Consider the following 144,179-nt stretch of genomic DNA (forward strand, 5'->3'; position numbering starts at 1 on the left):
TGTTCAGAGTTGCTGGGAATCATGCAGCCTATAAATTTAAGTAATTATTATATATTGGAAACACTCACTGCAATATTATTATGTTTATAATTGGTCTACTTGCCTGAAGAGCAGCAGCAAATGGTTGTTGCTCTCTGTTTCAAGATGCTGAGCATCGAAGCCTAGCCTTTGTAAGCTGATCAGAGTCACCTCTAGGTGAGATGGCGGCATACAACCCTAATAAATAAATAGTTGGATTGATTCGGCACATGATGCAGAAACTCCCACAAAACAATAAAATGAAAAAACAATGCAATAAGTTTTGTAATGCATATACTGTATATGCATACATATCTATGCAGGTATTCCCTTTCATGGTAAGCAACATAAGGGAACAAAAAAGGAAGGAGTAACAAAAGTAATTGGAGGCAAGAAAAAGAAAAAGAAAAAGAAAAATCTAATGAGATATTCATCAGTCTCAATACAAAAATAACCACCACCCCCCAAATATTAATATTTTCTTGCCAAGGCTGAGGCTTAGAATAGAAATGTCTTACTTGTGTGTTCACTTCTACTGTTGCCTATTTCAACAGGAATGTTGCCTGGGTTTTAAGGTCACCTTATACAGAAACAAGCAACTGGCTTGCAATCTGAGTTTAGTTGAGGTGAGGTTCTCAGGGCTACAATGCAGGTATTAGTTACAGTCCACTTACATCTCAGCATATGAACTCATGTGAACTTACTTGCATTTCCAAAACTGGAGTGATTTGCTTTACAGAAGAGTATCTGTTTTAATTCATTCGAAAAGCTAGTATTATCATAACAAAACAGCACTGCTGTGGGAAGAAGAAAATATGGGTTTCTTATCATAAAGAAAAGGGAGCTGAGGATTGAAGCTTATGTTAAATCACTGGCAGGTTCACCTACTGTGTTAAGCTATAATGCAATTTATTTGGTTTGGGCTTACATAGTTGCATGAGTCCAATAACAAATTGTGATTTATTCAACTTGTATAAATAAGGTCACTGTATTTGTTGAAGCTCTAAAAAGAATCTGCAGCTTTCTGAAAACCTTTTGCCTTAATCCTTTAGTCTTTATCTTCAACTGAATACCTGTAAACCCATTTCCTTTCATTCACACACTTGAACTGTTCTCCCTATATTTTATTATTGCTCTCTAAAAATAGATGACAAAGAATTTATTCTCTTTAAGTTAGCTTGTAAATCAACCTATTCACTATTGATTTAATAAAATTCAATACCTTATATTTATCATAGTTGACTAAGAAAAATTAAATTTAATACTGTACTGAACTTCATCATCTTCATTCTATCATAATTAACGTGAGTTGTCTACAGTTGTTATTTTTTTACAATCATCAAAAGTTGTGTTTGCTAAATGTAGTGCTTTCCCACAAGATTTTTGTCCTATAACTTCCTCACTGTATAATATCCTTGAAGAATGTAATGGATCAATCAGGATGTACAATGCACCTCATGAAGCAGTTTAACTTAGCTTTGCCCTTTCATGAATGTTGGTTGAGACAAAATTCAATGCAGGTCACAGTTGACAATATAGATCCAATTGAAAATGATAACTTTCTATATTTTCTACCACAAGAGTCCGTAACTATTCTTTCAGGACTGCATTTTCTCAGAGGTAATCTGAAAGGAGTGCTCTGCAGATGCGAATGTGTAGATACACTATTCTCTTTTATTGTCAGTAACAATTTTTCTTTATTGATTTTGCTATTTTTTTATTTTATACTTTAAAAATTTATATAGTTTATTTTTTGCTGTAATAATGTATGCTATATCAGCTTGGTCAAGGATCATAAATAAAAAAATACACTTATCATTACTACTATTTACTTTTGTGGACATCCCTTCATTTTGGCAGGATTAATCTACTTGGAAGTATTTATCTTTTATAATTTTAATTCTTTTAATGCTATAAGCTGCTCAGAGTCATTTGAAAAGGAGATGTACAACAAACAAACAAATACATAAATAAATAAATTACTCTAGGCCAGGGGTCGGCAACATTAAACACTCAAAGAGACATTTGGACCTGTTTCCCAAAGAAAAGAAAACACTGGGAGCCACAAAACCTTCCCATGTCTGACTATTTCCTGAGTGGCCACAAAACTAGCATATATAGTTGAATTAAACATTATGTTTTCTTCTGAAACTTTCATTTGCTTGGATTTATCCATGGTTGGCCTACTGGGAGTCAAAAAGCTCAATAAATCACATGGCAGCGGGTGTCGCACATTGGTGGTTGTGACTCATATTTTGAACGACAAGGAGCTGCAGCAGAGGGATGAAAGAGCCACATGCGGCTCCAGAGCCATGGATTGCTGACCCCTCCTCTAGGCCCCGAAGCCCAACACTGCAACAGGTACAAGCTGTGACAGCCTATACCAGTATATTTTAGACTTGTTCTTTGCTGAAATAGGATTTACAGATTTGCCTATTTTTCTGATTGTCTGAAGCATCACCTAGGCAAGATGAGTGCTAGACAAGTTTGAAGAAGAATTCCAGATGTGTCAGTTTTACTGTTTATATTATTTAAAAATAATAAATGAGAACTACTTCTGATAGTCCCATTGTCCAAAGGACATTTCTGCAGGAAAAAAAGTAATTACCGTAGTTTTGGTGTATTTGAGTCTTTTCCCATGTAAGATTGAGAGTATCTTGGTGACGTTTCGACGAGGTCTCACTTGTCAACTTCAGGCTGGTGTCTTCGGCTTTGTGCTTGTGCGAGGAAAACGTGATGAGAGCTGCCGTCTCTCTATAAATACTGGTGGGGAGGTGTGGGGTGCTGGCTTTGTTGCTGTGAGTGGGTTGGTTGCCTATGTTGTTACATCTTACAGCTCACAGCAACAAAGCCAGCACCCCACACCTCCCCACCAGTATTTATAGAGGGCAGCTCCGAACACGCTTTCCTCGCACAAGCACGAAGCCGAAGACACCAGTCTGAAGATGACAAGTGAGACCTCGTCGAAACGTCGCCAAGATACTCTCAATCTTACACGGGAAAAGACCCAAATACACCAAAACTTGCATATATTTCTATAAAATATCACAGACTTCCCCGTCTGTCTGGGATTTTCCCGTTTCATAAAGAGTTGTTTACCCATAATGCAAAATTTATTGCTTTGTTTCTTCACTCATAATGCAAAATTTATTGCTTTGTTTCTGACTGTGCTTGCTAACAAAGAAATCTTTTCTATTTGCATTACTACTGAACTGAAATGGCCTTCTGCAAACATTCTCAGAATTTATTTTTTTAAAAGTCCAGCAGGGTGCCTGATGATAGACCATTCCCTTTTGGCTAGCCAATTAATTGCACTTTCTAAGTATGAGTTTCCAAGAAGGCAGATTGTGTTTGTATGCTTTCAAGGAAAAATAGAAGGGCTTTTCCATTTTCCATGCTAAACAAACCTGTGTGCCAAAAGAAGATTGCACTACATAGGTACCATTTTTTATCAGGATCGCAGAATGCTGGGGGAAACCGCCAATGCATCCATCTGAGAATTCACCTTATGGAGTGATACATTGGCCCTTGGCATGTAAACAGAAGTGATTTTTTTTAAAAAAAAAAATCTGAGAATATTTGCAGAGGGCCATTTCTGTTCAGTAGTGGTGCAAATAGAAAAGATTTCTTTGTTAGCAAGTGCCGTCAGGAACAAAGCAATAAATTTAATGTTATATTTCCAGTAGGTGGCAGTGAAAGTAGAACAAATCTAGTCCTTCAGAAGGACTCCATCCATCTGCAGATTTTATGGTGTGCATGTTTTACTTTTATTTATACACACATATAGTATATATGTACATTTTCAGGTGGGAAAAGTTGGAAGAATTCAGTTCTTCAGGCTGAAAGTTATTTTTTAAAAAACAAAGCAGGAAGATATTTAGTTTGGAGAAAAGCCAATATGAAAAAAAAGAAGGACGTAGCTGAACAATACACACAAATATCTGCACCTCTTCTTAACAAAACCAAATGGCAAATTTTCCTCCAAAAGAAGAAAAATGACAGCCTTCTCTAAATAATTTGAGAAATTGAATCATGTCTGTTCTCTAAGATGTACCGCTTCTAGTTCTAGAACTTTGTGCCAAATGCCTTCCTACACCTTAGAAGACTCCAGATTGAAAGACCAGGAAACAGGCTGAGAATTGGGATCTTGTTTTCAGACAAGCAAATTAGGTATAATTTGGTGGCCACAAAAATCTAATAAATTGATGGTATGTTTAATATAATCTTTGACTTGGACTGGCTTCAACCTGCTGCAATCCTCATAGTTTAAACATCTATCTAACGTATTTTTCAGAGTGTAAAACACACTTTTTTCCCTCCTAAAAGAGACTGAAAATTTGGGTGCATCTTATACTCTGAATGTAGCTTTTTTTGAAGCTTTTTTTCAGCCCTAATGAGGTGCTAGTGAGTGAAGGATCTCCGTGCTAAGCTTTTTTTCAGTGAAGCAATCTTTGTGTTTTGCCTGCTTCCTCCGACTCTCAGCTGTGAAGCTTTTTTTTTCAGCCCAACTCTCAGCTGTGAAGCTTTTTTTCAGCCCGACTCTCAGCTGTGAAGCTTTTTTTCAGCCCTAACGAGGTGCTAGCGAGTGAAGCGCTTTGCCTGCTCCCTCTGACTCTCAGCTGTGAAGCTTTTTTTTTTAGCCCTAAGGCGCTAGCGAGTGAAGCGAACTCCGTGATTTGCCTGCTTTTCTCATTGCTTCTCTCTCCAAAGATCAGTTGTGCTTTAGAAGCTGTTTTTTTATCCCCAAGCAGGGGATAAAACCAGCAAACTAATGTGCTGAAGCTGACCAGACTAAGGACGCTAGCCAGGTGAATACCTGGTAGGCAGATTCTTTTCCCCTCTATTTTCCTCCCCAAAAATTAAGCTGCATCTTATACTCCGGTGCGTTTTATACTCCGAAAAATAGGGTAGTTCTGTCCTTTCCTCAGTTTTGTTATATTTTGTCTAATTAACTCAATTGAGGTATTTTAGTGTTATTTTGATTTATGCTAATAAAAGAATCACTCAGCTATGATTTTTTAATTGTTTCTCTTATGAATCAAAATATCTATGCTTGTTTTTATATTACATATTCCTAAAAAAAGAAAACATCATGCTGCTAATAAGCCTTATATATTCTGTCAGGCAGTGCTTTTTCTCTTTTTCTTTTCTTTTTTTATTTCTACTCCAAAAGGAATCATCTATGCAAAATTAAGATAAAATATATTCATAGAAGTCCCCCATTTCAGTAGGGAGGACTTCCCGGAAGAACTTCTTAAATCTATATTCCTTTCAGAAGAAAGCTTACTGAAGACTTACGCTGTTTATGTAACCTTTGATTTATTTACAAATATAAAAATATACAAGCAGCATAATCAAGCCTTACAAACAGCAGGCATTCCTTCTGTCCTTATCCTGGAAAATGTAGAGTAGGTATTTGTGTTTGAACTGGTAATTTATTTTATTTATTTATTTATTATGATTTTTTTAATTTTTAAAATTTTTATTAATTTAAGAAACCACATAATACATTTATAAATGCAAGTAAAACAATTTACAACAAGCATCATCTTAATAACATCTACCTATAATATCTGAATTGTTACAATATCAATATCCTATATTCTTCAATATACAATATTTCTCCCACCTTATATAATGATATTATTTTATTGATGTCTCATGTCTCTTTCTTAAATTTCACTTGATGTAAAAATTTATTTTACTCTATTGATATCTTTTCTTTTATTTAATTTTTCTTTCTTTCTTCTTCTCTTTTTTTTTCACTTCCCTCTAACCATTTATACCATTTTTGCCAGACCAGATAATATTCAGATTCTTCCTTTCCTTGGATCTCCTTGGTAAGTTTATCCATCTCAGCGCATTCCATAATTTTGGATATTAATTTCTCTTGAGTTAGGACCTCTTCTTGTTTCCAATTTTGTGCATATATAATTCTTGCTGCAGTCAAAATGTGTGTTATTAAATATATTATTTCTTTTTCATATTTTATTTATTTATTTTATTTTATTTGTTTGTCAAACATGTACAAGGTAGCAAGTATAAGTATGAACATAAACATGAACAAAGGAAGTAAATACAGATAAGTGGGGACAGTAAGACAGGGACGGTAGGCATACTGGTGTGCTTATGCACGCCCCCTTTACAGACCTCTTAGGAATGGAGTGAGGTCCACGATAGACAATTTAAGGTTGAAGCTGTGAGTATTTGAGGATGTAACAACAGAGTTGGGCAGAGCATTCCAGGCATTGACCACTCTGTTGCTGAAGTTGTATTTTCTGCAATCGAGTTTGGAGCGGTTTACCTTGAGTTTGTATCAATTGTTTGCCACTGTATTATTGAGATTGAAGCTGAAGAAGTCGTTGACAGGTAAAATCTTGTAGCAGACAATTTTGTGTACTATGCTTAGATCAGACTGCAAGCGGCACAGTTACAGATTGTCCAAGCCAAAAATTTCAAGCCTGGTGGCATAAGGGATTCTATTGTGAATAGAGGAGTGGAGTAGTCTTCTCGTGAAATATCTCTGGACCCTCTCAATCGTATTAATGTCCGATATACAGTGTGGATTCCAGGCAGACAAGAAATTTCAGGAAAGAAGGCTGAAAAACTGGTTGAAATAGTGATAATCAGATAGGAAATATCAGCAACTGGACACAAATAAATCACCACTTCCAGGTGGTTGTTATCCAAAGTAAATTAAATAAAAATATTTAATTGCCCAATGGTTTATTTTCTAAGACAAATGTAAAATGTTGATATTTCAGTAGGGAGAACTTCCTGGAAAATCCTCTTGAATCTAGATTCTATTCAGAAGAACGCTTACTGAAGCAGCATAAGCAGGCTTTACAAACAACAGGCATTCCTTCTGTCCTTACCCTGGAAAATGTAGAGTAGATATTTGTGTTTGAAATGATACTTTCAGGAAATAAGGCTGAAAAACTGGTTGGAATAGTGATAAACAGATATGAATTATCAGCATTTGAACATAAATAAATCACCACTAGCAGGAGTTTGATATCCAAAATTCTTAAAATATTTAATTGTCCAATAATTGACAAATAAACAAATATAGAATGTTGATATGGGCACTAGAAACAATTCCAAGGCAGAAATAGTGGATAGCTTATCCTTTGTTCCAGGCATCATCAAGGGAAATGGAATAAGAAATAAAAATATAAGATTTGCAAAAACCCCACAACCCATCTTCGTTTCTGAAACAGTCTCACTGACTGTTTATAGTTTTTTTAATGATATAAACAAAGTGTGAATAAATACTGTTAATAGGCATGGATATTTTAAAGGCTTGTATCAAAAATGTCTACCAGAGTCATATTTAACCATCATAAAAAGCTATGCGTATGTTAAGTTTAAACGAAGAGTTGTGATGATGAACTGAAGACAACCACAAGGTTTCTCTATGCTTTTAACTAATTAATAACTTACCTAAGCATGATCTAAGTTAGCAGCGAAGATATTTATTGACATTAATTTATGAAAATACTGTCCATGAAAATTATCCATATCTCTTCCAGGTGATAAATCAACATTAAAATTGGTCCTGGATGGTTGTGTTAACCACATTATACCCCCTGCTCTGTGTAAATATAGCTTGAGTCTGGAAGGATGACATTGACTAACATGAAACTATATAATAAAAGCATTTGTTATGGCAGTTTTTCTTGATTTCAGCAACTTTAATATGTGTGGCCTTCAACTTCCAGAATTCCATGGCTACCGTACTATGGTATGGTTAATATGCAGGCATGAAGCAGTTGCTGGGAATGATTAGAAAGAAAGAAGAAATGATTAATTCAAGTTTGCTGTTTTTCCATGGAAAGTATTCCATCGACACCTGATTTTCTCCAATTAGACTTATTTTTAATTTCAGAGCTGAGCTGGGAGAAAGTACTGTTTTTAAACAGTCTAAAGATAGGGGAAAATAATAATAACAGTCACAAACTCAGTCTCCAAAATCTTTCCCACCATTTAATTAGCATTATTTATTTAATAGACTTTATACTAGCTTTTTAGAATATAAGTACTTTCTAAAGTGGCTCAGCAATCATTACTAAAATGCACATGCGCGCGCACACACACGGACCTACATACAAGAAATTAGCATCTTTTGCAGAGAAGTTAGTAGTAGAAGGCCTTTTGAGATGATCATCTGCCTGAATTCATCCTTACATTCTACTTGCCCCATTGTGAGCCTACAAAGCACTCTTGAGACAGGGATGAATGATATCATCTTAAACCTGCTCTCAGTATGTGTGTGTGTGTGTGTGTGTGTGTGTGTGTGTGTGTGTGTCTGTCTGTCTGTCTGTCTGTCTGTCTGTCTTTGGTTATTCGGGTTTTCTCCTGCATAGAATTGGAAGTGTCTTGGCGACGTTTCGACGAAGTCTCATTCGTCATCTTCAGGCTAGTATTTTCAGCTTCATGCTTCTAGGAGCAATGTGTGATCGCAGCTGTTTCTTCCTTTTAACTGCCAATGGGGCTGTGAACTGATTGGGTGGGAGCTTGGCTGTGTTCTGATTGGGTGGAGGTGTGTTCTGATTGGGTGGGGGGTTGGCTGTGCTCTGATTGGATGCGGGGTTGGCTGTGCTCTAATTAGATGGGGGGGTGTTCTGTGGGGGTGGGGGCTTGGTTGTGCTCGGGTTAATCTGAGTTGCAGGGGGATTTGAGCTGGTGAGCTGCGTTGCTGTTGTTTGGCTTCGCGTTTGTGGTCATGCCACATCTTCATGGTGGGTGTCAGTTTGCTTCATGTATGGATTGGAGGGGTTTAAAGTGGCTAATGATGCAGCTGTGGTCTGGCTTCTGGTTTGTGGTCGTGCCTCATCATCGGTGTGGGTTTGAGTTTGCTTTTTTCCTGGATGTGTGGTGGTGACATCCTGTGTGGTTTTCGTGAGTGTGGGTCTGGTGTCATTCTTTGTGTTAGGGACTTGTTTATCAATAAGGGCGGGTTTCCATATGGCTGGTGGGCGGGAGGTATCATCTCGTTTATTCATGCTGTGTGGGCGTTTTTCTATCTCGATGGGTTCTCTGATTATTCTGTTGTTAAAGTGTTCAGTTTTGGCGATAGTTCTGGTCTTTTTAAAGTCAATTTTATGTCCTGTGGCTTTAAGGTGTTGGACCAGGGAAGAAGTTGGTTCCTCTTTTCTGACTGAGTTCTTGTGTTCTTCAATGTGTGCACTTATTCTTCTGTTGATTTGTCCAATGTATGTGGTAGGGCAGGCGGTGCATGGGATTTCATATATTCCTTGATTTTCTAACTCAATTTTGTCTTTGGGGTTTCTTAGGATGGTGGATATTTTTTGGTTTGTGCAGAATGCTGTCTTGATGTTGTGTTTGTGGAGGATCTTGCTGATTCTGTCTGTGGTGCCTTTTATGTATGGGAGGAGGGCTTTGCCATTTTCTTGGATTTTAGCAGGGTTTCTTTTTGGATTAGGTTGGTAATCTTATTTCTTTGGAATCTATTGGATGTTAGTACGTTAGTGAGAGTGTGTAGTTCGGTTTTTAGGTGTTGTTTGTCAGCTAAGCGTTTTGTTCTGGAGAGGAGTGTCTTGGCTACAGAGTTGATCTGTGCTGGGTGGTGGTGTGAGAATGCATGCAGATAGCGGTTTGTGTGTGTTTTCTTCTGGTAGATGGAGTGTCCTAGGGAGCCATTGGATTTCTTGTAGACTAAGACATCCAGGAAGGGAAGTTGGTTGTTAGTTTCTGTTTCCATGGTGAACTGTATTTTGGGGTGTAGGCTGTTGAGGTGTGTGAGGAAGTTGTCCAGTTTTTCTTTCCCGTGTGGCCAGATTAGGTAGACGAAGGTTTGGGTTTGTGATCAGATTTTTCTAGAGCTTGGGTTTCAAAGTGTTCCATGTAGAGGTTTGCAATGACAAGTGAGAGGGGTGATCCCATGGGATCCTTCCATTTGTTTGTATTTTTGTCCGTTATAAATGAAGTATGTGTTGGATAGGCAGTGGTTGGTCAGATCTAGGATGTGTTTGGGGGGGTTATATTTGTTTTGGATAGCTGTCAAAGCTTCTTTGATTGGCACTTGGGTGAAGAGAGATATGACATCAAAGCTCACGAGTAGGTCGCTGGGCTGTAAGTTTTGTTTCTTTATGATCTCTATGAACTGGAATGAGTTTTTTACGTGTGAGGTGATGGATTCTGCATAGGGCTGTAGTTGTTTGGTGAGAAATTTGACTAGGTTTTGTAGAGGTGAGCCTATGGAGCTGACTATGGGTCTAAGTGGGGTTCCTTCTTTGTGTATCTTGGGGAGACCATAGAGCTTAGGGAATCTGGATGATTTCTCTCTGGGAATGATTCTTTGCTGGATCTCTTCACTGATGGGGGAGGCTTTTATTTTGGATCTAGTGGTTTTTTCCAGGTAGGTGGTGGGGTCTGTGTTTAGGGGTTTGTATGAGGAGTCTTGGAGTAGGTTGGTTAATTTGGTTTGGTAGTCAGATGTGTTCATAACCACCGTGGCGTTGCCCTTGTCTGCTGGTAGGATTATTATGCTGGTGTCTTCTTTCAGGTTAAGTAGTGCTGCCTGTTCCTCTTTGGGTAAGTTACTTTTGGATGGCTTGCTGGTGCAGAGGATGTTGGTGATTTCGAGTCTGATTCTGTTAGCTTTGTCGGGGTTGATTTTGGTCAGGCTTGTTTCAACTCCGCATATAACGGTTTCAGTGGGGATGTGTTTGGTAGCGACTGCAAAGTTGAATCCTTTGGAAAGGACATTGGTTTCGGCTTTGGTGCGGATCCTATCTGAGATGTTATGCACTGTTTGTTTCATGTGTGGCTGTGAGGGGGGAGGGGTTTGTTTCTGGCGTTCTTGTAGTCTTCAGAGTTTGTTGGTGTGTGTGTCTGTCTTGAGGATGGTCTGTGTTTTGGCTCTCCAGACGGCGAGTTGTTTGGATTTGTCCCAAAGTGCGGGGTGGATCTTGTTGCTGAGTTTGAGGTGAAGTGTGAGGAGATCTTTGTTGATTCGGTTTAGGAGGAATCTTTTTGTGTGAAGTTCATTTCTGATTAGGGCCAATTCTATTCTTTTCAGGATGCAGCATTTAGTGGCTGCAGAGTTGGAGTGGAATTTCAATTGGAAGCATGTGGCGATTAAATTTTGATCTCGGCAGTTGCATAGGAATACGAGGTCACATAAAATGGAAGCTCTTTGGACTTCAAGTTTTTCATAGGTCCTGGTCAGATGGTGGATTTCCTCCACGTAGAAGTACAATATTTGTTTTCTGAGGTTCTCGCAGGTGTTTGTATGTAGGTCTTTGGCACAGATCAACTTCGTAGCCAAGACACTCATCTCCAGAACAAAATGCTTAGCTGATGAACAACACCTAAAAACCGAACTACACACTCTCACTAACGTACTAACATCCAAGGATTCCAAAGAAATAAGATTACCAACCTAATCCAAAAAGAAACCCCACTAAACTCAAGACAGAGAACAAGGAAATGGCAAAGCCCTCCTCCCATACATAAAAGGCACACAGACAGAATCAGCAAGATCCTCCACAAACACAACATCAAGACAGCATTCTGCACAAACCAAAAAATATCCACCATCCTTAGAAACCCCAAAGACAAAATTGAGTTAGAAAATCAAGGAGTATATGAAATCCCATGCCCCACCTGCCCTACCACATACATCGGACAAACCAACAGAAGAATAAGTGCACGCATTGAAGAACACAAGAACTCAGTCAGAAAAGAGGAACCAACTTCTTCCCTGGTCCAACACCTTAAAGCCACAGGACATGAAATTGACTTTAAAAAGACCAGAACTATCACCAAAACTGAACATTTTAACAACAGAATAATCAGAGAACCCATCGAGATAGAAAAATGCCCACACAGTATGAATAAACGAGATGATACCTCCCACCTACCAGCCATTTGGAAACCCACCCTTATTGACAAACAAGTCCCTAACACAAAGAATGACACCAGACCCACACTCACGAAAACCACACAGGATGTCACCACCACACATCCAGGAAAAAAGCAAACTCAAACCCACACCGATGATGAGGCATGACCACAAACCAGAATCCAGACCACAGCTGCATCATTAGCCACTTTAAACCCCTCCAATCCATACATGAAGCAAACTGACACCCACCATGAAGATGTGGCATGACCACAAACGCGAAGCCAAACAACAGCAACGCAGCTCACCAGCTCAAATCCCCCTGGAACTCAGACTAACCTGAGCACAACCAAGGCCCCACCCCCACATAACACACCTCCACCCAATCAGAGCACAGCCAAGCTCCCACCCAATCAGTTCACACCTCCACTGGCAGTTAAAAGGAAGAAACAGCTGCAATCACACATTGCTCCTAGAAGCATGAAGCCGAAAACACCAGCCTGAAGATGACAAATGAGACTTTGTTGAAACTTCACCAAGACACTTCCAATTTTACGTGGGAGAAAACCTGAATAACCAAAGACCTACATATGTGTGTGTGTGTGTGTGTGTGTGTGTGTGTGTGTGTGTGTGTGTGTGTGTGTGTTTCTTTTAGCCAGGTTTTTCCTACATAACCAAGATTTTTCTACAGCCCTAGCTCAGTGGAGTCACATCCACTCGATTCTGGGCTTTATTTATTATTTATTTGTCAACAACTACAAGGAAACAAGTAACAGTATAGACATAGACATGGACACATGAAAAAAATTTGGCACAAATAAAAGGATATAAATAAGCAAAGCATAGCCATAAACACATAAAATGAGTACGTATAAATGGGAACAGTAGGACAGGGATGGTAGGCATGCTGGTGCACTTATGCAGGCCCCCTTAGGGACCTCTTAAGAAACGTGAAAGGTCCATGGTAGACAGTTTAAGGTAAAAAGTATGGGGGTTAGAGAGACTAACAACAGGATTAGGTAGAACGTTCCAGACATTTACTACTTCTATTGCAGAAGTCATATTTCCTACAATCAAGATTAGAGCGAATTACATTGAGTTTGAATCTGTTGATAGCCCTTGTGTTATTAAGGTTGAAGTTAAAGTACTCATTAACAGATAGGATGTTAGGGTAAATAATCTTGCATACTAAGCTTAGGTCGGAACGTAGTTGGCATAGTTCAAGGCTATCCAGGCTTAAAATTTCAAGCCTGGTGGTACAGGGAAACTGGGCATGAAGCCTGTTCTGTTTTTTGTGGAACCAATGAATGTGGCTACAAAAAACAGAAGCCTGACTGTTTTTTGTGGAACCAATGAATGTGGCTAAAATAAGAGCTCCTCAGAACTCATCTCCAGGTTAAGGAGAAGGCAAGGATCACTCATATTTGGCTCCATACAGACTCTCCTGCAAAGAGAGCACAAAACAGTGCTTTTCAGTGGGTTTGAAAGATCTCGGAGCTGGGCAAATATCATCTTGTCTGTGTATGGATATTCTCAATCATCCAGGTCATGGTTGTCCCAAAGGTGCTTTTCAAAAAGCAACTGGAATTTCTTGGGGTTTTTTTTGCTTCAAAATGTTTCACTTCTCATCCAAGAAGTTTCTTCAGAACTGAAGAATGTTCAAATATTACCTTTTGAAAATCACCTTTGGGATATTCATCTTGGCAAAATCACAGTCGGTGCCTTTTAAAGAAAGACTGTGTTGCCTATTTCTTTCTTAGTTATTTTTATGATTATCCCTATTACTTATTTCTGGAGTTAAGAGCCTTCTGAAAGACAAGTTGTATCATACCAGGAGATTTTCCTTCAGAGAAGTCTGAGTAAGTTTAAGGCTTAACAAAGAGAAAGTTTCATTTTTGGAAAACAGAAGAAATAGGACTAGAATGTTGATTTTGGAAAGTTAAGGAAAAAATATTTCCTGTGAGGTGCTTAAAAATTTATAAAATAGTAAATGAAGTTTTTGAAATTAATGGTAAGAAACCCTCTCATGGGAAAGTGTTTCTGACTGGAAAATAAATGGATGATAAGGGAGGACTTGAAAGCTGGCTATGGGGAACCAAAAAGAGCAAAGGATTATTCTTGAAGGAGAACAAATGAGATTAGGGTCATGAAAGTACTGAGAAGCTTTATTTCTGATCTAAAAATCTAGATGCAGATATACAGATAATCCTTGATTTATGACTAAAATTGAGCCCAACATTTCTATTGTAAACAAGGCAGTTGTTAAGTGAATCTTGCTCCATGTTGTGAACTTTCTTGCCACAGTTAATTGAATCTGTCAGGATTCCGATGGATGTCCTAATTAAATCATGAGTCTTGAGCCAAGCTTCAAAAAAAATCAAGTTATTTATTAGGAGCTTCATGTCGGCACTTTCCAAGTAAAGCCAACTCTGACCCCATGTAATTTATGACCCAGGCTTGACCCTGTTTCCCCCCTCCCCCTCAGGGTGTGTAATCAATCACATTTGCCAATGGAGCAATTCCGTGGGTTGTAGAGATCACTCCACTCCAGCCGCTGTGGGTAACCCTGGGAGACAGCTTTGAGAGAGAGATGTCTGAATGTGCTTTTGTTTTTGGTTGCTGTGCTGCTTCACCATTTTCCCATCCCCCTAGCCTACAGCAACTTGAGAACAGGCCAGGGATGCTTTGCAAGTTGACAGAATCATTGTAGTTGTTAAGTGAATCCAGCTTTTTCATTGACTTTGCCTGGTGATCACATGACCTCAGGACACTGCAACCATTATCAATATGAGTCAGTTGCTAAGTGTCTGAATTTTGATCACGTGACCACAGGAATGCTGCAATGGTCATAAGTGTGAAAAACGGTCATCAGTCACTTTTTCCCGGGGCGGTTGTAACCTTGAATGGTCACTAAATGAAGGACTGCCTGTATCTACTTCGCCAATGAAAATGCAGAAAACGCATTAAGCAATTGAGGGAGGCTATTGGACATTGCTGGAGTTTTGTTTGAACAGAATGTGCAGGCAATACTGTTTGCTTCAAGGACAGCTGGAGGAGTTGACGACCCAGCAGGACAAGTAGGACCTCAGGGACATATGCTGAACAGACTGACTGGTGCAAAGCTTCAGCTTTTGAGAGGCAGATCAGACATCAGCAAGGATAGCCTGGCAAGTGTCCTAGATTCCAAAAAAACTCAGGGTTTTTTTTTTAATTTCTTCTTTTACCAACTTGCTTCCCTAGACTAAAAGCAACCTTAGAAACAAAAATGCTAAAAAAAAGTTGGTGAGTCAGAGAGGGAGAAGGAGCAAAACAGATAAAACACTGTTGTTGTTATTGTTTTAAACCAAAGCTTTAATTGGGAATTGTTGTTATAGAATTGTATATTTATAGGTTGTTAAACTAAGGCCACTATCTATATTGGCAATAAACACATATTATCTTCCTAAAAACCACCGCAATAGTAAACATCACTATAATGTCAAAGAGAATAGTAATGTTGGTGTATTCTTGGAAATATTCGGTTCTTTCTCCTACCTCCAATGCGCCTGCATTTACATTAAGTCTAAAAAAAATATTGTTATGATACTAATAGGTGTGGGAGTACTCAGTTCAGGTGCTTAAAGTATATTTTTAATGAATGTTTTACAAAGAGCATAGAAATAAAAAGAATTTAAAAGATAAAAAGAAGCTTCCAGTTTCCTTTGCAGAAATTCAAGGACAAAATTATCTCCTCCTAATATTATATTTTTAAAAATATTGTCTTTTATCCATTTTTTTCTAATCTTCTCATCTAATTTTTTCTAACCCAATCTTCAAAACCATAAATCATAAATACATTTTGTTCTTTGTACAAAAAGTCTATAAAGGGTTTCCGATCAATGTAAATGGTGGGTTTTTTTCTATTCAAAGAAGTTAATTTTGTCATCTCCAAAAGTTCCCTCATCTTCAGCAGCGATTTCTCCACTGTGGGAGTGGAGTGTTAATCCTTTCCATTTTTGAGCAAATCATGCTTAAGTACAGTATTGCTACAGCTGTCACATATATAAAAGCAAAGTTCTGTGACTTTTTTCTACTTGCTTGTCCATTAATCTCAAAAGAGAAGACCCTGTTTTCACTGTCTTTAAAATCTTCTGAATTAATATATGCATTGGTATCCAAAATTTTCTGGTTTACATGTCAGCAAAGCAGGATAAAATAGCCTTTCATGTTATGAATGTAAAATGCCCCTCTGTGTTCTAGACCATTTTTAGACACATACCAATGATTCATCATTTCATTAAAATTCTCTAAGAATGGAACATAATGTAAACCACATATTTTCTCATTGGTCTATTTATATATTATAATCAAAATTTTAACCCATTCTTTTATTTGTTCTTCTGTCTCATATTTCAACAAATGTTTATACACTTTAGCAATGACATTTTCTTCATTAATACATGGGTCTATTTAAAAGTTCGCCTTACTTTATTCAAAACCATACAATATTTTATCCAATTTAAACCTTTCTGTTAATTGTACATAAGAAAACCAAAACCATTAACAGGAGTGTTCTTCTGTTGTTAAATCTCCTGATATCATTTTATAGTTTCCTTGAGAGAATGCTAATGCGTCATGATAACTTAATCATTAGTGCTTTATTATTATTTCTCATCTATGAAATTATTCTTGTGATGAAAGCCATAGCGATTTTGTGGCAGAATCTTAGTTTATATAATTTTTGAAGTCTGCACTTACCTTAACTTTATCATCTCATAGAGATCCATGTCATCCAAATTTCAAATTATGACCCTCTAAATTCAATAGCCTTCTGCCTCTTAATAACACCCATTGGTTCATCCAAACCAAATATCAGGCAACAAAATACAGCTTCAAATGTGGTCAGCCCAATATTCCTCTTTCTTTTGTATCTTGTAATACCATATATTTAACTTATTTTTTTTTCCTTGCCATACAAATTTAGATATATTCTTCCACCATTGTTTAAGTGGCATATCAGTTGTCAAAACAAGTATTGTTTGAAACAAAAATAACATTCTAGATAAAATGTTCATCTTAATTAACCCAAAAGTGACAATTGTAGTTTATCTTATCTTAGCATAGATTTTTTTTATCTTCATTCCACATCTTAACATAGTTGTTCTGAAATAGAATACAATTTATATTTGTCATAATTATTCCAAAATATTTTAGATTCTTCTCAGTCTTAAAACATCCTTTATTTATCAATGCTATTTTACCATATTAGTGACCCAAATTCTTATTTACTCATCAAAATTCAATTCCTTTTAAAATGTCTGCCAAAATTAAATTTTAATTTAAAAGTCTCTGTTTTAATTTTTACTCCCACTGTTCTGTCTTGTTTCCATTCAATATTTCAAAGTATCAAAATAAACAGGAGACAAGAAAAGAAAACGGGCAGCCTTCTCTTACTCCTTTTTGTATCCCATATGATTTTGTTAGTGCTTTCTATAAAGTACAAATCAATTTTACCCATTTTATAAAATTCTCTACAAGATTCATATCTTCCCAAGTCTTAAAAGAAAAATGTCCAGTTAAAATTATCAAAAGCCTTTTCTGCATCAAAAAAATAAAAAAATAAAAAATCAATGTGGCTTGTTTTTAATTATGTTGTTCCAAATATTCCAAAATATCCAACACAGTTCTAACATAATTTTCCAACTGTCTTTTAGGTAAGAACCCACATTGATCTCCATGAAAAAATTATTGCAAAATTATTTTCTGTATTTCAATCATTGTAAACAGCTTATAGTAATTGTTCAATAATAACATTGGCCTATAATTTCTTATAGCCAAATCATATCTTGTCCTTCTTTGGGTATTACTGTAATATTAGTCATTTTTGAAATCTCTGGAATCTTTCCTCTCTATAAAATAGAAATTTCCTCTCTATAAAATAGAAATTCATTATACAGGTAATCCTCGAGTTTCAACAGATCATTTAATGACCATTCAAAGTTACAACCTACCCCCCAAAAGTTATATACAGCCCTGTTACATTCAAAGTTACATTCACAATTTGTCTTTGTTCTTCTGCAATCTTCAGTCATTTTTGCTTTCTAAGATGTTCATCTATTTTCTGCAATGGAATATCATGCCTTTTATACAAATTAGCATAATATTCATAAAATGATTTTTATGAATCATTGTTCATAATACATTGTTCATTAATATGGAATCTCCCTCCTGTAATTTCAATATAATTTTCTTTCATCTTTCATTTCACAATTTATAAGCCAGCCATTTCCCCAGCATTTTTATGTATTTGCAAATTTCATTGCATAGTTCAATTTTATTTCCATTTCTCTTATCATTAACACAGGTAATTGTTGCTATAAAATCTTAATTTATTGGGAGATACTAGTACTCCTGGGTACTTAAAATATCAACTGATACTCACTTTATGATGCATCCTATAAACCTTAAACCGAGTAACACAAATTTTATTTTTATTTTGATGCTGCACTCCTAGAAGTAAAATCATGACTGAATAGCCACTCAACAGTATGAATAATATCCTCAAAAACTATGTTATGAGAAAACCAAAAGATGTGCTCAAATTATGCAATTTCTGTATAGCACATAGAATAGAAAAAGGATGCCTTTTTAATATTTTCAAGAGTCTATTTTTAAGCAAATCCATTTCTGATGGTTTTATAGTACAGTCAGTCTGGGGAAATAGGGACAATGCAGACATTATTATGTGTAACAGCAGACTTAATGTTGGACAATGCAGATTTGGTAGTGTAACTCCTGGGGTGGGTCAGGGGAATCACTTGTTTCCATTCCATGATTGATAAGATACTGTATATCAGATACTAAATATCATACTTTCCATCTATCTTTCTTATTGAGTATACAAGAGTATTTTATGCTGAATTATATTATTAATCTAATTGACCAAATATTGACTATATTTCTTAGGGCCAAGCAAGCTACCCTAGTGCTAATATCCAGTCCTTAATATTTTTACTCTACTTCTGCATGCAAAGGAACAAATTAAGATTAATAATCTATCAGTCACTAAAATGGGCATGGAAATGATTCTTATAATTTTTGAAGCAATTCATAATCATTATTGATGCATGTGTTTGAATACACAGGATATATTCAAATAAAATTAAAATATACTATGACATGTTGATAAAATTATCACTTTCAGTATTTATTCAGCTATGGCATCTCATACATGGATTAGCAATATAAATTAACATTTCAACTAGATTAATAGAACCCAATAAAATATAAATGTCAAAAAGATCCATGTTCAAATATCGATGTCTAGGTCATCTAACCATTGAAGCACAGCATTGTTTATATTAAAAATAAAAACAGATACTGGACCTGTATAAATCCTTTCAGCAGATCATAATGTGATCTACAGTTTGATGTGGGACCCTGCAATCACAGGAGGGGAGGATACTATGCCCTATTTATACAGATTTATACACATTATTATTATTATTATTATTATTATTATTATTATTATTATTATTATTATTATTACTATTACTACTACTACTACTACTACTACTACTACTACTATTATTATTTCTATGCCGCCCACTCTCCGAGGACTCTGGGAGGCTTACACCAAAGACAGTATACTAATTAGCATATTCCCCCAACAATCTGGGTCCTCATTTTACCCACCTTGGAAGGATGGAAGGCTGAGTCAACCTTGAGCTGGTGAGATTTGATCCGCTGATTTGCTGAACTAGCAGTCAGCTGAAGTAGCTGCAGTACTGCACCCTAACCACTGCGCCACCTCGGCTCTTCTCATACGAAGTGTGTTTCCTATTAAGGATTGTACATTGCTGACATGGTAGTTCAAAGCCTGGCTTTTGTGAGGTCATTTATATAGTTATATAGTTTTCCTATAACTGGGCATCCAGCAATCCATTTGGCTTTCCATTGAGAATTGATGTTAATGTTGGGCAGATGTTGCGCAAACGCCAGTGGGGGCTTCCTGGATTTGAGTCTTCCAGCTGATAAATGAGGAAGGTCAGCATGCACCAGGAGTGAGTTGTTTATAATTTTTCTGTATTCTTTCACTATCGCATCTTGCACTTTCAGCAATGCACGATTTATTCAGTGTTGTTATTCTGTAGACCCAGACTGGCTCTGAAATATAATTGCAAGCCTTAATAGATTCTGGCACTGTGGACAACTATACTGAATCATCTATAATCCACAAATGCAGTAGGGCTACTCAATTTGTTGGGTTAGACTAGTGATGGGCAGCTCTTACAGGCAGCACCCTTCATGAAGTATTTTGAACCTTTTCAACACACCATCAGCTTTCATCAGGATTTCACTTGGGAATCAACGACGTACAGACTCATGATATGCATATTCACTGGGACCAGGATAACATCCTGTTGATTTCTGGGATGTAAGACTCAAACTTCATTATTCATCACACCCTGCAAGTACCCTTTCCTACTTTGCCTGATAAATGTGCAGGTTATGTTGATGTATTTGAAAAGTGTGAAGCATTGATGCCGTCTGGCTCATCAGTTCAGCTACCACAGAATCAATCTTATTCCTGCAGTCTAAATTCATGCAAACTGCTACAACTTGATGTCAACTACATAATTAGTTGATATAAATTTATTGATGAGAACTTACAGAAAGACTTTATCTTCTTCTCTTTCTTCCCCACCAATACTACCATTTTTGTCAAAAAGGATGACCCATTCTTTTTATTTCTTTTTATCTTTTTTCTTTTGGTTTACATTCCTGGCTCATAAAAACAAGCAGAGTGATGACTTATCATGTAAAACCTCCTAGAAGACTCTGTTCCTCTTTTACAATATGGGATTTGGGGAGGCTGGCTGCCTTATCTAAATTGAATCCATGCTTGCCAGTAGCAGGATTTATACATGTGAGTTCCCCTGGATGACTTTCAGAAGACTTCCATCTGCTCACTTCCCATTTTTTCAGGAATTCTCTTTTCTTTGAGAGAAGAAATATTGTAGCTTTGCCATCTACCTGGGCATACATAAGCAGTTAAAATGACCAATCTCCTTCTTCATGACACTTGGTGTCATGATCTGAATTTCTACTTACCATACTTGCAGCTACTGTATATCATCCTCTGTGTCAGACCTGGAAGCCATCTTTTACAGTTGGGCCTTCAGGCCTGCCACATTTTTCTACTGTGGGAAAATGGGAAGGGGGATTGTATAGAGCATAGGGGATATGCAGTCAAAATAACATTCTTTTCTCAGAGAGTCAAGGCCATGATGCCCTGCAGCTGCCATGAGGGGACTGGGAGGTATCTACAGTTTTAGATGGTGCCTGATTGGATCATTTGATGGACATGTGGGTGCTGGGCAGGAACTTGAACTTTCTTTTCAGTGGAGAAAACCTGGAAGCTTTCAGATTCGGGTTTTCCCAGCTGTGCCAATATGACATCTTCAATAAAATGGAACTTTGAGGAAATTTAAGCCTTGGACTCCTCTTTCATAGAGGGTGTTACTTGGAACCCTGACACTCTGACTACCAAAGTGTCTGACCTCTCTCATGTCAATTCTAGTAGTAGCTATCATGTACTTCCTGCCTCTCACCATTTGTTTGTTTGTTTGTTTGTTTGTTTGTTTGTTTGTTTGTAAAATTTATTGGCCGCCTGTCTTTCCTCAAGGTAACTCTAGGCAGCTTCCTTTTTTCTCCACTCATTGTTGGAAATTGCATCTAGTTTTCAGCCATATTTTCCTTTCCATACAACTATTTAAGAAACTAGAACTCATTTTTACTGGACAATTCCAGTAACTATGCAGTTTCTCCTGTAACTTTTACAGGTCATGTTAAAAATGTATCCATTTCCCCAAATTTCTCCTATGGTCCTAAAACACTATTTCTTTGTTTATTTCTGTTTCCTTACTACCATTTCACCAGGGAGAAGACAGAATTCCAGATGGATCATATTTTGGATTTTCCGCAGAGGAAGAGTAATCTGGACCATTATAGGGAGAGCATTCGCTCTCTACATGGGGCTCCCCCTGGGGTGCACCCGGAGGCTCCAGCTGGTCCAGAACGTGGCCGCGCGGGGGATAATGGGGGCGACGAGGCGCTCCCATGTGACACCTCTCCTGTGCGAGCTGCACTGGCTCCCGGTGGTCTTCCGGGTGCGCTTCAAGGTGTTGATGACCACCTTTAAAGCGCTCCATGGCTTAGGGCCGGGGTACTTATGAGACCACCTTCTGCCACCAATAGCCTCCCACCGGCCAGTACGCTCGCACAGAGTGGGCCTCCTCAGGGTGCCGTCCGCCAGACAATGTTGGCTGGCGACCCCCAGGAGGAGAGCCTTCTCTGTGGCGGCGCCCACCCTCTGGAACAAACTCCCCTCAGAGATACATACAATAACAGACCTCCGGATTTTTTGTCGGGCCCTGAAAACCTATTTATTTCAACTAGCTGGGCTGGCTTGAGTTAAATTTTAAATTGATTTTAAATTGGGTTGTTTTAATTTATGGCCAAAACATTTAATTATTTTAAACTGTTTTTAAATTTTGTATGTTCTGTTTTTTTACTTTGGCTGTTCACCGCCCTGAGTCCTATTTGGAGAAGGGCGGTATAGAAATGGAAACAAATAAATAAAAATAAATAAATTCCTGCTCTGCATCTCCTTCCTCAGTTCCATTTATAATATCCTCACAGTCAACCCACTGGAGTGGCTGTATAATCAGATCAAGCCACCTACCAGCAGGTTTGGCTCTAAGGGAAAGGGACGAGAGATGTATAACTGACCAAGAAGGAAGAAGAGGGGGCAGAAAGAGACATTGACCTGAAGATGACAATGAATGTTATATTGAATTTTTTAAAAATTACAGTCATACTTCAACACAAACAATTTATAGAATTGGAGAAGCAAGCAAGCCATTAAGTATATGTTAACTCAAAAAAATGGGAGGGGGAAAAAGTCTAAGGCTTAAACCCTAGAATGTAGACCAATTTTAAAGCTTTGGATTATTTGCACCGCTAAAAGCAAATCTGTCTGTATAATGCTTCACTGTTGTCTGCAACAAAGAGTTTAATCTAGCTTAGTCATGTCTGAGAGCTTTCTGCCAAGTTAAGTCAGTGGCTGAAAGAGGAGTTCAGTGTGTAGAAAACTGAGATTTACAACACTGTCCTAGTGCGAAGCCTGGTATCTCTGTTCAGTATTTAGTTACGGATAGGGAGTCTACAGGTTTGCAGCAGATGTTGATGCACACATGCTTTGGTCATCTGTCCATTGCAATGGGACTGCCCTTGAAGTCTGTTTAAAAGCTGTGACTGATCAAGCCACATGGGTAGTTGGGATTGCACCCTGGTACATCCATAAAACAGCATTATTTTGTGAGCTAAATGAGCCACGGTGGCGCTGTGGTTAGGGAGTAGTATTGCAGGCTGCTTCTGCTGACTGCCAGCTGCCTGCAATTTGGCAGTTCAAATCTTATCAGGTTGACTCAGCTTTCCATCCTTCCAAAGTGGGTAAAATGAGGACTCAAATTGTTGGGGGCAATATACTGACTCTGTAAACTACTTACAGAAGGCTGTAAAGCACTGTGAAGCAGTATATAAAAGGTGCTATTGCTATTGCTAGATTGGTTCCCAGTAACTTTTCAGGTGCAATTTAACATGCTGTCCAGTTTTTCGTGGCATTCACAGGACTACTAATCTTCAACCGAGTCTGCTTGTCCCATGAAATCCAATATGGTGGGTGTAGAGGAGCGTGGAGAAAGGGATGAGTCAAATACAGTATGTGCTAGCCCTTCAGAAGCATGAAAGTAGCCCTGGGAAATAGAAAAGCATGAGTTACAAAGTCAGGATGGCCTCATTTTGACTCTTTTTTGATATGTCAACAGAAATGCTGTTGTGCTTTCAGTATTATTTTACTCTAGCCGGTGAAGTAAACCAGTAAAGTCCTAGTAATTGTTGTGCATTTGGTTCTTGAACTGGTCTACCTGGAAGGGCTGAGAATGAGATCTCCTCTGTCATCTGGTAGAATTGCAGGAAGTGTGTCTTCTCTGCCCTATGGAATAGCATCCCCCTCCTAAGATTTGGATGGCCTTGGTCCTATTGATCATCTGCAAGACCTTGAAATCCCAGTTCTTTATCTGGGCATTGGAACAGGGTGGAGGATGAACTCATCTGTAGTGAGTTGAAATGTATGATTCCAGGCTGGGCTTACTTACCCTTTTGTTGTTACTTTTTAAAAATCTTATTCAAGCGTCACGTTTTCAATCTTCATCACTGGAAGCTTTCAAGAAGAGACTGGACTGCCATTTGTCAGAAATGGTGTCTCCTGCTTGGGCAGAGGGTTGGACTAGAAGACTGACAAGGTCCCTTCCAACTCTGTTAATCTATTATCTTAGCCACCAAGTCACAATTTATGAGTTGAGCAATCATACACATATATTAAATAAAATAAATAGATCTCAAATTTCCTTCATTACAGGCTGCCTATAATTTAGAGCATGGAATGTTGAAATCACTTATAATTGCTTTTGTTAAATAATTAGGAGCAGATCTACTGCAAATAACCTAGACCTCAATAAGTAGCTTCAAATCTACATTCAGGTACCACTGAGCTACAGAAGCCCTTCAGTATAGAGTATAGTTATAGTCTGTACCCTCTTTTATGCTATACTCCTTGCAACCTGCTTTTTAAGTACTATCTTCTGTAAAATTACCAAAACTATAGGAACACTAAAACTGGCTACAGCATGTAGGGAAGAATGTTAAAAATTGAATGTTTTAAATTGTTTTATTGGTACTTTTAGTGTCCAACTTCAGGAACACAGTGAGGCTAGTTTTAAAAGGATAGTGGTTTGAAAATGGAACACACAATTCACCATGATTTCTTTACCATGTCTGCACTTCTCTCTCATCCCCCCCCTCTCTCTCCCTCTCCCTCTCCCTCCCTCTCTCTCTCTCTCCCTGTTTTGCTTCTGTGATTCAAGTGTTTCTCTTCTCCTGCTGTTTGGAGATAACTGTTTGTTTATTATTGATTTCTCTGATAGTAGATTCTGATTCCCTTACTTTATAATACTCTTTCTTTTCAGCAACTGTAAATGAAGTTGACTACTTCTAACCTCTATGACTTCTTTCACATTTGTGTCAGGCAAATTGTTTCCAAAGTTAAATGAATTAATACCTAATTCTGCTGAAGGAGTAAACCTGATTGCAATTTCTATCACTTCAGACTGCAGGTATGTAGATCACAAATAGTATTCTGCCCTTATTTGAAATATTAGTTCTCTCCCCCCACCAAACACAATATATTATCTTTAAAATGGGAGGATCAATTGAGATTTGCTAAGCAGGGAGGAAAGGAGGCAGTTTTTTTCCCTATATTTTTTCATGGGGAAAATAGAGAAAACATTTTTTCTTTCTTTTATATTTGGTTAATGAAATGCAGGGTGGATAAAAATCAATTTTTTTAAAAAAATAAAATAAAAAAACATCAGATTTTTTTATTTAAATCAGATTTTTTTAAAATTTAAATTGTTTTTTTTTATTTTTATCAAATTTATCTTAATAAAATGCTTTTGGATTAAAGATCTATCTAAATATAGTTTTCTATTTAGGATACATTAATAATTTAGTTTATTCAGTATGAAATGGAGCTTAATTATATAGCATGAGGCTGTATATTCTGCAATATTGGGACTGTCGGTGAGTCAACAGCAGGTCAGAGGAGGAGCCGCTGTAGGACAAATGACAGTTGCCCTTTAAAAATTATGATTTAAATCGAGCTGATTTAAATAAAGCCTTTTTACTGGTGATTTAAATCATGATTTAAATCGACTTGATTTAAATCAAATCCACCCTGATGAAACGTATTGCCACCCCCAACCAAATGCTGGTTAAACAAACAGATGTTTGTTCCATAATTGTTTTGAACTTTATTTTAGTTATTTCTCAGCAAGCAATAACTTCAGTCCATTAGTCTTTTAGGAAACAACTTGTTAGACTTTAATTTCAGGACTAATCTCCTTTGTAATAGAACTTCATAATTTTCTCAAATGTCTTTTCATCTTTAATGGACACCCCCTCTCCATACCTTCTTCCCACAACTTCCATCTATCCCTGTATAGCAGATGCTTTCCTACTGCTGAATTCATCTGCTACAGAAAAAAATGTTTTCTTTTATGAAAAAAAGGCTAGCGTAATACATTTTGCAGCTTGAGATAAACAGCAAACTATCACACACACTCATACGAAACACACACCTTGTTCGTGTACTGAAAATGAGTCCACTAGCTATTATTATTTTTTTCTTTTTTAACATAGCAGTGGATAGAGCCTTCCTGCAGCAACTGTCACTTAGAAAGAATTCTTGTTGTCACTGCTTTTATTTTATATTATGAAGAATGTGTGTAAAACATAGACTGAAGTGAAAGCCTCTGGGCAAACTTGAAATGATAACGGGAAGCAACCTCATTAATTAGGCTTCTGGTATGAAAGCGTTTTGTGGCTGGTCAGATGTGGTGGAATGTATCTTAGATTCCCAGGAGGCAGAGGCTGCCTTCCAGAGGACAAAGAGGCAGTGAAGCATGGAAAATTTGGTCAGAAGAGGGATAAAACGGCTCCTCTCTAGTGGTTCCTAGAAGATATCCATAGTAATGCAAATAGTTGTTTTAGTTTGCAAGATTTCTGTCTATAGGTGAGACGCAATAAAGGAAACCAGTCAGATGTAACTCCATGTGTCTTTCTTGGTTCTTGGGGAGCTTCAACTCATACCTAGCATAGCTGCCATTTTCTGAAAGTGTCATGTTCGGGGTGTGATACAAAAAATTTGGAGACTTCTTGTCAGGCCCAAAACTAAGAACAATTGTTTGTTTTGGCAATTCTTCGAATATGAGTTCTGTATTGTTTCACATCTATGGACAAAATCTTTCCAGACTGAGGACTCTATCTGCATCTACAATATACTCTGTATAGGGAGGAGCTGTCTTCACTCTTTCTCTCCTACATAACATCTGAGCTGAGCTGCCTCCCCCACTCTCCCAAGAATCCAGCTTCCACTACATTCCTTCACACCTCCAGCTGAAATGCGGCACTATAAATCAGTTAATAGGAATAATGTCAACATTACCATTAAAGATAGTTCTAGCCACTTTAGTACAGTGTTAAAGGGATTCCACAATCCTTTTTTTTTGCTTCACTAAAATAGTGATTCTTAAAACTGTTTGACTCTATTATCCTTTTCTCCAGTCTTGAATAATGTCATTAGCCCTTTACAAAAAACAGACTTTGTTTTTCTACAGAAATACCTTGGCAGTGGCAGTCCCAAACTGGATCCTTGACTTATAAACAAACAATTATAAATTGCTCCATTACTTTCAGGATATGCCCAGAGGATAATTACCCTCATTTTAAAACCACTGGCCTAAAGAATAGTATTAGCATAACAATCTTCTTGGCTTGCAGAAATAAAGATATCTATGGGGACATGTTATTAAAATGTTATTAAACACGGAGCGAAAAACAGATAAAAAAACCTGTCAGATTATAAATCTAACCTCTTCCCAGAATACACCTGAAGTCATTGCTGAGAATCAAGGTATTATGTGGGTAAATTACACAGCAAATAATTATTTCTTATCAGATGTTTTATGCTGGGGGTTGTTGGATTTATTTTCTGCTTCCTTCAGTACGTGAAATGGTTAATATCTATATTCCAAAATTCATTTGGGCACCATTAATATTTCATTCTTATTTCTTAAAAGTCTAATAATGATCATACATACTTTGAAAAAGTTAGATTAAAAAGTCAATCCTTAAAAATAGCAATAAGCAAGCTTTGGTACCCTATGCCAGTTTCTAAATTCTAAGCCTTATAACCATACTTAAGCTTTAACATTTAAATCCAATCTAATCCAGGTCAAAAAATATGCATAGTTTACTAAGGGCTCAGCTGCAGAGAAAAGGTTGAGATGGATTCTATATTCTCAAAGTCAGGCTTGTGTGTGTGTGTCCACATTCTATTTTACTTATGTTTATAGACCTTTCAACAAGGTGTTAACTATAAAACTCCTTTTTCCATGTGTGCACCTAAAGATAAACATAAACATCTTCAGAATTTAAACCTGTTTTGGAAGGTCTGTTCAAAACATGTTTTAGAGCATAGCACCCTTCAGCATTCTTGACTTAAATTGTTAGCAATGGAAATTCCCTTCTTACAAAACCCACTGCAACTAAGTTAGGACTTAATATTTAAGTTCACTCTTTATAATAATAATAAATAATATCCTTATTGTTTACTTCTAGTTTTGAGCCTTTTATAATTTTTTAATATTAGTAAGATTATTTTGTATTGACTTTATTGTACACTTGTCCAAAGTCACCTGATTGTAGATGGGTAGCCATATAAATATGACAAATAAGTAAATAGATAAATAAAAGAAGTTAGCATTTTACATTTGGCCATTACTTATCAAAATGTTCAACAGATGCTGTTGCTAATAGATAAAGATACTTTATTTCAGCTAAATAAAGTATCCCTTTCCTAGGATACTAATAGAGGTAGTTCTCATTTAGCAACTGCCTCATACAGCGACTGCTTGCAGTTACAACAGTGATCTAAAACTAACTTTGTGACCAACACTCACATTTATGACTTTCACAAGTCTGTGAAGCAAAGGAAAGCTGAAGTAAGATCATAAGTACATGGTTTCAGGTAGCAACTATTTCACTTAACAACTAATTTGCTGGTCCCAATGGTAGTCACTAAACAAGGAATGCCTCTATTTAATAATATTTAGTATAATAATTATCTTTCATAATCATTGCATGCCATGTCTTTAAAGCAATTTATTGGCCTAATACTAATTAAATTCTTTATACAATCTAATTCTAAGAGAATTCTAAATTCTCTTATACAAGATAATGAAAAGAATTCAATTGGGAAATAAATAGGCAATAGTGTAAAAGTGAAAACTTTGTAAACAATGTATTGTCTTTTGTGTGTATGAATTTCTTAGTGCTGCAAGATGTACAATCTTTGAAGATACAGTTCTTGTCTTTGTTGAACTGCAAAACACTCAGAAGTATAGCTGAGTCAGCTGTTACCTCTTTCTCTTCATTACCATTAAAATGGATTCAAGGACAAAAGTTTATTTGCTGGTAAGCAGTGGTTATATCCAAGTCCATGTTGGCAAGATATTCAAGAATCTTCAATTGAATTACACTGTCTTAGTGGATGAGATAAGTGAAAATCTCAATCTTAGCTCTAAGCAGCAATTATGCTGAGCTCTCTCACTACCATAGTTAACTCTTTTAAGTAGCTCCCAGCAAATGACACATTTTACAGAATAATCAAATCTCCTGAATGCAAAAATAATGTAGACTAGGTACTTCTACATCAACTTCTTTTAACACTTTCCAGCATGAAGCAAAAAATTCTGGATGGCAAGTAAGACCATATAATATTAAGAGCCACAGCAATGCTACCAAAATTCACACATTTTAATGTTGAGCTTTGTCTTCACTGAACTATAAAGATGTGGACAGTTGGATAAAATAAAAGTTCAAAAAATATTAACTATATATAGTTATATTACTATAACACAATAACAAAGTGTAATGTAACGTTTGCAAATAAATCATTTTTCTGATTTTGCCTAATAGCGACTGGCATTTGAGAGGGGGGTTATGTTTGTAAAAACCTTACTTCCTAATAATATCAACACGTTGTCTTGGTAATACTAATTAGACTGCCTTGCTATCCTTATAAAAATAACAAAGATCCTATAAAACTAATGAAAAACTCACTGTTTCAAGTTGATTCAATGTATGAAGTGAATGCACTTGTTAGCGAAGTATATAATTAAAAGCATTCTTATTCAGTTACTGTTTTCTTAAGAACATGAAAAGAAGAATAGCAGCCACAATTCCCAAAATTATTCCAAATGAAGAAATCAGTCTAGTTAGCCAATGGAGGCTTAAGCTTTTCCTAATTAGAGAAATTACATTGATTGCGATGGAAATTCTGATCGCAATTAGCATCATTAAGTGAGAACTAGATGGAGCTGTATTCCATGTGACATGAAACCTTTTGAATCTCTCCATAGTTCCCAAACCCAGGAAATGATAACATCCCCTCCACAGTGGAGAACAAATGATTGCATTTTAAAAAAACGATACTAATAGCAGAGATTATTGTTGAGAGGATTGGAGATTGTTGTGGATGAGAACAAAATTAAATGGTTTTTCCCAGTCCAGATTTCTATGATTGTTACTAATATGTCAATCAGGATTTTTGAGCATATATATTATTCTGCCTCAAATATCACACCTCCATTTCTACCATGCCCCAACAACTCAACAGACAGCATTGTCAGACCTCTTTCTCCTGGGGTTCTCCATTCTTCAACCTTTCAGAAAACTGCTTTAGGAAGTCAGGTTCATACTAGTCTTTGAAAGCACAGGTGTATATGTACACCTATAGGTATACTTATCTACTGCATGTACAAACATATCTGGCCAGTGTTCAAATTATTGAATTTTGCATGCAGACTTTAAAATAAATTTGAAATTGAAACTCTAATGTCACCTCATTTTCATGTAACTAATGAGGTTTTCAGACCATTGTCTACCACCTGTCAAAAAAAATCTGAAGGCATATAAAATGCACTTCAAGCTGTTAAGTAGTAAAACTTAACAGCTAAAACACAAACACCGAAAGAAAATAATGAAGGGATAAAACCAGAAATAATTACCAAATGTCATTTAAAACCATTGTTACAATCTAACAATTTTGCATAATACAAATGTGCAAATGCCTTAGTAGAACAAGTTGTTTGATTAGCTGGCAAAATGACCATCTTCTGAGCTTTCTAAGAAATAATTGTTTAGGATTCAGGCACTTGTCAGTCATGTTTCAATTGTAGTATCTTCTGACTCAGAACAACATTTAATCCAAGCATCCCTTCAACCAGAATCGATGCCTAGAATTCTGATGATTGCAAAGGAAGTTGTGTTATTACAAAAACATGCTTCATTTTGTTGAAAAATGTGTGCTTGAAGAAAACAACTAAAAATTTCCTAGTTTACATTTATCTGTGCAGTTTTGTCCATTTTTTTTTATTTTTTTTCTAATTTCCATTTTGTAATACACTTATTTTAAAATCCTTTTTAGTTCAGTCCATCTCCAACTTATTTTTGTCACAATAATTTGTCGGGAATTGCTTATTAAGACTTCTTAAACTCACATGAATGTTAATGTTTCTGCTCTAAACATCAGGTTTGCCTTGATTTAGGAATCTAACACAGAGCCCAGTTATCTTGGCAGCATCAAGCTTTCCTTTTGTCACATCAGCAGCTAGTCATCCTGTTTGCTTTAATTCAGCCATGTCATAAGCACTGGTATTACTTGTCCTTCCCTGGTTTTTCCCCAGTAGTTCGCTGGACCCCTTCCAGTCTTGGAAGTTCATCTTCCATTATAATTTTGACACAATCGGGGTTGTAAATGGTGATTTAGTTTTCTTGGCAATTGAGTGGACCCCCATTTCCTTTTCCAGTGGATCTATTTAGTGTGTTCCCTTGATAAATTTACACTCCGGATGATATAGCTGATCCCATCAATGGGATGTTAAAATCTAACACCATTAAAAGTACTGATTGATGAAGATATATATTTAAGCACTTTCCCCTAATATATGCATTTTATTCTCTTTTTAAAACTAGAGAATCACAGATTCAAAACTGAGATTAGAAATAAATGAAACTCCAGCAAATATTTTCCTTCTTCCAATTGCCCAGCCATATCCCCGATTATGAGTTTGACAGCTGGGGTGTCAAACTGGCGGCCTGTGGGCTGGATGCATCACATGGAGGCCACACCCACCCCAGCTCCGCGAATGGGAAAAACGTCATGAAATGTCACCTGATGGCAACGTGACGTGGCGAGTTTGACACCCGTGCTTTACTGCATCATACAGTGTCATATTTAGTTTTATACAGTATATTCTTAATTTTTAAAAAATATGGAGGAGGAAAAAAGAAACCCTACAAAGAGGCCTGAATCTTAGATCAGGTCTAACATTCAAATAGTCCAGTTTTATTTTAATGATTGGCCAGGGAAATTTTCTTGGAAACCTTTCAACTGGAACATGAAGATAGCAACTTTTTCCACTTTTAGCTCATAGTAGTTTTCTGTAAGCTTTTCCTTATTCGGAAGTACCTTGTGTTTATTTTGCCCACTTTACATTTAGTGACTTCTAGCAGGAGTGGCTGTGATCAACTGTATTGCAGCTAAAATTACAAGCAGCCTTGCAACTTCTAAAATACTCTCAAATTATATTTTAACATAATCTCTTCTAACTTCCACTCTGCCAGAGGTATAATCCTCCCTTGCATGTACTCAAACACACATTTGAACAGTAAATAGTCTGGTTAGCTAAAAATGAAATAGGAAATGGTGGCCCTTCAATTACAGCTTAGCTATGGCCCAAATAAGCATAGACCTAAAACACTGATGTTATAAAGATGATAAGGAACACTTGACTCAAAATAGAAGTGCCATTCAAGGAATGTTCTGGGGAACATGAGCCAGTACTCGCTGATATTCATAGTTGTTTCTCCTCCTTGCCTAATTTGCATGTTATAGTAAAAGTGTGTAGGCAGCACCAGAAGATTGGAAGATTGTATTAATTATGTTTATTAACGATACTAAATCTCATCATACGCCATCTGCAGTCTTATCAAACTCTGCAATCCTGCAGTGATACAAGCAAAAACTTCTACCCAGTTGAAGAGTACAGTTTGCAAGGGAACCATGCTGGCTAGATGCTATGGGAATTGCAATCATAGATGGAGAGGGCATCACAGGAAGGAAGGAAGGAAGGTGCCATGGGTTGGATAACTCCTCACAAATCCTAAAAACGGACCAATTTTTACCAATTCTCCCACGCATCCTTCCCCCTTACCACTAAAGTCAATAAAGCTCAGCACATCCACGCATCCTAGGGATCCTTATCGCACGACTTCCCTAGCTCATCCCGGGCATCCGTTTACGGCATCTACCCATCTTTGCAAGGGTTTTGTTTCTCAAAAGCGATGAGGCTGGCGCCGAATCGCAAGTTTCTTTACATTTCTAAAAAGATGCTCTTTTCTCGCCCTTCCCAGGCCCGCTCGCCTGCAAGGCATTTCGTTTGTTGGGAACAAAAGGTAAAAACGCGGCTTTCTGGGAGGGAGAGCGAGCAAGCAAGCAAACAAAAAGGGGACCATCCATTGCAGCAATGGGGGGGAAAAAAAGCAAACACACCACCATCTCATCTTGCAACGAATCGTGAGCTCAGCCCTGGCTTTCCCTTTGATTTTTGCACAAGCCCGGCTCTCTTCTGCGCTTCCGCGAGCAAGGAAGAGCCGTAGCAGGTTAGCTATTCCCTTCACCCCGGGCAGCATTGCGCGAGGGCGAAGGAATGGGAAAGATAAGAAAGACGGGAATTTCGGCTCGGCCCTTCTTCTGCGGAAGGACCTTTGTGGGAAGCCCCCCGCCTTCCAACTGAAGGGCTCGCCTCAAAGGGGGACAAGAGGGAGCGGGGTCGCGGAGGCTAGAAATGCTCCAAGGAAGCCTCCGCCTCAGTTAACAAATAGGGGAGGGGGGCGCCGCCGAGCGGGAGAGAGGCTGGTTGAGGCTCCTCTGGGCGGGAGCCCCGGAGGCGAGCCTCGCTGCGGCAGGAGAGGGGGAAAGACCGTGACGGCAACCGCTCTCTCTCTTTCTCTCTCTCTCTCCCGGAGCAGCGCCAGGGCTCCCCCTTTCGCCGCGCGACCCCGCGCGCCTCCTCTCCGTCACCACCACAGCCGGCAAGCCCAGCCGGCCACGCTTTCCTCTTCCAACCACCCCCCCACCCCCCATTCCGACTGTCGTCGGTGCCGCTCGTCGGCCGCGCGCCTGCGCGAGCCCCCTCCAGCTTAAGTCTTTTCTCTCTCTCTCTCTCTCTCTCTCTCTCTCTCTCTCTCTCGACCGGCTTTCCGTCTGTCTTGTCTGTCTTTCCTACGGTTTCGCAGAGCTTCCCCGCATCCAGCTTGGGCGCCGGGCATGGGCAGCGAGAGCGCGCGCAGGAGCAGCCCGGGCTCCGCCGCTCCGCCGTGCACCCGCTCTTGCTCCTGCTGCTCTTCTTGCCCTGTTGCCCCCAGGGCGGCGCCTCGGCTGCGCTCCCGCCTTTTCCCACCGAGGACGGGTGAGTGAATGAATGGATGGCTCCTCCTTCGGAGCACCTGCTCTCTCTCTCTCTCTCTCTCTCTCTCTCTCGCATTCTCCCCGGCGGTGGGGTGGGTCGGCGGACCGTTCGCGCGCTCTCTTGGTATTCGAAGGAATTGGTGCCTGTGGCGACTGTGGTGGGAAGCGAAAGGCGGGCGGGAGTTGAAGCGCGGGAGGGGAGGGGGGCGAAGGACCGCCGTTCCTCCTACCGCAGCGAGAGGCGCCTTTGCTTTTGCTTCGCGCCTGGATGGCTTCCTTAGCCCTTTCCCTGAGAGGACTGGCCGAGACTTCTTGGAGGAAGGAGTAAAGAGGTGGGGGGAGAGAGAGAGAAGGAAGGGGAGTAGGCTTTCCCAGAAATGGAGATAAAAACATCAGTTCGGACCTGCAAGACCCGACTCTCCAGAAATCCCCAGAGCGCTGCCCTTCTTTGAACCACCTTTTCTTTTTGCACGTGTCCTCTGACCTCCCCCTTCACGCGTGTTGGTCACCGTTGGCGATCCCCGGCTCCTGTAAGCCACCTCCTGAGCCTTCTAAAGCAGCCCCTCCGGTGAGTCCTATCTGAACCGTCTCACACCCCCCAATCCCCCCAAAAAACCCGTACCCCACCCCCGTTGTTTTTAGGACATTAAAAAAAAAAAACTTCTGAGGGACCGTTTTATTTTTTTAAGGAGCCGTTTGAATAGAGGCTGGAGGCTTCCTTCCCCTCCCGCCCTCCGTTCCTCCTGCCCGAGCAGCCTTCTCCCCTTTCCCTCCTCGCTTCTCTGCCGTACAAAGAAGTCTTTAAAAAGAGATCCCTTGGTCGCCCGCTAGCTTGCTGGGGTTGTGCCTGTCCTTCTCCGGCGAGCGCTACCGTAGGATCTTTTCTCTGGACAGCGCAAAGAATCTGAGCTGGACAGAAGGAGAGGACAGACGGGCCCGCCTGGTTCCCAAGGGCTTTTTTGTAATGAGGCTTTGGCATAGGTAAGTGTCTCCCCCCACCACCACCACCTCCTCCTCTGGTCTCTGGAGAGAATGCAGAAAGGTAAACCCCAAATGAACTTTGTTGGGAAAATCGCCTTTCCTTTTTTTGGGGGGGGGTGTCTTGTTCTTTTTCTTTGTGTTCTTCGCGGGGTTCTGCGGCACGCTTTCTGATCTCCTTTTATTCCACCGTGAGCTGTGTAGTATTTTCAGAGGTTTTTATTTTTTTTTTCTTTGCTATTTCGGTAGTTCTCGTGGAAGGTTGTTATGACAGCAGTTTCTCCCTCCACCTCCCCTCCCCTCCTCATCACTACTTCTTATCTTCGCTTCCCAGATTAGGGATAAAAGACCTTGCGCTGATTGCCCAAAGTACTTACACTCTTGTGCTTTTTAAATTATATGCGCTGTGTATACAAATGCACACACGTATGACACGTCTGAATCCTATTTGCTTCAACACACCCGTTTCGACTCTGGATCTTTGCAATTTATCACCGTGCGGAATGGAAGAATTCGAGGATGGAGTATTTGTTGAATGTTCTTTTCTGGAATTTTTGTGTGGAATGTCGTATTGAACTTGGAGATGCGTGAAAAAAAGGTCTTTAACTCTGTAAATGGTATTGCTCTTTTGAAGATTTGGGATGGATCTATATAGAGAGACAGACAGTTTTAAAGATTTGCCTGTGGAGAGTTTCACAAGATTAAGTGATGTGTTTCTTTGGGTGCTAGGAACTGTCTCTAGGGTTGCAGGTATTAATTTTACAGTAAGTACAGCAGGTTTTGGACATCTACTGGATTGTAGGAATCCAGGTAACAACTGGTAATACGGTAGTTCAGGGTTAGTAGTAGTTTAAAATGCTAAGGTTCACATGTTCTATAGAGGTAAATGAACCATGAATGACAATACTGTTGATACTTATGTATCATGATACTCCCTGTTGCAACAAGATATATTCAGAACTGTTGCTCTGGTTTCTTACATTTCCCTTCCTCCACTCTTTGTTTTAAGGGGGAAAATGTGATATGTATATAAGTAGAGGTTTTGTTGTGGGTTAGAAAACACTAAAAAGGATCTTTGGTTCATTTTTATTTTTAAAAAAGGCATTTTTCTCTTGTGGAGCAATATACTTGAATACCAAATTTTAAACAAGTGTAAAAATACTTTCTTTTCAGATTTGTTGCATTAGTACCTTTTGAATTGTTAATACCTGCATTTTAATAAGTTTACTTTTATTTTAGGAAAGATTTGCTCTATGCAGGTTAATAAATGTCTACAATGAGAAAATGAGGCCAAAAATCAACATAGAAAAAAAAAACATTATAATGCGATTTATTCAAAAGTTAAAATTTTGGTTAAGTAGATACTCATGGCAACATGGAAAAAATGTATCCAATAATCCAAAACTTAGGTGTGAATTGAAATGTTGAAAAGATAATTATTAATGTGTTACATTACTAGAAAGATGCTAATGCATAAAATTAATTCAAATATTTGTGATTGGGTTGTAAAGTCAATCAATTAGAGATTTTGTCCCCTTTGTTGAACCATTATCAGAAAAAGGCACTATGAAACAGAAGTTAACCTTGTACTATCAAAAATGGTATTATTTAACAGGAGGGGAAACACATCTTGTTGATGTCACTAGTATATCATCCGCCTTTCAGTCAACATAGAAGTCTTCAGTGTGAGACAATCAACCACAGTTCTCTGCACATGTACTCAAAAAAGAATTTTTTTTAGATCCATTGGATTGCAACTAGGGTGAAAATAGAGAAAGTATTTGAATATTATCTCCGAACTTGAGAAGGTGACTCATGTTGTCAAAGTAATCCCTCTTAAAAGATGGACCAACCAACCAGTTACTGTAAGATGTATATAAATAAGCCTAGGGACACTACAATAATTAAACAACCTTGGATGTAGAATATAAGCAATAACCCATCAGTCTTTTTCTCTCACACATGCATATATATTTTATGTATATATTAAATGTGCATAGCAACAAAATATGAGCTCAGATTGATGGGGCCAGAGCAGATAAGTATCCTGCTTTTAGAATTGGGTGACATATAAGTTTTAATAAATTACTATACAGGTAGTCCTCGAATTACGACCACAATTGAGTCCAAAATTTCTGTTGCTAAGTGAGACATTTGTTAAGTGAGTTTTGGCCCATGTTACGACTTTTCTTGCCACAGTTGTTAAGTAAATCACTGTTAAATTAGTAACATGGTTGTTAAGTGAATCTGGCTTCCCCGTTGACTTTGTTTGTCAGAAACTCACAAAAGGGGATCCCATGACCCCAGGACACTGCAGCCATCATAAATATGAGTCAGTTGCCAAGTGTCTGGATTTTGATCACATAACCATGGGGATGCTGCAGTGGTTGTAGTGTGAAAAACAGTAATACGTCACTTTTTTCAGTGCCATTGTAACTTTGAATGGTCACTAAGTGAACTGTTGTAAGTCGAGGACTAAGTGTACTGTATATAGATACTGGTATTTTAATATTGAATGAGTCCTTCTCACTAATAAAAGGGGAAAGATAAATTTTAGCATGGATAAAAATCAGTCCTAGAATGTAGGTATAACAGATTTTTTAGTCTTAAAATTATTTGACGAGGGATATACTTTCAGGATGCATTTTCTTTTATCTGGATTGTTTAAGTCACACAGAAATTTGAAGTTTGGCAATATATATACCTAACTGAGAAGCAATCATGTGAAGATAACCTGAGAAATCATGCATGCCCAAGGTCAATTAGGAAGTATCATGGCTGAGTGGATATCTGAACTGAAGTATTTCAGTTATCTCATAATAGCTTATGTACTAAAGTTGCAAATATGATGAAAAAGCAGGTATAATGATGAATAAAGCATGTAACCATTAATCTTGGTCAAAGCATTTGACTGCATTAATCTTGATGCTAGTTTTATATCTATCAATCATGAAACATAAATTGAAAAGAGCAACATTTTATATGATGCTACAAGATGGGAATGGAAGAGTTTTAAAAGCATTGGAAGATGTCTATTTCCATATGTTGATTTTAAAAAAGTGTCTGGAGTTTCATAAAACTGTAAACTGCATAATATGTAGTTCTGTGGTTAGATAAAAATGCAGTAGAGCAAGGGTGAACAATCTACAGGTCACACATAGCCCCCAGCACCTGAGCAGTTTTTATTAACATCACGGGATAGTTCTGCCAAAATATCATTAGGGGAGCTGATGACTTTTTTTCGTCCTCAAAATAAAAGTAGAAATAGGAGCAGAATGTCTTATCTTTTTCAAAGTCTTGCTAGTTAGTCAGCCTTCGATTCAAAGAAAGTTGTACACTCTTGCAATAGTAGATACTTTATAGGATATTACAAAGATTAAAAGATCATAATCGGGAAAAAATTAAATGACAAAAATCAGATTACACCTAAAATAGACCATCAATTTGAAAATTATGGTGGACAATTCTGGGGGAAGAGAATCATGTCAGTCCATTTCTACCCATATTCTCCAAATGTATGGGCTATAGATCCTGGTGCTCACTTCCCATCTGTAACTGGGAAATGCTTTAAAGCATTTCAAGGGATATTTGCCTACTTCATTCCATTCATATAATTAGAATGATTGTAGTTTGAACTATGCTTTTTAAAAAGCTATATGATCTTCCACATTTGATTCACCTCTTTTGTTTCTGATTTTTGCTTGGTCTATACTTAAGAAGAATTTTTTAAAATTTGTTTTTAAATATCTTTTAAAATCTATTTGTTTAAAATGTTTTTAACTCTAAATATATTTACCACACAGTTTTAATAAAAACAAAACTTATACTCACAATCTCTGAGAAGTGAATCAAATTTTTTATCAAAATTATGGGACTGGGATTAAGTATTATAAATCTGCATACTAAATGCTCAGTAAGATGTTAAACTTTCTGGGGAGGGGAAAAAACAATTTTAGGACATTTATATTGAGCTCAAAGGTGAAAACAAGAAGTCTTCTGTTCTGCCCCAGCTTCGGATTCCCAGAGAATGTGAACACACCAAGCTTCGCTAACACTGTTTAATTCCAAACAAACCCCTTTCAAGAATGCAGGCTTCCCATGCAAAGGGTCCTTATCAAAGTTATTAAGAACAAAGTCCGACAAAGGTTGACAACCAGCCCAGAAAACCAGATATGAGAAGTCGCTCGCTCTCCAAGATGTTCTGTAATATTTATTTATTTATTATTTATTTATTTATTCATTCAACTTGTATGCCGCCTTTCTCCGAAGATTCAAGACGGCTTACCATGCATTTAAAAACCATATACAAAACATTAAAAGTTAAACCATTAAAAACAATTAAAACCCATTCACACCATTCATGGCCGGATCTCGCCAAGTCGCAACAGCGAGATCAACGGCCCCAGGCCTGCCGGAAGAGCCAGGTCTTCACCGCTTTTCAGAAGGCCAATAGGGTGGGGATGGTCCGGACCTCAGGAGGTAACTGGTTCCAGAGAGCTGGGGCAGCCACAAAGAAGGCCCTCCCCTGCGGGCCCGCCAGCCGGCATTGTTTAGCTGACGGGACCCGGAGGAGACCAACTCTGTGGGATCTTACCGGTTGTTGGGAGTTATGCGGTAGAAGGCGGTCTCGAAGATTCCCTGATCCTGAGCCATGTAGGGCTTTAAAGGTAATAACTTTACCTTTAGTTTAGTTCAACACCTTGAACTATGACCGGAGACCAATAGGGAGCCAGTGCAGCTCGCGGAGAATTGGTGTAATGTGGGTGTATCATGACAGCTCGTGCGGCTGCGTTCTGGACCAACTGTAGTCTCTGAACACTTTTCAAGGGTAGCCCCATGTAGAGCGTGTTGCAATAATCTAACCATGAGGTGACAAGGGCATGAGTGACCATGAGGAGAGTCTCCCGATCCAAGTAGGGTTGCAATTGGTGCAGCAAGCGAACCTGTGCAAAGGTCCCCCTAGCCACAGCTGTCAGATGTTGCTCTAATCTTAGCTGTGAGTCTAGGAGGACACCCAAATTGCGAGCCCGTTCTGAGGGGGACAATTTCTCCCCCTCCCCCAGAACCAAGGATGGACAATCAGCATGGTCTTTAGGAGGCAATACCCACAGCCACTCGATCTTGTCTGGGTTAAGTCTGAGCATGTTGACTTCCATCCAGACCACCGGCCTCCAGGCATACAGCTGGGTATCATCAGCGTACAACAGCGTACCCTGTATCGTCGGATCATCTCACCCAGCGGCTTCATGTAGATACTAAATAGGAGGGGAGAGAGGACCGAGTCCTGAAGCACCCCGCAAACGAGGGGCCTAGGAGTCGACCTCTGTCCTCCTACCAACACCGACTGTGACCGACCAGAGAGATAGGAGGAGAACCACCGTAATCATGGTCCCTCCCACTCCCAACTCCCTTAGTCGTCCCAGAAGGATACCATGGTCAATGGTATCGAAAGCTGCTGAGAGGTCAAGTAGCACCAAGATGGAGGAATGACCCCCATCTCGGGCTCGCCAGAGATCATCCATCAGCGTGGATGAGGCAGTTTCCGTGCTGTAGCCAGGCCTGAAGCCAGACTGAAAAGGGTCTAGATAATCCGTTTCCTCCAATGACCGCAGGAGCTGAAGTGCCACCACTTTCTCTACAAAGGGTAGGTTGGAGACTGGACGAAAGTTCTTTAATTCTGCTGGATCCAGGGAAGGCTTCTTGAGGAGGGGCCTTACAACCACTTCCTTAATGGTTGCGAGAAGGCCCCTTCCCTCAAGGACATGTTAACTAAAGCCTAGAGCCAGCCTTGTGTCACCTCCCTGCTGGCCAAAACAAGTGGAGGAACTCATCACTCCTGGGCCTTGTCCACTCCCTCAAGAATCACAGGCTCAAATTCATCCCACACAATAGGACTAAGACCTGCCCCCGTCATCTCGGTCATAATTGCCAATCAGAGTCCAGGTCCATGAGTAATGAGACGTTTCTAGCAAGAAAGCACTAGCTGCGTGCGACTTAAATAGGCTAAGGAAGTGGCCAATTATCCTCAAGCCGTACTCTCGAGTAGACCTCCTCCTCCTGAGTAGCCACTCCTGCCTTTTGGCAGCCCTGCCTGCCCGAGCATTGAGGAGAGGCTCCTCCACTTCGCTCTCTCCACTGGAAGGAGCTTCTGGAAGTTCTGAAGGCCCTGGCTGAGTCTCTGCCTCTGGCATCACATCCTCTTCAGCCTCCTCACTGTCCCACGCGAGCGCCGGCTGCGCAGACTGCTGGCGCAACACCACACCAGCCTCCTCGTTGCCGGGATCAGCCACAATCTGCGCAGGTCGCTGGTGGGCCACAACATCTTCTGCTATGAGTATTTGGGCCAGTTTATTTCTAGGAATATCTCAGATATCAAACTCTCCCCATTTTAAACAGTTTGCCACACTTTCGTGTAAAGATATATTTCTGAATAGTAATAAAGAGCCAAAATATCTGCCGTCCTTATGGAATGAGTATTAAATTTCATTTGTAGCTTAAAAACTTGATCATTTTAAAACCAGCTTTTCTTTTTCTTGATGGCAGCATGGCTGATTCTATAATACTGTTTGGCTAGCCTATGTAACATTATATTTTTATCCCGTGCCTTCCCAATATCGGAATAACAGTTTAGTGGCAATACTCCCAAATCATAATGCCTAGGAACATGATTACTCTGATGTGCTCACACATGCAAGACACTATAAATGCCTGGGAGGCACATGGAAAATGCCAGTCATGGCAAATTGTCTGCTAAATAATGGTAATCTACTTCAATAAAACTGTACTCCCAAAGTATAAGCAGTCAATACTGTATTTTTAGGCTCAGCTAATTTAGATGGTGATAAAGGATTATGGAATTTTAGTCCAAAATCTGCCTGGAATTCCATCACACATGTCCAATTCACAGGCTTCATCCAGGAAGAACTGACTATGCATAGTAATACAAATAGTCCTCAACTTACAAACACAATTGGGACCGAAAAATTCATTGTGAAGTGGTACAATGAGGCATCACCTGATCTCACCCAATTTTTGTCATGGTGGTTAAGTGAATCACTTAAGATTGTCAAGCGAGACATCATGTGACTGCTACTTGCAACCTTTTGCTGTCTTCCCCATTGACTTTGCTTCTTAGAAGCCAGCTGGGAAGTCACAAATTGTGATTCTATGATTGATGGATGCTGCAACTGTCGTATGTGTGAGACTGTTGCTAAGTGCCCTGCTAATAATCACCAGACTGCGAGGTTACTGCAAACCTAGGATCAATTGTCAGTCACTTCTTTGAATGGTATCATAACTTCAAATGGTCACTAAATAAATGGTTGTCAGTTGAGGACTACTTGTACTGAGAAAATGCTCATGATAGTTGTGACTAATAACTACAAGGTACAGAGGGTTTTGCGGTCAAGAGTAAAAATTTCCTCAGAGCCCAAATACTGAGAGCAGCAGGCTGCATAACAAAACCTTTTTTCCAGAAAAACAGGCCTTCATAAAATTAGCACATCAGCTAATTTCACAGTCTCTGTGATTAGGATACATTGACATCCTCGAGTCTATTGACAAGGGGGATTCAGTGTTGGGATTCAAGGCCATTATTACCTCTGAGGACACAATCAACAAACAGGTGAAAAAGTAGAAGACAATGTTTAAGTGAGATAATTTTGTAGAGACAATATTTTCCCCCTCCATGGTGGAGACTTTATTAAATTCTGTAATTACTGTTCTGCATCGTGGTTTTTTAAAATATTTGCTATGAGTTTTATAACATAGCAATGAACCTAATAGGGCTGTGAATGTCTTACTTTTTCATGTTAGAAACACACCAGAAGCTTGGATGTTATAGCCTCTTTTTACTAAAAGCTATGTATATTTCCCCTATGAAAGAGGAAAACAGTTTTAATCAGTTGAGTTATGGAGAGGAGGTTTTATTTCTAATAAATTGTTGAATATTCTGTATAATTTTTCTTTGGATGCTTAAAGTACATTGATGGCAAAAGTGTAAGAATAACAGTGTAATAATTGTTAGGCATTATGGAAAATAAGCAGAGTATTAACAAGATCCATTTATTGCTTTAGTCTGTCTGTTGTTTAAGCAAAACATCTGTTATTTGGACAAAATATATCCTGTTTCTAATGTGCCCTGTTATCAAAATGGCTATCAGTAAAACTCACTTTCCAAGTTTCTAGTCATGATGTATACATATTTGTGTAATACTTACTGGTTAATTGTAATTTTCTTGAATTATATAATACTGATAGGTTGATGCAATTATTAGCTGTGTTATTCTTAATCTTTTTCTTACATTTAGCTGAAAAGCAGTTTCATTCTAGTGATGGCAAGTTCTTAATAATACCAATGGGAATTATTTAATATAGGATAAAATATTGTTGATATAAGATAAGACAGTCATTGAGAACAGGATCAAAATATTGAATTTTCACTTCTTTGTCAACCCCCATCTAAATTTGATTTAATTTTGGTTACATATTATTACTGAATTACATTATTATTTTAACTAGCTGCCCATCTTGCTATGGGTGGCAAATGCAATTAAAAATATCAGTATAATAATAAATAAAATGAAAATAAATGCACAAATCTTGTTGGTAAGTTTTTCAGAATTTGGTATATAATGACAGCTACAATGTTATACTGTATTCTATAAACCCACAATTTTAAATACAATTTTTATCTATTGGCATTATCACTTCCTATTCTTTCTATTAAGTATAATTCATAGTTTTTTTTCCCCCTAGTGTTTTCCCTCAAGGGTTGGGTCTGTTTTTTCAAAGCAATAAAATGTTGATCCACCAATTTCAACAGGAATTGACGCAAAGCCTGACATTTTGGGCTAAGAGTGTGTGACTGGCCCAAAGTTACCCAGCTGCCTTTTATGCCTAAGGCGGTATTAAAACTCACCATTTCCTGGTTTCTAGCTTCTAGTTTCTTAGCCACTAGTTTTGTTACTAAACTATTAATTCTTAAATATTATTTAAAACATTTGATTAAGAAACTCATCATAAACCAATTGTTCTGTAAATTAATGTCTTTAAAAGCAGTGATGCTGCTCTTTAGTGTTAAACATTTACAGTTAGTCTTATTTTAGTGAGTCAATGAGAATAGTATTTTTGCTCTTGCAGAGATTAAGTAAATTGTATGTTGCACTACTTAAAGAAAAAATTTAGTCATTCTGCTGCGTATTCTTACTAAGGTCAAGATATTTTTAGTTGTTTGCTTTGCTTCTAGTTTTCTTCATGTTTTTCAAATTGATTTTGTACTTTCACAGAACATAAGGCCATAAAAATTAACTGTCTCAATGAAGAGTCAGGAGCTGAATATGGTAGCTCAAAATCTTCTCTCTACTTACATTTAACAGCCTGTTTCATTAAGATTCTGTATGAGATATAAAACATAATAAGATGTGAAATCAACTATAAGGACTGTATCCAATAATAATAGCTTTATTGATCTCTCCAGGCCTTTCTACTTACTTTCTTTTTCTTCCATTCTGATTCTTCCGTGACTGGAGACTGCCTGGACAAGTCCCTGAAGTTTCTTGGCAAGGTTTTTCAGCCATTGCCTCCTAACTAGGGCTGAGAGAGAGAAACTGGCTCAAGGACACCCAACTGGCTTTGTGCCTTTGAGACTAGAATTTAGGTTCTTCCACTTTCTAGCCTGATGTCTTAACCACTACATTACACCAAACTGACTCTCTCTACTTCCCTACTTGGCTTACTAGGTATTGTAGACCATAACTGATTTATCAACCTTCAGACACAACTTTTCAGGGAGCAGATATGGTATTGGTGTTCTCTCCATTGCACAAGCACAATTGGTTCCTGATAGAACAGGCAACTATAAGATTCATGAAACCTGGGTAATAACCCCATGTTTCAGTTTATTTTATTCCTTCTGGTATTAATGAAAACCAGACATTTATCTTGGTGCCAGACCAAGCAACCTCACATCCAAAAGGAGGAATGTCCTAGATTATCATTCACCGCTATACAAGGACAAATAGCCCATTAGTGTCATTTGTTAGTAAGAATTTATAGCTGCTGGGAAATGGAACTGCTAGTATTTGACTTCTGATGAAAGAATGTCTTGCTGAGTGGCTTGGAAATTCATAGTCCACAACAACTGGGAACATCCAACACTGTTAGCAGGACTCACACTAGATTTTCCCTTGCGTTTAATAGCAGGGGATTATACCTGAGTAAGGAATCTATTAATTTATTTGTTTGAATTCTATCTCACCTTTTTTCTTTCAGATGCTCCAGGTCTTGTAGATAGTCTTTCCTACCCTGTGAGGTAGTTTGAGCTGAGAGAGCATGCCTGATCCAAAGTTATTGACAGAGCTTTCATTGCTGAGAGTGAGTTTAGTAGATCATTTCTAAACCTTCTTCATATCCTGGTTTTCATTTGATACATTATAGCATAGATGGCCTTGCCTAGGAGACCTTATTTAGTTAGAGTTCTTTCCAAGGACCTGAAAATCATGTGGAGTAAGGACATGAGTCACCCAAGCTACCAATGGAGTATAACCATTGACAAATGTTGATACATTTCCCAACGTGATACAATGTTCTGGCAATGCCACTCTCTTAATGTTTTGGAAAATACAAGGCAGTGCTATTCCAACATGTTTTCTACATTTGTGTGTGTTTTATTACAGAATTTATATATCCACATAGATGCTTGGGGATTTTCATATATCCATGAAACAAATATAACGAAAATATTTCCAATTAAAGCGGTAATTGTATTCCTTCTTAGAGACCACTTCTAGCAACATTATAGGACAAATGATCCATGGAATGATTCTTTTTCGAATGTCCTCCCAGGTTTTAGCAGAGAATATGACACCTGGGTCTCTGGGGGAAGAAAGGCTATTTCAGAGGGATGAAAGACTCAAAGAAAAGTGTTGTTTCCTAGTTCTCCTCTTCAAATCTCACACAAAGAGATCCTGTGTATCCTTATGCATTAATTTTATTGAAGCTGTTCGGGAAGTGTCCAGCCTTGGTGTCCAATCATGTACAAATAATAACCAATAACTGAATTGTATTCAATGTAGTCCCTGCAATACTGGTACCATGTGATTCTGGCAATTCTCACCTGCCAGTAAAGAGATGACTGCATTTTGTAATGATTACAGTTTCTACATAGTCTCCAGAGTGACCCCTATTTAGAGCACCTTTTATTAGTGCCATTTATACATGATATGTGGACAATTGTGGATATGTGGACAATTGTCTCCCAGGCATCTTGTTTCAGGGAGATTGCATAGTAAAAAAGCAAATGGTTCTGTAGAAAGAACACCTCTTTGTTGCTAGGATTCAACTTTATTCTGCTTTTTTTTTCCATGCAGTCCAGTGGTGAAATCCAAATGTTTTTATTACCGGTTCTGTGGGCGTGGCTTGGTGGGCGTGGTGTGGCTTGGTGGGTGTGGCAGGGGAAGATACTGCAAAATCTCCATTCCCACCCCACTCCTGGGGGAAGGATATTGCAAAATCTCCATTCCCACCCCACTCTGGGGCCAGCCAGAGGTGGTATTTGCCAGTTCTCTGAACTACTCAAAATCTCCACTACCAGTTCTCCAGAACCTGTCAGAACCTGCTAAATTTCACCCCTGATGTAGTCCCTCATTCCTTTCCAGATTCCAAGTCAAGCTCTTCAGATAAATATATATTAGTAAGAAAAAGATAAGGATTTCTGTGGCCAGTTGTGTTTGACTCTAGGGCACAGTCTTTATCTCCGTTTCTTGGCCAAGGGAGCCAGCATTGTCTGAAGACATTTTCCGTGGTCATGTGGCCAGCATGGCTATATGCCAAAGTCACATGGAATGCTGTTATCTTCCCACTAAGATGTTATCTATTAACCTACTCACATTTGTGTGCTTTCAAACTGCTAGGTAGCAGAAGCTGGGGCAGGAATGGGAGCTCACCCCGATGCACAGCACCCAGATCTCAAACCCAGCCTGTCAGTTTTCCAGCTGACAAGCTCAGTACATTTATCGACATATTGATTATCATGTAATATGCTATTTCTTGCAATAGTTTCAGGAAAATGTTGAAAATCAGGGATGAGATAAACCCAACGGTAGCCTAAATGAGTAACCATTCCAAAATCAATGAAGAGCAGTGCTATTCAACTACTAATTATTGTGAACAATCTCTCTCTCTCTCTCTCTCTCTCTCTCTCTCTCTGTCTCTGTGTGTGTGTGTGTGTGTGTGTGTGTGTATGCCAGAATCAAGAATATCAAAAGCCACTGAGACCAGAAGTCATAAAACACAGGGACTAGTTAGCATAGAATGTTAAAGACAGAGTGCTCCTATCTCTACTCAGTTAAAGAACACCACCTTGAGAGGGGAAAATGAAGCTGAGACACTTGTTTAAACTTACTTAGAATATATTTCCCAACTTCCAGTTTATGAGCAAATGAAAACTGGAGCAAAGCAGAATGGATGGACAGTGACAGTCTGACCTGAGCTGGAACACAAAGCTTCCCATTAATAAAAGGGAGGCACTAGTGCCTTTAAGACAGAAGTACCAACTTGAAATAAGTAGGAATTTCCTAATTGTAAAAGCTATTAAGGAGTGGAAGAGTCTGTCTCCTAGAACTCTGTCACTGGAAGTTTACAAGAAAAGTTTGGCTAGCCCAGGAGTTGGCAACCTTAAACACTCACAGAGCCACTTGGACTCGTTTCCACAGGAAAAAAAAAAGACACCAGAGCCACAAAACCTGTGTGGGCGTGGCCAACTCGATGTCACTGACTCCCACACAGTCACATGACCCCCTAGCCACACCTACCCAGCCACAAAACCATTGTCTCCCCCACTCCCTATCTCCCCACCGTGTCTCTCTCCCTCTGTCTCTCTCCCTCTCCCTCTCTTCCCTTCTCTCACCCCTCTATGTATCACTCTATGTGTCTCTATGTCTCTCTCCCCCTCTCTCTGTATATATATATGTGTGTGTCTCTCTCTCCACCCTCCATTTGGGCGACCGTCCTCCTCTTCCCCCCTGCTCTTGTGATGTCCTGGCCGGCTGTGACTGATCCAGGAGCATGCGCACGCATGGGGAGACCCTCCCCAAGTGAGTGCCAAAGCACAGCAAAGGCGCATGCAGGGTGGGCAGCTGCTCGTTTAGGAGGGTCTTAACAGGACGCGGTTTCTCTCCTGCACTAATGCTCTGGCCATCGCCTTGCCGTTTCATCCCCCACTCCCGGCAGCTCTTCAGCCAAATGCGGAGGGCGCAAACTCCAGCCCGAAGTAGCAGGAAGCAAAGGCTGCCTTATGTGCAAATGTGGCACAAAGGCAGATACAGGGAAGCTTCACTCCTGCACTCTCCTCCTCCTCACACTCTCGTGACACCCTGGCCGGCTGTGGCTGAACCGGGAGCACGCACACGTGTGGGGACACCCTCCTTAAGTGAGCCACTGCCTGCCCCGTGCACACCTTTCCTGAGCTTCGGCGCTTGTTTGAGGAGGGACTCCCCGCACGTGCACACGCTCCTGGCTCAGCCACAGCCAGCCAGGGTGTCACGAGAGTTGGAGGAGGAGATCCAGCGATGGCCAGATCATTAGTGCAGGAGAGAAGCCCCGTCCTGCTAAGACTCTCCTAAGCAAATGGCCGCCCACCCTGCATGTGCATTTGCTGCACTTTGGCACTCGCTGGAGCCTGCACGTACGCATGCTCCCAGCTCGGGAGGGGAGTGCAGGAGCGAAGCTGCCCTGTATCTGCCTTCGCTCCACATTTGCGCGTAAGGCAGCCTTTGCTTTCTGCCGCTTCAGGCTGGAGTCCAAAAAAGAAATAAGAGGGGTGAGGGGTGAAGCCAACCAGTGATGGGACAGGGATCCGCAGCAGGTTGCAGAGCCCATGCTCCTCCGGAGCCACAGGTTGCTGATCTCTGGGCTAGCCATTTGTCTGCAATAGTCTGAGGATTCCTTCCCTGGACCAGAAGATTTGAAAGATTCATCTGACTGTATGATTCTACCTCGGGCACCCACAAAATCTAATTATGGTCAGCATTTCCTCTGTGCTGCAGCATTCTTCTTTGAACTGTTAAGAAGAAAGACAATGGAAGATCCACTTTCTAGAACACCTGTGCCATTGTGATGATGGAGAAATTGAAACCATCAGGCATTTCCTTCTCAACTGCTCATTTACAGAGGCATTCAAAGTATAACTTATACATTACTTTCCAGACTTACAGATCACCCACACTACTGGTATATCTACTAATTTCTCTTGGATTTTTCTTTCATAACTTAGTGTTGCTAAATTCTGTATGGCATCATGCAAAATCTGCTAGACATCGACTGATAGTAAGTGTTAAATCAGGCATGTTGCATTTGTAATCTTTAGTTTCATAATTTCCACTGTTATAGTTGTACCTTTTAGCTTTCAGGATGGCATAGAATACTATCTTATTATACTTTATTACAGTAATTTTACTGTAGTGCTTAGTTGTTATAAATTTAATTAAGTGCTAGTTTAACTTAATCTTATAATAGTTTATAACTTTTGAGTTTTATAATAATTCTATAGTTTTTATGTTCTGTGCACATAATTTTCTTAATTTCATTTAGCCATAATTTTCTTTCATAATTTCATAGCTACGATGCATGGACTGTTCTTAAATTGTAGCTAGTAATTTTACATATAATATTGCACAGTAATCTCTATATTTTTACCATATGCTGGGAAAAGTCCAAAATAAAGTTCATCATATTGAATATATGTCAACTTGCATAACAGAGAATGAGGCTAAGGGCTTTGAAGTTTAAGACCTAACACTGATTTGGATTCTATAAATCTTGTAGCTGTGGAGGTTTGCCAGAATTTACTAATTCTCAAATATTGATTACTTCATTGAGAGTTTCTATGTTGCCCTTAAAATGGGAGGTGGGTAAGTGTAGTAGAAATAGTGGCAGAATCTGGATTGGAGTCAAAAGAAGAATCAACCTAGAACCGTGATGGCGAACCTATGCCACAGGTGGCACGTGGAGCCATGTTGCCTGGCACGCACAGTGGTGCCCAGCCTCTTCCCGATTCCTGGCACACGCATGCGTACCGGCCAGCTAGTCTTCTGGTTAGTGGTGTGCATGCGCATGCGACGATCAAGAGGACTTCACGCAGGCGGCTGTGCCAGAAACCAGAAGATTAGCTGGCCAGCTGATCGTCCCACACGCATGGTCGCCAGTAACCAGAAGACTAGGTGACTGATGTGCATGCATGAACCTGAAACCAGAAGTTTATTTCCCAGCACACGCATGCCCACTGGGCAGCTTCTCTTAGCACGCATGCGCACCAGCCATGTGATTCACAGCCGCTTCCTGGGATCCACATTGGAGGCCATTCGTGCCGGCAAACCAGTGCTGCCTTTGCTCGAGGATTGCCTTATGAGGGGGGGGAGAGAGGGGAATGTTCTTTGCAGAGGTGGAGGCTCCTCCTCCTCCTCCTCCTCCTGCCAGCTTCGCTGTTAATTTCGGGGTTTGCCTTGGGGGATGGGAGAGAAAGGTCCTGGTTGGGAGCAAATCCTCTTTGCAGATGCAGCAGCAGCTCCTCCTCCTCCTCCCCCTGCCAGCCTCGCTGTAAATCTCAGGGTTTGGCCTACTGGGGAGGGGGAGAGAAGGGAGGGGCGGGAGAAAGGTGCTGGTGGGAGAGACGTCTGTGGTGCCAGTGACTGCAGTCACGCTCTGGAAAAACCCCGTTGGAGTGCCGATCATGTGCAAGGTGGTGGCCAGAGCAAGAGAAGCAGGATGCAGACGCTCAGCTCTGCAGAAACATGGAGCTGGGGCATGGGGCTTCCCTACATAAGTTTGCCGGCACCACTGCCTCTTTGCTGGCACAAATGGCCTTCTGCGCTGGCTCTTTGCCAGCAAAGTTATGTCGGCAAGCCCTGCGCCCCGCCAGTGCAGACCATGCTGGAAATTGCCTGACCAGCTCCAATGGGGCTTCTCCAGAGTTGGCTGGAGTCACTTTTGAGACTAAGAAGAACCTTAAATTTCTCGGGAGAGATCGGGACAGGGGTGCTTATTTGCCAAATCAATTTTTCAGAAGGAAAAAAGAGAGGTGGGTAGAGAGGAGGAGGGGGGAGAGAGAGCGAGAGAGAGATTCAGATTCTTCAGGTATCAGTTTTAGTTTAGTCTCAAAAGATTTCAGGATTTCATGCCTCCGTCTGCCTGTCTCTCAGCGAGGAAGCTTCCTGGAGAGGCGGCCGAAAGCTCCATGTGGAGGCCGACAATCACAAGCCCCGGGGACACCTGCTTACAAGGGAATGGCTCAGCTATTTCAAAGTGAGTGGCCAGGAAGCCGAGAGACAGGCAGACATACAATGAGCTTGCTCTTGCCTTACTCGCCGATTGAAAACAGCTCTGAGCTGCGGAGAGCAGCAAACTCCAGATCTGAAAGAGGCTGAGGAGAGGCAGGGCTGGGATCGGAGTCAGCCAGGGGGAAAGGGAAGTGTGTGATGCCACTCCCCCCTACAAGTGCAGCGTCTGTCTGCCCCTGTCTCCGTGAAGAAGCTTCCCAGCCGCTTGCTTCAAAGTAGCCAAGCCATTCCCTTGGAAGCAGGCACCCTAGGGCTCGTTTGATTGATGGCCTCCGCATGGAGCTTTCGGCCGCCTTTCTCCAGAGTCCCAAGGCATAGCAGCTGCCTGCTCCTTCCTCTCTGCCTCCTGCCCGCCCTCAGCCCCACACCAAAGTTTGGGAAGCATGGGGAAAGTTTGTGCACTGCGCTCGGGGCATGAAAGCAAGCTGCGGCTTTTGCCAGCATCATGGCGAGCAGGCCAGCTGGGTCGGAGGAGGCCACCTGACCAGCTCCGTGCTCCTCCAGCAGTTCGCTTCTTCCCCGGAGAAGGGATGGCAGTGTACAGCAGAAGTGTTCTCTGCCCCAACTGCGTGGGGGTTCGCTTGGGCTCCTCCCTGCTGGAAGTCGCAGGCTGCAGGGGGAAGAGCAAGAGCGACCAGCTGGCTCAGGTGCGCGGGGCAGCATTTGCTTGCTGGGTGGCTGGCTGCCCCGCCCGCTGCTCCTTATCCGGTGTTGGCTCGGCTGGCGGCGCAGCAGCAGGTGTGACGGGGGTTGGGTGACGGACCCAACCACAGGCAGCGCAGTGGTGGGGGTTAGGTGGGGGTGCCGCACCGAGCCAGGGAATGGCGCTCCCAGCAGAAAGGAGCCCAGGCAAGCCGCATGTTCAGAGCTTCCCGGGCAGCGCACTTGGCCCTGCCATCTTGGCAGCGCCATGCGCTGGCTGGGGAACGGCTGTCTCGCCATGGAATGGGCTGGTACTTAGTTGTCCTCCGTTAAGAACACGGAGGGGGGCATGTTTGGGGATGTGCATGCGCAGTGCAGGGCATGCGCAGGGGGAGCATGGGGTGTGTGTCCTGTGCGCATGTGCAAATGGGGGTGCACATTGCATTATGGGTGCCGACACGCGGGAGCGCAAGAGCCCTCGCGTGCTCAGACTTTTGGCACACAATGCCAAAAAGGTTCGCCATCACTGACCTAGACTCTTTAGGTAGTCACAAACAGAATCAGTCCAAATCTCCTCCCCCCTTGAATTCAATCCTAATCCTAATCCTAGTGCCAATATAGTGATAACCATTAGTTGAGTAGATTCCTGTGCACAGGAATGAACAATAGTTTAATTGGAGGATCCTTATTGTTTTGATAAGTTAATGCTCTAGGTTAGTGATCTGAAAAGCTTAGCAGTATCTCAAATCCATTTGGTTCTAGATGACAGTTTTTGAGTCCCTATTGATGTAGCTTTTTTCCTAGATCAATTAGACCATATAGAAATTTATAAAACAAAACCACTGTAGAAGATCTGTGATATAATGATTTTGCAAGCTTTTGAATAAGTGCTGCAGAACAATACCAATACACATTTCCCTTCCATTCATGGTTTTCTGGATTCAGTCCTATCTCTTAAATTACAAGTAAGGTCTGTACAGTGTTAACATATTACCGATGCATCTGTTAAGCAATGTTTTTGCTTGGCACAAAAAAGTTCAACATTTAGTCATCGCAAAATTTTGCCTTTTCAGGTCCTATAAGCAGAGAACAAAAGATGGCAAATGTCTGTAGTTTTATAACATAAGAAGAAAGTGTTGACTAAAATAGTAATATAGTGCTTTGTTTTAAATTAGCAATAAAGGTGATTTAAATACTAAGTTTTCCATTCTTTCAACTCCATCCTTTACATACAGCCTATATTTTATTATTAAATGATGCTTATATTGATTTTTAATTAAGTAGAGTGCTAGTGATATTTATTCTTAAAACTTGGGTTTTCATCTTTGTTATCCTGTATAAATTAGTATATTTTTTAAAGTAGGAATTTCCTTTAAATATTCCCATCCAGGTTCATTTTCCTCCAGTATCTGTCACTGCTCAGGCATTTATGTATGAGGTGAGAAAGGAGAAAGAAAGTGAAGAAGGAAGAGAAAATATATGCACGGATGTGAAATAGAACAAATTTTGTCTGTCCTGTTTACCACTGGCACTGCCTACTGTTATCAGCTTTACGTTCCATCCATCTATTTTTATTTATTTATTTATTTATTTTGTTAGTAGGCACCAGTTGCTACTGGTTGTGGATCCCAATTTCATGGGTTATTTTTCCTATTTAAAAAAAATAAAAATGAATATAATTCACAACTCCCACTTGTGTTGGTAAATCTCTAAAGGTTAAGCATCTACCTTTTATGATCTCTAGAGTCATAAACCACTAAAATATCCTATAGAAAACATCTGGCCAGATTTCAATTCTAACAAGATTCCCGGTAAAGATCGTAGTAAAGTACTCCATACCCTACATACAAAAGTACTTTTTTTACATATCGTTAATATTTAAGCTTTTTACCCAAGCATTTTCATCTGATATAGCATGTACCATAAAAGATATGAACAGTTAATATTTAAACAACAGCATGTCACATACAAAAAAAGAGAAAGAAGTGGCTATCTTGAGTTCCTTGACATGGATCTACCCTGTGGATAACAAATTCATTGCATACTACATAACAATGTAATAGAAGTGAAGTTTATTTACTGATGTCATGGTCATCAATCAGCATTGTATAAAGTTTTGAAGAACGGTTACAGAGATTTGATTAATGTGCATAAATATTTTCTAAATAATTGATATAAGTAAAATGGATCAAAGTAACATACTATGAGTAGAATGCTATTTTACTAAAAGAAATAAATTTAGAAATTCTGATAAATTGTAAAACTAATTTGCAAGTAAAAACCTAAAATATCAGACAAGAGTTAAATGTTTAATAAAAATTAAAATACAAAACTAATGAGTTTGCTGAGCTATTAAGTGTGCATGTGTGGGTGGATGGGTATGTGTATATCCACACATGCATACATACACTTTATTGGTATCAGTGACCAATGTGGCAAAAGGACATAAAAGAAGAATTTAAAAAGTTATATGTTATAAAATAATAAAAATTAAAGCAATACTTTCTGAAAGGGCTTCTTATTTTGGTTCTTATTTAAAATATAAAAACTGCTGGAGCACTCAGAATAAACTATCTTACTTTTTGCTGGAACAAACTTGCATATCTCTAGTAAAACTTTGACTTCACTCTTTTATTTTATTTATTGATAGATTAAATTTTTATCTTATCTTTATTACTTTATAAGTAACTCAAGGCGGTGAACATACTTAATATTCCTTTCCCCTCCTATTTTCCCTACACAGCAACCCTATGAGGTGGCTTGGGCTGAGAGAGAATGACTGTCCAAAGTCACCCAGCTGGCTTTTATGCCTAAGGCATATGTCAAGTTTCCAAAAGATGCCCTAATTAATTCATGAGCCATGATCCAAACTTCAAAGGAAATATAGCCATTTATTAGGAGCAACATTCCGGCAATACTCGGATGCAGTTAGGACTGATCCCACGTAGATTTACGTTCCCCTATGACCCTGTCTCTCCCCTTCTCTCTGGCCGTGTCATAAATCACATTCTCCAATTACCCACTTTGGCTGGCTGTGAAACCTAACACCCTCCTTCTGATTGCGGTCAGAAAAAATGTATGGAATTCACTTCAGTTCTCCCTCCCTCCTTCTCATGGCAACTTGAAAGCTTTGCAAGTTGACAGCATAAATATCAAAGACCATTTCAAAGATGATGGAATATTTAGATCAGATTGGGGTTTAGGGTAGAGGGGATGAGTTACTATGAATGTGTCATATTGTTTTCTTTATATCTACTTGTATATTTGTATTAGTTTTATATTTTGATGTAGTCAAATGATTAAATAAAGTTTCTATTCTAATAATATGTTCCTGCAAAAAGCAATGCTGACTATACGAAATGTTGCAAATCTTGTAGAGATGTTAAAGTCTAGTTTCTCAATATAAAGTAAGTAAGATCATTTTCAGAAGAGGTGAAACATCTATTAAAAATAGGGTACAGGTTGCTATAGAAAACTGTTTCTTCCAAAATAAGACATCCCCTGATAATAAGCCCAATTGGGCTTTTGAGTGCATGGCAATAAGGCCAAGCGCTTATTTCAGGGTTCAAAAAAATATAAGACAGGGTCTTATTTTCGGGGAAACACGGTATCAAAGAATGCTTTCTAGAGTCACAGATTTCTGTGGATCACAAAGGTAAGTTCAGACTGCCAAAAGGTATTGTTATACCTTTCCACAAGCTTGTGGAAAGCAAGACCTTAAAGTGGGCCAACAGGAAAGCTCTATAATGTTTTGGGTGGGTAATGTTGAATAGGTAATTTGCTGGCATAAAAGGCTTTTGTTCATAGTGGTCACCCAGTTTCCTTGATCCATCAGAACAATTATATCAACACTCCTGCCTGATTGAAGCTTTAGTTCTTGACTGTCCCACTATCAGAAGAATTTGACATCTACAAAAAGTTTTTTAAATAGCATACATATATCTAAAGGTAAAGGTAAAGGTTCCCCCCACATGCGTGCTAATCGTTTCTGGCTCTAGGGGTGGTGCTTATCTATTAAAGAGCCAGCGCTGTCCGAAGACGTCTCTGTGGTCATGTGGTTGGCATGATTAAATGCCAGAGGCGCATAGAGCGCTATTACCTTCCCACCAAAGTGGAACCTATTTTTCTACTTGCATTTATACGTGCTTTCAAACTGCTAGGTTGGCAGAAGCTGGGACAAGTAATAGGAGCTCACTCCGCTACATGGCACTAGGGATTCGAACTGCTGAACTGCTGACCTTCTGATCGACAAGCTCAGCATCTTAGTCACTGAGCCACTATACGAAATCTTCAGGTACAAGAAAGGCTTTTCTTGGGAGCAATGAGAAAAGATGAACTTCCTAAGCTTTCAGTTTTGAAACTTTTGTACATGCTCAGTTCAAGTGCTGGCAACAAATAATTATGAACTGGTATCGCAAGTTCTTCTCCAGCAGGACAAGAAACTCCACTAAGCCTCTAAAATCACTGGCTGTTCTAGCAGCACGCACAAAATCAAGGAAGAGAGAAATTACTGCTCACGGAAACAACACAGTGCTTCAACTGACTGTAATAAGGGAGGCAACACTAGGCTTTTTTTATTATTTATTTTTTTATTTGTTCAACTTGTATTCCGCCTTTCTCCGAAGACTCAAGGTGGGTTACAATGCATTTAAAAACCATATACTGTATAAAAACATTAAAAATTAAAACATTAAAAACAATTAAAACCCATTCACACCATTCATGGCCGGATCTCACTAGCTTATTGTGCTAGTGCTAGCTTTTTCTATATACAGCACAAACAGCAGGTGTTTAGCAGGATGAGAAAAGCAATGCAAATAAGGGAAAGACTTTTTCAATTCAGTTTTAGGCCTATTGATTTCTTTCCAAGTCCCCATAAATAAAGTTTAAAGTTGCAAGAGATTCTTTTGACATTTTATAGCATTACTTGCCTGGAGTTTGGTAGTAGTTGAAAGCATAGCCTAGTGATGGCTAATCTTTTCCAGACCGAGTGCCCAAAGCATGTGTGTGCGAATGCGTGCATGCGCGCCCAAACCCCCAAAATGCAATGCCTGTACCCCCTGCATGTGCCCTGCATATGCATGCGCAGGACCCTGCATGCGCCCCCCCCCATGCATGTGCACGGTGTCCCCCACACGCACCCCACCTCTGCATGCACAGCAGAGACCCGAAGACCAGCTGGCTGGTGGGAGGTGTACGTGCATCTCAGCAGAGCTGAACTGGGGCAACGGCTTGCGTGCCCACAGAGAGGGCGCTGTGTGCCACCTCTGGCAGGTGTGCTATAGGTTCATCACAGGCATAGCCCCTTACCATTAGCATATTGAGTGTTAATGAATTGCCTAGGTTTAGGTTAGATTAGATTAGCTTTATTGATTATTTTTATTTATTTATTTATTTATTTATTTATTTATTTATTTATTTATTTTGATTTGATTTATATGCCGCCCTTCTCCGGAGACTCAGGGCGGCTTACAGTGCGTTAAGCAATTTATTTATTTATTTTGTCAAGTACATATTAGATAATATATATTGTATAAGTATAAGCATGAATTGAATACATAAAATGAATACAATTAAAGGGAAATATTTTGATATAGACCAAATCAAAATACAAGGTTCAAACACATATTACCAATAAAATCACATAAAAACAATTTAAAATAAGAATAGGGTAAAATACAATAATTATGGGATAAAATACAATAATTTAATACATAAATATGTAAAATAGAATAAAATAACATAAAATTATATTTCTGTATCACCCCTACAATCTACCCCAATCCGGCCCACATATGCTGATCTCAGTCAGACCATTTTAGTCAAAAACTGCCTTGGTTTAGGTTAAAATAGCATTCTGTGGATTGTTTGGGCTGAAGTATTTTGTCTCATGGAGATGTTAAAAAATAAGTCATAAGTTACAGATAAGCATTTTTACTACTCCATGTGACTGATAATCAAAGAAACAACTCCCAATATGCATTTTATTATGATCCTTGTTGGCTTTCTTATAAAACACTTAGAGGATCCTTTTCAACATTTTTATATGTGCTGTCTTTCCTCACCTATAATGTCAGGGTTCCAAGTAACACCCCCAACGAAAGAAGACTCCAAGGCCAGTAGTTCCTCAAAGTTCCATTTTATTAGAGATGTCATATGGGCACATCTGGGGAAACCCGAATATGAAAGCTTCCAAGTTTTCCCCACCCAAAAGAAAGTGCAAGTTCCTGCCCAGCACCCACATGTCCATCACATGGTCCAATCAACCTTCCCAACTGGAGGTATTTTCCAGTCACACCACTCCAGGTGCAGGGCAGGATGTCCTTGACTTTCAAAGAAAAGAATGTTGTTATGGCTAGATATCTCTCCACTCCATACAATCCCCCCCCTCCCAGTTTCCCACAGCACTAAATGTGGCAGTCCTGAAGATCTTTGTAAAAGATGGCTTTCAGGACTGACATATTGTTTTATAGGTTTTATGTGTTTTATATTCTTTCCTCACCCCCTCCTTATACCCATCTGAATAGACTACAATTAAAGAAGGCTTTATAACAAATTTGAACTACATGGCCTCATAAACACACCTTATCTTTCTGATATAATCAATTCATTTTGAATTTCCAATCATTTTGTTACATTGGAATTTCCAGTGAATGTTCTAGTATATTTTTGCTTTCTCCATATCTGTAGCGATGAGTGATACTATAATTTGTTATTGTTTCTACCATCAAAAACAGTGAGTTGCAATTGGAAAAAACGGCATAAATTTTCAACAGTCAAGTAAGAAAATTGCCAGAGAAAAATGTGGGATTTTTAAAAAAATATTTGATCTTTTATTATAAAATCCAGCTTCTATTATTTTGTTTTTTTCTTTACTGAGATATGTTTAATAAATAAGGATTGAAAGTAACAGGAATTGAAGAAGTAGAATGATAAATATAATTTGCAGCACTTCCACTTGTCTTTTGCTAATCCTCTGCTAACACAGTTTAATGCTAATTACATTGAAAACATGACACTTAAATAAATTTGGACTTGAAAGTCTTTGATAGAATTACTTAACACTCGATCTGAGATTATACACAATATAATTTCATGTAATCAGTGAGATAGGCAAGGTCATCTAGCTGCAAGTAACCAACTGTGTTTATGAGGCCATGTAGTTCAAATTTGTTATAAAGCCTTCTTTAATTGTAGTCTATTCAGATGGGTATAGAACAGATATTCAAATTAGAGATGTGAGCTGCTTGGAAAATACACTGGCAAAAGGTGAAATTGGAATTAGAACCCTACTTTTTAAAAAGAGTAGACAAAAAATACTCCAGTGAAATTTTTTCATTAATAGAATAATTAATAGATGTCATATGATAAGGTCCTCGTATATATTTTTACCTTTTATCTCCACCATACTTTCTTTTAACTTGTAATAGGAAGACTATTAAGCTAGAGAATCAGAGCACTAGAAATAGTAATGTCTGAAAGAAAACTTTAAAACATGTTAACGTATAATTACTGCTAACTGTATACTGTTACATTAAATAAATATATGCACACTAAATCAAGGCATACATTGCTTATCTTTAAAACAGCACAGTGAACTTAGCTCAGTAAATGGTGTTATAAAAATGAATGTTGAATATATGCAGTATTAACATATTCTCCCATTAATTATGTATCAAAATATTATCTGGCATAGTTTTAAAAAAGTACTAAAATGTATTTTTAGTGGATATACGATTAGTAAGAAGTATGGGCAATGAAAAACCAGCACATGTGCTTGGTTCCTTTAATAATAACTCTACCAAATCTACTAAACTAGCTATGTGCTAATGAAATTATGCATAATTTGGCTACAAAGGTGCAGGTAACCATGAAACAGCAGCCCCTCCCATCCCCACAAAAAAGAGTTTTCTGAATTTCTTTGATGCCATCTAGTGCTCACGCAAATTTTTCCAGCACAGATAGAATAGCCCTTTCAGTGATACAAATCTTAAAACAGTTTTCAAATATAATAGAAAAATGAAGCATTCTATTAAAATACAAGTTTGGTAGAGTTACTAGTTGGGAAAGACTTTCATGAGATGTCTTTCAGAGAACATGTGAAAAATGTTAGCTTTCTAGTTAAACTGTTTAAATTAAGCTTTGCAGTTAAATCGTTTCACAGAATTTGTAACCCTAGAGAAAAGGTCCTCTCTACTGCAATGATCTGGATCTTCCTTAAAGTTAGTATCTAAGCCAGGGGTGTCAAACTCTATTTCATTGAGGGCCACATCAGGGTTGTGTTTGACCTCAGGGGCCCGGGGTGGGCATGGTCAGCTTGATGTCGGGGGCGCCTGTGGTGGCCAACCACTCTGCCAGTGAAAACATGCTCCTGAGCTCCGTTTTTGGCTGTCACGGCCTCCTGCAACCCTCTGCCAGTAAAAATGGAGCTCTCCTGAGCTCCGTTTTCACTGGCAGAAGCACTGTGGCTGGTCCTTCACTGTTTCCAGGGCAGTCCCACGGGCCAGATGCAAGTACCCCATGGGCCGGATCTGGCCCCTGGGCCTTGAGTTTGATGCCCCTGATCTAAACTGATAAGTATTGGGGTGTTTTTGAACTAATTTGTCACATCTTAGCATAGTAATATTATATTGAACCTGTTTTAGGAGTAGACTGATAGCTGATTATTCATTATTCATTATTCAAAACTGATTATTTTGGCTAGAAGCAGTATATGTGTAGTAAAGAAAAAAAGTAAAGGTTTCCCCTGTCCAGTCATGTCCGACTCTAGGGGGTGGGGCTCATCTCTGTTTCTTAGCCAAGGGAACCAGAGTTGTCTGAAGATGCTTCAGGGATCATGTAGCCAATACACCGAGGTGCTCGGAATGCTGTTACCTTCTCATCGAAGTGGTACCTGTTTATCTACTCACCCATGCATGCTTTCGAATTGGTAGGTGGGCAGGAGCTGGAGCAAGAATAGGAGCTCACCCTGTCATGCAGTGCTCAGGTCTCAAACCTGGCTGACGGCTTTCTAGCTGATAAACTCTGTACCTCTAACCACTTAGCCACTGCATCCCTATATATGTACAGTAGTAAGGTACCCCGATCGTAAGCCATCTATTAGTATTCTGCACTAAGTGTAGCTCCATAGCTAGGTTCAGCAACCAATATCAGAGCATATTTCAGGAATCCAATTCTGAAACTACTAATGCAGATCACAGAGGGCAAGCTTTTCTTTCTAGGAATAGGTAGAGCTTCTATGTCATTTTTAGATGGTAACTGCTATTGAAGTAAACTGGGACTTTGGCAGATCCAAAAGTACCATGAAGTGCAATCTGTTTTTTCAAGGGTAAATGCTTTCCAATCTAGAAAGGGCATTCCTTTTCATTCCAAAGACCAATAAAAACTTAGCCAAGTTAATTGCCTTTGTATAGTCCATCACAGTGTTTAAGAATTGATTCAGAATGTGCTTAGCCTCTGCTATCAGATTTCACAGAGAAATAGAACCAAGTGGATTTAATTTAATGTTTTGCTTTCAGTGAATACAGTTGCGGCATTCTTTATTGAACCAGCAATTTACTGCAGGCTAATGCTATCAAGTGACATTTGTGTATGGGCAGTGGCTAATGTAACAAAAGTTACACACAAAGCCATGCTTATAATGTGCTACAATATGAATAAGCAATTGGAATTAGGTTGAATATTAAAATTTTTGTAATGTTGGAGAGCTTTTTTTTTTGTTATTGTTAGTTTGTTTTGCTTTGAATTGATTATACAAATGGTTGCTGCCTAAACTAAGCTCTGCCTGAAGAATTTGGTAGTATTTCTAAATTCTAAAATAAACTTACAAGGCTTTAAAGAAGAGATGGTTGGACATGACATATTGACTGAGATTAGTTCTATCCAAACCTCAGTGGATTATGTCATTATTTCTTTTTTCACCCTTAGAAATAGCTTGGAATTAAAATTCAAAGTCCAGATTAAAAAAAAATGTATCTGCTATATTTTGTGGTCATAAATGAATAGGACTTTCTGTCTTTTGACATGATACACTGCTTTGATATTAATAGGAGCTTTTGATATTGTACCACTCCTATATGAATCTCTGCCCTTTAATATGAGGAGAAATGGTGTAAACATAGAAAGCAATGCTGGGAAAGAACCATGAATTCTGTGAATGAGTGAGAATAAGAAGCAAAGCAAAAGATCTTGGATTTGTTCATTTTCCATATTCTTTTCCTCAAAACAGTCACAGTCTTATGGAGAGCTTTTCAGATTTTGAAAATAATGCACATGGAAAAACAAAAAAGATAATTTCAGTTTAGAGCACTACCTATTCCCTTTTTGTATCAACAAGAAGCAGTTTCATAAAATACATAATTACATGCAAATTCCAGTGCTGGAATAGTTATCATTCTTCTCTGTTTTAACACCATTCCCCTTATGGCACTTTATAGTCAGCAAGAAAACATAGCCAGATTGGACATTGGAGCACAAGTGGGGCAGGTTTGATGTCATTGTGTAGTCATTGGCTTCTTTCTCAGTTTCTCAAAACAGAAGACTTCTTTCCCCATTCACAGTTTGCATTTTACCAGCTGAAATAATGTGAAATTTAAACTATTGTTTTTTTGCTTTTTTTCTACATTTTTAAATAAATTTAATACATTGTATTGTTTCTATTCATTGTTTGGTATATTATGCTTTAAATTAAGTTTGTATTACTTAAATAGAATATAGAAATTTGTTGATATGTTGATAATCAATTCTTTGATAATGAACTTTTCAATATATTTATTCATAGCGGCTTCATCAATATTAGTCTTGGAATATAATGGGTTTTTTTTTTAAAAAAAACTGCCAATTCTATTTCCAGTTTTAAAATGTAACAATTTGGACCTTTTCTTTAATACTATTATTTTAGTATTTCTTCTGAATTGTTTGCAGGTTCAAATGTACTAAAATGTTTCTGTTCAATAAATTTTATTACCTTCTGTAATTCTACTATTTCTAATAAATGTCTTTACTGTTTAGTTTCTTGTAATTCTTTCATCAGTTCTTTGTTTGGTTTTATTTTTTCCAATTCTCTTATTTTAGAATCCAAGTATTGTTTTTGTTTGTTATATTTTGTTTTGTTTTGTGGCTAATTTGTTTAAAAGGCCTTTATATATGCTTTTCTTGTTTCCCAGAGAATAATAGAAAGGTTCCTGATGCCTTTTTGTTTGGAAATAATTGTAGTCCCTCTTTACCTTTTTTGTAAGACTGTCATAGAAATAATAACCCATCTGAAAGGTAGTTTTCCGCCCAGACTTCATATGATTAAATTTGAATTATGATCTATGTATATCATTGGGAGAATCTACTTCTTTGAAATATGGTGAAATATGGTGTTCAGCATCTTAGTGTTCTGAGCTAGGCTTGGAGAGCTGCCAGGCTGATATCTTCAAAACTTGGCAAGAAGTCTCTGAGAGTCATGAACCAATTAAGCAAACTAATTGTCTCCTGCAAACTCCACTACCCTTTTGCTCCTCTTTATTCCCTATGGGAGGGGCCATTTACTGTCCACCTGTGGCTTTACTCCTGAGTCGACCCTTGTTCCTTAGTTGTTCCCTTCTCTTGGCAGCTCTGCACATGCACACCCTGGGAACAGACTTCAGCTGTTCTTCTGCCACACTGATGTCTGACTCCAAAGGCAGCTGATAACTGTCAGATGGCCCTGGCCCCATCTCTGCCTCCGATGCAGAGCACTCATCAGAGCCGTCCCCAGACTCCAGGCCTGGCCCATGTTCCTCTCCAATCTCCTCACTATCTGAGTCTGCCACCAGCTCCGCTGGCTGCTGGCGGGCCACAACACTTAGATGCTCATCATATGTCTATTCTATGTTAATGCCCATTCCTCCATATATAAGAGCAAACCCTATTCCCTAAGGAACTTAGACTTAGTCCAAACTCATCATTTGAATGCAGTATTTGGGAGGGAAATCAGTGGGCCAGAGATACAGGTTACTGATCCAAGAGAAGAAGGAAAGACTACATCTGTACACCAAACCAAGAAATCAAGTCTACATGAAGGCTAAAATGATTTTTATTAATATTAGCTATAGTAATATAATCTTGCAAGTCTATGTTTTGCTCCTCCCTTCCCCTTTTTTCTCTCTGGTTGCTTTAGTAACAGATCTGCCATATTTATGTCAAGATTAACTTCCTTATTATCTACATTTTCTTGTATACCCAAGGCATGCTTCTGGTAACGTCTGGAATGGGTCATTTGATCTCTCTCCCAGAAACGTTATTTGGTTTTATATATGGTTTATGTGGATTTTATATACAACTAAATTAAGTAGGAAGATTCTAGAATGTGAGTTGATATTGGGGAAGACTGGAAAAACTAAGACCAGTGTCATGAAACCAAGAGGAATATCAGGTTTGTTAATACATTCTCTGACATGGTACTTCCTGTAGCTGTCAGCTGCCAGGTCTTCTACTGTGTGTAACATTGTAGCATACCTGGCCTTGTAGGCAATATGCTAAATAAATAACTAACTTCCTATGAAGTAGCAACCTTGCCATAGATCTTTCATTTTATATCTAGTTGACTGTAATAAACTTGATAACTAGTTTTTCTATGTCTGCTTTGAAGAAGGAAGCAAATACTAAAAATACCAGTGATTACTAAAAAGTGTTCAAGTATTCCAATTTTAAAAATAACAATGACAAAAACTCTATCTTTAAATAGTTTTCACAGAAAAGCAATAATACTGTTTACTTTATATTTCACACAGAAATTGAAACAGCAAGTCAGAATCATTTTCCATCTTATGTACCATATATCTGTATACGAACTACACATTCAGTACAGAGGTGGGTTCTACTTACCTTTACTATCGGTTTGCAATGGGGCTGCGTGCACCCCGCATGTGCAGAAGCTTCCTGACGACATTGGGGTCAGTGGGCGGAGCCTCCTGCTGGTTTTACTAGTGGTCCTATAGTACTGGTCTGAACCAAGAGCAACCCACCACTGATTCAGTAATATGTTCCAGAGTTTAAAGATATAATGAGACACTACAGAGCAGGGCTGTGACTAAGGCAAATTATAAACCCAACCCGCAGGACTTACATAGAATTTTATTAAACCATGCAGGCCTTGTGTATATGGTACTGCAATAAAAGAAAGAATATTAAAGTGAATTATTTCATAAATAAGTTTTGTTCTAAATATCTAGCAATTTTTTTGGCAATAAACAAATCTTTAATTCAAATTATAATAAGGTGAAGTAAGATGATGGGAAATTTAGGCAAGTGAAAGCTTGGTTTGCATTATTTTTTTAAAAATGAACTTGACTCAACATATGAATGCAGTGATGATTATTGTTGAAATTGATTAATCTGTTGTTAACAAGGCTCCCCTCGTTCGGGACTTAATCCTGGAGGAGGGGGCTGACTTGGCATGTATAACTGTGACCTGGCTGGGCCAGGAGGAGGGGGGTTCCCATCTCTGAGATGTGTCCAGATGGGTTTCAGATACTGCATCAGCTGCGACTGCAGGGAAGGGGTGGAGGAGTGGCAGCTATTGTCCGGAAGAGCCTTTGTCCTCGCAAGATCCCTGCCCCTGAGATTGTTGGGTGTGAGTCTCTCCTCTTGAAGTTGGACTCAAAGGTTCAGTTGGGCTTGTTGTTGACGTACCTGCCTCCCAGCTACGTGACAACAGCCCTGCCTGTGTTGCTAGAGGCAATAGCCAGGTTGGCGGTGGAGTTCCCCAGGCTTACGGTACTGGGGGACTTCAACCTACCGTCACTTGGCAATTCCTCAGATGGGGCTCAGGAGTTTATGGCTTCCATGACAACCATGGACCTGACCCAAGTAGTTCAGGGTCCGACCCATGAGGGGGGACACACACTCGACCTGATATTTCTCTCGGAGCAGTGGAGATATGATCTGGAATTAAGGGGTATAGAGGTCTCTCCCTTGTCATGGTCAGATCATTTCCTGTTGAGGTTGGACTTTAAGATGCCACTCCTCCATTGCAGGGAGGTGGAGCCGCCCCAGACACCTAATGGACCCTGAAGGGTTTCAGAAGGAGCTTGGGGAGATACCTGACTCCCTTGTCCACAGTCGAAACCCTAGTAGCTGCCTGGCATAAGGTGGCGCCTGGGGCATTGGACCGGATTGCACCTTTGCAGCCTCTCAATGGCAGCGGATCCAGGAAAGCTCCCTGGTTTACTGAGGAGCTCTGAGAGATGAAGTGCCAGAAGAGACATCTAGAGCGACCCTGGAGGACCAGTAAATCCGAATCCGACCAAACATTTTTGAGAGCCTTTGTTAGGACTTACTTAGTGGCGATACGGGCGGCAAAATGTTCACATTTTTCCACACTTATTGCATTCATGGATTCTCGCCTAGCTGCCCTCTTTAGGGTAACTCGCTCCCTCCTTAAGGTTGGGGAAACAGAGGAGCCCTTGCAGGGTAGAGCTGAGGAATTTCTGTCAGATAAAATCACTCAGATTTGGATGGACCTGGACTCTGATTGGGCAATACTGACCGAGATGACAGGGGCAGGTCTTAGTCCTATTGTGTGGGAGGAGTTAGAGCCAGTGACTCCTGAGGAAGTGGACAAGGCTGTAGGGGCGATGAGCTCCTCCACTTGTTTGTTGGACCCATGCCCCTCCTGGCTGGTTTCAGCCAGCAAGGAGATGACATGAGGCTGGCTCCAGGCTTTAGTTAATGTGTCCTTGAGGGAGGGGTCCTTCCTGCAGCCATTAAAGGAAGTGGTTGTAAGGCCCCTCCTCAAGAAGCCTTCCCCGGACCCAGCAGAATTAAAAAACTTTCGTCCAGTCTCCAACCTACCCTTTGTGGGAAAGGTTATAGAGAAAGTGGTGGCACTTCAGCTCCTGTGGTCAATGGACGAAACGGATTATCTGGACCCTTTTCAGTCCAGCTTCAGACCTGGCTACAGCACAGAAACTGCCTTGGTCACACTGATGGATGATTTCTGGCAAGCCCGAGACAGGGGTCATTCCTCTATCTTGGTGCTACTTGACCTCTCAGCGGCTTTCGATACCATTGACCATGGTATCCTTCTGGGGCAACTAAGAGAGCTGGGAGTGAGAGGCACTGTGTTGCAGTGGTTCACCTCCTATCTCTCTGGTCGATCACAGTTGGTGCTGGTAGGAGGACAGAGGTCGTCCCCTAGGCCCCTCATCTGTGGGGTACCTCAGGGCTTGGTCCTCTCTCCTTCTCTTTTTAACATCTACATGAAACCATTGGGTGAAATCATCCGACGACATGGGGTGGGATATCAGCAAAATGCTGATGATACCCAGCTGTATATCTCCACCCCTCATCAGTTCAATGAGGTGGTAGATGTGATGTGCCAGTGCCTGAAGGCTGTGAGGATCTGGATGGGAGTCAACAGGCTCAGACTTAACCCAGACAAGACCAAATGGCTCTGGGTATTGCCCCCTAAATACTATGTCGATTGTCCATCCTTGGTTCCGGGGAGAGAGAAAGTGCCTCCCTCAGAACGGGCTTGCAATTTGTGTGTCCTTGTAGACTCACAGCTGAGATTGGAACAACATCTGACAGCTGTAGCTAGGGAGACCTTTGCACAGGTTCGTCTGGTGCAACAATTGTGACCCTACTTGGATCAGAAGGCTCTCCTCACAGTCACTCATGCCCTTGTCACCTCACGGTTGGACTATTGCAACACGCTCTACATGGGGCTACCCTTGAAAAGTGTTAGGAGACTACAGTTGGTCCAGAATGCAGCCGCGTGAGTTATAGTGGGTGCACCTAGATACACCCACATTACATCAATTCTCCGCGAGCTGGAATGGCTCCCTATTGGTCTCCGGGCACAATTCCAAGTGTTGGTTATTACCTTTAAAGCCCTACATGGCTCAGGACCAGGCTATCTTCAAGACTGCCTTCTACCACATAGCTCCCAGTGACCAGTAAGATCCCACAGAGTTGGTCTCCTCCAGGTCCCATCAGCTAAACAATGTCGGCTGGCAGGCCCACGGGAGAGGGCCTTCTCTGCGGCTGCCCCGGCTCTTTGGAACTAATTACCTCCTGAAGTCCGGACCGCCCCCACCCTATTGGCCTTCCGGAAAGCAGTGAAGACCTGGCTCTTCTGGCAGGCCTGGGGCCGCTGATCTCATTATATGATCTTGCGAGACCCGGCCACAAATTGGAGTGTATGTGTTTTAACGTTTTAATGTTTTTATGTTTTAATGTCTTCTTTTAACTTTTGTATGAGATATTGTTGCATTGTTTTATTCTCTGTTGTAAGCCGCCCAGAATCCCTTGAGAGTTGGGCGGCATAGAAATGCGACAAAATAAATAATAATAATAAAACTACAGTGATTTAGAATGCTTTTTCCTTGATACACTTAAGAAGTGTATTGTAATTGTAAATTTCTTATAAGCCCCAAGTATCTGAACTGAAAATGGTTTTGGTGTATTGCTTGTTGGTAACATCAGCAATCTTAGGGGAAAACAAAGCTTGTAAATAAATTACAGATTTAGAACTAGTAATTTAGTGAACTGAATGTCCAAGCTTGTGCTTCTGCATCTTTTAATTTGACGGACCAGCAACTTAATAGCTGATCTGGTAGAGTTGGGTCATTGGTGAAACATACTATTATGTTATGCATTGGAATCTTACAAATTGAATTTTCATGATAATCCTGATAGTTGTACCTGATCTACAATAGCAAAAGATTTACATCAAATCCCCCAACAATCCAAGCAATGTTATTTAAAAATAGAACTGCAACCTTGATTGGATTTTTAATATGGGCAGTTGGAAGCGTTTCAACTAAAGGTTGAATAATTTTCATGATTTTAATTTATGTTCCACATTAAGATTCTGATTATTCCCTGAACAAAAGTGTTTACCATTTTAGTTAAAATGTTCTGACTGATGCAATTCTTCTTTTTTTTTTTTAAAGATTTTTTCATGCAGTTTACATACTTTTGACTCAACATTAATCTCCAAGTTAACGGGAAAAAGAAAAGAGAAGATCCTTCATGAAAATAATGCAAAACTGATTATTTATCTGCATTTTTAAAAAGACAGTGGATAAAATTATTTATTTTATAACTCTGTACAGAACATGTACCAGATGTTACTTGATGTAAACTGGGAATTAAATATTAATATGCTTGTTTGATACAAAACACATAAATATAGACCAAATTAAGACTTGGTCAAAAGGTTTATGTGCACTCAGAACCAAAATACATCTTACTTTGTGTAATGGAGTATACACAGGATCTGATTTTGTTCAGAAATACTAGTTACCTGTAATTAATGCTGCAAAACATTAATGCTCATCTTGCAAATGTAGCATGTGATTGGGTTCTTGGGTAAGCTTGGTGGATGAAACTAATAAAAATATGTGATACATTTTTACTAACATATGTAACCTATGTTTTATTTATATTCTTCAGGTACAGACATCAGCATGTTTATACTATTAGGTTACACTATATTGAATTGTAAAAAGCTAAAGCAGGGTTATTCAATATGATGAATACAACAGTACAGAAAGTATTTAATCCAGTACTTAGTTATCTGAAAATAAGTTTAACTGAATTATTATTATTATTATTATTATTATTATTATTATTATTATTATTATTATTATTATTATTATTATTATTATTATTATTATTATTATTTAATATGCCACCCTTCTCCGGAGACTCAGGGCGGCTTACAATGCGTTAAGCAATAGTCTTCATACTTTTGTATATTTTAATCAAAGTCAGCTTATTGCCCCCACAAACCGGGTCCTCATTTTACCCACCTTAGAAAGGATGGAAGGCTGAGTCAACCTGGTGAGAATTGAACTCGCAGTAATTGCAGGCAGCTGGATGTTAAATGCTGCCTTAGCCTCCTACGCCACTCAGGCTTCTTAGGTGCTTACTTCAGGATCTCTTTGGAACCTTAAATAGTATTCAAATTCTGTTTAGGCACATTTTTAAGAATAGTTAACATATGAGGTGCTCTCTGAGCTTGCTTGTTTTCTTGCAGGCATTTCATTATTCAAACTAGCTAACATCTTCAGTGTTTGGGTAATGAAACATCTGCAAGAAAGAAAGAAATATCAGAGAGCACCAAGAACCCCCCCCCCATGTCAACCCTGAGCTACAAATATTCTCCTTTATTAATAGTAACATATATTTGACGTTTTTATTTGTTTTTCAGTGCCTTAAAAGAATCAGTAACAATGAAAAGAGTGGTCATTCTTGATTTTACTCTTTAAAATTAGAAGGCTGTTTATTTGTATTCAGGTAATTTCATTATCTTGTACTACTTGTCAATAGATAAAATTTTTCAGGTTTCCAGGAACAACAGTATTTGCTTGTGAATAGATACCATAGACAGGCTTTGTTTTGTTTGGAGATGGTTCAGTCAGTTAAAAAAAAAAGACAGAATAATGAACACATCGACTTAATTTTTAGTAAATACGCCTGATTTCCTTTTGTTAAAAATAAAGGATCGGTCATGGGAACTATGAAACAAGAAGACAACCAGCAGCAATGTGGATGGACTCAGTTACAGTGGCGATGAGTGCACCATTAGGAGACCTGAAAGAACAGATTAGGGATAAATCATCACGGAGAAAATCTATCTCTGTGGTTGCTAGGAGTTGAAAACCATTTGATAGCACATAATCAGAAGAGGTGGAGCTAAACTGTATTGTTGGTGTTCTACGGCTTGCAGGAGTTAAAGAATTTTTTTACAAATACAAATGGTCCTCGACTTAAGACCAGTTGCTTAGCAAATGTTTGAAGTTATGATGGACCCCAAAAAAGGTACTTATGGACCAGATTTGAAGTTAACACCACCACCACCATTCCCGCAGTTACACGATCATATTTTGGGCTCTTGGAACTGACCTGCATTTATAGACATTTGCAGCATCCTATGACTATGTGACCACGATTTATGACATTTTTTTCCTGAAAACCAGCATTTACTTCTGATTTCCAGCTAAAAAAAACACCCATTGTGGACAATGCGTTTACTTAATCACCATGGTCATTTGCTTAACTTTGCAACCATGGTGATTTACTTAAGCACCACCACAAGAAATAGGGGTCAGTCATGTGATGACTTGCTTAATTATTGACATGACATGATTCCAGGCTAAATTGTGGTTGTAGGTTGAGGACTATGTATTTTGATGATGTCCCTCTTTGGAGTTCTTGGGTTGGTGTTCTGGTTGTTTGCTTCAAAATGTTTCATTGCCCAACTAGGTAATATCAGTGTGGGGTTCCCTGCTTATATTCAGTAGCTTGCCCTGCCAATGTTAATGGGACTGTGGTTTTCTCTTTGGTAGATTTGGTTGAAAACAAGCAACAAGCAATATATTGATCAACCTACTAAGAAAACTATATCCTCACCAATATATAAACTTACCAGTATGTAAACTTACTCTCACTAATAACAAGGAACAAACAGTACCCTAATCAACCTACTAAGGAGAAAACCATACTCCCATCAACACAAGACAAGCTACTATATAGAGAGAGCCTTGGTGGCGCAGCAGACTAAAGTGCTGTTAAGTAACACCAGCTGCCTGCAATTACTGCAAGTTCAAATCTCACCAGGCTCAAGGTTGACTCAGCCTTCCATCCTTTTGAAGTAGGTAAAATGAGGACCCGTGGTTTGTGGGGGCAATAAGCTGACTTTGTATAAAAAAGAACACCACTTGGGAGGGGGTGCAAAAGCCCTACTAAGCAGGTATATACAAAAGTATGAAGGCTATTGCTTAACACATTGTAAGCCGCCCTGAGTCTCCAGAGAAGGGCAGCATATAAATCGAACCAATAAAAAATAAATAAATAAATAAATAAATAAATAAATAAATAAATAAATAAATAAATAAATAAATAAATAAATAATAAAAAGTTATTCCCACTGATAATGTTACCTAATTTGGTAATGAAATGTCTGCAAGCAAACAACCAAGCTCAGAGAGCACCAAGGACTTCACAATTCAACCCTAAACTGCATATATTCCCTTCTGTTGTAACTTTCCTCTTTCTCTTGCTATCTTCTTTGGAAAACAAAGAAGAAGTTGCAGCATTTCTTCTTTAATAGGAGATGAAGTTAAAGCACTGAAAAAAGAATGGTCTTTGAGGAAAAGTGTTCTTATCTAAATGAATTTGGACAAAATAGAGTCATTTTTGAATCCAGCCTAGAGATAGAAAGCCACAGTACACACTGGTGATAAAGGAGAAGTCTTTTATTGGTTCAAGGTGATTAATTGGATATATCCATTCCTATAGGAGAGAGGTCTGGTGTCAATGATCCACACATGGAAACTCAAAATTGGATCACAAAACATTTATGATAGAGCCCATAAGGACAATCTAAAAAATAAAATGGTACCAAAACATATCAAAAGAGGTAATGAGTGCAATTTCCAGGATGCAAATTTGACTGCTTCTGCTCAAGGTATTGAGATTTGACTAAATGCAAAGTCCTGTAAAATAATATGTTGAGAGAGAATATAATGTGTAGTTACTATTAATTTCTATTATTCCTCTGTTTGTGGAAGTTGGGTACATCAGCTTTATAATAAGACTGTTGGTGTTGGCCCAACAGTTGGTATCACAGTGAAAATGTTAATTTAAAGACAAATGTTTGCAATGCAGATTGTAAAATCTGACAGAGAAAATAATTTTGTAGAGGCAAGAGCAGATACAAAATTGTGCCACTTTACAAATAAAATAAATAAAGCCCCATCTTGCCCAAAGTTGAACATCTGATGTGGAAATGCATGCCTTATATTAATTCTTATTAATTCTAGATGTACCCCAACTAAGCTGGAATTTTCTTGGCACAGTTGTTTGATCTGTAGGTATATTGAGGATAGAAGAGAATTTATGTCATGGCAATACCATCTGAACCATTTGGATTATCTGCACCCTTTACAGTCAAGATTCCTACTCCCATACCATTCAAAGGGCGTTCATCCCAAATTGTATAATTAAAAGTCTGTAGAGATTCTCAGTCATCCAGGTCATGGTTATCCCCAAGGTGCTTTTTCAGGAGACAACTGAACTTTCTTGTTTTTTTTTCTTTTGAAGACATTTCACTTCTCATCCAAGAAGCAGCTTCAGCTCTGACAAGATAGAATGGAAGGATTTATATTCCTTGCAGACAGCTGGTAACCTGCATCCATTTAGAGAGTCAATTGGTTCTCCACCTATCTTTGCGGCCAATTCCAGTTGGTGGTGATTGAAGGGAAGAGATTCCTCCCTTGGCTCCTACATTGTGGGGTTTTGTAGCATTACTGTCCTCTCTCCCCTCCTATCCAATATCTGCATGAACTTGGTGGGTGAGATTATTCATTGCCATAGGATTAGGTATCATCAGTATGTTGCTAGCTTGCTTGCTTGCTTATCACATTTCTGAACTACCCATCTCCCTTTAAAGGACCCACCTTGGATGGTGTACAATAAAATGTTACAATATAAAACCCCATTGAGAACCAAAGATGAAACACTCCTGGATGCAGAGAGGCCCACCCACAGTCACTCTGTCTTACCAGGGTTCAGCTGAAGTGTGTTCCCCATCCAGGTTAGCAACTATTGATACCCAGCTATACCTCTCTGGCCCTGGAGAATTAATCAGTGCTATTGACATCCTAGCTCAATGCCTGGAGACTGTGAAGGCTTGAATGGGAAAGTACAGCTTCCCCTCATGAACCCTGGCAAGAGTCTTGGTGCCCTCTGGGTCTTGTTCCCCTCTGGTTCAGGGTCTATATCATCTATGTTAGTGGATGGGGTTGTACTGATCCAAACAGAATGAATGCATAATCTGAGTATTCTCTAGACTCATGATTCCTGCTTGATGAGCAGGTGGCAATCTTAGCTAGGATGACTTTTGCACGGCTTCAAATATTGTGCACCAGTTGTACCATTCTTTGACTGGGATTGCTCATAGTGCTCCACACAAATGTTCCCCATGACAAGACCTTAAAACAGTTATCTTTGTTGGGTTTCAGAGTTCTGTATGCTGGGTTCATCACAACCTTTCTTAATTACTTTCACTAGAAATGGCTTGTAAATTGTTTTTTGGATGCTAAGAACCTTCAGAAGGACAAGTTTTATTACACTGGGTGATTTTCCTTCAGTGAATTTAAGTGAAAGAAGTTTTATTTAATTTAAGAATTAAAGAAAAAACTTTTTTTTAATTTAGAAATAAGCAGCAAAAGAGAGATTAGAATGTTAATTTTGGAAGTTTTTAAATGGACTAAGGGGGAAATAAGATTTTGAAATGATTATAAGAATGCTTCCTGTGGCTTGTTTGAAATCCAATGGAAAAAACATGAAGATTTTGAATTTAAGAAAATTTTCCCTGTGGAAATATTGTGGATTAGAGAAAAACACAAGAAGTGTCCTTGAAGGTTGCTTACTAGAGGCAACCAGAAAGAATTAAAGATTATGATTAAAGGAGAAGATCCACTAATATAAACTGGAGAAAAGTATTTTAAATGTGGAATAATTCAAGGATGATTGGCAATAATGTACTCCAAACTTTCTCTTAAGATTGTCTGATAGCATAAAATGGGTTCAAAAGAAGAGATGAAAGAGGATATAATTAGAATCTGCTTTCGATACAGATTTAAAATTGACAGAATACAAGAATGACACAGACAAAGATGTTTTGCAAGACTTTAGAAATTAACCTAACTGATGCTTAATAGGTAAAGGGACATACAAATAATAAACCAGAAGAGGTGACTTGGACAATCTTCTTAGTTTGGACTTTAAAAAGAAATGTGTTGTACTTATGAAGAAATTCCTGAGATAAGATAAAGTGATAAAGAAAGAAAAAATCAAGTTTGGATTATTACTTAAGAGAAATAAATATCAAGACATTCAAAAAAAATTAAAAAATGTTTGTACAGTTGGCTTACTTGACCAATGTTAACATGAATATCAGGATTTTTTTTAGCAGGTTTTTCTTGAGTGCTTTACAGATTATTTTAAGTTTTTTTTAGGGGAAGTTATTAGCTTTAGTACTGACATTTAGAGAAGATGAAGAGAAGACGATAAATTAATTTGTGCAACATTATTTTCAGTGTGTTTTTTCTGGTGACTCTGGTGGAATTTTTCTTAATTAAATTTGAATAAATGTATAAAAGGCTTTAAAGATTTGTTGATAGATATAAGACATGGGAAGAGGATTTTTTGTTGTATTTTTAGAGAAAATAAAGTGCTGTGGAAATGAATATGAAATTGATTTACTTGTGTAAAGTTTAGGTAGGTAGATGATAGATAGATAGATAGATAGATAGATAGATAGATAGATAGATAGATAGAATCTACTGTAGTATCTTAAACTTTTGCTAATTGAACAAAGAGGCTGTTATTTGCTAATAGATAAAAGATAAGACATGGATAAGAGATGCTAATGTGCAATGTTAGAGAAGGGGTTAAAGTAGTGAAATTATCCTGATGAAAGGGAAAGTATTTTTTTCCTTTGCTATTTTTTTTCTTTTTTATACATTTAGTCTCTTTTTCTCTTTCCCTCCTTGTTCTCTTTCTCTGTCTCTACTTACCTTTTGTTTTTCTGAGAATGACACATGGGAGAGCTACGTTCATTGCCAGCTTGCTTCTGGGTCTAATTCAAGGGGCTGATGTTGCCCTTTAAAGCCCTTAATGGCAGGAATTGGGTGATTTGAGGGACCACCTTTACATGATTGCATCTGCCTTTTCCATTAGGTTTGGCAGGAGAGGTATTGTGTGAGCCCCATCTGCAAAAGAGTTCTATCTGGCAGGACCCAGGAGGCAAACCTTTTCTGCCGTGGCACCTGTAGAACAGGAGGGTCAAACTCAAGGCCCGTGGACCAGATTCAGCCCACAGGGTGCTTAAATCTGACCCATGGGGCCACCCTGTAAAGGGCCAGTCCGCAGTGCCACCCAGTAAAGGGCCAGTCCGCAGTGCCTCTGCCAGAGAAAACGGAGCTTGGGAAGGCCGCATGGAGCCTCCCAAACTTCGTTTTCACTGGCAGAGGATTGCAGGAGGCCATCGCAACCAAAACAGAGCTCGGTAGCCCATTTTTGCTGGCAGAGCACTCAGGCGCCCCCAACACAAGTGATGGGGGGCTCACCCTGGCCATGCTCCTCCATCTCTCCCGAGGTCAAATACAACCCTGATGTGCCTTCAATGAAATCGAGTTTGACACCCCTGTTGTAGAACATTTCCCCACCCCCACCCCGAGGTGACCTTGGCCTCTTGATATCCTTCTACAAGACCTTCAAAACATGCCTGATTCAACAGGCTTGGGGATCTCACAGAAACAGTGATCTAATGAAATAATTTTTAGCATCATTTTTTCTATTGTCTTGTTATTAATAATGTTTTAGATCAGCTGTGTCAAACTTGCGGTCCACAGGCCGGTTGCGTCACGTGCTGGCCCCACCCCCGCCTGGTTTAGCAAAGAGGGAAAAAGTCCTGATATCATGTGATGACGCCGTGATGATGCAAGTTTGACACCCCTGTTTTAGATGTTTTTAATTGTACTTGTCTTAATATTTCAATTCTGTGGCTGCTTTTTATAATGTGTTGCCTAAAATCACTTTCCTGTGAGATGGGCAGCTATATAAATATGATGAAAGAATAAATAAATGTGTACCTAGAAACATAGGCAATAGACATATCTCCACAATATTTTGAACTAATAAAGCAATTGTCTATTTTTCTCATACATCTTTTATCCTTAGTACCTATTTTTATTTTGTCTTTTAAAATACAGTATGCATTGATTGATTTGTGTTACATTCTGTGTTACTCTGCTTGCTGAACTTAAAGCTTTAATAATTTGCTTGAAGGATATATGTGTAGAAAGTAGAAAGTAGCAGTCTCCAAAATCTCTTAGTTTTTCTCAAGCTACATCAAAGATTTCAGGTAAAATGATGTTTCCATATTAAAATTAATAGCCAATTACTGTAAATGTGTTCAGATGAAATGTATAAAAATGGTAACTGTTCATTTCAAAGTAAATTACCCTGGATACAGTAAGTTCTCACTTGATGACCATTTGTTCAGAGAGTGTTTGAAAGTATGCCAGCACTGAATGAATTGTGACCTGTATCCAAAGCTACATCATTGCAGTTCTCCCACAGTCACCTGATTGCAATCTGGGCACTTGACAACCTGTTACATTTATGACTGGATGCCAAGTGCCCCACAATTATGTGCTTGCCATTTGCAATCTTCCCTGCTGGCTTTCCCAGAAAGTCAGTGGAGAAGCCAGTAGGGAAGATTGCAAGCTGCTGCCGCCTCTCTGGTATCTAGGGACGTGCTAAAAAATCCAAAAATCCTAGCAAGATTTTAGCACAGAGCACTTGCAGTACAGGGCATCAATTTGCAGAAATGAGAGGCAGTCCTTTTGACTCTGTGGGCTGGCTGCAAATGCCCCATCCTACAAACACTCTGTGCCAAAATCCTGCTTGGATTTCAGGACAGATCATTTTCAGCCAGCCTCTTTGAAAAGGCTGCCTGCTGGAGGGATTTCAGCACCTAGACAAAGTTGTGTCTTTCCAGTGAGCAGCTATAGGAGAGCAAAAGGGTTCTCTGCCAGAGGGATTTGGCCCTGCGCTGGGCTGAGCCTTCTAGTAGCAGCTCCTTAAGGGCCAAAGGGCTGCCTTTGGAGGACTTCAGCTCCGTGGGGCTGAGTCAGTCCAGCTTTTGCTTTGTTTGTTTAATTCAATCTGATTTCAGGAGACATTGATTTGTGAGTAAAAAAAGGTCTTCTATAGGACTGATGTTATATGTGTCAGATAGGACGTAGGAAATGGGCTCAGTATTCCTTCACTGTTTGCCAAGCAGAAGTATAAGATATTGATTATGTAAGGAGTGCAGCCAAGGAGATGTTATTGATTTTTTTTCATCATCAGATTTTAACTTTTTTTTCTTTTAGAACATTGGCAATCCTTTATTTTTTAAATCATTCATGATTTCATTATTGTAGAAAGTCATCCACTTATATATTTCTTTTATCTGGACTATGGGTAACATTAAGGGACTGTTGCATATACAGTATGCATGAGCCATGGGGGAAAAAAAATCAGTTAACGTGGATAGAATCCATATTATAAGCCATGATGTTCACTAAAAAGATTTATATCTTGAATTGATATTGCAGTCACAGAGAGCTATGAAATGTTGAATAGTAATCAAGTGATAAGTCTGAATCATTTTAGGAGCACAAAATTTTGTTTTTTATTCAGTCATTATAAAAATAATTTTGATCTATATCTTCTGGAGTCATATTAATTATACAACAGAACATTGAGCAAGAGTGTGAGCAGTCTGGAGAATTGTAACAAGCAAATATGTGCATATGGTGCAAATGTTTAATAAAGTTCACTACTTTTCTGAAGATGAAAATTAGAACTGGATTCCCATATAGAAAACATAAACATGGTTTATTTTTCTGTGACATATTTAAAGCCAAATAGATGGTACTGATAAAAGTGGAATCATTTGTGCTTTTTGAACTTGGTTGTTTGCTTGCAGACGTTTCATTATCCAACTGATTAATAGCTTCAGTGCTAATAAGTATTGAATTTGCTCCCTGTTTAATATACAGTAGCTTGCCCTGTTGGTGAGGAGTGTCAGTTTTTTTTCCCCCTTTGTAGTTCCTTTAGTCTGTTGTCTGCTTTATTGTTTGACTGGTGTTTATCTGGGTGTTCCTTGCTAGAGGATTTGTTCTGGTTTGGTTTTGGGTTTTTTGTTTGTTTGTTTCCTTAGCTTTTTATTATCTCTTTTGAATGGTGTAAATAGGTTTCTTTCTATATATCTGTTTGTTTATTTCTATGTGTGTAGACCAGTGACAGCTAGCCTTTTCAGCACCGAAAAAGTTAATATGCTGGCTATACAAATGAAACTGATTGATGTTGTAATAATCAAAAGGGATATATAAATAAAAAGCCAGAAAAGTAATTGGATTTACAAAAGAGACTTGTTAAAGTTTTGAAGGATTTACTTAGATTGAACAAAGAAAAAATCAAAATAAATCTATTTCTAGGACATTATTTGAAAGGATTAAAAACCAAGATAGTTAAAAGTGCAGGAGAGGAATATAAAGATGGTTTATTTGATTAAGGCTAAAATAGATATGTAGTTGCAGTATCTCTTGTAACCATTAATAAGACTAGTTGACCAGAAATGAATGACTGGTTTTAAAAATTTTGTTTATAATTAAGAGTTTGAGATATTGGGGAAAAGAGAGTATTTATTGCATTTTAAAACGTATTAAAATTATTTATACTTGTGATGAAAGAGGAAATTTCTTTATATGTTTTTTTCTCTTTTTTCTTCTCTGTAATTTTATTTTTTACACTTTTACTTTTAATTTGTATTAGTTTTTATCTTTTCAATTGCAATCCTTAATAAAATTATTTTTTAAAAGAACTACCATGTAAGTTGTACAAAGCTTCCGAAGCAGTTTTGACTGGCTTCAAAGCAAGGAAACAAGTAAGGTACTGTAGCTTTGAAGCATTTAGTAGTTTTTGTGTGGATTTTTTGGTTCTTCAGTGTTCAAAAATATTTTCTTAGGTGCAGGCCAGGAATGGAACAGGAGGTTGCCCAAGAAGTGCCACGTACGAACCAGAGATGCGGTGCCGGTTTGGAAGGGGGTGCTGGTGGGTGACATAGGTCAGAGAAAGCATGTGAATGGATGTCGCTGGTCAGGGGAGCATATGGGAGATGGCATAGGCCAGGAAAGGCCTATGCCTTTTTTTTTTTTTAATTTGATTTATATGCCGCCCTTCTCCGGAGACTCAGGGCGGCTTACAATGCGTTAAGCAATAGCCTTCATACTTTTGTATATTTTATACAAAGTCAGCTTATTGCCCCCACAAACTGGGTCCTCATTTCACCTACCTTAGAAAGGATGGAAGGCTGAGTCAACCTTGAGCCTTGGAGAGATTCGAACCAGCAGTAATTGCAGGCAGCTGTGTTAATAACAGGGTGCTTAGACCACTGTACCATCAAGGCTCTTTTCCCTTCCCTTCTGCCCTTTCCTTTCCCAGATAAATGATTGCTGTTGGGCGGGGGGAGGGAGGAATTGCAAGACAAGCTGGGAAACTGTCATAGAATATTGAAAATGAAGATCAGGTGACCACCGCAGCAATGCAGCAGTGGCCAGTAGCCCTGAGACAGCCACAACCTCCCCAAATTTCATTCCTGTAGTAGTCATGAGTCCCAGATTTTGGACACATTCTGTAAGTTAGCCCATTTGAACTACCTTGGTTCAAAAATTGTTGCCCTATGATGCTCTTTTGCCCAGTTAAAGATCATGACAATGAAAGTTTAAATATATGGTAAATAATGACTAGGTTAGTTGTATTAAGGTCCATTTTTAGAGGCCACACATTCCAAAATCAAGGGCGGGGGGGGAAACAATCATGCCAATGTAATGCCGGTGTGTTATTGTGTACATAAATTGAATTATTCAGGGTGAATGTCTTCTTTGTCCAGTGGCTACCTTGTTATATGTTCCATTAATGGACTTTATTCCTCATTGTAGCTGAGCTTTTTTTAACCTTGATATAGAATTAAAAGCTTAGCCATTGTTTTTAAAGAAAAAAATTGGTCAAGCTATCGAAAAATTACAAATTACATACTTTCCTCTGAGTAACATGTTACCTACACACACACACACACACACACACACACACACACACACACACACACGAGAAAGTGTCACTGGTTGGAATATTTAATTACCATGGTGCAGAAGCCACAGTGGGATCTGAAATTTTCTTTGAATTTACAAAATTCATACTTTTAATATCTCTTTTGCACATATCCAGTATGAAATGGGGGAAAAAGTAGAGAAAAAAATGAGTTAACTAGTTTTATTCCCCTTTAAATCAAAATCCAGTAGCAGCTACCATAAAACTATATCTTTGGAAATTTTTTTGCAGTTGCAGTTTCTTGGAGGTTGAACTGACCCATGTCTCCTACTATTCTTTAAACTGGTGACTATATAGTTAATTAACAATGTTCAATAATCCTTTCTATGCCAGGAAACATTTTAAATATTGTATCTTACTTAATAATGAAAACAACAGTTATCATGAAGTTTCAGCATGAAATTTTAAGAACTCATGAATATGGACAAATTCTAGGAAATGCTAACTTCAGTGATAAATCATTATTTAATGTGATGGAAAGGCGATATTGTAATTTCCTGTTCTAAATTGTCAAGTTTACAATTGTAAAGTGATTAATATTTCTTTAGCACATGCCTATATTCTACTTTGAAAATCTACCGGTAGCACTGTTTTATCAATCTGCAAAGAGTCAGTCAATAATAAAATTGAATCTTCCATTATTTTGCAAAAATACAGTATAGCTAATTTTAAAAAGGTCTTCCTATTATCAATAATTCCTTTGAGATGTCATTTGTTAAAAGGCAAAGTTATGGCTGTGATTAGAAAACTGCACAGCTCCTTAGAGCTTGGCCATAAGAGATTACATTTTCATCTCATAAAGTATGTAACTAATTCCGGCTGAATAAATGCAGTTTTTGTTTATTTTGTTTATTTTTTAATAGAGGAGACTGCTGCAGAGAGGAACTACCTGTTAAATGGCATGTCGTGTAATTTCCCCACATTCTTCATCCTCCAAGAGAATCTGTATTGGTGTGGTGATTTCTTTTGGCTACGATTGGACACACCACAGCTTGGATGAAAGCTTTACACATCCCTTTATTACATTTCACACTTTTCCCTAATACAAAGCTGCTGTCTTGGCTGGACAGGGCTAGCTTCACTTTCCCAATTCTAATTATCTGGCCTAGCCATGATTAGGTGCTTATGTTTTGACATACTTAGTCGATTTCTTTCTCTTTAAGTTCTAGTGGGATAAGTGCATATAATTCTTTTCTCCTTCCAGAGTTTCTTACACACATTGGGAATTTTGTACAGCCTCAGCTTGGTTCAGGGGTGAAATGCTCCCGGTTCAGACCGGATCGCCTGATCCGGTAGCGATGGAGGCGGGTGGTTCGGAGAACCGGTAGCAAAAATCCCTGCCCTCCCCCCCATGCCCAGCTGAGCCGCACAATCATCAGAGGCTTCTTTTTTACTTTTAAAAGCATTTTTTCTACAACCTCTTCAGCCAAAAAATGCTTTTAAAAGTAAAAGAAAAAGCCTCTGATGATCATGCGACTTAGCTGGGATCGTCAAAGGCTTTTAAAAGAATCCTTTTTTTCTTTTAAATGCCTCTGACGATCCAAGCTGAGTTGCCTGATCGGCAGAGGTTTTTTAAAAAGCCTCTGCCGATCAGGCAACTCAGCTAGGATCGTCAGAGCCTTTTGAAAGCATTATTTACAACCTCTTCCCCGAAAAGGTTGTAGAAAAAATGGTTTTAAAAGTAAAAAAAAAAAAAATTGGCCATGCCCACCCAGTCACATAACCCACCCCCACCCCCCCCACCAAGCCATGCCCACAGAACCGGTAGTAACAAATTTTAGATTTCACCACTGGCTTGGTTGCTCTTTCTTTACAACAAGACACAAGGCAAAGGTGCTGCTTAGCTTCAAGTCATTCTCCCAAGTGTTGCTCCTCTTTGCCTGTGCTCACATACAGTATAAGCCCATGATGGCAAACCTATGGCACGCGTGCCACAATTGGCATGCAGAGCCTTCTCTGTGGGCATGTGAGCCATCGCCCAGCTCAGCTCCACCGCCCATGCACGCACGCGCCTCCGGCTGGCCAGCTACTTTTCTGGATGCGCAGGGAGTAGGGTGCATGCAGGAGATGTGCGGGTGTGTGTGGGGATTGGAGGTCATGAGGGCATGCGCGAGGGTCGCACGGGGGTGCAGCGCCCCCCCCCAGCCTAGTTTTGGGCCCAGGAGGCTGCCGGGAGGCATGCTAGGCCCAAAATGGGGGGCAGGGGGTTACATGTGCGGGGGGGTACATTGCATTATGGCTGCTGGCATGTGTGTTTGCTGTCGCGTGCACGCATGCTTTAGGCAGACAACGAGAAGAAGGTTAGCCATCACTGGTATAAGCCCTCTAGATTAAACCAGGGCATTAGTGGGGTGAGAGAGCAAACCTTGTTGACTATGGAAATTGAGATGTCCTTCTAAAGACTCAGGTGCAGCTAAACTAGCTAGCTTGGAAGCTGTCATGACTGGAATTCTGGATTCTTGTCACTGTCTGTTATCGCTCCCGTCCATCATCTTCCTAACAATTCCAAGAAAATGAGCTTTCTATTAGTACTAGACACATTTACAAAATTGCAAAATGCCAAAGAACTAGATTGAGCATAGGGTTTCATGGAAGTCTACATCTGAAATGAAGTTGATTTTGGATGGTCTTGGTTTACTACAGAAACCTGCAATGTATGACAAATGTGGTTTACAGTGTCTTTGGCTTCAGACTCCATATACATTAGAGACTGCCTTTAGTTACTGGACATGTATCACAGAATGGCTAGCTTTTATACATGTGTGGTCCATTATTCCTTGAAAGCTAGCACCAGAAAGAATCACTTAATTTGGAATATGGGCTGTTTCGCCAGGCAGAAATGGCTTTTGCATTGCTTGATTGATAGAAGATTTTGTTTAGATATAAAATAATAAGTCAATAAAAATTTCATCTATTATGAGAACTGAGGAAAAATCTTGGTTCACTTATTTTGTATTGGCAAGGCCATAGGTTAACATTGAGGACTCCTTTGCTTTCATAGCCTCTCCTTGTTTCATGACCACGATTTGTTCCCTAAATCATAACCAGAATGGTTGCTAAGACGAATAGTAGAGACATGAACTACATGACAAAGGGGAAACCTATGTGAAAGTTTTTGCCATCTCACTGCTGCTGTGGCATGTCTCTTCTGACCCTCTTGCTCCTCTCGCTTCTCCAATGTGCATAGTGTTTTTCTGAATCCTAAAATACTGGCAATCTGGCAATAAACTTTAATTATATATGTGCACCCTGACTTAATTTAAACAAGATCTCAAGACTTAGCTGTTCCTCCAGGCCTTGGGTTAGACACCTGTATGGTATATTGATTGTTAGTTTATGTTATTTCAGAAATTGTTTGCCTCTGTTTTCTTCCTAGCATTGAAAAAAGGTAATTGGCTCAAAAATCTCTCTATTGACTTCTAGTTGGCTTAAGGCAGAACTAGAACACAGCTTTTCCCAATTTTAGTCCTGTGTCTTAACCAACAGAGCAAGCACAAATTATTTTCTGACTATCAGTTACAGAGCACTGTTGTTTTTGAATTGAGGATTTGATTTGATTAGATTGGATTTGATCCTGTCCAATTCCAAATGACTCTCAGTGGGTCAAAATACACCAAATGATGTAAGGTAAAAGAAAATGAAAGATGATCAAGATAGCAAGCTACTTTTTATGTAGTAGCTTGGAATAATTGGCTTTTCTCATTGTAGTATCTCAGCTGAAAAGTTTGTGAATGCATTTCTTGTATAATTCTTAAGTTCTGAACTGGATACTAATTGTTTATTTGAGTGGTTAGATCAATGTGTTCTAAAAGTTATCATTTAACACTATTGTAGTCACCTGATGGCATGAGATACCACTCAAGTATTACTTATCCGTCTCTAGTTATGTATCCTGCAGTTTCATATTGGCAATTCCTTCCTGGCATGAGAAATAAGTAAGAGAGTATAGAGCTCCTCTACTCACTCTTTCTTTCTTTCTTTCTTTCTTTCTTTCTTTCTTTCTTTCTTTCTTTCTTTCTTTCTTCCTTCCTTCCTTCCTTCCTTCCTTCCTTCCTTCCTTCCTTCCTTCCTATTCTTTAATAAGATATGGTACAATCTAAGGATTTATAATATTCATTACAAATCAGAACTGCAATCATGTAATTATTGAATGGGTTTTTAAATACTGGAATGTAGTATACAGATAGTCCTCAATTTACAACCATAATTGAGCCCAGAATTAAAGTAATAAGTTGTGGCAGTTGTTAAGTGGGTCTCATGATGGTGCCCAATTTTATGACCTTTCTGCAGCAGTCATTAAACAAACACAGTTGTAAAGGGAACACTGCAGTTGTTAAGCAAATCCATTGTTTACAATAGGTGATTTTTGTCAGAAACTAAAGATAAATGCCAGTTTTCGGCAAAAACTCTCATAAATCATCACATGATTGTGTGATGCTACAAATGCGGGCTGGTTGTCAAGTGCCCAAAATGCAGTCTATGACCATGAAGTGGGGGACCATGGGAACATCAAATCCGGTTCATAAGTAGCCCTGGGTAGGTTCATCATAAGTTTGAGCAGTTGCTAAGCAACGGGTCGTAAGTCAATATTACCTATATAGGAATAAGATGTTTCAGGAAAGAATAATGTCTGTTTCTCTTTTGTACAATCTAAGATACAAAATGAATAGTTGTAAAATGTCCAACACCCCAAACAGAGGAGGATTTGTCTGTCTGCTTATTTTAAAGAAAGGATGCTTGGATTATGCAATTGTGATAGTGACAGTGGTCTATTACTGCTGCTCCAATTACCTGCTATTCTGGATGGTAATTTTCATTTATCTCCCTCTTCTACAGGTGAGGGGTACCATTGTCAACAATAGATTTCTAGAGATTCTTTTAAAGGACTGCTTCAACTTCAGTTCAAAGAATGAGAATGCCTTGTTTCTCTGTTCAGCTTGGAGGTAAATAGTGGGTGAACTATTCTTTGATTTATTTTCTGGCCACAATTATTTCAGAAACAGTCCTAGTGAATTGATTGATGTTTAATTTATTTTTTGTTACCTGGAACTGTTTTGCTCTATAACTCCTGAGGAAATGGACCATACCCTAAATTGACCACTGTTGATTAGATCCATCCCACTGGTCCATGTAGAGTCAGTGTGTGAAAAAATGGTGTCATCTGTCATGATGATGGAGGTGGTATGGCCCTTTCTAAAGAAGCCATCACTAGATGCAACAGTTCTTTCACAATTTTCATCCAATTTCTGGCCTTCCTTTTCTCAGGAAGGTTCTCGAGAAAAGAGCCCTGGATTAAGGAGATTAATACCCCAAATAGGGACTACTGGATCAAAGAAAGGGATAAGAGTAATTCAACCATCCTAGCTCTTCTTGCTCTCTCATCAGCTTTCAGTATGATTAATCTTGATACCCTTCTGGGATGACTACATGATTTAGGAATGGGATGTATGATGTTATACTGGTTTTCCTTTCTCTTGGGTTGGCTTTGGCTAGGGAGTTTGTGAGGATTAGGTTAAGCTTTCAGATTCTTTCTTGTAGGACAATCTCATTTCTTCTATTTAATGTGTGTGAACCCACTGAGTGAAATCATCCATTGACACAGGGTCCAATATCATCAGTTCACTGATAATAAATTTACATCTCCTTCATTGGACCAAACAAACTGTGTTATCAGGGTCATGTTCCAGAGCTGGAGGCTGTGAAGATCTGGAGAGGAGAGAACATGCTCACATTTAATCCCAAGAAGGCAAGAGTGGTTGCCTGTTTCAAGGATCCATAATGTGTCATCTTTAGATTTGCATAAGTTTGCATTATTCTATATGGAACATTCAAGTTTAGTGGTTCTCCTGGATTCTCAGTTCCTATTGAAGGAGCGATGGCACCTCTGGCTAGGGAGTCTTCACCAGGATTCATCTGATGCACTAATTCTGCCTTTTCCTGAATGGGCAGTCTCTTCTCACAGTTGTTCATGCCTTTGTCACCTCATGTTTGGTCTATTGCAATAGTCCAAACATGATTAGTCCAAATTGACTAAGTCCAATTGAGGTGACTAAAGCAAGTTTGTCCAGTTACTTGGAAAGAGTTTTGATAGCTGTGTTCCTGTTATAACCTCTTTTTCATTTTTGTTGTTCTTTGATGGCTTTTAGAGTTGTGAGAATGAGAATCAATCAATTAATGAAAACCTGCAACTCCTAATGAAGTAGACAAGATCCTTGGCTCTTTTAGCAGACCACTTGTTTCTTAGAAACATGGTTTTCCTTGTTGGTCAAAGCCTCCAGGGAGGTTATACATTAATGAGTCCATAGCAGTAATGAATTCATCTCAAGGAAAACTTCTACCTTGAAAAAAACAGTGGTGCTTCCCCTTCTGAGAAAACTAACATGGAGTCAACAATTCTGGACAATTTTCATCCAGATTCCAACATTCCATTTTTAGTGAAGGCATTTACTTCACTATAGTCACAACCTGGGTGACGTTGGGCCAATCACTGTCTCTCATCCAACCCATCTCAAGGGTTGTTATCATGAGGAAATAGGAAGAGGAAGCAGTGTTAAATATGTTTGTCTTCTTGAGTTACTTTAAAAAAAAGTAAGAAAAGCAGGATTTAAATAGATGCAAACTTATTTCTTCTATATCTATGTCATGTTTTAATAGCAATTTATATATGCATCCTACTAAGTTGTCTTGATTCTGTATAATTGTTCATACTTTATTGTTTGTCTTAAAAATAATTATGCACTTAATTAAACTTTTCTTGGAATAATTGTCTCCAGAATAAAAAAAATATTTATTTAATGAACTTAAAGAGTAGATAACTTATTATTGTTTTTCTGAAATTCCAGATTGTTAGCAAGCCCTTCTGATATTATGCCCTTTTAAGTTTTTAACATTTTTATGCACTTCTAGCATTAACATTCTAGTATATGGGAAATTTATATTTTCAATATCTATTGTATGACAGTAATATAATTTAAAATTTGGAAAAAAACAAGTCCAATTCTGCCATTTGAATCATGTAAATTGTTCTACTTTACTCTGAGATATTCTTTCTTTGATGTTTTTCTTTTCCAAATAGATGTTTTAACTGTTCTTCGCCAATCTTGCAGGTTTTTTTATGGGATTAGGATTGGTGCCATAAGTATGGATTATAAAAATTATAATAACAACAACAACAGAATAACAGAGTTGGAAGGGACCTTGGAGGTCTTCTAGTCCAACCCCCTGCTCAAGCAGGAAACCCTATACCATGTCAGACAAATAGTTGTCCCATCTCTTCTTAAAAACCTCCAGTTTTGGACAATTTCTGGAAACAAGTCGTTTCACTGATTAATTGTTCTAACTGTCAGGAAAATTCTCCTTAGTTCTAGGTTGGTTCTGTCTTTCATTAGTTTCCATAAATTGCTTCTTGTCCTGTCTACTAATACAAATGCAGTGGAGTTTTCTATAAGCATCTGAAGTAATTAGCAAGTATAATTTTGAAGTGAATTCTAGTAAAGCTTCAGTTTCTTTATGTACAAATATACTGGCCTTCAACTTTGTCTGTTCCTCTTAGTGTAAGAGAAGGCCTGGCAGAGCCAAGGGGAAAGAGCTAAAAGAGGAATCAGTTTAGAATCTTAAGTAGCCACAAACTAATTAAGTCCAATGCCCCCTTAAATGCTTTGAATCTTCTCTAGTTCCAGCCTGGTGCTAACTGTTAGTCTGAGAAGATTCCTGTGCATAGGCTTTAACAATAAATTAGTAATTGGGAATTTCTGTGTGTGGACTGTTCCCTTTACATAATATGCAAAATAACTCATCTTAATATAGTCTACGATGCAGAAACTAGTAGTGGCACATTAATTGTGTTTTCAGTGTGTGATCTTGCATGAGAAAACAATAATGCCTAGCAGGCTTTACTAGGATACAATATGAATTGAGAATGCATTATAAAACATAAAAGCTTTCTAAGCCATGCTGGAATTCCATGGTAGATTGACCTGAAAACATTTTTCTGAAGCATGTCCTGCTTTAGAAAACTGCACAAAACACAAAATAAATTCAGTAGTATTGTATCAGTTGCTGGATTTCCAAAATTTTTATGTAAATTGTGTCATTCACAGTAATCTAAAGCTATTTATAGTAGCAAAAACTATCTTAGCATAGAAATGTGTGTGTAATTACTGGAATAGAATTCCTAACTGCTCTGGCCAGCATAGCCAATGCTGAAGAGTATCAGGTGCGAGATCACACCAAGTGATTTTAAAGTGTGTAATTTATAGTACTTTTCTCAAGAAGCAGTTTAGCTAATTCAGTATTGCTTGGTCACAAAACATTTTCCCAATGGTTTATTAGCTATGGGGCTAATTCTGGACTGAATTCATTTTCTCATTTTAAAATATAGGCATAAGTATTACATACTGACAAAAGTCACCTTATCCCTGACCAATCTGCCAAAATATGCTATTGTTGGTGCTGCTATATTAAATTCACTGTATCTCTGCCTCCACAAATGCATTTAAGAAAGACAGCTAAAGAACAACAATACATTTCTATGTGTTGTCAACAATCAACATCGAGATAAGCAGGGTTTAGCGCTGGACAATCAAACAGTAAACGATACCTTAATCAAGGAACTACCAACTCAGACAGCAACTCAAGACAAACAATCAAAGAATAAACAGCAGCCTAATCAAGGAACTAGCAAGGAAAAAAACAACACCTTCACCAATATTGGCAGGGCATGTCATTGGCAGAAGGGAGTGGGGAACAAACCCCACTCCCTTCTAGCACTGAAGATACTACCTAGTTTGGTAACAAAATGTTTGCAAGCAACCAACTTAGTTTAGAGAGCACCAATGACTCTACTGAGTACAACGGGACACTGATTTGGACAAGTAATTTTTGAGCTGCTACTAAATCTGGCATCAGTTTAGTCCAGAAATATTGGCATGTCTTAAAACATTTTCACCTTTTAAGAGGTCACCCTGTATGCATTCCCTGAACATTCATCAAGATAACTTCTGTTAGGCATTATCTGAATTCTTCCATTGGGACACACTATCTGGTCAGAGGTTACTGGTGAAAGATAAACTCTCCTGTCATTGCAGAGTATGACTTTGCCACACTATTTAGATTCATCTTAATTAACCTAGAAATCTCAATTTACTTATTTGTTGTCTGAAGTAACTGCCATAGTAGTCTTTTTATTGTCCTTAGATTTGTAAGAAGTGGCATTGCAAAATATAGTTTATGGTAAATTTGCTTTGGTAACATTATTTCTAAGAAATACCCTCTAATTTTACCTAAGCAAGTGGCAATGTAAATTCCTACGGGGGGGGGATAACTATAGAATTAAAGTTATTAGAACCTCAGCTGTTTCCAAATTAGGCTTTCAAGTCTGAAACAAAATGTTAATTAGAAATATCTTTTCCAGTGTTCTCTTGGGAGGTTGACATATTTAATCTGATTTAAAACTCTCATAAGAATTTTGTTGCAGAACTACTTTCAGTTCAGTTCAGTAGCTAGTTAAAAAATGGTGAAATGGATTTCATTTCAATTTATCAACAGTTATCTATTTCAAAATGTATTTGGATGATGAAACATTTCATTACACATGTTATCTAAAACACTATGTAAATACAGTCAGTGATGTTAGAAATATTGAAATTACTTAGAAGTCTGCAAAGCCATTTTTTAAAAAATGACCTTTAAGAAAAAAGGGTTTTGGAGGAGAGGCGGGGTTACTTTCTGCATTTTGGACATGCTTTCACTTGCCAAAAAAATTGCCTCTGTAGCAAAACTTTGCACATTCAAGGAATCTTGAATGTTGGGTTGTGTCCTAACAGACTTCTCAAATTGGTACTCTCTGTAATTGAATCTACACTTTCCAGCCTAGCTATGTTGGCAGGGAATATCATGAATTGCAATAAAATTAAATCTAGAAGATGCATTCCTACTTTGCACAAGTAGCAATCAAGAATAGACAAACCAAAAGGAGAGACCCATCAGTGAAGTTTATCTACACATTTCAAGCTTTTGACATTGAAACAAAGATTCAGTCACCTGAGATAATGGAGGATATTATCAACTCTGCAGAAATCAACAAACTGAGGTTCTCTTCAGAGTGGAAAAGAAAAGTAGTGATGGAAGATTCATTATCGCAAAGGACAGAGCAATTCTATTTGGAAAGAAGAGCTATTACGAGAAGTGTGCTGTCCTTCTGATGCATGTATCAACGATATTTATCAACCTGAGAAAATTACAAGTGATTAAAAATTTCTGAATAGAAAGGTGAAGGAATTGGGGCACAATACCATTTTCACATATGTGAAATTATTCTCGATTGCAGAAAATATGACTTCAGCAACAGAGTGGTCCATGCCTGGAATGCACTACCTGACTCTGGTTTCATCCCAACCCCCCCCCCCCCAAATTTTAACCTTAGACTGACTACTGTTGACCTCACCCCATTCCTAAGAGGTCTGTAAGGGGCGTGCATAAGAGCACCAGTGTGCCCACCATCCCTGTCCTAATGTTCCCTTTAATATCTTTCCTAAATGAATGGAAATGGTTAAGGGAAAAAAAGAGAAAAGATTGCATTCTTAGGCCATGGCTTATATCAAAAGTGTAAGTAACTCTTAAGCAGAAAGAGTTGTATTTCACAAGGGAAGGAAAAATGTATTTGTCAAGTCTAATGGCACTTTTATCAAGAAAAAAGTAAACTGACAGCAGGAAGGCAATAGAAGCAAGGACTCCATGTAGAGAATTGCTGGGCAAATAGGCACAGAACTGAACATGGTTAAGGGAGGGGATATGAATATTCCACAGCACATGGCATATAACAGTAGGAAGGCTGCTAATTAGTAACATCCTCTACCTCCTATGTCTGTCCTTCTGTCAGAAAGCAAAGAGAACTCTTATTAACAGGATTCGTGAAAGGCAGTGGGGACAGCTTAGTTTGTTAGGTTCCACCTTGCTACCCTAAACAATTTTGGTCTCCAGGGTGAGAAGTATTACATCCTAAGAAGATGAAGGAAGCTCTAGAAGTGGTCTCAAAACTGCCAGATGTTAATCTTTGAAAACTCCTGAAAAATTGATAAATTGCAAAAAGATTGGGGAAAAAACAGTTTAATCCCAGTATTCAAGAATGGAAAACCTAGGATATTACAGATCAATTAGTGTTATTCTACATTGGGCATGGTACCAGAACAGATTATTTAGTTTCTGAGCAAGATTGCTCAGGTTGAGTTGCATTCAACAGAACCATTTTGTTCAGGTAACAAGAAGTTAATAGTTTCACTATACTATGCATTGGTTAGATCCTATCTGAAGTGGGATAGACCTATTCTCTATTGGAACTCAGGGCAAGACAAGAACCAATAGATTGAAATTAAAGAAGAATCAAGGTGAACGTTGAAAGAAATTTTCTGAATCAAGCAGAATTCTACTGAGAATAGTTGTAGGCTTACTGGAAGTCTTCACGCAGAATCAGATGGTCTTTTGTCTAGGTTGATGGAATCCTGCACTGAACAGTGGACAAATTTAGATGATTCTTCCAATTTATGCATTCTATGTTTCTACCTATGCACCAATTAGGATAACCTCTTACTATAATTTCAATAGGACACGCTTGTCAATACTAATCCAGCTTTAAAAAGTATTTTGAAAGAGTATATTTTACGATGTGTCTCAGAGTCTTTATCACTCATTTACCTTTTCTATTCAGACTAACATTTATTAAAAAGCTACCATAAACTAACATGGCTTACTTGCTGCAATGTTTACCTTTGGATTTTGGAGGAACTGAGAAAGATATGAATGAGATAACAACAGAATCAGTTGACAGCATATTTTATAAACAGCAAATCAGACCCAGTGGGGACAAACCTGCGGAAAATATTTTAAAGACTCTGTCTTAATTAATTAACTATACAATCCCTATTACAGTTTTCAATATTCCTTATTTACCCCAACAAACATTAACAATTTCTGTGGTTCTTGCTTTTTTGGTCTTGTGCAACTCTACGGGGTTTGACCCCTGTTCCAGTGTTCTCAGCAAGTTTATATATAAGTATGTCACTTGTGAGTATACCCCCTCACATTTTGTGAATATTTAAGTATATCTTTTCATGTAACAACACTGAAGAAATGGCACTTGGCTACAATGTAAAGTAGGGAGTATATAGCTTGTATAACAGTGTAAATGTGCTGTCCCCTCAAAATAACCCAACACACAGCCATTAATGTCTAAACTGCTGGCAACAAAAGTGAATACACCCCTAAGTGATAATGTCCAAATGGGACCCAAAATGTCAATATTTTGTGTGGCCACCATTATTTTCCAGCACTGTCTTAACCCTCTTGGGCATAGAGTTCACGTGAGCTTCAGAGATTGCCACTGGAGTCCTCTTCCACTCCTCCATGACGATGTCACAGAGCTGGTGGAGTTAGAGATCTTGCATACCTCCACCTTCTGTTTCAGGATGCTCCACAGATGCTCAAGAGGGTTTAGGTCTGGAGACATGCTTGGCCAGTCCATCACCTTTACTCTTAGTTTCTTTAGCAAGGCAGTGGTCATTTTGGAGGTATGTTTGGGGTCATTATCATGTTGGAATACTGCCCTGCTGCCCGGTCTCTGAAAGGAGGGGATCATGCTCTGCTTCAGTATGTCACAATACATGTTGGCATTCATGATTTCCTCAATGAACTGTAGTTCCCCAGTGCCGGCAGCACTCATGCAGCCTCAGACCATGACATTCCCACCACCATGCTTAACTGTAGGCAAGACACACTTGTCTTTGTACTGCTCACCCGGTTGCCTCCACACATGCTTGACACTATCTGAACCAAATAAGTTTATCTTGATCTCATCAGACCACAGGACATGGTTCCAGGAATCCATTTCCTAAGTCTGCGGGCTTTCTTATGCATCATCTTTAGAAGAGGCTTCCTTCTGGGACAACAGCCCTGCAGACCAATTTGATGCAGCGTGCGGTGTATGGTTTGAGCGCTGACAGGCTGACTCCCACCCCCACCCCTTCAATATCTGCAACAATGCTGGCAGCATTCATACATCTATTTCCCAAAGCCAACCTCTGGATATGATGCTGAGCACAAGCACTCAACTTCTATGGTCGACCATGGCGAGGCCTGTTCTGAGTGGAACCTGTCCTGTTAAACCATTGTATGGTCTTGGCCACCGTGCTGCAGCTCAGTTTCAGGTCTTGGAAATCTTATAGCCTAGGCCTTCTTTATGTAGAGCAACAATTTGTTTTTTCAGCTCCTCAGAGAATTCATTGCCATGAGGTGCCATATTGAACTTCCAGTGACCAGTATAAGAGAGTGAGAGCAATAACACCAAATTTAACACACCTGCTTCCCCTTCACACTTGAGACGCATCACATGACACCAGGGAGGGAAAATGGCTACTTGGGCCCCATTTGGACATTATCACTTGGGGCATACTCTCTTTTGTTGCCAGCAGTTTAGACATTCATGGCTGTGTGTTGCATTATTTTGAGGGGCAGCACATTTACACTGTTATGCAAGCTGTATACTCACTACTTTACATTGTAGTCAAGTGTCATTTCTTCATTGTTGTTACATGAAAAGATATAGTTAAATATTTATAAAATGTGAAGGGGTGTACTCACTTCCTTGACATACTGTACTTCAGCAGCACTTACCTAATTCCTTTCTTCAGCCTTCAGTTTTTTTGTTGCTTTTATGTCTCAAGCAATACCCATTAGCTTCTGGGTATAGATATTCAGGTTTCTACTTGCACTGTGTCTTTCAAAAGGTAATAGGATGTCTGGTATATTTTCCTACCAAAGCTTGAGGCAAACAAGGAAGTCATTGTTTCAGGTATGCCTCCTTCAGGGTTAGATTCTACAGAAAATAGCTTGAGTAGACCAGTTATATGCAGGTTCAGGTATATTACATCAGCACCATGGAAAGCTCAGAGTGAGATCTCATTTTTATTTAAAGTAACCACCTTCTTCTACTCCTACCCTCAAAATGACGCTATAGAGCACTGCACACCAGAACAACTAGACACAAGAACAGTTTTTTCCCGAACGCCATCACTCTGTTAAACAAATAATTCCCTCAACGCTGTCAAACTATTTACTAAGTCTGCATTACTATTAATCTTCTCATCGTTCCCATCACCCATCTTCTTCCACTTATGACTGTATGACTGTAACTTTGTTGCTTGTATCCTTACGATTTATATTGATATTGTTTCCTGATTGCTTATTTGTACCCTATGACTATCATTAACTGTTGTACCTTATGATTCTTGATGAACGTATCTTCCTTTATGTACACTGAGAGAATATGCACCAAGACAAATTCCTTTTCTGTCCAATCACACTTGGCCAATAAAAAATAAAAATAAAAATTCCTAAGGTTTTCTTAAGTGAACCCTTCATGCATATTTCTGCATGAAGGGTTCACTGAGGTAGATGCTTTATTTAGATGTATGACATTATTTGGCTAGTAACCAAAACAAAGTTTGTTATAATGAAATCAATATCTTGTATTTTTAGGCATCTTTGTTCAGATAAAGTTTTCCAAGTTTCCAGATTGGAAATTTGAGAGAAAGAGAGCACATTAGATGGTGATTTTGATTTCATTCTACAAATTTCAGTCTATTGCTATGGTGATCATTATGTTTATTAGTGTAGTTTTGGTCTAAGTTGAAACCTCTGGCTCAAGAAATATAGTAAACCAGTATAGAGTATACCATTGTTCCTTGTAGTTCTTCTGATAGCTTCAGTATTAAATGCAGATTTAATGACATTCACATGCAACACATCTTGCATCTGATCAATAGCAAAGATCTGCATGCTGCAGTTTTGAGAACATGCAGTTTCTACAAACTTGTTTCAGATGTCTTTGTGCCAAGGAGTTTGTTTTGATGGCTGCTGTATTCTGAGTTATCTTATTCTATTTGTATTCCTGACTCCTTAATTCAGGAAAAGTCTCTTCCAGTGACTTTGCTTTGTTTTCTTTAACTCCTCACCAATTCTATTACTCAAACATCTTAATGTTTGTTTGCTGGTGTGTTTTTTAAGCAGGTTGTGTTTTCCAGTACATCCTCCTCACCAAATAGCATGGCTTTCAACAAATATACTGTATACCTTCCAGATCAATTATAATGTAATTCTCTTCATTTTATTTCATTTCTTGATAATTTGGACTGTGTGTACATGTGAGAGAGAAGGGGGAAGAGAAAGAGAGATTTAAATTATTAGTTTGATGGATAGTATAGCTAATTTAACAGTAACTCTTTTAAAAAAAATCTTCTATACTGTTTTCTGTACCTTTCAAGCCCTTATTTGGAGCTAATAGGCCAGAGTTTTAGGTAGAAGGAAGAATAGAAGACAATAGCTTTTTGATGAAGCATGTTCTGTACAATCTCCTCTTGCTTCCTCCAAGTCATAACCAAAATAGCTAGGAGTAATAATGAGATAAGCATCTAAGGTGTGTCCAAACTTTAGGCTCTTTGCAAAGACACTCGGAATCACTGTATGATCCTCTATTGGCATAACATTAAAAAAATACATGAATTAATTTTTCAATAGAATTATAGTCATGAGCGTCAGAGATACCTGTATTTAGGATCGTCTTTGTCATGTTTTTATTATTTTTGTACAGAAAAACGGTCCTTTTTCCAGCAAAATGAAAACTTCAAACCTCTTGAATACAGTAAGTTGCAAAACAATTATTCTTTTTGTTTGTGTCCCTTTCTTCTTTAGTTTTACTACTAAGTTCTCAAAGCAGTCCAAAATAAAATGCATATTTGTTAAATCAGTTAAACACTATAATATAGTATAAACTATATGCGGAAATTATTTGTTCATATTGTAAAAATAGATAACTTGGCACTGAATGTACTGAATTTAACATTCTTTCAACTGTGCCAGAAAATTCTTGATTTGCCTTATATTTCAGCTTTATAAGAGCTTTTTAAAAATAAAACAGTTAAAGTATCATTACAGAGATTCAGGTTTGCTGTATTCTTTCTGTATATTCTGAGTGGGTTATTATTTAAGTATGAATTTGTGATTAGAACCTGTATAAACAAAACAGCCTATAGTTTCTGTGAGTTTCTGTAATCAATACCCTGTTTCCCCCAAAATAAGACATCCCCTGATAATAAGCCCAATTGGGCTTTTGAGCGCATGGCAATAAGGCCAAGCACTTATTTCAGGGTTCAAAAAAATATAAGACAGGGTCTTATTATCGGGAAAACACGGTAGGAAGTGGGGGATTTTGTATTTTTCTTATTCTGAAGGAAAGCTGCACTGGCTCCCTATTGGTCTCCGGTCACAATTCAAGGTGTTGGTTATTACCTTTAAAGCCTTTAAAGCCCTACATGGCTCAGGGCCAGGTTATCTTCGAGACCGCCTTCTACCGCATAGCTCCCAATGACCGGTAAGATCCACAGAGTTGGTCTCCTCCGGGTCCTGTCAGCTAAACAATGCTGGCTGGCAGGCCCGTGGCTTCTCTGTGGCTGCCCCAGCTCTCTGGAACCAGTTACCTCCTGAGATCCGGACCATCCCCACCCTATTGGCCTTCCGAAAAGCGGTGAAGACCTGGCTTTTCTGGCAGGCCTGGGGCCGTTGATCTCGCTGTTGCGATCTGGCAAGATCCGGCCATGAATGGTGTGAATGGGTTTTAATTGTTTTTAATATTTTAATGTTTAATGTTTTTATATATGGTTTTTAAATGCATTGTAAGCCGCCTTGAGTCTTCGGAGAAAGGCAGCATACAAGTTGAACAAATAAATAAATAAAAATAAATAAAATAAATTCACTATAGTTGGAAATCAATAACTATACACGTGTGAAGAGATATTAACTCTTTATAAATACTAAAACTTAAAATGGTATAAAAGGCTAAATGTAAAATAAACATGCATACTTAGTTTGGACAAAACAGCTTTCCTTTTTAATTTTAAAAATAAATGAAATGATCCTAAACTTTTCAGTACTTGTGTAGAATTGGATAAATATGAAATGAAATATTTATTTCATGAAATATCTATTTTTCACTTAAATAGGTTTTGCAGAAGAATTTTCAAAAAATAAACTTTATAGATTGGTAGCATGTTTTAAAAGTATGCAATTATGTCTGTGTTTTTGTAAACAATTTTATGAAAATAGTAGAGCACAGAAGAGGCCTCAGCTACAATATCTGATGATATTTATAAAATTCAGAGGGTTTTTTACCTTTGTGCAAGGGAGTATTCATATTTGCAAAGCAAGGGATCCTATTTCATTCATTTTTGATACATGAAAATATCAGAACATGTATCCTTATGGATGAGATGTGAAAAAAATATTAGCACAAATGCAGAAATTAGGATGAATGGAAAATAATCCTTTTAAAAACTTTCCTCCCAGTACACATTTTGGTTTAATTGCTATATACTGTAAATGCAATAGAAAAGTTGGGAACTTCCAGTCTTTTCCAACCAATCAATCACTAAACATCATATTAATTTTATTTTTATCTCATCTTTATTACTTTTGCAAATAACACAAGATGACAAACATATCCAACATACCTTCCTCTTCCTATTTTCTCCACAACAATCCTGTGAAGAGGATTAGGTTGAGAGAGAGTGCCTGGCCCAAAGTCAATCACCCTCTTTCTAGACTGGTTCCTTAACCACTAAATCCCCCTTCCCCTTTTTTAGTCTTTTTTAGTTTTTTAGTTTTTAAATTGTCATTGGATTTTAATTGAATTGTTTTAAATTGGGCCAGTTATGTACGTCTTTTAATAATTTTAAATTTTGTATTGGCATGTGTTTTAGTTCTGGCTGTTCACTGCCCTGAGTCCACTAGGAGAAGGGCGGTATACAAATTGAAATAAATAAATAAATAAAATCAGAATGTACTATGACTGAAGAGCACTGGGTAAATACAATTAGCTGTTGTTTGTTGCAAAAATAGTCACAAAATTTCTACATCCCTATCTTTTTACCTTTACTTTTTTTTTTTTTTTTTTTTTTTTTTTTGCATATGAAGAATTTGTGGCAAAATTGTTTTAGACAATGTCTGTGTATTTCCCAAATTTTTATGAATGTTCCAGATGGCTCTAATTAAGTTGGTTTTGGAGGAATACTACTTCATTTTGAAATTATTCAGGTGTTTCTGAAATTAATCCAATTTATATTATCTTCAGTGCATACCCTGTATACATACTTGTATTCTCTAATGAAATTTCCCCAATTTGGAAAAAATAGCTTTTGTTTTATTGGAATACAGTGCATAATTACTTGGGCATGCCATACCTCTAGGGCAGATTCCTTCCTATATATTCAGAATCAACAGTCATGTGGCTGGAGATATGCTCAGGGGAATATTGAACAAAGACTGCAGTAACAACTTTTTCCTTACCTCCAGGACCTATTGGTTAGGACGGGGAAAACCCAGGGAGCTTATTTCCTCCCCTCTCAGGATCTCTACCCCTGGTGGCCATAATAGTCACAGAAATAATAATACATACTACAACAATTGCATTGGCTTTGAATCAGAGTTTAAATACAGTGGTACCTTTAATATATGTCTCAGTTCCATTACAACGAATTAGAGCTGCTGTACATATTGCTAATCAATACAATTTCCACAACTAATATAAGCAGAGAGCTTATCTAAATCAGATAGTTTACCAAATTTGTCTTGTAGCTCCTTGATTTCAGAAAGATTTCCCAGCATGGAAAAGATAGTGGTGTCTTTCTCCTTTTATTCCCCCAGATATAAGTTTGGTTCTCACTTTATTGCTTTTCTGCAAGACCTTGAAGACATAGTTTTGTCAGCAAGTTTGAGGATCTCGTTCAGAACCAATCTAGCGGCTTGTCTGATTCTGTTGTTGCTACTACCGTGGAATAAGGGTTGGAGTGGTGAATTTTAACTGTGGATTTTTAATGTTCTACGTCGCCCTGAGTCACTACATGTGATTTGGACAGCTATATTCATTTGTCTAATAAATAAAGAGTGATTGAAGTATCAGGGGGAAAACGCAGCACAGAAATTAATCTGTAGAAAGGAGAAGTTCTTACACCCTTCACATATTTTCCCCAGTTTATACCCAGTGCTCCTCTTTGTCTCCTATTTTATAACTGAAAACGTTAGCTTGATTTTTCAACGGACTAGTACTACAATTTCACAGTACAGTTTTGGAAGAGGTTGAAGTGTTTGGGGTAGTACTTGTTAATGGAAGTCAATCTACATGATTCTTGATCATTGTATTCATCAGTCACATCTTTATCTTCTACTGATCTTTGATACGTCATTCCTTCAATCCACCCTAGCATTCTGTTGCAGTTCCATATACCTGTGCAGCCAGAAGGACTGTATGTGTGGATGCTTCATTAAACTGGCTATTTATCATGCAATTCATTAAGCTCATTATCCATCATGATCACCAGAAAAGGTCATTCTTCTGGGCAAGCCTGCAAAGAGATTGCATTCCAATCAAGTGTAGATTTGCTCTGATTCAACTAGCCCTTGATTTCCAGGGGGTATTGTAGCTACTCTTCCTGCATATCCTTCCTGCATTAATATGTACAGACACTTTCTATGGCAACCTAAAACACTCCGTTATTAGTTCAAATAGGACTGTCGTTTCCCACCTAAAAATGTCTTTAGAAATAATGCTACATTATGATGTAATTCCCCGGGCCATTCTGTTTTAGGAATGCTGCCAGATCTGCCTTATTGATACCTGAGGCAGAAACAAATCCCATTTGATTGCTAAAGTAGCCAAATAAGATAAGATAAGCATTGTAGAATAAGTCAGATTTTCTTCTTATGGCCCACGTATGATTTTGTAGAGCCATTCAGAGTTTTTTTTAAAGGGGGAAGTTTACAAAAAGCTACTCACAGATATTAGAATAACTGAATGTGCTATACCAGAGTAAAAACATGCGATGTATAGAATTAGATGTGGAGAAAACTGGGGTTTTTTTATTTAAAACCTGACACACTTTTTGAATAATCCCTGAAATCTCTTGGCAGTATTACAATTCAATCAGTTTTTACCATGTATGAAATAGTAGCTGGATGGTGAAAATGAAATGAGGAATGAATGGACATATAAGTATTATATGTGACTAGCATAGAGTATGTGAACGGGTTGTGAAAACAAGTATTAATATGAATGACCTAAGTAAACAGCAAGTAAATGAAATGGTAAGTAAATGGCATACAGTACGTACTATGTGAATGAGGAACATTTATGAATATTTTAGAGGAAAATAAATATTAAAATAAATACTTTATTTTAGAGGGTGGGCAGTGTATAGTAAAAGGAATCTCTGTATATTTGCAAGTAGAGCCTACAGCCTACCAGTCAACATCAAATGTCACCTTGTAGACAGAAAAAAGTTCCCGCTTTTATTTGTAATCCATAAAAGTAAAGGGCAAAACAAAGTTTCCCCAGCATCAACTGGTGTGGCAAATCTGTGCAAAAATATACTAACTTGATGGTTGGAATCATGTATTGTGCTTTGCGGAGGCCTACTTTTAAGGCTAGCCTGGAAATTTTAGAGAATGCAGAATTCTGACACTTTAGGGGAAGTGTATATTATATAGGAGTAGATACACTGATTGAAAGCATGTTTGAGTGAACGTGAAGGTACTTGACCTAAATGGATTTAAGAGTACCTGATTGTTTTGCTTTTATTTTCTGGGCATTAAGATTACTGGGGTATCATTTTTATGGTCTCACATTTTTCAGGAATTCTCTGCCCAGTAACCTGAGACATGGTGTTCATGATAGAGTTCATCCAATTATAGAATTGCTTTCCAGTTTAATTAGGGTTGGTATACAGTTTTCCGTGTGTGATGCAAAATTAATTTGTTCATGTTGTCTATTTTTTTGCAGAATTTCTTCTGCCCTGTCTTTTGTTTATTGTTGCTGCTGATCCTTTTTGCTGGTTTTTAAAATTGTATTTTTTTTTTATTTCTATAGTCACCTATCTCAAGAAGTGATTCTGGGTGACCCACATCATAAAAAGTAAAAATGTTTCAAATAATCCAAAATAAATATATATGATTGCCAAATAGAACTACTCTATGGATGCTAATACAGACAAGAAATGGGACCCTTAACACAGTCAGGGCCCCAGATCCAGGTGCACAACTAGTCTTTTAAACTATGGTTTAAAAAAGGTCAGCAGGGTCAGAATAACAGAATTGAAAGGAACCTTGGAGATCTTTTAGTCCACTGCCTGCTCAAGCAGGAGATCTTATACTATTCAGACAAATGATTGTCCAATCTCTTCTTAAATTTGGTGCACCCATAACTTCTGCAAGCAAGCCGTTCCACTGATTAATTAATCTAAATCAGGGTCATCCTGGTCACTTAAGGGAGAATGTTCCAGAGCTATGGCAGAGAAAGCACACCAGATTACATTCCTTGGTTGATGGGATCCATAGCATATCCAATCTGTAGAACCAAATTGGATTAGGTATGAATGGTTTTAAAGGTGAAAACCAGCACCTGGAATTGCACTTGGAAGTACACTGGCAGTCAGTGCAGCTCATATAGCAACGATGTTGCATATATCAGACACTCTTTATTACCTATGCAGCTGTATTGTGTACCAGATGATGCTTCCAAATGTCCTTCAAGAGCAGCCCCATATGGATCACATTGTTTTAATTTTATGATTAAAATTGTTTGATCTGTAATTTTCTTTTTAAAAATTCTTAAATTGAGATTGGGTTTTGTAGTGGTTAGGGTTAAATGTTTTAAATATGTAAGTATTTCCATTCACAAAGGAAGACAAAAAAACACACAAAGAAAGCTATGTCCTAATGAGATGTATCAGAAGTGATTGCATATATTTAGCATGATTGAGCTTCTCTCTGCTCTCAAGAACTGAGGAATTTTTATGGCAATTAGGATTATTCATGCTAAGTGAAGATTTTATTCCTAATGTTCCTTGAGGTTCTTTATCTACCAGGCCAATGGACAGTTTCTTTAAAAGTTTGCCATTTTGAATCTAGCATAGAGCCATGTTATATTTTGTATAGTAATTTTTTTTCAAAAGCTATTGTTTTTATACCTTTTGCAGTGTATAAAATAATAAATGCACATTATATCTATTTTGGAGAGGGTTTCTTTTTTCATGTGTTATTTTATTAAGCACAGATGTGTTTTTATATATATGAACATATATTTCATATAAAATGAATAAAGGATTATTGAAGTTAGACTATTAATGCTAATATAATGTTAATAACAGTAACAAAATTTATAAATGTTAAAAAAAAGAAGGAAAAGGAAAATCCCCCTAAAAATAATATAAATATTTAATTTTTGACTTCTCCTGAAACCAGAAACAATAAAGGATTATCTTGAATACAGATGCCACTAACTGAATAATATTAATTTAACACTGAAATACAAATATACAAATACATGCAGCATAGTGATGTAATTGTTTTCATTCCACCTCAACACATATTTTCAATTCATTTGATTTGCATTTAGGTTTATGGTTCTTTCCCATTATTTGTAATTTTTAGGTTTATCAATAGTGCATAATAACCATTATAAGTAATTTTGTGTCTCTACAACATGTTTTTTAAAGTAGCTCTTTTATGCATGCAAATTTTAATGTTCACCTTAATTTAAAAACACTGACTTTAAACTCTTCCTTCTTTTCTTTGTAGATCAAATTATGACATCATCATCCAAAGGAATTTTCCGGCCATTTCTATTTCTCTTCATTGTGCTTGGCTGTTTCATGGCCTGTCTGCTGATCTATATCAAACCCACAAGTGGATGGATCTCTAGTCCTATTGAATCAGCCAGCTCGGTTCTAAAGATGAAGAATTTCTTCTCAACCAAAAGTGATTACATTAATGAAACAACAATTCTGATATGGGTTTGGCCATTTGGACAGACATTTGATCTGAAATTCTGTCCCACTTTTAATATCCATGGATGCCATCTGACAACGGACCGCACACTATATAATCGGTCTCATGCAGTTCTCATTCACCATAGAGATATTAGCTGGGATCTGACTAATTTACCTCAGCAGCCTAGACCTGCATTTCAGAAATGGATCTGGATGAACCTGGAATCTCCAACCCATACTCCACAAAAGAGTGGTATCGAACATTTGTTCAATTTGACCCTCACCTATCGCCGGGATTCAGATATTCAGGTGCCTTATGGCTTCATGATAGTCAGCACAAATTCCTTTGAGTATGAAATGCCAAATAAAGAAAAACTTGTATGTTGGGTAGTGAGTAACTGGAATCCTGAGCATGCTAGAGTTAAGTATTATAATGAATTAAGTAAATATATAGAAATCCATACATATGGACAAGCATTTGGAGATTATATCAGTGATAAAAATTTGATCCCGACTATTTCCACTTGCAAGTTTTACCTTTCCTTTGAAAATTCTATCCATAAAGACTACATTACAGAGAAACTCTACAATGCTCTTTTCGCTGGATCTGTGCCAGTCGTTCTGGGTCCTCCCAGAGAAAACTATGAGAATTACATCCCTGCTAATTCTTTCATACATGTGGAGGATTTCCTGTCTCCAAAGGACCTTTCAGAGTACCTTCTGATGCTTGATAAAAACACTAAACTGTATATTAGCTACTTCAACTGGAGGAAGGATTTTTCAGTGCGCCTTTCTCGATTCTGGGAATCACATGCATGTCTCGCTTGTGACCACGTAAAGAGACACCAAGAATACAAGTCTGTTGGTAATTTAGAGAAATGGTTTTGGAACTAAACCGTTATCCGTTTTTTCCTGCACTTTATATTAAGGGGGAGGAAAGCTGTCAAAATCGCCATCCCAAGATGAGGAGAAGTGGGGGGGGGAAGTCCTGAGTAAAGCATTACTGTTTGTCATCTGGCCTTCTTCTCAATGTGGATCAATAATTCACTTAAAGCCTTGAAACCTTAACCACTCTCCTTCCTTTCCAGATAAAGATGTCTTTCAACAAAATAATAGTGGTGTTATTGGTCACTTTCTGTTTCATTTATTTGTTGAAGAAGTGCTCACCATCTTTCAGACTCTTCCTATATTTTATTGAGCCGAGATTTTGAAAAGGAATTAAGAGTAATAATCCAACATTGGCTTTCCCTTCTTTAAACAATCCAAACTGTGGTGACTTACTGTTACATTTTAATCATACATTTACTGTCCCATGTGGGAAACCAAAAAATAGCAACATTTGCAGGATGTACTTATGGGAGATATGTGAAATAACTTGGGTGCTTTTAAAGACCATGACATGGCTGCACAAATTATGCCATCCTGAACCTCTGCCACGACATTGTTTTATAATTTGTTGGAAATCCTGCTATGTTTGACAGTGTTCACTGAGGAGTATGCTCTTATATACTATTTCTTGTTTCATCATTTTTGCAATGCTGCATCACTGTCAGTTACATAAGGCAATCATGTTTATATTGATTAAAGCAGGGTTTTTTTCTTGCAGGGCAGCAAAAGAAATTGGGGAGAGGGATACGAAGCTAATCAACATAAAACAACGGGACCAAACTATTTATTATGGTTTAACAAATATAATTTATGAAATAGAATGATACATCCGGATATCCAGAACAATGTTTGATTCTGTTTTATAAACTAACTTTCTAAATTGTTTATAAATGGTTGTGTCTTGTAAATTGCTTTTGTTTGTAGAACATCTTGCTTACTCCATGGGAAGCAAGCTCATTCACAGTGATAGACCCTGGCTTCCAAATGCCAGACATGGTGATCAAAACTTAAATCGTATTTTTTTTTTTACTGTAATTGCACTGCAATGCTATGGATATTAGAAAGGAATGAGGCTTTGATCATTTAGTCACATCTTCCATTTTAAAGCCAGTGACTCCCATTGTGGTTGCTCCAATGGGAAGACTTGCATTCAGTTTCACATGTTTGGTTAATCCTTCATCTATTTCAATGATTTTTAAAAAATCATTATAAAAAATGATTTTTTGTGTGTGGGAAAAAAAGTAACCAAAAATGGGAAAATTAAACTTGCACTGTAATGCTGGATAAAAATATTTATCAGTCTGGATCAGAGGAAGCAAGCTAACCACTCATTAGTCTAACTTATAAATGCGTAAGTCCTTACAAGATGAGAAGCTTCCTTGGCTTTTGTACTGGTTTCCAAAAAAAAAAAAGTTTAAAAGCCAATCTAAGACAACAAATACTAAGTTTCATTGAGTTTACTTTTGTATTAATCCAATTTTGTATGCATTCCCCAAATGTCCATTTTGTCACGTTAAAAAGCTTATAGTATGGCAATTCTGAGTTTTTATCCAACTTTTTCCAGAGGTCCAATTTGTCTTAGGTCTTAAGAAGGGCATAAGGGTTTAAGGCTAAGAGTTTAAGTAATGTTATTGTCCATAGTTTACATTTATTTCTAAAATGAAAACATGAATTGCATATGTTTTATGGATGATCACATTTTCCTGTTGACATTTTTTGCTCCCAAGCAGCAATAGGCATCACCTTCATAAAATGGAACACTGATGAACAATTATTGATGAAACATTTGAGAGTAGAGAAGAAGGCAAGTTAAGAGATTATCAGCTTTATTAGTATTGCCAATATTCAGCAGAGCAGTTTGTTATTGTGTGTTTGGTTTGGAAACGGATGACAGATGAGGAACTTGCTTCCATCTCTCATTATAACATATAGCTTTCAGTGACCTATAAAACATGTTAATTTTTAATTACTTTTACTAGTGAATACAATCTGCAGAATGGTAAGTAGTTTTCAAATTGCAGAGTACCGTTAGGTTACTCTGTTCAGCATTTTACAGCAAAGAATTTAGGTTGAAGGTAAATATTTTCAAACAAGTATTTGGGAGATGTATTCAACCTTGGATTTCAAAATGTTATTAATTGACTTAACAGTTTGTGGCTTGATTTCATGTTCTTTTCTGAAGCGATTAATTCGGTTTGTGTTTTAACATGGAATGAATATATATGTAACTTCTTCAGGCAATGCAAGCTGATAGTATGGAGGAGTCTTTATTTAGAGACTATACCTCCACACAGTTTTATCAGTATCAAAAAAGGAGGACTTAACAGTTAACTCAAAGATATTTCATAAATTATATTTTTTGCTATTCAACTAAAGTAGTCCCTTTTAAATATAGTTTAAATGTATTTAACTTCTGATAAAAAATAAAACACTGGACAATTAAGTTTACTTTTAGGAGTGTTTCTTGGAAATGATTTGTTACGATGTCACAGTGAATAAAGAGAACCAGTTTGGTGTAGTGGTTTAGAAATCAGGAGACTGTGAGTTCTAATCCCACCATAGACATGACAGCCGGCTGCCTGACTCTGGGCCAGTCATTCTCTCTCAGGCTAACCTCTCACAGGTTTGTTGCGTGGAGAAAATAGGAAGGAGTATTAAGTGTGTGTTCACTACCTTGAATTACTTACAAAATAATAAAGATGGAATAAAATTCAAATAAATAATTGTTCACATTTTAAATTTGTCATAAATCCCAGAATCTGAAGAAATGGAATGACAACAGTTAGCCTCAAACATTAGAAAATAGATTTTGTATGGTGATATTTCACTCTGCGTGTACACACATGTGAATTTTTCACATAAGATTTTCTGGACTTCCAAGTTTCAGTTTGTGAAATCAGCATTTTAAACTCAAAAATAACATTTAATTCAAGGGTTTCCTGAAAAAATAGTTGAGATAAAACGTTTAAGTCTATCCTCATGAGACAAGGATTATGTCTGATGGTCTCTGTCCCATTAACTTATTTGTTCATATCATACATACATATGCCACATATTTCTCCTGTATACTGCAGCTTTAACGACAGGGAAAACCAGCAAAGTCTGTCATGGAGGATCAGGCTTTTTTCTGTAAACAAGTTTCCCACCCAATAAAAAAAAAAAGAGCAGAAATAACAAAATGGAAGGTGTTAATCTAAGTGGACTCTGTTCGTTCAATTGTATTTTCATCAGAAGATCCATAGCCAATGCATTGCCCCATAAATTTGCTCCATTTTCTGTAACATGTAAACACATATGCAATGCTTTATAATCATCCAGTCTATGATTGCAGAATTAAAAGATCCTGGTTTTTCCTCAGTGCTAAAAAAAAAATGCCCAAATGAACTTTTGCTATGTGAAATTAATTATCCAAGATTCATAGTACATATGTAATCAAACTTGGTGCTAATGTACCTTATGTTAACTGTTCTGTTGTGTCTGAACTCTGGACTTTCAAATTGTTCAACAAAATATTTAGATAAATGCATTTGCAAGGTTAATCTTTTCAATTTTTTAAAGAACATGTTCAGCAAGTTATAAATGTAAGAAAGGTTACATTCCTTTTGTACCAGTTGTAAATGGACATCATAGAATCCATGGAAACTCATTCAAGCCAGTGGCCTCATGAGATACATAAAATACATTTAAGAACAAAAGGCCATACAATTAGAATGAAAACTGAAGGTGATGCTTCCTTAAGAATATGTTTATTTTTTCATATATTGTGTCACTTTAAAAGAATATTCTCTTATAGGAAACTGTGAATCCTGTCGGTTCACCAGCAGTTGCATTAAGAAACTAGAAGAAAAACTTTGAATATTCGTATATGTGACAAAATGAAATTTGAACTTTTGGAAAATATTTGTATTTGAGAGTGAAAGTTGTGGCTTTAGTCCAAATAGAAAGACGCTGCTTTCTGGTGTCATGGGACAGAAAGGGATCCCTTAAATTGCTAAGAATTTCATCTCCAGTTCTTCGTGCCATATTCTTCAGTATTTTCAGTATCTCCAGAGAATTCAGACTTGGGTTTGATAAGTAAGGTGATGCTGAGACTGCAAGATCTAGTCCTCCGTGAGTGCTTATGTGTGTAGGTTTGTGCTTGTATAACTGTTGAAACTACCTTTTGATGCCATTTGTACATTTGGGGAGGAGGGTGCAAAAAGCAATATGCAAAGCAAACTGTATTATTTTGTTTTGGGCATATTACTTTCAAAAGAGCATAGCATATTGAAGTGTTTAGAGCAAGTATCTTTTTCTGATGATTAAAATATCATTTACACAATGTCATCTGCAGCATAACAAAGAGCACAGAGTTGTTTCTTTTTCACTGATTTGCTCCGTTTGTTTCCTCAAAATTTTAAAGTATCTGTAGATTTTAAATTGTATTTTGGCTTCAGATATGAACTTTTCATACAAGAGACATTTAACAGTTACGGAGTAGCAAATTCTCATTGCATATAAATTTGGCTCATTAAAAAGTGTTACTCTTAATAATTGTTGCCCTGATTGTGTGAAAATGCTTCTTTCATAGTACAAACATAGCTATAAGAGATTATTCTCTTTCGGTATTTTGCTTTAACTCTGTAATAGTTAAATTTTAGGTCTTCAAGATGTGTTCTGCACCACCTGAAACTATAGGATAAATACTCAGTTTACAATGCTAATTGCTAAAGATGAACAATTTAAGAAAGAGTAACACTGGAAAAGGATAAAACTAGGATATTAATTCATCTCTGTCACTCATACATTAAAGTAACATTTCTGGAAATTAACTTAATAAATTAATGTACGGAACAAATAAACTACATTTGCAAAATTACTGTTAATGTATGTATGTAATATGTGCAAGAAATGCATCCTTCTATGTCATATATAAATTTTAAAAATGATATATACTGTACCTTGCTAAAACATTGCCACTTTCTGGATTGGAAAATAGTTATAATACTAGCTCTTAATGAGGCCCATAATTTCCTTGTGTAGAACTGAATTTAAGTGTACACTAATTATATTTAGGAGCTGCTGTAATGGAGCTCAAATATTGGTAAATGTGTACTTATTGATGGAGTTTGTTACTTTTGTAAAAGTTAAAGGATATATAATCCTAAAACTACATGAAGTAGAATTAGGGCTACCTGAGCAAAAATTGTGTCACTTGAAACTCTTCTGTATAGACAAAAGGTTACTGAATTTCTAATGATACAGTTGTTTTGAATTTCAAATTTATGCCTTCTGCCACAATATGAAAACTCAACTTGTCAACTATAACCCATCGCCTATAGTGCTAAATTGTTTTTAAGGGATGCCATCTTAATTTCCTAATTGGACTAATTTCCAATTAAAAAACACACAAGATTTTATCCTACAGTTTATATGTGTGTTTTATATAAAATGTGTTTCACATGAAAATAATTTCTTAGGGAAAACAATTTTTTTAATTACAAGATTTCACATTTGTTGTGTTTAATCCCCTTAAATATTTTAAAACTAATTCATTTACAAAGATTCATAAAGAAGTAATAGCATTGCGATCTGAAGAACATATGCAAACGTTTGTAGACAATATAATTCAAGGCAAACTGATTGTGACAACTATTTTTTTTTTTTAAATTTGATTTATATGCCGCCCTTCTCCGAAGACTCAGGGTGGCTTACAATGTGCTCAGCAATAGCCTTCATCCTTTTGTATATTTATACAAAGTCAGCTTATTGCCCCCACAACTGGGTCCTCAATTTACCTACCTTAGAAAGGATGGAAGGCTGAGTCAACCTTGAGCCTTGGCGAGATTCGAACCCTGCAGTAATTGCAGGCAGCTGGTCTTAATAACCAGCTTAATAACAGGGTGCCTTAAACCCCTGTACTACCAAGGCTCTGTAGTACATATAATTTTAGTTCTTGATATTCAGAGTTATAGATAAAAGTATCTTCACTTCATACAAAGGCATTTGCAAATCTATACTGGATGATCTCGTTTTTAAAACAGATCACAGTTTAAATTGTGAAAGTACATATTATGTATGCTAGTCATGTACTGTTTTTCCTAACTCTGCATAGTGTGCCTGGACAAGCTAGTTCTTCAATACTTACCATTATATTCTGCATATTGAAATGTATCAGTTTACTCCCACACTCTAACCCGGAATGGTTCCTTTAAATGCATGTATATTAAGAATGTAAAATAATCCTATGATTCCCTCAAAGGAAACTAGCATATCTTTTTCCCTAAAAAGAAGGCAGGAGGGAAATCCAAGGGAAGGCTGGAAGTTGCACTTTTTTGTTTCAAATATTCAAGCCAGCAAAGGACTTTTTCCAATTTTGATTAAACATTACAAATTTTAAGACTTTATAGAACTCTATTTTTTTTTCCGGAACAATTTTTCCTCTTCAGATCATCCTGCCTGAAATGACGTATGTCAAAATACATGTAAAAATCATTGGAAAATAATGCTAGAACAGAAAAATGATTTTTAAAGATCTGCATATTCTCAATGTACATGAACTTGTTTACCTCACAAGTACCATTATTTTAGTAACACAATCCTACAAGAATGTAGAATACAGTGGGAAAATGCCACAATCATTATTGACAATCTAATCAATGTGTCATTAAAGTGTCTCTAGTCATTTACTTTATACCCAGTAGGTGGTCCTAATGAATTCTGTTTATTACCGAGAGAAAGGATCTTGTCAGTGATCCAATCAAAGTTAATTTATATTAATCCTTCTCACTGATAATGACAGTCAAAAAGGTGCTTTTGCTTCAATCATATTGTTAAAAGTCATAACTCACTTTCTAGTGACAGATAAATCTAAATTACAGGAACATTAACAAATGTAGATAAATGTTGCTCTGAAATGTGAAACTTTTGGAAAAACCACTGTGCCATGGGTTTGTCATAGCTTCACTTTTGTATGTAAAATGAGCTGGATATTTTATTCTTCACTGACATCCATTGTATAAAGAATTGCAATGCCATTCCTGTATTACCTGAATTTTGTCAATATGCAGAGGAAATCAGTTTGAAATGTTACTTTATTCAGTGCAATTTAAATATGGCAATGAAAAAACATCACATATATATATATGTGCAATTCTGAGCAAAAAATAAATAAACTGGATATGAGCCTCACTGAACTTAACTAGAGCTTATATTTATATCAGTAAAAATCAACAGGACTGTGCTGTTAATCAGTGTGCCAACTTGTACCCATTAAAGAAGCACAAGGTGAAAAAAGTGGGGAAATAATTATTAAATAGGACTGATTTTGTATCAATGCATTGTAATTTTGCACTACTTTGTAAAAAGAAACAAAACCTTAAAAATCTAAAGCCAAATGTACAGCATGTAAATCATATTTTCCTGACTGTATCTTATCATCCTGTCTCATGAGTATATTAACATGAATGTTATGTACTATTTTAACACTAGACAATAATGCCCAAGCACACTGATGAGTCAGTTTGATTTTTACTTTCAGAAACTACATTTTCTACTTATCATATTTTTTGTATTTGATAAATAGCTGACCTTAGCAAACACTGATTTAAAGTAACAGGCTGTTGGAGAACATCTAAAGTTACCAGGTAGTAACTGATCACTAATTGAAACCACTTAGCCAAGAAGCTTTTAAATTACAGACTCTCTAATTAGATAGGATATTTGAAGTGGAAATGGGTCCTATTAGTCAATCTCACTGTAGTTTCTTTCTGGTTATAAAGTTGAAATGTAATAAACATTTATTGATTAAATTATCAATATTTAATATATTGTGAAAGAAGAAGAAAAATAAATGGAAAATCCAAATGCATAATATAAGCAGCAAGAACAGAACTGTATGGTCTTGTCATGAATGAAAAAGTGTCCAGTTTGGGGGAGCCATTTTGACATGTGCAAGTTAAAGCACTTAAATGGCATGACAGCATAATTTTTGATTTTGATGAATGAGCATGTTGCTGAAATCATGCCACGGGGAAGCAGCTCTTACATCACTTGGCATATATTTATGAGACAAGTTTATTTAAAGCACTTATTATCTATATTTATGACAAAATCCAGAAAAGAACGAGACGAATAATTCACCAAAAATTAGTTCATCGGTCTTGCCAAAAAAAGTTACGTCTTTTTAGTACCTGTATTTAACAATCAATTTTCCACAAGCACAGTGATATTTTCATGTTTGCTTTACAATCCTAGAGACAAGGATCGTTCTTGTTTATTGCATCAGATTGTATATACGTAAATACAACTATCCAATGATGATATAACTTCCAGAAGTTATAAATTGTATCTTCTAAAATACACATTTGAAGAAGCCATGAAAAAACAAGGCCTTGTCAAAAAATGTGTATGATTTTTTTTTACTGATTAGAAGTTGCAATTGCTCTTTGTGCTCTCTACATGTGACCTCAAAAAAAGATATTTTCCTGTTGTTTGAATTACCATTTTTGCCTCCTTAATATGTGCAAGTAAAATTATATAATTGTTTCCCCCTCCCCTTTTGTTGTGAAATTTCTGTGTTTAAGATTATGTGTGACTATGAATATCTCCTACACTGATTGCAAACTGCAAAGATGCATTTTATGGAATGCCGGGAAATTCAAACTGTGACAAAGCCTTCAAGATGGTGAATGGAAGTTTGTTTCTATTATGTTATGAGAATTTCATTGATTTTTTGAAAACATGCATTAACAGAGGCATTCCTCCCAAAAGATAAAACACTGGATATGTAAATTTGTGTCAATATGTGAACAAAGTTGTTGTAATAAGAATATTTAAAATAAAAAGACTCAAATGTATTTTCCCATGGGGTTTAATTTTATATTTAGTCTGGATTTGGATCAATTTTCCTGGACAAGGTACATGTCCTTTCAGCTCTATAAGTTCAGCTTCAGTGAAGTATAAAATAAATATAGAATTGACAGGGAATAATTTTTCAAAATATTTTCAGATACAGTCCTGGCAACCAAACCAGAACAAAAATTATTCCCTTACTCTTAATTATTTAATATATATACAGTAGCTGTCCGTTTTACTCAAGTGACTGAACAACTTACAGGGATAAAAATACCGAAAAAAACCATAATATAAAACCCCTATACACAAGAAAAACCATAACCATGTTAATAGAAAAACCACATTGATAACTGCAGAGATTTTCTGAATCAGACTTATCCTTATCTTTATGTATGCTCAAAAGATTTGCCCAGTTCAGATATGAGCCTTTATTAAAAACACACACACACACATGCACACACAAAAGCAAACAAAAACTGATTAAATTTCTGGAAGTAAGATAATCATCAATTTTAGTATATAAAATTGTGGACTCACGATGACTGTTTAACAGATAAAAGAATATTACTACCACTACTTTTGGCACTATTATTATTGCTACTTGCTAGCAAAAGGAGGAGGAAAATCCACAGCATTACATTTATTCAGGTTTATTTTTTTTAATATTCATTCAACTAGTGTCAGCATTGGTCAAAAGCAACTTCCTTTGCCAAACTTTTTTGCGTTCATGCATGGTAATATTCTTATCTGCTATTTATTTGATAGAAAAAAAGAGCAGATCCTTCCTATACTGTAAAAGCAGTATCATTTAACATTATTACTTTAAAAGACTGCAAAGCAATCTTAATCTTTGAGGATATTTTTCTATTAACCATTATCATCTTTCTTCAGTGCGATTACATTTTTTATAAAAAATCAGTAAAAGTTTTCACAAGAACATTCTATGTAGACCCCAATTCCTCCATCTCATGCCTGGAAAAGGTTCAGATAACATTCGAAAAATAAAAAAGAGAGTACAGGAAAAAAGCTTCCTTGCTGATTTGCTGAGCATATTTTGAAAGCACGCAACGTTTTGAAAACAATAGAAATAACAAACACTTGTGAATACACCCTCTGCTCGTTTATGGCCACATTCCATTCCAATTACCGTGTTTCCCCGAAAATATAAGACCCTGTCTTATATTTTTTTTTGAACCCTGAAATAAGTGCTTGGCATTATTTTCGGGGAGGTCTTATTATTTTGGGGCATGTGGAGCAAGATGGGGCTCCTCTTGCCGTCTTTAAGATGAGTTTAAATATTTTCGGGGAGGGCTTATTTTGGGGGGAGGCTTATTTTAGCTCATGCGCTGAAAAGCCCGATTGGGCTTATTATCAGGGGATATCTTATTTTCGGGGAAACAGGGTACTTATGAAATTATCACATGACACATAGACACACACTACAACTGTGAAGATTACTGGTTGCTGCCCTCATTCAGATAAAGTCCTATACCAGTGGTGACAAACCTATGGCATGCATGCTAGAGGTGGCATGTAGAACCCTTTCTGTAGGCATGCGCGCCATCGCCCCAGCTCTCTTTTGGCGCCTCTCACCGGTCAGCTGGTCTTTAGGTCTCTGTCATGCATTCTGGGGGGCACATGTGCAGGGGCTCATACACCTGCACTTTGCAGTTTGGGTGGGGTGTGGGCACATACATGGGTTGCAGGCGCATGCGTGGGGTGTGCATGCATGTGCGGGGGGGTGCACATGCACCCACACCTTGCAGTTTGGGCACACGTACGCACTTTGGGTATTTGGTACCTAAAAGGTTCGCCATACTCTCTATACAGTGCCCTGTTACCTCCTCATCGAGGTAAACAAGCTATTATTGATAATAAAGTAAACAGGCTTTCTTGCACTGCTTCTCACTGGAACTGCTGTTCTCTGTAGTGCAGTGCTTCCCTAATAACTACTAACCACAAATTAACAAGCTCTGCTCTGTGACCTTAATTAATTGAACACAGACCTCTGGTTGGTTTGCATTGCTGCCTGAAACTGACCAGACCTTAAATCAGTTTGAAACTGGAAGCTTTTGTTGTCAGGTGCATGAAACTTGCTCATAAACACACCCATGGGTCAGGAAATGATTTATTGTCAAAGATTATTACTGTTGTAGTTTCTAATGTTCCCTAATGAAGGTTAGTTGCTAAATAAAGAATGGCTGTCAATTGTTTGGTATTGTAGCTAAATGTGTGTCTTTTGACCTACAGTACCTCTGTCTACCAATGTAGAGGCTTCACAATATTTGGAATCTTAACACCCTCCACTTATTCTGTGGAAGGATTTAAGATCCATATTGTAAATAAAAAGCCATTTCCCCCAAGGATATAATGTTCACAAGCATATTGTTACAAAATTCATGTCACAATATCTTTCTCTATATTTGGTTTCATATGCATAGTACCAATTGAGAACCACTTCATCAACTCATCTGCAACCCACCATCCTTTCTATTATTTCTCTCTCACCAGCTCTTAACTCTTCCATTGATAAAACAGGATTGTGGAAAATTAGTTAGGAGATTTTAAGAGAATAAGCAACCAGTAAATGCACCTGTATATTACTTGTATCTGAATGACATAAATTACAGCCAACAACAATGTGCCAATTCCTTTATCCTTCTAAGGTCTTTTACTGGCATGCTGGAACTGCATTCTCAAAGATTCCCAGGAAAAAGAAGAAGTTGTGCATAAAAACTAAATTTGAATGGAGTTAGACATAAAGTAGAAATTAATTACATACTGTCACTTAATTTCCCCAGCCTTTCGGTTTAGATGAGAAGAGTTCCAGTTGTTAGTTACAGTACATTTTAATCTGGATGCCATTTTACTATTTTACTTGTGTGAAACATATTACCATCTATGGTGGACATGCCCTAAAGCGAAAAAATATTGGGTTAAAATTAGAAGCTGGATAGAAGAGATAATTGGTTACAATGTGGACTTGAAACCAGAGGTGTTTTTATTAGGGATAGTAAACAGAACCTACAGTAAAGAAATTCGATATTTGATCTTGCATATAATTACAGCTGCAAGGATAGTCTACGCACAGTCCTGGAAAAATGAACATGTACCAACAGAGGAAGAAGTAATTAGGAAAATCCTGGACTGTGCGGAGATGAATAAATTAATGAAAGAAATAAAAGAAAAGGAAGATACAGAATACTACCAAGTATGGACTAAGTGGTACGATTGGCTCAAGATTAGAGAAAGTAAAGGTGAATAAATGATGGAGAGAAGAATATGACAAATGTGTAAAATATTGTAAATGAATAAAATTAGAAATAAAGGGACGATAAAGATAATGATAATAAAGGATTGGAAAAATGGGGAATATATAAAGTAGAAAGTAAGAGGAACGAAACTGATATGTAAAAAGAAACACATATGTGTTTGTGTTTTGTGTGTTGTGTTGTGTTGTGTTGTTGTTGTAAAATCAATAAAAAACTTATTAAAAATACTATTTTACTTGTTTTTAAAGTATTGTGGGTTTTTTATTTTACTTTTTACATGGAGAGAGGGAGGATTTATATTTCAAGTGGACATTTGTATGCCACTCAGAGTAATTTTGGGGAGGCTCTATATATCAATTAATAAATTTGTAAAAAAAAAAAATTGCCTCCTCCTGTCCTGTTGGACAGCAACTGTTAAAAAGATATGGAGCAGGCAGATCAGGGGTGGTATTCACTTACCTTCGCTACCGGTTCACAATGTGAGAGAGAGAGCGCTCACTTCTCCCACACACGCCACCTCCGTGCATGTATAGGGACTTCCGCGCATGCGCAGATTGTCAAAAATGGGTAATGATGACGTCTGGACGGAGCCTCCTGCAGCCGCCGCTACCAATTCACCCGAGCCAGATAGAACCGGCTGAATACCACCACTGAGGCAGACTATGCAATCTGATACATGTGATAAGGAATGGTTCTGAAAAATATTAAATCTGCTTCTCACTCTGCTAGAATAAAGTTCCCCAAGGATGGGCTCCAACATGAGTCCACAAGTTCAGAACACTAAATCTCTGGTCCCGGTGACTGAATAAATAGCTTTATTAATTATACTCCTCACTTCCTTACATTTTACTAGCCACATAACAATGGTTTAGGATTGACTGGCAGATTGTTTATTTAGTACTGGATATTAATTATACCTGAAGGAGAGTTGACTTTCCAAATGCACAAAAGGCTTAATTTTGTCAATTCTAACAGTGGTCTGGTAGTAACAAAATTGTAGGCAATGGTCTTCTCATTATTTAAGACCAAACTAGAAGATTTGTATGAATTTCTATGAACTTATCATACTGCAATGCAGAGTAAACATTAGAAGATAAATAGAGCCCCAAAATGATGGTTTTATCTGCTAGCACAAAAGCAACTTGAGACCACTAAAATTCTTTGGTAAGTTTCTTGAAACACATTACCAAATTAATAAAAATTCTTCCAAGAGGTCTAACAGAGTCACTAGTATAAAATATTGTTGATTGGGTATTCTGATACCACAGGGCAACTAAAATATAATATATTACAGCATTTGCCAACAGCATTTTTAAAACACTGTTTTTAAATAGTTTTGTGAAATTAATTGTATTTAATGCATTACTTGAAGGAACTTCCATAATACAATACAATTAATTTTATAATTACATATAGACACAGATACACACAAATACACATAATCTACAATGTTACTATAACAAATATCTCATTTATACCATTGTACCTGAACAAACAATTGTTGACTACTTCTCTTTTTAAAAAACTTTTCCTCAAATGTACACATGTCCCATTGTAGCTAATTTTTAATGCAAAACCTCTTTCAGCAGGTAACTAAGATGGTGGGCAGGTTCCTCAAATTGATAGCAAAATATATCAGGAAGTAAATCTGGCTCTAGAAATTTGCTGATTTAAAATCAAAGAAAGTTACATCTAGAATATACATAAAGAAGCCAAAGCAAAAATAACACAAGAAAAAGCAACACTTTCTTTTGAAAAGAAAAAAAAAACAGACTAAGTCAAGGAGATTGTGTTATTCAAAGGAAATGAAATAGTCCTTGAAATTTCAAAAGATCTTCAATTAAACTTGTACCTAACCCTGGTAATGAGTTTCATTGTGTTTCTTCAAAGTAACATTGTGAAATCTATTTTTAAAAGGCCTATCCTGTCTCTCTTGAGAGGTAGATCACTTGCCTCTCAGATGGCTATCAGTGTTTGAGATTCAAGATAAGAATTAATTTAATCTTTTGCAGGCATGAAAAAAACCTGAAAAAATACCTTGAAAAGAATACATGTATTAAACATACCATGAGTTTCTTTCCTTGTTTTCCAAAGTCAACCTTAGTCAATGCAATTAAGACAAAAAGTCAGATCACATTACCAACTATAGGTAATATACTGTACAAGGGAAGCTGATACTCAGTTATGGTAATTAGTGACATTAAATGAAGCAAAAAAAATGATTTGGGAACAAGCCTCTTTATTTTACAACCCTGGCAGTACTGTGAATAAAATATAATAGCTGGAGAAAGTACTTATCTTACTGGTATATAGAATCAAGCTTTTATTTTTTCAATATTTGTACAGAAGAAATCAAATAGCTCTTAAAACCTGAAATAGCAGGGGGTTTTCCCCCAAACTTGATTTCTGAAAAGTTTTTTAAAAGTTTAAAAAATAAAAACAAACCAACCTCTACTGTTGATGGCATTTATCTATCAGTGCTTCAATGATATTTAAGATGTTTGACTTCAAATTTAATGCTGATATTTTTGTTTATTTTGTTTCTTTGAGTTAATTGTTTTTTTACTCCTGACAACTACTTGGATTAATGGAATGGAGTGGAGCAGAATGGAATAGAATAGAATAGAATAGAATAGAATAGAATAGAATAGAATAGAATAGAATAGAATAGAGTAGAGTAGAGTAGAGTAGAGTAGAGTAGAGTAGAGTAGAGTAGAGTAGAGTAGAGTAGAGTATTTTTTTATTTTATTAAATTTCTATACCGCTCTTCTCCCGAAGGACTCAGGGCGGTGTACAGCCAGAAATAAAACCATGACAATAGAAAAATTAAAAACAAATTAAAACAATTAAATCAATTGGCCGAAAATTCTAATAAAACAACCTATTAAAAATAGTAAAAATATTATTATTATTTAGGCCAGCACTGCTTGTTGGAATAGTAATGTTTTTAGGGCACGGCGAAAGGTACACAGGTCGGTAATCCTATGAATCTCCCGGGGCAGCTCATTCCAGAGGGTAGGGGCCCCACAGAGAATGCTCTCCCCTGGGGGTCGTCAGCTAGCATTGTCTAGCCCCTCTCTGTGGGAGCGTACCGGTCGATGAGAGGCTATTGGTGGCAGAAGGCGGTCTCGTAGATACCCAGGGCCCATGCCATGGAGCACTTTAAAGGTGGCAACCAACACCTTGAATCGCACCCGGATGACCACCGGGAGCCAGTGCAGCTCGCGCAGGAGCGGTGTTACATGGGAGAGTTGGGTCGCTCCCATAATTACCCGCGCGGCCACTTTCTGGACCAGTTGGAGCCTCCGCGTGCTCTTCAAGGGGAGCCCATGTAGAGAGCGCTACAATAGTCCAGACGGGAAGTGACGAGGGCGTGAGTGACTGTGCGTAAGGAGTCCCGATCCAGAAAGGGACGCAACTGGTAAATCAGGCGAACCTGATAAAAAGCCCCCATGGCTACAGCTGTCAGATGGTCTTCTAAGGACATCTGTGAGTCCAGAAGGACACCCAAGTTGCGAGCCCTCTCTGAGGGGGTCAAGATCTCACCCCCAATAATCAGTGATGGGGTCAACTGACTATGACGGGATGCTGGAAACCACAGCCACTCAGTCTTGGAAGGGTTAAGTCTGAGCTTGTTCCTCCCCATCCAAATCAGTATGGCTTCCAAGCACCGGGACATCACTTCAAGGGCATCATTGGGGTGGCCTGGGGTGGAAATGTACAGCTGAGTGTCATCAGCATACTGATGGAAATTCACTCCAAAGCCATGGATGATCTCACCCAGCGGCTTCACATAAATGTTGAACAGGAGGGGTGAGAGGACCGACCCCTGTGGCACCCCACAGACTAGCGCCTTGGGGTCGACCTCTGCCCCCTGCCAACACAGACTGCGTACGGCCGGAGAGGAAGGAGGCAAACCACCGCATAACAGTGCCCCCCACTCCTAACCCCTCCAGCTGGCGCAGTGTGATGCCATGGTCGAGTAGAGTAGAGTAGAGTAGAGTAGAGTAGAGTAGAGTAGAGTAGAGTAGAGTAGAGTAGAATAGAATAGAATAGAATAGAATAGAATAGAATAGAATAGAATAGAATAGAATAGAATAGAATAGAATAGAATAGAATAGAATAGAATAGAATAGAATAGAATGACAGAGTTGGAAGGGACCTTCGAGGTCTTCTACTCCAAACTTTGCTCAGGCAGAAATCCTTATACCATTTTAGACAAATGGTTGTCTAATCTCTTCTGAAAGTAGACCAAACTGGCTCTCAATACTGAATTTACAAATAGTGAAATCCAACTGTGTCCTCTTGTCAGTGGAGTGGCATCCATCTGTTCCTTTCTTACAACCAGCATTGCTTCCAAAGAGTATAGAATGCTGCAGCAGAGAGTAATGGAGGGAATAAAAAAAGTTCCAGTGCCCTCTCGACCAACTGGATGAAAACCAAGATATTGGCTTTTCACTATGAAAATCACTATCAATTCTCAAACATTTAGATTCCTTGTATCCTCAATAATTTAATAATAATCCAATTTGTTTTCATGTTACCTTTGGTTAACACAGTAGCACTCAAGGAAGTTACGCATTACTTAAAGACACGTAAACAGACCAAGAACTTTTCACTTGTAGGAGCTCCATTAAGAACTAGAGCAGTGATGGCTAACTTTTTCCGGACTGAGTGCCAAAAGCGCGTGTGCGAACCCCCAAAATGCAATGTGCATGCGGTCTCTGCACATGCACCACGCCCAGTGCATGTGCACATCCTGCATGTGCTCTGCCCACCCCACATGTGCAGGAGGCTGCCGCATGTGCCCTGCCCCCCCGTGCATGTGTGCCCCACTCTCCACATGTGCCCCACTCCCCATGCATGTGTGGTAGAGACCTGAAGATCAGCTGGCTAGCGGGAGGTGCATGTGCATACGCAGCGGACCTGAGCTGGGGTGACGGCCCATGTGCCCAGAGAGAGGGTGTTGCATGCCACCTCTGGCACGCATGCCATAGGTTTGCCATCACTGAACTAGAGATGCTATTCTGCACCAGCAAACGATAATACCCCATATTGAAAGCGGACCTACAGCAGTGCCTTGTGATGAATTCTGTCTTTAAGCTCATTGCCCATTAAATTTTATATGTTATGTTTTATCTCGGCTGTTCACCGCCTTGAGTCCCGTTGGAGAAGGGCAGTATAAAAAATCAAATCAAATAAATAAATAAATAAATTAGCAACTCTGACCATTATTAAAGTCCTCCCCATCAACAGAAATGAGATCTTTTCCCCAAAAATATACCATCATCCCACTGCTGCACATATCATCTGAGCTGTGCTCATAATAACTACTCTGCCATTTGTATCAGAGTTTGGACAGATAAATAAATTGGGACAGTAGGACAGAGACGGTAGGCATGTTGGTGCGCTTATGCATGCCCTTACAGACCTCTTAGGTCTCTTAGTTTGTAAAGCTAATTATAACTATTCGGTTAGTGGGGGGTCCTATAGTACTTTAATTTTTTGGCTTTGTAAATTGCAAGTGTAAAAAGCTTACTCTAACAGTAACTATAATGGTAGGGTAGTTAATTCTTTGTTAGCATCAGCAATCAGGTTTCTATTCATTATCAGATGGATTTCATCAGATCTTACCTAATATGATTTTTTTTTTAATGCTGGCTAGGTCTTCAAAATAATTCTTTCTTAGGCTGCAAAAGGTTCCACTTAAGTAAGAGGAAATTTGGGGTGGCTGAACTCTTCCTTTTTTCCTTCTCCTCCCCTCCCCTAATCTGAAGACTATTCCTATTTCTGTTCCTGAGATTACATAGGTATTGGTGCTGAAATCAATAGATTCTTTATGTAACTAAAGAAAACAGACAGACCTCTTTCTCCATTTCTTTAACAAGCCTTTCCATTATAAAGTTTAGCCTATGGGTACATGTGACTGTGCGGTCTCAGGAGGTTATGAATGATTTGTAAGGAAAGTGACAGTTTTTCATTCTGCCAGCTTTACTAAATGCATTCCTTTTCCTCAAGATTAATATGTCCTATTCTAACCAACAAATACGTTCAAGTGTATTTTAGGATCTATTTAATTTGGGATGCTCATCGAAAATCAATTACTCACTATGATCTATTTCCCATAATTCATAGGGGTCTGTGTATTTACATTGGGGTGTTTATTTGTTAAATTAATCAAGAGATTCCTCAGTTCAGTACCAATCAAAGTGAAACATCAAGAAATCATTGCAGTAGCGCCTGGATTTGATGCAGGAGTGAGTTCTATTTACCTTTACTACCAGTTCGCAACGGGGCTGCGCACATGCGCAGATCACCCATAATGATGTCATGGCGGGTGGGCGGAGCCTCCTGCCGGTTTCACTACTGGTTCTATAGAACCAGGCCGAACCAGGAGCAACCCACCACTGATTTGATGTCACAATGGTATAAGGGTTTGAAGTTTGAGTGTGCTTGATAAACTCAAATGCAAGATATGTCTGCATTACCGGAACATTGCTGGATTGCATTAAGAATCAACAAATGGCAGCCCTAAGTCAAATCCATTATCATGAGCTGCTGCCTTATTCCCCATTTCAGAAAAAGAGAGGTTACATCTGTACTAATAAAAGGCCACCTGAGGCCCAGGCTGCATGCAATTTCCCCATTTCATAGTCAAAAGGTCACTTAGATCTTTCTGTTGAAATATGTTGGTCAAACATCTGGTTTTGTGTGTGTGTGTGTGTGTGTGTGTGTATGAGACAGACAGACAGACAAGAACTCCCAGTCTCCCATTTTATAGCCTACTTTCTTAACTACTAAACCAATTTGCTCTCTAACTAACTAAATGAACTAACTAAATGAACTAACTAAATGAACTAACTAACTAAATGAAATCTATAAATATACATTTAGATCTTTCTGTTGAAATATGTTGGTCAAACATCTGGTTTTGTGTGTGTGTGTGTGTGTGTGTGTGTGTGTATGAGACAGACAGACAGACAGACAGACAGACAGACAGACAGACAGACAGACAAGAATTCCCAGTCTCCCATTGTATAGCCTACTTTCTTAACTACTAAACAAATTTGCTCTCTAACTAACTAAATGAAATCTATAAATATATCATAAGCAAAGGACAGGAATGTGGGGGAAATCTGTAACAAGACATTGATGCTAATTGGCAATGGCCATCACTTAGAAGAAGACCCAATACGAATGTAGAATTCTATATATTATCCCTCATATACTATACAGATATTTTGCACATGTAGCTTTCCTTGTTCAAATAAATAAAAGACACAGCTCTGTTTACAACTTTTTTTCTCTCTCTCTCTCTATCTTTCTCTCTCTCTCTCTCTCTATGTTAAATGGAATGGAAAAGCAATTGTGGCTGAGCATTTGAGAATTACATTTTCAAGAAAATGCTAAGATGCTTTAAATGTCATTGGTGAAATCCCATAAGACCTTTATAAATTGGAGCCTAGACTAATAACACTCAATTACGAGCACTCTAGTATCACCTTATATCTTATCTGTGTCAAGCATCATTTTATGTACCATCCTATTGTATAGCAAATCTTTATGAGTTGGAAGTATTATGTTACAGTGATCTCTCTAACATGTCAAGATGGTTTCAGAGAGGAACACTAGATGACTGGCAAACTGGCAACTATGCTGTGGGCTGCCACAAGACACTATTTTGTATTGGGTGCTATTTAGCATCATGAAGAGTGTCATCAAGAGTTGGTAGGCCATATGTTTTATAGATGGTATACAACTCCATCAATAATATCTGAGGTGGACAAATCATACAGTAATTAATGTGTGAAATGCCATGAATCATAAGGAACATTTCATCACATGTGGTGGATGAGTAAAAGAACTTAAAAGACATAAATGGTACAATATAGAAAATCTTGGAATTCGAATTGGAAATGAAACCACAACCATTTTATTAAGTGTAATCTCGGGGGGGGAGAGATCAACAAGTAATACCATAATTTAATGAGATATATGTTTACAACAATGAGAATAAAATTTGTTCAACACTGGAAGAAAGACAATCCTGACCATATTCAGTTGGGAACTTAAATTTGGAGAGTATGCTGCAGTGGCAAAACTAATACTATACTTATATAGTCAAAGTTTAACTAAAATTAAGCAAGAATGGTTCCCATATATACATGTCATGCAGCATGACAAATATAATCATTTGCAGCTTTTAAGGGGGCCTAAATGCTTACAAATATTGCACATCAGCCAACATACAAAAACAGGAGAGTCAGAAATAGCAATAGCCTCTCTTTTTATTATTATTTTTCCTTTTTTCTACTTTTTATTTTTTTTAAAATTTGGTTTGTCTATCTTTTATTTTCTTTTATCACTACATAATACCCATCCACCAACCCACACACACATTTAAGTACACATACACATGCATGCACTAAATAATTTTTTTAAAAAAATTTGATTTATATGCCGCCCTTCTCCGGAGACTGAGGGCGGCTTACAGTGCGTTAAGCAATAGTCTTCATACTTTTGTATATTTATACAAAGTCAGCTTATTGCCCCCACAAACTGGGTCCTCAATTTACCTACCTTAGAAAGGATGGAAGGCTGAGTCAACCTTGAGCCTGGCGAGATTCAATCTTACTTTAATTGCAGACAGCTGGTGTTAAATTACAGTGCTTCTGTCTGTTGAGCTATCCAGGCTATTGTAATGCAATAATAATAATGCAATGAAGATCTTACTATTAAACAATTTGTTCAAGACCAAACCTGTTATTATAATAACTTTGAGATGAATCACAGTGGCTTTTTTTTGTATGTTATATTTAACTCTGGATGAAAAGTCAAATAATGTCTTTAAATATTGATACCCTAAGCTGCAATATACTACTGATAGAGTTTTTCTTTCCTCTTTTTATCTTGAAACCTTTAACCTTTCTAAATAGAGTGTTCATAATTTTAATCTTTAACGTTTCTAAACAGAACATTCATAATTCTGATTTCATTACATCAATAATTACTGGGTTGAAATTTGCATTGAAATAATATTTTTATTATTTATCATAAATCTTTTTTTCTACCAGTAAAATTCATAAATTCAATGTATCAATGTATGAAGATAATACAAAGCATCAAGATTTGCAACATTACTATAAAAAGGGAAAAAGCGGGCAGCATTATATTCAAGTCTAAGTCTTCTTTACATCAGAATCAGAAAATGATGTGTTATGTTCTAAGCTTATGTTTACATGCAATGACAAGTTTAGGGTTAGAATTATAGCTCTATTGAAATAAGTGCACTGGCATTTAACCAATACCAAGCCATGCTTATGATATATGAGGCTCTAAACAACTTGCAAGTAAAGCACCTATCAAATGTACACCTTTACAGAGGTAGATCAATATCACTAAAATCATCAGGGGAAACTGTGCTGTAGATGCCTTAGAGCCCCAGAAGAATGCCTTTTCTATGGTGGTGATAATATGGGGGAATGTTCTCTCTGAAGTTTGCAAAACAGCAACCTGCAATTAGGTTTTAGATATCTATTCAAGAACAAACTCTTTATTCAGGCCTTCGCATACCAATATTGGATGAATGACCTTATTGTGGTTTTCCTCTGGTCTTTCTATAAAAATGGTTTTATACCAGGGGTGGGCTCTACTTACCTTTACTACCTGTTCGCAACGGGGCCATGCACGCGTACTTCTGTGCATGCGCAGAAGCGTTCTGATGATGTTGGGGTCGGTGGGTGGAGCCTCCCGCCGGTTCTACTACCGGTTCTATAGAACCGGTGCAAACCGGAGGCAACCCATCACTGTTTTATACCATTTTAAGTTATTGCTCTAATGATTGCATTTTATCTTTCCAAAAATCATGTCAAATTGTTTTCAAAGGAAGTGATATAAAACACGTGAAATACACAAATAAAGCTTAGCTATTTCAATAGCAATAGCACTTAGACTGCTCTATATTGCTTCACAGTGCTTTACAGCCCTCTCTAAGCAGTTTACAGAGTCAGCATATTGCCCCCAACAATCTGGATCCTCATTTTACCAACTTTGGAAGGATGAAAGGATGAGTCAACCTTGAACTGGTCAGGATCAAACCCTAGCAGTCAGCAGAATTAGCCTGCAATATCACATCCTAACCACTGCACCACCACAGCTCTTATTTTGATGATTAACAGCAATTACCACAAGTATGAAGTCCACAAGTATGAAGTTGTCCTGTCTTGCAACATGAGTCCTTCAGCCATATCAAATTATCCTCCTTCTGTGTAAATTCAGTCTAATAAATGCTAACGATTGAATTTATTAATTCAGCAGGGATGCCTGTAATCTACTAGATGATGGCACTATTAATTTCTGTTTTTCCCAATGTGCACATATTTCAGAGTTAATTATCTAGACCTGGCATATTATCTAGACAGAAATTTGCCTGGCAAGTTAAAATCATGTGCAGAAGTGCCGAGTACACGAGTGAACTGGTAGCGACGGGATTTGGACCCTGCCCCTGATCTGGTAGTTAAGTAGAAACCTCTTCCAACACTTCCAGTCAGAACCTTCTGTTGTGATCCGCCAGCAGCCTGCAGAGCTGGCAGCGGATCGGATATTGAGGAGGCTGGGGAGGACAATGGACCAGTCCTGGAGTCAGGGGAAGGTCCGGATGAGGGCTCTGCATCGGAGGCAGAGATGGGGCCAGAGCTATCTGGGAGCGATATGCGGACTCCGGAGCCTCCAGAGGTGGATAGCAGAGAGGCAAAGGAACAGGAGGAGCCTGTTCCTAGTGCACACATGCGAAGAGCTGCCAGAAGGCAAGAGCAGCTAAAGCAAAAAGGACGACTTGGGAGTAAGGCCAGGAGATGATTGGCCCCTCCCAGAAGGCTTAAAAGAGCAGCAACGGCTCTTGGGATCTTTGTAGGAAAGCAATGTTGCTACATTTGTTTCTTGTCAGCATCTCTTGCTTCTGAACTTTTGTCAAGAAAAACCTTTGGCAGGGTGCCAAAGAAGACAAAGGTTGGTGATAAGGCCGAAGGATTGTTTATGAAGAATTTGTTTTGGAATTAATTTGGACTAAGCTGAGAATGAAGTAATTCTCAGCTGTTCTAATAAAAAATGTTAGTTTAGGACTGATTGTGTCTGGTAATAACTACTTGGGTCTAGGTCACAATACCTTCAAGTGTCCAAAGAGACTGCCAAGCATGCACAATGCATGTACAGAAACATCTTCTGGCTATTGCAAGCGAAAAGTCTGAGGGAAGCAAATTATACCACTGCCTTGCCTTGAAGTGGTGGTATGAAGTTCTTTGTTCTTTATCTTCAACTGATAGGTCTTAGTCTGAAAACGGTGCATGTACCAAAAGACAGGGCTAGTATTAGTTTTAAATGGGATTGAAGTTGTATTAATGCTACTTGGATAATTTGACTATAAATTACAAGCTCATTAATAATCTTATATTAGTCTGATGGGGTCAGGAGCTTTTAGAGGGAATGCAAATACCTAAACTGCTTTTTATAAATGATAAAAAATATATAATGGGGTTGTGGAGCATTTAAAAGATCAAGATTTATAAAGATCTTGACAGGCTAGAATAGGGATGTCAAACTCAATTTCATTAAGGGCTGCATCAGGGTTGTGTTTGACCTTGGAGGGCCAGAGGCTGGGCGTGGGGCATGGCCGGGGATAGGAATGGTCATAGTGGGCGTGGCCATGGTGGGCATGGCCAGGGTGGGCATGACACGGGATTCATGGGGGGCTCTCTGCCAGCCAAAACAGGGCATGGGGGTGCATGCAAGCCCCTGTGCCCCATTTTGGGCCTGGACAGTCTCCTGCAGCACTCTGGCAACCAAAATGGGACACATGCAGGTCACACTCCCGGGCCTTGAGTTTGACACCCCTGCTTTAGAAATTCCTACTGTGCAAAAATCCAGTTTGACAAAAACATGTATCCTTGGCAATTTGAGCCAAGTTGCTATTTTTATAGTAATGGCTCTTAATTTAGTAGTTTTGCTTTATACAAAGATGCCCAGATTCAAAATCAGGTGTATGATTCTGGTATATATAATTCAAAATCAGGCATATGATTCTGGCATATATAATCTATTAAATCAGAACTAATTGGGATTAAAATGAATGAATTTTAAAATGAATGAATTGGAAACTCTATGGCCTTCTAGAAGTTGGACTTCAACTGCAGTCAGTCCTAGCCAGAACTGCCAATGGGAAATTATGGTAGAAAACGTAAATCCACAACATCTGAAAAGTCTCAGTTTCCAACCCTAGACCAAGACCTAGATCTCAGAGATGTCACATAGTCACTAGATTTGGATACTCAGATCTGCTCTAGGTGCTTTAATTATCTGATTCAGTATAAAACAATTCTTAGTGCTCCTATAGATCTACAATATTCCCTCATGAAAAGAAATCAGGTATTCATATATTTTCACACATATTCCTTTCCTCTTCACTGGTTCATGCTTGATGTATCACCCACTGTGTAACACTTCTTGAAATTTGTTTGCCACGGCAATGAGGGAGGACTGGATAAAAAGCTTTTGTCCAAATGAGTCAGAAAAACAGTTATGTGGGAAGATAATATTCAAGAGTCGCTTGATAGTGAGATGGGTGGAATATAACTTTAATAAATAAATATTTCAAAATAGTTTTCACAGTGCTTGGATCATCCAGATATTTTGAACCAAAATTCACAATCCCATTAGCTTGGGAAATGTTGCTTTGACATGATAGAAGGTTGACAATTCAATATTTATGCATCTTAAAACTGAAAATATTTCATGAAATTTCAACGGTATCTAACATTAGGCTAATGTTGCTGTGCCATAGAATAATGACATTTTTCATCTGTTTTATAAATGTGTGTTATATTTAGGCAATATGGGGAAGAATTCCTTATATTATTAGCAAATGTCTAAACTGAAAGGAAATTAATAGAAAAATTAGCAAGCTTATGATACCAGTATAGTAAGCCTTCTCTAAAGTATTCATTCTTTGACAGGTAAAGCCCTATATTGAGGGATAAAATCTGAGATTAGCTGTGTTGAAGGAGAAAGACTTAAGGGAGGTTATTATATGCAAATACATGACTTTTTAGTTATCACACATTACCCATGGCAGTATATGTAAAATGCTTGAAACTGGATCCTCGCGTTGATTAGAAAGCCATTAACTACTATACAAGCAATGTCCATGTGTAGACAAAACTCACTCTCAGAAGTGGGAGATCTCCCCATTTCACTGAAAGCATGGAAGAAAGAATTGCTTATATACAAGTTTCACATTTGAAGGCAGAAGTAGGTATTTGTTGGAATTCTTGTGCAGTCACCTTACCTCTAATGAATCAGAACTCAGACAGACTTGTTCCTTAGTCCTGTCCAGATTGCTACTACAGAGTTCCAATTTTAGTCCAATCTTGTTTATGTTTAGATGAAATGATTGACATGTTCAGTCTAGGATCTTTTTACTCATAATCCATCCAGAAGCCAAGGACTTTTGCTGCTTTGCCTTCTTTCTTCCTCTAAATCTCTTTATCTTATTAAAGGAGACCATTCTTTTACAAGCCAATTTTGAAATGGCTCCTTTCACTAACCTCTTCCATCTTTGTATTTGACCTTCATTACAGCTCTAATGTGGAACTCTTAGGAGTAGTAACTTGGCCGCGCATTACTTCTCATTCTTTTTCCTATGTAGTTACTTGCATCCATCTCTCTCTCTCTCTCTCTCCCTCTCTCTCTCCCTCCCTCCCTCCCTTGAAAAATATTTTGTACTAGTATAAAAATAAACTGTAGTTTATTTTACTTTGATGGTTCTCTCTCATCTTCATGCGAAAAAACTTTTGTACTACAGTAAAAATAAACTGTAGTTTATTTTACTTATAATAGTTCTTTCAGCATTTTTTTTTTTACATTTTTAGAAAGACAGATACACCACAGTTAAATGAAGAGTACTACCCTGTCTTCATGCTGACTGAATTAATACAGCCATCCTTTGGCAAGCTTAAATCTTCTGGGTTTCCCCAAAGTTAGTAAGAGAGGAAGAGACATAAATTTATTCTATTCTGTTTGGAACAGCGAAATGTCCTTTTTTGCAATAGTTCAAAATATATCACAGGAACATGTTCATTGCTGGTCCAAATGAAATTGGCAGAGAAACATTTAAGGTTCAAGTTCGGCAATCCTCAGCATTGCAGGATTTCCCCAAATATGCAGGAATATGGAAAGATAAAGGAAGCGGACTTCTGCTACTTTTAAAAAGTTGCAGCAAGTTGCTTTTATATATTGAACAAGAAGACAAATTGTGACAAAACGTATTAAGCCCTGTTGAAAACAATGAAGCATTTCTCCACTGGCCAAGCTTAACATTTTATAAATGAGCAAAGAAGGAAAAGCTTGCCCTGGAGTCTCATTTAGAATTCATGGCAGGTTTGCAGTTAAAATCCCCGATTTCCTATGGCAGGGCTGTCACCTCCCAGAGCCTTCTTTTCCTTTCAAGGGGGAACAGTCTTCATGGCTTGGCAGGAAAAGTAAAATGTTTCCCATCACACTAGAGTCCCAATATATTTACAAATGACTTCTTAAAGCTCTTTTCAGTTTAAATAGGTAACACTTTGAGTTTCTTTCTCAAACTTTCTCCTTGGGATTAATTACGGTAATCTTTTCTCCTCCCTTAACAATTCCTTGTTCCCCTCCCTCGTTCCCAGGGCCGTGTCTACATTCTCTCACAGAAAAAGAGACACTTGAAAAAGGAGGACACATCTCAGAAGGACAGAGGGATGTAATAGGATGAAGCTGAAAGAAGTCTTCTCCTGTACGAATGGCTGTAGGATCTCCTGGTCTATCCAATTCTGGATCCGAACTGAAGTGAAGCTAGTGAGGAAAACAAAATATAATGAGAAGAAGTTGTGAGCATCTTCAAGATGAAAGACAAATTAAAGATACAGGACGCCTGGTGGCGTTGCAGTCAAATTCTGCCCACAACCTCAAGTTCAATCCTGACAAGGTTCAAGGTTGACTCAGCCCTTCATCCTTCCAAGATCAGTAAAATGAGGACCCAGATTGTTAGGGGAAATATGCAAATAATACTTCTACATCAGGGGTGTCAAACTCGATTACATTGAGGGCCGCATCAGGGTTGTATTTGTCCTTGGGGGACCAGGGTGGGCGTAGCTGGGGTGCCCCCGACATGTGGCCAGCTCGATGTCACTCATGTCGGGGGCACCTGTGGTGGCCCGAGCGCTCTGCCAGTGAAAATGGGCCATTTCAGCTGCAACGGCTTCCTGCAATCCTCTGCCAGTGAAAACAGAGCTTGGGAGGGCAGCACACAGCCCTCCCAAACTCTGTTTTCACTGGGGGAGGCACTGCAGGCCAGGCTTTCACACAACAGTTTCCAGGGCAGCCGCATGGGCCAGATCTAAGCACTTCATGGACTGGATCTGGCCCCCGGGCCTTGAGTTTGGAACCCCTGTTCTACATTGTAAACTTTCTAAAGAGTGCTATAAAGTGCTATGGGGCGGTATATAAGTCTAAATGCTATTGCTATTGCTATGGATTATCTAGCAGACAAGAAAAGTGGACAAGCAGTAATGTGAATAAGGAGAAAGCAGAACAATTTACACAAAGCAGTTAACAAATCTTTCCAACATGATGGAGGAAAGAGAGGAATGTAGATTAGAACTGCTACAAGAATAGTAAGAATCCACCTTGCTAACTTAAAAGAGTTCAGGGCTGGATATACTTCATCTAAAGATGTATAGGTTGTTAGTACACATGGAACCATTGATTGTAATTTTTTTAAAACTCCTGAGAATTGTTGAGATTGGAGAAGAGGTAATATAACTACAGCATTCAATAGAAGAAAGAGGGAGTATTAAAGAGCAGTTAGTTTTAATGTCAAGGTACATTAAAGGCAGTAGAACAAATTGTCAAGTAGCATGCCAGTGAACATTTAGAAAAGAGAAATGGCATTACCAGAAGTCAGCATGGATTTGTCAGAAACAAGATTTATCAGATTAATTTTTTTTTTTTCCTGACAGAATGACAAGTTTGGTATATTAAGGAAATGCTATAGATACTTAACTGTCATGAAAGCATATAACAAGACGTTTCCTGATATCCTTGGAACAAAACAGGTTGTCCTCGACTTACGACCACAATTGAGGCCAAACTTTCTGTTGCTAAGTGAGTTTTTAAATGAGTTTTGCCCCATGTTACGACCTCTCTTGGCACAACTGTTAAATGAATCACTGAAGTTGTTTAGTTAGGAACACAGTTGTTAAGTGAATCCGGCTTCCCCATTGAAGTTTGCTTGTCAAAAGGTTGCAGAAGGTGACCACAGGACCCTGGGACACTGCAACTGCCCTGAGTCTCCAGAAAAGGGCGGCATATAAATCGAACCAATAAATAAATAAATAAACTGTCATAAATATGAGTCACTTGCCAAGTGTTTGAATTTTGATCACATGGCTATGGGGATTTAGCAACGGTTTTAAGCGGGAAAAACAATCATAAGTCACTTTTTTCAGTGCCAATGTAGCTTCGAATGGTCACTAAATGACTATAGCATGGAAGCACACACACAGAGAGAGAGACCCTCTCTTATATATATAATCTCTTAAAGTCGTATCAGCCCAAAAAGTCTTGCTGACTCATTTTCTGCCTTATATTATTATAGCAGCTGGTCAGCTCTTAAAGTATTTCCCTGAAAAAGATATAATATGCAGTTTACAAATAAAGGTTGGTGCTGTTCCAGGTAGCTTCGAATAGTCACTAAATGACTATAGCATGGAAGCACACACAGAGAGAGAGAGACACCCTCTCTTATATATACAATCTCTTAAAGTTGTATCAGCCCAAAAAGCCTTGCTGACTCATTTTCTGCCTTATATCATTATAGCAGCTGGTCAACTCTTAAAGTATTTCCCTGAAAAAGATATAATATAATATATAATAAGATATAATGTGCTGTTCCAGGGAGGGCAAACCTGTACTGTGTTGAAATAAAAAACAGAAATAGACAAATGAGTTGAAACAAAAGAAAACATGTATCAGGCTAAATATGTAAAAATATTTTCTGATAGGAAGAAGGGTGAAGCAAGAAACAAGGACAATTGCGGATGTAGAAACTCAGTCTTATGAAAGAACTGTGAGTGTCCAGAGTGTCATAATAGTACCCTTAAAATGCCTAAACAAATCTCAAACCTGTTCTCCATCATTCCATGAACCTGGGATGCTTTCATTTGAACTTTTACGTGGAGTGGAAGGGGATTTGGTGGCTTGATTGCTGTAATTCTCTGATGTCTGTGAAATTAGCCATAACCATAATGGCAGCTGAGCAATTCTCTCTGCATATCTGTAATTTAAATGAAAGGTCAACGACGAAGCTCGAATGCATATTCTTTGCATTCTGCTTGAAGGAACCTTTTTTCCCCCGCAGGTCCCCTGGACTTGCAGAGAATTGGGCCTTTTCCTCCTTATTTTGGTGTGGCAATCCCTAGATAATGGGCCCCATGGACAAATCCAGGCATTTCATACACATACGCCTTGCTATAAACTGGAACAGTTGCTTTGATGTCCTTTCCTCCTTGTAAAACTTCTGAAAATCTTATCAACTGCATATTCAAATTCATCTGAAAATTCAAGCTAATATACGTTTGACAATCTTTTCTCACATCTGGCCTTATCCATGTTGTTATCCTTAAGGCCTCTAGTAGCAGCAGTACCAGAGGTGGGTTTCAGCAGGTTCTGACCAGTTCTGGAAAACTGGTAGCGGAAATTTTGAGTAGTTTAGAGAAGAGGTAAATACCACCTCTGACTGGCCCTGACCCCATCTATTCTCTGCCTCCCGAGTCCCAGCTGATCGGGAAGAAATGGGGATTTTGCAGTAACCTTCCCCTGGAATGGGGAGGGAATGGAGATTTTACAGTATCTTTCCCCTGCCACGCCCACCAAGCCATGCCACGTCCACCAAGCCACACCCACAGAACTGGTAGTAAAAAATTTTGAAACCCACCACTGATATCTATTCAAATCCTTGTGTCCCCCCCTTTTTGTTGTTGTTGTTGTTGTTGTTATTGACATCTTTCTAAAATTCTTTTTATTTAAAAAGCAGGGAAGGAAGAAGGCAGGCAAAGTTCCAGCCTTCAAGAGCATTTTTATTTGCAAGGATGCCTTTTGGACCCTAGTCTTAGAAACATCATCAGCAGTTATTGCTAAGGGGTTTGGTTGAAAACCTGCCGTCTTGAGAGACGGTGCCTTGGTGCCCTCTCAACTTGATTGTTTTCTTGGAGACATTTCATTACCCAGACTAGGTAACATCATCAGTGCAGGGGGGGGGGGATTCTGCAAGAAAACAATCAAGCTGAGAGAGCACAAAGCACTCCTCATTTCAACCCTGAGCCAAACATATTCTCCTTTATTGGAACCTGTATAAACTTATTTATAAAAGTTGCACTTCACCTCAGTCACAGAGCGTGCCATCTGCCCAGAACAACAGAACTAAGGTAAGAAACAATGCTAGAGATTCTGGTGAAAAAGAACAAGGAAGATAATAAGGAATTTCTTCAAGGACCAATTACTAGTATATTGTGTTCCCTTGGTTGCCGTTTTGTGAAATAGGAACACCTATTTTGGAGGGAGAGCCTACAACATAAACTTCAAAGAGAGCCACTAATCCCTGCTCTCATTCTTCCTGGTTGTCTTGCCAATTCCCCACTTTCCCTTGAATTCCATAGGAGAAGATTTATTTTTCATCAACACAGTTGGGAGGAAAAACGCTCACTTCAATGAGAAATTAAAGTAACTGGACATAAAGGCAACAAAGAATATTTTGTATTGGAATGCACTACAGTGATTTCCAGGCTCCCATGGAAATTGCAGGAAGAATACAGATTATATAGATTTGGCTTGTTACAATACAGAAAGGCAAAGAAAATAGTGTAAATTACAGTGCTACCTTTACACTGGAATGCTTTGAATTGATTCTCCTGTGGCTTTTCACACCATTAAGATTCTATCGGATTAGATACTGTCAACCTGTTAAATAAACAGTGCAATTTATTGTACTTGTGTCCATTCTATTCACATTCTGAAGAAAGGACAGGGGGTGTCTGATTTCGGATTTCAGTCCCAAGTCCAGATATACAAAGCTGAGTGGCATCCTTTTAAATAGTTAAGCTAACAGAATATATGCTGTATATCAGGAGTGTCAAACTCACAACGACACATTATCGTCACGTGACGTATCGCAATTTTTTTTCCTCTTTGCTAAACTGGGTGTGGGTGTGGCCAGCATGTGACACACCTGGCCTGTGTGCCATGAGTTTGATACTCCTGCTGTGTATCTTAGGTAGAAAATAAATATATAAATTAAACTTCCAGAATATTTAATGATTTCTATTCATTTTAAGCTATCATATTACCTGTTGGTCACATGTTATCCACAGTGGGTGGATATAAGCTCTCTTATATGAGCTGCACTGGCACTGACCACAATTCAATACAAATACAAACTTGGCAAAGCACTGGGTTATTTGCACACTCATTTGCTCCAAGGGTAACTACCCTTCTTGCATGCTTGTTGAAATAAAGTCATGTTATGGAACCCAGGACGCAGGTCTTCTGAACGGTAGCTCTCACCCTGGGTTGGGATGAGTTGAGGAATTATATTCAGCTGTGATCTCCCTTTAATTGTTTCAATAGCTTTAATTATAGATCTTGGGTTTTTTTTAATGTTAGTTGATTATTTTTCTCTCATTTTTCTCTTTTTCTTTTTAAAAGCTGCCCAGAATCACACTGTCCTAGTTTGGCAGTTGTATTCTGTAAATGTCTTATATCAGTAGAACAAAAGGCAGGCAGGGACTTTGTAAATTTAGCAGCTTTCTCAACTCCCTTTTGTTTATAACAGGAATCATGCTCTTCAATTTGGCCAGCTTTTATGTTAGGCAGTGTTTTGATTCATTTGGTGCCTTCAAGTCAGTGTTGACTTTGGTAACTGTCTTGACAAGTCCCTGCAGTTTACCTGGTAAGATTTCAGAAGTGATAGGTTATTATCTCTTTCCTAGGACTGAAAGAGAGTGACTGGCTTGAGGTCACCCAGTTGGCTTTGTGCCTAAAATGGAACAAATTCATGGTCCTCCAGTTTCTAGCATGGTACATTAGCCGCCACACCAAACTGGCTCTCTTTTAATCAGTTTACTAATAGTTTAAATGATTCATCTTCTCAATGCTAAAGACTCAGCAAATTGATATATTAACCTTGGTGATATTAATGGTGAGAGCCATGGTGGTGCCGTGATGAGAATGTAATATTGCAGGCTAACTCTGCCCACTGAAAGAGCTTGATCCTGACCAGCTTAGCTTTCCATCTTCAGTAAAATGAAGACCCAGATTGTTGGGGATGATATGCTGACTCTGTAAACTGTTTAGAGAGGGCTGTAAAGCACTAGGAAGTGGTATATAAGTCTAAATGCTATTGCTATCTTAGCAGTGTCTTGGTATACTAGCATTTAAAATAATTGATTAGCTGCTTAATTATAGATCATAATTAAGACAGAACATAGAATAATAAGTTGGAAGGGACCTTGGAGTTCTTCTAATCCAAACACCTGCCCAAGGCAGGAGATCCTGCCTGGTGCCGTTGATCTTGCTTTTGCAATCTTGCGAGATCCGCCCATGAATGGTCTGCATGGGTTTTTAATGTTTTTAAATGTTTTTATAATGTTTTTTAATAATTTTTCTATGTTCATTGTTCGCATTATTTTTGCTGTAAGCCGCCCAGAGTCCCTTGGGAGTTGGGCAACATAGAAATGCAATAAATTAAATTAAATTAAATCCTATACCATTCCAGACAAATGGTTGTCCAGTTTGTTCTTGAAAACTTCTGGTGATGGACTAATCACAAGTTCTGGAGGCAAGTCCTTCCACTGATTAATTGTTCTCACCGCCAGGAAATTTCTCCTTAGATGTAGTTTGGATCTCTCTTTAATGATCTTCCACCCATTACTTCTTGTCCTGCCTTCAGGTGCTTTGGAGAATAAATTGACTCCTTCTCTGTGACAGCCCCTCAAGTACTAGAAGATCACCATCATATTATCCTTTGTCCTTCTCTTTGTTAGACTAGACATACCTATTTCCCTCAGTTGTTCATCATATGGTTCAACAGTCATATATCACTGACTCAAAAAAAATGAAGAAAGGTTTATGACCAAGTACTGAAAAAGTATAACCAGCAAACAGATTGAGAGAACAGAGTGCTGTCTGAAGGTTGAAAACAAATCTTTGATGCACGACACCCATTTCTTCTAAAATATTATTTGAATGTTTTGCATCTTATCAAGCATGTCAATATAAGACAATTCCATGGGTGAACTGCTGAAATAATTGTGAAGTTGACAGTCCCCAATCAATGCACCTGATGTGTATCTTTTCAGATACAGCTAACATGTTCGTTTTATAGCAATAGTCTATTATTTTTCTTTGCTTGTGTTCTTCATGGCTATGTTGAAATAAGAGACAGAGAGGTTGCCCAGCATTCACATTATCAATGCCTAAAGATGAGTCTGCATTTGTATTTCATTAAGTCTGAGAATTCTAATTTCTTTAAGCTAACAGTGACCATTGGCACATATTTCACTCCCCCCAGCACTGTAATATTTTTCATCCTTCAGCAGTTTTGGGGGGAGGGGGGACTCAAAACAAATTTATTTCCCAGACCTTTTAACACTTTTAAGTTTTGTAAAACTATATTTCATCATGGGCTTGTTTCTAAAAACAGGCGTTAATGATGTTTTACTATATATAGTAAACTAGCTAAAGGTGTTAAAAGAATAGGAACCACCACATACATTTTCTAAACAAAATATAAAATAAAATATATAATAAAATAAAATAAAATAAAATAAAATAAAATAAAATAAAATAAAATAAAATAATAAAAAAATAAAATAAAATAAAATAAAATAAAATAAAATAATAAAATAAAATAAAATAAAATAAAATAATGACCGTTCACAAGGGCTTAAAGAGAGATCTTTGTGACCAAAAGGGCAAAGAAGAAAATCCTTACAATCTGCATCAGAATCACCAGCACCAGGCAGAACAGTTCAAAGGAGCATCTCAAGCAAAGAAAAATTGCACAGTTCAAAAACTGGAGGTGAAAAATGGATTAGAATAATATTACTAATTTAGAAGGAACTACATGGAAATACAATCCTGCATCTATACAATACCCTTCACCTGTTTGGAACCTTCCAACATGTTCAATTAGAATGATCTACATCAGCCAGAGTGGATAACAATGGCAGGTATGGTCATTTAGCTCAGCATTGCAAATAAAAAGTTGAGCCTTTGTAATGGACTTTGAGAATACCAAGAAAGACAGGGGGAAGAGCTGTAGCCTAGATATTGACCTTATAGGAGAAATCTGGTCTAAAGCTAGAATGGGGGTAAGGAAAGTATCTCAGAAGGGACTCTCCCTAGTTCTCTGAAAAGTATAGGTAGGGGAGGAAAGAAGCACTTTCAGATTTGCAAGATTCTGTTACTTCAACCTTACAATAAAGGTGGTGTTAGTATTCTTGATTTTGGTTTCCTGGCCTGGAATTTCCTGAAGACCTGACAGCCTCTTTGTAACCATTTCCTATCCTTCTTTTCCCAAAAGGCAATTATATCTCTAATATAATGAGGGCAAAGATTAGCACTGTTGTCAGCATGAGCAGATGCCATTTCTTTGCCTGTAACCTTTTGTCTCTCTCCACACCAGCCACCTGATTGATTTTATGAGGTAGAAGGAAAATGTCCCACTGGAGGACAACAATAAGGACAAGAGCAACTTAATCCACAGACAGTATGATGTATTTGTTTAGATTTCAATGAGGTGTGGAAAAATGCAGGTTGAAGTACCTTGCCACAGAAGCTCAGTGTGTAACTTGAAGCCACTCACTCTGTCTGCCAACAAGGGTTGGGGGAGTGGGGGGGCTGAAAGAATTTGTCATATTTGCCATTCTTAAAATGTAAGTATAAATAATAATGAACAATTGACAATTGGGAAGGGTCATTGGCTGAAGAGTGAGTTGTTCTTTCACATTATGATTGTTGATCTTTAAATTTGTTTTCCATGCAGCAACTGTAATGTGAAGATTTCATACTTCTGGTGAAAAACTTACTGAAATTAATATGAGTTGCATTCAAATAAAAGAGTTCGGGGGGGGGAATATTATTTTTAAGAAGCTTCTTAAAGCCTGAAGAAGCTTCTTGGATGAGAAGCAAAATGTCTTCAAAGAAAAACAAGAAAGTTCAGTTGCCTCTTGAAAAAGCACCTTTGGGACAACCATGACCTGAATCTCCATAGATATTATTCTTATTTATTTATAGATTTTACTGGCTGTCTGACTCCCAACAAATCTGGGTGTCTTACAATTAAAGCATAAAAAAGAAATTAAAAATAAAAATAGGGGTCCCTGGTCAATAGCACTGATGATCTTACCTAGTTTGGGTAATGAAACGTCTGTGAGAAAACAACTAAGCTCAGAGAGCACCAAGGATCCCTCATTTCAACCCTGAGCTACAAATATTCTCCTGTATTGGCAAAACAAAAAGACAACATGAATGGACTGGTGACAAACACATAAGCCAGAAAAACCTGTCCTTCAGGGGCTCATTATGTCCATTCTGTTCTGGGAGAATAGCTATAGCTTCAAGCATTTTCCAAATGTCATCAGGGTTGAAATTATGTAGGAAAGGGGACATAATTCCAGAGGGTAGGCATTGTGAAAGAGAAGGCACAACTCCTGGGTCCCACTAGAAAACACTGCTTTATCTATAGGATACAAAGCAGTCTCACCAGATGGACCAGAGCAATTGGAGAAAGGCATATTTGAGTACCACTGACTATGCCATGGAAGACTTTTTTGAATTACAACTACAAACCATAATAATTTGTAAAGCTCACGAAACAGTGGAATTACCGTATTTTTCAGAATATAAGTTGCACCTTTTTCCCAAAAAAAAGAGAATGAAAATCTGGGTGCGTTTTATACTCCGAATGTAGCCCCGCTCAGCCTTGCAAACGGAGATTTCAGAGGCTGAAATAAGCCTCTGAAAGAAGCTTCAGAAAAAAAGCCTCTGAAAGGCTTTTATCTAAAATAATATGGCAAGCAACAAAAGAAGAATCAGTAAAGGTTCTAATGAAGCTATGTTAAAAGATTGGAAGAGGTTAATCTATATACCAATACCAAAGAAAGGAGATTGAACAGATAGTCCTTCAGAATAAAAGGCTCTGAAAGAAGCTTCAGAAAAAAACCCTTTTTTTTTTGAAGCTCTGTTTCGGAGGCTTTCAGAGGCAGAAAATAAGTTTTTTCTGAAACAGTGTTTCAGAAGTTTCAGATGCAGGAAAAAAAAGCAAGACACAGAATTCACAACCAAGGAATCTGTTGCTAAAATTCACTTCTGGGAACAGCTGATTGAGGGTATTCCGGGAGGCCGATCCACCCACCAACCAGCTTTTTTCTTATTTTGCTCCCCAAAAACTAAGGTGCATTTTATACTCCAGTGCGTCTTATACTCCAAAATATATGGTATATGGCATACATGTCACTGCTCACACTGCCCCATTTTCGACTACTGTGATATCAGTTTCCAAGTGATTCTCAAGCACAGCTCCATGTTCAATATATTACAGTAATATATTTGTGAAATAAACAAAGCAACTGTCTAAAAGCCCACTCAGGGCTGGATAGGAAGCAACTTGCACATTAAATATATATGGGCAAAGATCCTTTTGACCAAGGCTGTCACCTGCTCTTGAACCAAGAATTGTCAGTCCATGATAAACCTGTAACTGCACACTATTGTCAGTCCATGATAAACCTGTAACTGCACACTACAGCCCCATTCATAGTTATATATGGAAGATCCACAGATCCAGGAGGTCCAAATCTTCATAACTACTCACGCTTGTCAGGATTGAACTTGAATCTGTTCTATCACATCCAGGGCCAGATTTTCCTATAGGCTAACTAGGCTTCAGCCTAGGGCCTCAAGATCAAGAGGGGCCTACATTCCCTACATTCAAATTGTTAGCAAAATTAAAATTACACTTTCACTATAGGTGAAAGGGCCTCATAAGTGGAATAGCCTAGGGCCTCTTTTCATCTAAATCCGGCCCTGATCACATCCAGACCTACATAACCTCCACACTAGGGATGAAATCCAGCAGGTTCTGACAGGTTCCGGAAAATGGATAGCGGAAATTTTGAGTAGTTCAGAGAACCAGCAAATACCACCTCTGGCTGGCCCCAGAGTGGGGTGGGAATGGAGATTTTGCAATATCCTTCCTCCTGGAGTAGGGTGGGAATGGAGATTTTGCAATATCCTTCCTCCTGGAGTGGGGTGGGAATGGAGATTTTGCAATATCCTTCCCCCTGGAGTGGGGTGGGAATGAGGATTTTGCAATATCCTTCCCCTGCCACGCCCACCAAGCCACACCCACTGAACCAGTAGTAAAAAAAAAATTGGATTTCACCACTGCTCCACACCCTGGAACAGGACCTTTGGCAGCATCACTTGAATGTCCTGGGACTGTTGGCTTGAATGTTATTATCTAAATTAGAGATTCTACTTTGCATAGTATAGCTTGATCATGCCTGAAGTAAAATTGGACATTTTTTTGTTCTTGTGGCATATTGGCCAAAGAACAGAACAGAACAGAACAGAACAGAACAGAACAGAACAGAACAGAACAGAACAGAACAGAACAGAACAGAACAGAACAGAATAGAATTTTATTGGCCAAGTATGATTGGACGCACAAGGAATTTGTCTTGGTACATACTCTCCCGGTATACATAAAAGAAAAGATATGTTCATCACTTAATGATAGTCATAGGGAACAAATAAGCAATCAAATCATATTAGCAAAGGGTGCTCAAACAATCTGGTACCATTCTTACCAATCGCAAGGACATTGCCTGTGGTAGGGTTACAACTAAGATGGTAACCTGAGCCAACTCTTCTCTGTTTTACCAAAAAGCATTAGATGAAAGCCTTGATTAACCAAAGCCATGAAAAGTACAGAGACCAAAATATATAAAGACCTACAATGGAGAGTGTAGGAATTTCAAATTGTAAAGATTAAAAATTTACACATGGTACGGAAGTAAAAAATGGATGTGCTTTCTGTGAAACCGAAAAGACCAAAGATGCAGTAGATACAAATTAATGTAATCTAATTTTCTGGAGTGAGATTAGTGATTACAAGCAGGAGAGTTAAGATGTAGGACTAATTATTAATGACAAATCTAAAATATATATCAGAAAGTATTGAATCAGTGTCATTAGACTGTTGTAATATGTGTAATATGGAAGCAGAAATTAATAGGCTGGTGATTATTGCAGGTTAAACTCCAGTGAATTGTGATAATGACAGAATCAGAGATGTGAGGGATATGTGACCCAATGGGGAAAAATATGTTTAAAAAAAAAAACTGATTGCATGAATGGGAAAAAGAAAAGTGAATAAAATAAATAAATGTTCCATTCAGAGATCCAAGAATGACTGAGAATTGTGAGTATATGCTTAGGAAAGATCTTTTTGATTTGAATTTATATTAAACACAACACTATTCATGTATTCATGCATACATGCAGAAAAGAAATAGATAGAAAATCCTGACTGAATTGTTGATGAGAAAATAAATGTGAGAGAATTAGTGAAAGATATAAAACTAATGAGAAGTTCTGAATATAATACCTGATTTTGGATCAAGGATCAAGGAAAGGAGGGTAAAGGAGGAGGGGGAAGGGGAGGGGAGGGGAGGGGAAGAAAGGAAAAGAAAGGAAAGGAAAGGAAAGGAAAGGATCAGAGTGAAAGCATAACTACAAATAGAAGAGGTCGGAGTTCTGCATCTTAATATATTTTTAAAACAACAGATGGACAACACACACAACGAAGGAGGGTATGGAAATTGCTTAGAATACATTGAAAATTATAGTGATTATCACATAAGTATCCAGAATTATACTAATAGATAGTATAAAGCACAATGCTCAGTAGAATGATATATTTTTTTTAAAAAAATGAGAAAAATGAGTTTTACAGGATAATTACTATTCAAAATATTTGGAAGAGAGAAAATGAGGGAAATAAATTGTTTTAAAAGAGAAAAGGGCTAAACAAGGAACCTCCAGCAGAATTTATTTATTTATTTATTTATTCACTTATTTGTTTGTTTATTTATTTAACCAGTCACCCATGTCACATTGGGAGGGGGGAAGAGAAAGAGAGAGAGAAAGAGAGATTTGGCTTGTCACCTCCAAAGGTCTCTTACTACTGTGTTTCCCCGAAAATAAGACCCTGTCTTATATTTTTTTGAACCCTGAAATAAGCGCTTGGCCTTATTGCCATGCACTCAAAAGCCCAATTGGGCTTATTATCAGGGGATGTCTTATTTTGGGGAAAACAGGGTATTATTGTATGGACAGTCATTGCTCTATGACCAGATATGACCAGGTATCAAGATTAATGGCACTCAGTTTACTTCTACTGGAATACTCTGGTACACCCTTCTACCCTGGTAC

The 144,179-nt window shown here is 38.2% G+C and overlaps 1 protein-coding gene across 3 annotated transcripts; it reads left to right on the forward strand.

Moving 5' to 3' along the window:
• The first annotated feature begins 30,981 nt into the window (after window positions 1-30,981).
• Window positions 30,982-113,333, forward strand: FUT9 (fucosyltransferase 9). 3 transcript variants are annotated; one of them, XM_087882586.1, is made up of 4 exons: window positions 30,982-35,063; window positions 85,580-85,686; window positions 96,384-96,434; window positions 103,418-113,333. In XM_087882586.1, exons 2-4 carry the CDS (start codon window positions 85,653-85,655, stop codon window positions 104,500-104,502), a joined length of 1,170 nt encoding a protein of 389 aa, XP_087738712.1. In that variant the 5' UTR covers window positions 30,982-35,063; window positions 85,580-85,652; the 3' UTR covers window positions 104,503-113,333. The 3 variants fall into 3 exon arrangements, with proteins under 3 accessions (XP_087738712.1, XP_034264912.1, XP_034264913.1); XM_034409021.3 differs by lacking the exon at window positions 96,384-96,434; XM_034409022.3 differs by lacking the exons at window positions 85,580-85,686; window positions 96,384-96,434.
• The last annotated feature ends 30,846 nt before the right edge of the window (window positions 113,334-144,179 follow it).

Source organism: Pantherophis guttatus, chromosome 1 (genome assembly GCF_059756535.1).
Source record: "Pantherophis guttatus breed Tessera chromosome 1, ASM5975653v1, whole genome shotgun sequence".
NCBI classification, from domain to species: domain Eukaryota; kingdom Metazoa; phylum Chordata; class Lepidosauria; order Squamata; family Colubridae; genus Pantherophis; species Pantherophis guttatus.

Bases quoted from the DNA above. Each gene is read 5' to 3' on its own strand.
- FUT9 (XM_087882586.1), top strand. From the start codon at position 85,653: ATGAGAATGCCTTGTTTCTCTGTTCAGCTTGGAG. The intron at 85,687-96,383 runs GTAAATAGTGGG...ATTTTTGTACAG, and splicing joins TTTCTCTGTTCAGCTTGGAG to AAAAACGGTCCTTTTTCCAG. The intron at 96,435-103,417 runs GTAAGTTGCAAA...TTTTCTTTGTAG, and splicing joins CTTCAAACCTCTTGAATACA to ATCAAATTATGACATCATCA.